The sequence below is a fragment of the Rattus norvegicus genome, chromosome 12, assembly GCF_021556685.1.
Source record: "Rattus norvegicus strain SHRSP/BbbUtx chromosome 12, alternate assembly SHRSP_T2T, whole genome shotgun sequence".
Lineage (NCBI taxonomy): Eukaryota > Metazoa > Chordata > Mammalia > Rodentia > Muridae > Rattus > Rattus norvegicus.
In genome coordinates, this window is record NC_141545.1 from 29,126,008 (window position 1) to 29,257,677 (window position 131,670).

At 49.9% G+C, this 131,670-nt stretch overlaps 3 protein-coding genes, 2 long non-coding RNA genes and 1 pseudogene across 6 annotated transcripts; 2 read left to right on the forward strand and 4 right to left on the reverse strand.

The window, feature by feature from the left end:
* Positions 1-726: 726 nt before the first annotated feature.
* Rfc2 (replication factor C subunit 2) lies at positions 727-13,923 on the reverse strand. Its single transcript, NM_053786.1, is given in 11 exon segments — positions 727-1,278; positions 2,141-2,254; positions 3,877-3,957; positions 5,417-5,482; positions 6,083-6,240; positions 7,978-8,078; positions 8,216-8,317; positions 9,517-9,623; positions 10,027-10,068; positions 10,927-10,996; positions 13,789-13,923. Coding segments are annotated over 11 exon segments (1,050 nt in total). The 5' UTR covers positions 13,887-13,923; the 3' UTR covers positions 727-1,167.
* A 4,890-nt stretch (positions 13,924-18,813) lies between these two features.
* LOC102553558 (uncharacterized) lies at positions 18,814-20,788 on the reverse strand. The gene is made up of 2 exons (XR_015634764.1): positions 20,673-20,788; positions 18,814-20,218 (listed from the first exon to the last, which is right to left on the reverse strand). It is a non-coding gene; the product is annotated as an uncharacterized LOC102553558 (long non-coding RNA).
* A 6,227-nt stretch (positions 20,789-27,015) lies between these two features.
* On the reverse strand, positions 27,016-27,712 carry Chmp5-ps3 (charged multivesicular body protein 5, pseudogene 3; annotated as a pseudogene).
* A 3,825-nt stretch (positions 27,713-31,537) lies between these two features.
* On the forward strand, positions 31,538-38,442 carry Ervfrd-1 (endogenous retrovirus group FRD member 1, envelope). The gene is given in 2 exon segments (NM_001014771.2): positions 31,538-31,609; positions 35,414-38,442. A coding segment is annotated over 1 exon segment (1,857 nt). The 5' UTR covers positions 31,538-31,609; positions 35,414-35,557; the 3' UTR covers positions 37,415-38,442.
* A 4,880-nt stretch (positions 38,443-43,322) lies between these two features.
* On the forward strand, positions 43,323-107,158 carry Clip2 (CAP-GLY domain containing linker protein 2). Of its 2 annotated transcripts, NM_021997.2 has the most exon segments (17): positions 43,369-43,586; positions 61,386-61,576; positions 72,742-73,298; positions 77,650-77,774; positions 78,516-78,729; positions 79,220-79,417; positions 80,899-81,002; positions 86,014-86,074; positions 91,556-91,660; positions 92,912-93,847; positions 96,529-96,586; positions 97,575-97,658; positions 99,749-99,905; positions 101,947-102,106; positions 103,844-104,029; positions 104,335-104,397; positions 105,747-107,158. In NM_021997.2, coding segments are annotated over 16 exon segments (3,144 nt in total). In that variant the 5' UTR covers positions 43,369-43,586; positions 61,386-61,452; the 3' UTR covers positions 105,759-107,158.
* Positions 107,159-119,384: 12,226 nt separating this feature from the next.
* LOC148002289 (uncharacterized) lies at positions 119,385-125,634 on the reverse strand. The gene is made up of 7 exons (XR_015634949.1): positions 125,511-125,634; positions 124,771-124,841; positions 124,122-124,259; positions 123,982-124,030; positions 123,652-123,806; positions 121,902-122,099; positions 119,385-121,113 (listed from the first exon to the last, which is right to left on the reverse strand). It is a non-coding gene; the product is annotated as an uncharacterized LOC148002289 (long non-coding RNA).
* Positions 125,635-131,670: the final 6,036 nt, after the last annotated feature.

Below are 131,670 nucleotides of genomic sequence, written 5' to 3' on the forward strand. Positions count from 1 at the left end.
GGCCTGGACTCCCCGCAGCGGGGGCTAGCTTTGGAGTTAGCCTGAGTGCTTGGCATTGTGGGTGCTCAGAACTGGGGAGACGGCTAAGCAGCTCAGCCTGCTCTTGCAGAAGACTGAGGTTCCGTTCCCAGCCCCCACATGCAGGCTCATGGCTGACTGTAGCACCCATTCCAGGGACCCAGCGCCCTCTTCTGGTCGTTTTAGGCACTGCATGTGTGCAGAGAGCAGGCATTCATGCTGGCAAAAGACCCACACATAAAATAAAAAAAATAGATCAATCTTTTAAAACAAAAATCACTCATACACATTAGTAAATCATTAAAAAAAATTATGGTGTGTGCTAGTGCTGCTGTACCTGGCTTAATTTAATTTTTCAAAATTTTTATAATTTTACTTATCTGTGCATGTGTACAGGACCCAGAAGACATCTTTTTTGTTTTGAGACAGGACAGGTCTATCTGTAGTACTGGCTGGCCTTGAGCTTAGAGATCGCCTGCCCCACCTCCTGAGTGCTGGGATTAAGGGCGTGCTACACTACACTGGCTCCCCAGAGAATGTCTTTGTGGAGTCACTTCTCCTCCGTCCTCCTGTGGGTTCTGGGGGTAGAACTAAAGTGTGGCCAGCACTTTCATCTACTGCAGTCTCACTGGCCCCAGGCACACTTTTTACTATTGGGGTACAACAGGCAAGATGCTGGTTTTCCCCAAGGCCTCAAGCAATTAAGCATTCAAAGACAAACATCCAAAGGCTTTATCAGCTACAACAAGACTGAGGAGGTCAAAGCTTTCCCACCATGCCCATGTCCAGGGCCTGAGGCCATATTCACACACTGAAGAGCAGACGTGTATCGGTAGCCATGAGGAAATCTTCCAGAGCTCAGTCTCTCACTGTCGCCCAGCTGACAAGCACAAGCTGTGGGCTCCATCCGTAGTCCTGCATAAAGCAAGCAGGACACACACCTGTGACCCTAGTACTCGGCAGGCAGAGCTGGGAGGGAGGTCAGGAGTTCAATGTCAGCCTGGGCTACAAGAGACCCTATTCTCACAGAAGAAAAACAGAGCATGTTCTAGCAAAGGCTAAGGCACGTCTCCCACAAGTGGAAAGCTGGAACATCAGTGTCTCGGCGACAAGGATTCTCCTAATTCCATTAGTGAAGGGCGTCTCAAGTCAGCTGGCCACCGGAGCCATGGTCTTCTGACACAGCCTGGCCAGGAGCCCGGCCATCTGCAGCAGGGAGTTCACTCCTTCAGCCACTTTCATGTGGGTGTATCCAATCTCCTGAAAGACAAGCCGAGAGTACCGAGGTAAGGGCACAGGCTGCCCCTTCCCAGCTAACTAGTGGCTGGTTCAAAACAGATAAAAGGACCTCAAATGCAGCATGATAACAGGCCGGATCTACTTCTTTCACTCAAGTTGTAAGGGTGTTCCAAGCTTGAGGGGCAAACCTGGAGCTTCCAGCACGAAGCTACAGGCCCAGCCTGCTAAGGTCTCACAGAGCCCAGGCTGGTTTCAAACTCCCTACATAGCTGAGGGGTAGCCTTGGGCTTCTGATTCTCCGGCCTCCACCTCCACAGTGCTGAGCTGGGCAAAGGACGCCCAGTCACGGTTACTGTGGAATACAGTCTCACCGTGCAGCACTAAAGGTGCACACCATGCCTAGCAGCGCCCGTCTTATGCAGCACTGCAGATTGATCGACCCCAGGGCTCTGCACATTCGAGGTGGGCACTCTCCCAACTAGGCCAGCCGCAGTCCAATTCTTAAACAGTTCAGTGTAACTTGCCCAAGTCGGTGGTCTAGCGCCTGGGAACCCACTGAGTGGCACAAGATCTTGGCTGGGAGGCGTGGGGGCCCATGTATGGCCAAGCACTGTGACCTTAGCCACAGAAACCCCAACGCCCTTCCTGGAGAACAAGTGATGGTGACAGTCACACAGAATACTGCTCAGTGGTAAGGGCCAGGGTACATGTCCCAGCAGATCTGGAAGGCGCTATGCAGTGAGGAAGCCACCCCAAGGCAGGTTGGTGGCACCTGCCCTTAAGCCCAGCTTAGGGCATTCTATGAGACCCCAACTATAAGAACACCACCGCCACAAAGCAAGAAGCCACCCGATTCAAAAGGTATTCCTGAGCTCTGACTAACCTTGATGAACTCCAGTTTCAAGTATTCAGCCATTGGGAAGGTTTTACACACACGGAAAATATTGCCGATGACATCTTCTGGCGAGTAGCCCAGGTGCCACAGGTGAGCAAGAATCTAGAAGAAGACCCAGCAGGCTCTAAACACCGTGAGCTTCCCAGACGGGGAGACAGAATCGCACCTGTGGTGGTCTTAGCCTGTCACCCCATGGCTAACAGTTAGGCTCAGATGACCCATGAGGCTTTGAGGATCACCTGAACCTTACAGTGGGCCCCATGGATGCCTTGGGTCACCCAGCCCTCTGATCTCAACAGGTAATTTAGATCGCTTTCCGCTGACTACAGGCAAGATGGTCTGATGTCTCACTTAGATCAGGACTCTATCCAGAGCCTTCCAGGTGGAATCCACCCCTCACCAGCTTGCTCTCCCCGCTCGGTCAGAAAGAGGCCCGTGCATGGTGGGACCAGACAACCAAAGCAGGGCAGTATTTCATTAGTCCCTCACCTTCTGCTCACTTTCCCTAGCCTGGGGCTGTGTCTAGACATTGTCTTGGGACCTTGGAATGGATTCTAGTAGTGCTAGGGTTAGACAGGGATAGAGGGATAGCATCAGGGATTAGGGTTAGCTGTGTTCCTCCTTCAGTAACCAGGCTCTGGCTTAACCTCAGTCTCCCTGCCTGGTACTCCAGTTTCTCATTAAGTCCAACCCTGCCTGACTCTGGTCAGTTTCCCTATCTGACTGGGAGCGGGACATTTGGGATAAGTGAAAGGGTCTCCAATCATGTCCCTGCCACCTATAGATTTGAAGTCATCCATACTCACTGGCATCTGCTCAGAGAACCAGGCCCTTCAGCCACACTAAATCCTTCCTGATCCCTCCTCTTCCAGGTAGCAGATGGATGACTGCTAGGATCCTGGTTGGCCCTCAACATGATTCTCAGGAAGACAGAGCAGGATGTGCCATGTTCCCCTACCCAGGACAATGTGGCATCACTGGAGGTGTTGGCTGCTCTTTCTGTGTCACAGGCTGAGAATCCTCTTGTGGAGGGTGTGACTCCAGTGGGTCATGATGCTGCCTACAGGTCTACTGCCTTCAGTGTGGTCTGGGGCAAGGAATCAGCCTCTATGAATCAGTTTCACGGTTGAGGGTGAACTATCACTTGGTGCCCTGCTGTGGCGCTGTTCTGGGAGGCTGTGCATTTAGGAGGTGGAGCTAGGCAGCAGGCACAAGCTTCCTGATCCATCAAGATGAGAGGCAGCAAGCTCATGGGGGCTGGAGAGATGGCTCAGTGGTTAAGATCATTGGCTGCTCTTTTGGGACTCCGGTTTAATTCCTAGCACCCATGGGACAGCTCACAATTGTAACTCCGGTCTTGGGGACCAGATGACCTCTTCTGGACTACAAGGGTACCGGACACACATGTGGTGAGCAGACTACATGAAGGCAAAATAGTCATGCATATTAAAAAAACTAAAGCCACACCCCACCACCCTGGGCTCTTCATGCTTTCCTGCCAGGCTGGGCAGCCCTTTTTCCAACTGAGTCCGTCCGGTTAAGCCAGCCTGTGGAGTTGCTTCTGCCTGGTTCTGGCTGGCAGATGAGCAAAGCAAAGCTCCTCGAAGCTCAGAGTAGTCTGTTAAGGGGAGTGACACAGAGTCCCGGAGCCACCATGGGCCCCTCCACGTGGCTGAAGAGACACAAGTTACTGTGGAGATGGGGGGAAGGAGGAGGAGACTCACCTTATAGGCCTCATCAATGTTGGCGTCCACACAGTGCTGGATCATCTCCTTCACCAGCAGGGGGTGGGGCTCGTCACAGACCTGAAGGAGACACAACATCGAGGCCCCAGACTAGTTTTCACCTGGAATGGGAATTGGGAACACCCTTCTCACTATCAAAGACATCCCCAAAAAGACAGCTCCCAACACAGTTAAACTCCTGATATCCAAAGTGAACGAACCACAAAGCATCCCAGAAAAGACTCTGCTTGGGTGGCATTAAAGGCATTGTGTTGGGCATGATGGCACACACCTATAACCCCAAAACTTAGAACTCAAATTCAAGGCCAGTCTGGGCCACATATAGGGACCCAACTCTAAATAAGTGAATGAGCTGGGGACGGTGGCACACGCTTGTGATTCCAGCACGAGGGAAACAGAGGCAGTAGGATCAGAAGTTCGAGGCCAGCCTGAGGACAGAGTTTGGGCTGCAGACACTGGCTCAAAAAGAAAAGAAAGAACCAGGGACTAAGCCACTACCTAAAGACTATACATGGACTGACCCTGGACTCTGACCTCATAGGTAGCAATGAATATCCTAGTAAGAGCACCAGTGGAAGGGGAAGCCCTCAGTCCTGCTAAGACTGAACCCCCAGTGAACTAGACTGTTGGGGGGAGGGGGACAATGGGGGGAGGGTCGGGAGGGGAACACCGATAAGAAAGGGGAGGGGGGAGGGGGATGTTTGCCCGGAAACTGGGAAAGGGAATAACACTCGAAATGTATATAAGAAATACTCAAGTTAATAATAAAAAAAAAAAAAAAGAAAAAAGAAAAAGAAAAAGAAAAAGAAAAAAAAAAAGAAAAGAAAGAAAAGAAAAAATGTTGGAGAGATGGCTCAGGGAGGACAAGCGACTTTAGACAAGCCATCAGAGCCCAGCCCACAACAGGTAAGGGGAGGTAAGGGATCAGGTAACACACTGGCTAGCCTGGATCATCCACCCATCTTCACTGCCTGCACGTGGAGCCTTCCCAGGTCTCCTGAGTATAAGAGACAAAGCTGGGGTTGGGGATTTAGCTCAGTGGTAGAGTGCTTGCCTAGCAAGCGCAAGGCCCTGGGTTCGGTCCCCAGCTCCGAAAAAAAAGAAAAGAAAAACAAAACAAAACAAACAAACAAACAAACAAAAAAAAAAAAACAGAAGAGACAAAGCTGGGGTGGAAACAACCAAGGCAAGGACCCAACTCTGCCAGGAGCCCATGTCACCCAGCCATGAGTGCCTGGCACCTTCCTTTGGGCACAAGACAGTGCCTCACAGTCCTCTTGAATGCTCTTATTACACGGATGCCTAGTTTACGCGGTGCTGGGTGTGGAAGCAGGCGAGCACTCTACTAAATCAGATACGCGTGTCCAGGCCTTTCCTCCCCCTTCCGTCTTTCTGAGACAGGTCTTACTCTGTAGATGCTGGAACCACAGGTATGGATTTCCATGCCTAGCCCTACATCCACATCCAAGGGTGTGCAGGTTCATTCTGTTGCAGGCTAGCCCTCTCCCAGCCCTGGTACCTTGAATACATTCTCGCTGTTGATATAGCCAAATCCTGAGAAGGTGGACTGCAAGTTGTTCAGAGCCTGCAAGGAGACAAGGGATATACCAAGGGCGACTATGATGTCTTTCCCTGTCCTGCCTCTCATAGGAGACCTGACACCCGCCCCTCAGCAGCTCACCCCCTGCAGGGTGCTGAGCCCTCAATCTTCATTTTAGCCAGACTTGGCACAACACTCGTTCCCAAACGTCAACTTTTAAGAGCAATGTGCTAACTTGTCTCATGTCAGCTTGCGACACAAACTAGAGTCATCTGAAAGGAGGGAACTTCAGTATGGAAAATGCCTCCATAAGATGCAGCTACAGGGCAATTTCCTAATTAGTGACTGACGGGTGGAGGGCAGCCCATTGTGGGTGGGGCCATCCTGGGTGGAGGTCCTGGGTGCTAGAAGAAAGCAGGCTGAACAAGCCAGTAAGCAGCACCCCTCTGTGGCCTCTGCATCAGCTCCTGCCTCCAGGTTCCTGCCCTGTGTGAGTTCCTGCCCTGACTTCCTTTGGTGATGAACAGCAGTGTGGGAATGTAAGCTGAATTAACCCTTTCCTCCCTGGCTTGCTTTCTGGTCATGGAGTTTCATCGCAGCAATAGAAATCCTAACTGAGACAGAGCGGCAGCGGTCAACACCAACCTGGCGCATGTCTCCCTGGGCTGTGAAAATGATGGCTTCCAGGCCGTCATCTGTGTATGGCACTTTTTCCTTCTCGATGACATTCATGAGCCTGCTGAGGACCTGCGCATCGGTGAGCTTGGTGTAGCGGAGCACCGCACAGCGGGACTGGATGGGCTCTGGACAGAGATGGCAGAGTGAGGGCTTCCTGGCAAGGCTAGCTGCCTGTCAGAACGCAGCTGAGCCTAGCGCCAGACTCTCAGATAAGAAGCAAAGAGGCTGGGTTTCCAGTCTTCCGAGTCCTGCTCCCTGCTCTGCAGGGTCCTCTTCTGGGTGTGTGCGGATGTGTGTGTTCCCATTCCCCAGTAAATACCTGCCTTTAACTGCTTCAAAGAAGCAGGTCAGGTCCTGCTTCTGGAGGGAACGTAGGCCTCAGCACATGCACATACACACAAGAAATTAGGACCTGCGGAATCACTGGAACCACAGTGTGGAATAGGTGGGCTCTTCAGGGAAGATCACAGTCAGGCTAGGAGAGAATAGAACTCCAACAAATTCTTTAAAGTTCCACAAGGGAACAAGGCAAGAAGGTGCCATCTTGGAATCCCAACACTTGGGATTACATAGCGAGGTAGAGACAGAAGCATGAGTTCAAGGTCAGCCTCAGGTATAAGGTCAGTTCAAGGCCAACCCGTGCTGCTTGAGACTCTGACTCAAACACCACCAACATCACCAAAGTAAAAGGATGGGGTGGGGGCGGGGAGCTAGCAAGACTGACAGACAACCTGAGTGCAAGTGTGAGACCCACATAGATGACAACTGACTTCCATTGGCCTCTGACATCTACAGGCAAGCACATGCTTATATACACTCATGAGCATGTGCACACACATGTGAATGTAATTTTTTGAATAAAAGGAGGGGCAAGTGGGACAGGATGGATGAGTCCTGCTAACAGTAAGCATTTCACCCCTCTAGGCAGCCGTGACCGGCGGGAAAGGCGTGTGGTAAACACGTGTGTGGGAAGAGCTGGAAGTTGGACAGAAAAGCCCCCAGTGCTGGGTGTCAGCAGCACAGGAATGAGAGGGGTAACACACAACATGGTGGCCCAGGGTGTGTGTAGTATATGGCAAGAGGATATGACACCCGCCTGACAGACAGGCCAGTGCACGCGCAGCAGCTGGGCGACAGGCCAGAGGTACCACAGGAAGACACTTCAGTGAGGCAGAGGTCTGGCCATGCCAGCAGCAACAAAGCCCAACGCAGAGTCAATGCCAAGGATCCCAGCACACAAAACTCCTAGAGAATGTTCAAGACAGGCTGTGTGGCACGGGCCTGTCCTCCAACTACACAGGATGCTGAGGCAGGAGGACTGTAGGTTCAAGGCATTCCTGGGCTATAGGGTGAATGCAACACCAGCCTGGGCAATTTAGGAAGACCCGGTCTCAAAATAAAAGTGCATAGGGAACAGGCAGTAGGGTGCATGTCTAAAACCTCTGGGTTGTACCTGCAGTACCATAAAAAATAAAAATAGGGCCAGCAAGGTAGTCTGGCACCTGCCAAACCCGACAGCCCACGTTAAGTTCCTGGTAGGAGATTAACAGAATCCTTAAAGTTGTCCTGACCTCCACACACAATGTAACAGGCACACACACACACACACACACACACACACACACACACGCAAAACACACACATAGATACACACACACACACACACACACACACAAAACCGCACACAGTGAAGACCCCCCCACTCCGATCCCCGTATCAAGTGGCTCACAACTGCCTGGAACCCTAATTTCAGGGCACATACATCCAGACAGACAGACACAATCAAAACCAGAACCAAATGAAAAAGCAAACACATGGAGAGGGAGCCTTGCTGGGCGCCGTTGCCCAGGACGCCCACTCACCTATGATTTTGTCTGAAGCATTACAAGCCAGAGCGAAGCGAGTTGTTTTGGAGTAGATTTCCATGGTTCTCCTGAGGGCCTGCTGGGCACCATCCGTCATGCTGAGGCGAGCATAAGGGGGAGGTTGGTGCCAGGTCTGGGGGCATGATGGCCCCATCATCCCTGCTGTTCTGGGATGGAGGACTGAAACTCTGAGGCCAGACTGGTCGACTTGGGGAACCCCATCTCCAGCCCATACCTGTCTGCCTCATCCAGAATGATGATCTTGTGTCGGCCCTTGGGAAGGGTGACTTTCTGCTGGGCGAACATTTTGATTTTATTCCTTACCACATCGATGCCCCTGAAACAGGAGAGTGCATGTGTCACAAACTGAGGGACTTTTTATTATCATGATGGAGGGGCCCTTGTGTGTGTGTGTGTGTGTGTGTGTGTGTGTGTGTGTGTGTGTGTGTGTGTTGGGGGGGTTGGTTGGGTGGTTGGGAGGGATCAGAGACAACTTTCAAGACCCTTCCACTCTTGAGTACTATGGGCTGAACCATATGTGCTCTCAGGTTTGCACAGTGAGGGTGTTTACCCACCGAGTGGCCCAATTTACTAGTTAATGTCTTTGTGGACGCTCGGCAGGTGCAGGGGGAGCCTGTAGAGGCCAGAAGGAGGCGCCTGGAGCTGGAGCTCCAAGCAGTTGCGAGCTGGTGCAAGGTGATGGGGCGGGAAGGGAATTCTGCATCTCTACAAGAGCACCATGTTCATAAATCCTCCTGATGGCCCTGAGTGACTGACTTCAGGACCTTATTTTAACTTGGGAACATAAATGAACAGTCAAATACACAGACCAGGAGGTGGGCTATGACTGCCGGGGCTGCAGAAGGGAAATGGGGAGCACTTGAGGGCAGTTTCAGTTTTGCAAGGTCAGAAAGCCGTTGCACAGTAACACAAACTTATTAACATGACTGGAGTGAACGCTTAAAAGTGGTTTCAGGGCCGGTGAGATGGCACTGTGGGTAAAGGCGCCTGCCAGCAGACCAAGTCAGACTGACAACCCCCAGAGTTCAATCCCCAGAACCTGCATAAAGGTAGAAGAAAACTGACTCCACGAGATTGTGCTCTGACCTTCACACACGTACCACAGCACGAATGCACGCACGCACGCACGCACGCACGCACGCACGCACGCACGAATGCACGCACGCACGCACGCACGCACGCACGAATGCACGCACGCACGCACGCACCACATCAGTGTCGGGGAGATGGTTCAGTGAGTAGAGGCACGTGCTGCTGACCTCCACAACCTGAGTGTAACCCTCAGGACTCACAGTGGAAGGAGAGAAGCGACTCCCATCAGTTGTTCTCTGAGCTCTACATGCACGTGCCCCTCCCCCAATAAGCAAGCAGCAGCACAAACACATTTTAAGGAGAGAGTATTTGAACATTTTCATCAAAACAATGAAGCCTGCAGGTACTCCTCAGATAGCCAGACACGCACGACAGTGATCCCTGTTAAATGTGGGGCGGACGAAGCAAGTGCTCCCACTGTACCTGTCGTTGGACGCATTGAGTTCCAGAACTGCATCCTTCAGGGCCGGGCCCAGCAGCGCTCTCGCCAAGCAGAGGATGCTGGTTGTCTTGCCAGTTCCTGGAGGGCCCTGTGGGTAAGAGCTCCCCTAAGTGCTTTAGGCAAGAAGGACCCAAGGACTGGTGAGAGAGCTCGGCAGTTAAGAACACCCACTCACTGGCTGCTTGTGTGGAGGACGTGGGTTCCATTCCCAGGGCCCAAAACTGACTGGCACTTCAGTTCCAGGGGCTCCACCACCATCTCAGGGTACCGGGCATGCACACGGCACACAAAAGGATGCAGGCAAAATACCCACACACATAAAAATTAACTAAAAATGGAGTCCCACGCAGGTCCTGCTGCTCCCGCAACTCCCCACTCTTGGCGCTTGCTCCCCTGATTCCCTCACAACCCAGGCAGGGACCTGTGGGCTCTCCTGACAGGGAATGGACATGGGCTACAAGATGCCTTCAGGGAAGGTCCTGAGTACTCACAGCGATGATGATATTGGGTACATTGCCTTCTCTTGCAAAGACCTGTGTAAAAGAGATTCATTAAGTTAGGCGTAGTGGGGGTTGGGGATTTAGCTCAGTGGTAGAGCGCTTGCCTAGGAAGCGCAAGGCCCTGGGTTCGGTCCCCAGCTCCGAAAAAAAGAACCAAAAAAAAAAGTTAGGCGTAGTGGTGCCTGCCTCTAGTCTCAGCACCAGGGAGGTTGAGGCATGAGGATCAGGGACTCAAGGCCAGTTTAGGCTACAAACCAAAATCCTATCTCAAAAACAAATAAATAGCTGGGGTGTAGTGGCACACACCCTTAATCCCAGCACTTGGGAAGCAGAGGCAGGCAGAGCTTTCTGAGTTAGAAGCCAGCCTGGTCTACACAGAAAGTTCTGGGCCAGCCAGGACTACCTAGTGACATCCTGTCTCAAAAAACAAGAACAACAAAACAACCAAAAAGTAAAACTCCTCAAAACAAATAAACAAACAAAAAGAGATGGCTTAGCAAATAAAGGCACTTGCGAAGGCTAACAAGTTGAGTTCTACTGAGGTAAGAAGACTCGCCCTAAATGTGGGTGGCACCCAATGAAACGGAGCTGAGCACCGCATCCATCTGTCTCTGCTGTGTGACCAATGTCTCACACTCCTGTTGCCATGTCTTCCCCACCATGACGGACTGTTTCCCTCAGACTGTGAGCCAAGGCCAAATCAACCCTTCTTCGCTTAAGTTCTGTTCATCAGGTCTATGTCATTCCCGAGAGGAAGAGTTAAAGTAACCTCTCCTTCACCATCTCGGCAACCTTTCTCCAATCCCCACTAGCTTACTGGATCCATGTGATGTCAGGGGTGTGTGTGTGTGTGTGTGTGTGTGTGTGTGTGTGTTTTCCCGGCACCCTTACCTCCAGCCTGCTCACAGTGTCTTCGTTTCCCACTATTTCATTGAGCTTCACTGGTCTGTATTTTTCAACCCTGTTGAGGAAAAAGCAAATATTGACATGGTTATCCTACAGTACACAGAAGAAAGGGCAGGAAAGGACAACCCAAACTCTGGCAGGGCGGGGCTGTGGGTAATGCCAACACACAGAGGCAGAGTCGGGAGGACTCTGGGTTCCAGGCCAGCCTCTGTCACGTACATAAACTACTTCAAGAAGAAATAAGAAACCAGCAAGAGTGCACATAAAGTCACTCTCAGCAAAGCTAGTCAGCCTTATTTCAATCTCCAGAACCAAGATGGCCCAGGAAGAGAACCGATGTCCTCCACATGCTGTGGGACTTGGACGTATGGCGCGCGCACACTCACAAAATGAATAGATAATCATGTCCTGGAGCGATGGCTCAGAGGCGGAAAGCACTGGCTGCTGTTTCGGAGGACCTAGGTTCAATTCCTTCCCTGCACCTACACGGAAGCTCACAACTGCCCGTGACTCCAGTTCCACAGACTGAGGTCCTCACACAGACACACATGCAGGCAAACCACCAATGCACATAAAAATAAATAAATAAATATAAGTAGTCACGCCAGGCGGGGTGGCAATCCCAGGTATCTTGGGGGTGGAGACAGGAGGTTCAGAAATATATAACAAGTACAAGGCCAGTCTAGGCTAAATGAGACACTTTCGATAAGTTTAAAAGACAAAAATAATAGCTAGAGAGATGACTCAGTGGTTAAGAGTGTTTGCTGCGGGGGCTGGGGATTAAGCTCAACGGTAGAGCGCTTGCCTAGCGAGCACAAGGCCCTGGGTTCAGTCCCCAGCTCCGAAAAAAAGAAAAAAGAAGAAAAGAAAAAAGAAAAAAAAAAAAAAAAAAAAGAGTGTTTGCTGCTACAGAACACCCAGGTTGGACTTCTAGCATCCACACGGTGAGTCACAACCTCCTGGAACTCTTAACTCCAAGGGATCCAATGCCCTCTTCTGGCCTCTTCATGTCTGCCCGCATACATTGTCCCATATAGACACACAGACAAAGAAAGCGCTCACACACTTAAAGAGAACCTTAAACAGACAAAAACCAACCAACCAACAGCTAACCCAAAACCACGAAAGGAGCCAGCAAGACGGGTCAATGGATCAAAGTGCTTGCTGATAGGCCTGACCACCTGGGTTTGATCCCTGGGACCCACACGGTAGAACGGTAGAATACTAGAGGTCTTCCCCCCAGTAAAGAAGTGTGAAAAGAAAGGCTTAACTGAGAAAAGATAACAGCAGAACTTTTGTATGACCTGGCTCCTCCTGTCCACTCCACAGAGCAGAGGGAACCAGCGTAAGCTGTGGTTTCTGGCTCGCCAGCCCTGGTGCACACTTGACAACCATCTGCAGGGGCTGGCAGGTGGGCAGCGATGGACCCAGGTGCACCCCTTTATTATACCAAATGAGGAGACTATCTTCAGGGAGTCTGTGGTGACAGGCCAGATGTGCTATTGCTCCAGGTGGCCTACTCCCCTCCCTCTCTAGCAGCAGTCGGTGGTCTGGGACTATGACCGGGAAGCCTGGGTCTTAGGGAAAATAACTCTTGGTCACTTCATTAAAATACTGTTCCCTTGAGGCAGGAGAGAGCCCAGTGCTTGAGAGCACAAATTTAAAACATCTATGCCTATTTAGAATCTAGTTATTCATAGACAGGGTCTCGTGTAGCCCAGGCTAGCCTAATACTCACTATGTTGCAAAGGATGACCTTGAATTCCAATTATTCAGCCCCTAGCTCTCCAGTTCCAAGATCATAGGCATGTATCGCTAGGCCCAGACCACGAGGGGCTGGGGATGGAAATGTGGGTCTCCATTTGACAGTAAGCACCCTATCAACTGGATCAATCTCCTGATGGCCTGGAACTCATGATCTGTCTAGCTCAACCTTCTGACCACTAAGTTCTGCTTTTTAAATAAACAGTCAATGTTGAAAGCCAAAAGGACGTTTTTCTAGCTCTGCGTACGGATGTAGATTAACCATGATCTGACCATCAGTTTCCTTTGCTCTTTTTTTTTTTCATTGTTTTCTTTCCTTTCTCTCTCTCCAGTTTCACACAGTCCTTGCCAGACTGGAACTCCTGATCCTCGAACTCAAGAGATCCACCATCTCCAGCCTCCTGAATGCTTTATGTTTTAAGTATATATCCATACACGTTTATTATTTGTGGAGATCAGAGAACAACTTTGGGAATCAGTTCTCTCCTTCCAAAATGTAGAATCCAGGGACTAAACTCAGTTTTTCAAGTACTCTAATCGCTGGTCTCAAACTCACTATGCCGCTAATGATGACCTAACAGGTGCCTGGTGGCTCACACCTGCCATTCCAGCACTTGGGAAGCTGAGGCAGGAGGACTGCAGAAGGTTCAAAGCCAGCTTGGGCTGCACAGTGAAACCCAGGGCTGTGAATGGGCCTCAGTCGGTAGAGTGCTAGCTTAGCACGCACGAGGCTCTGTGTTCCATCCCCGGCACTGCTTTACGGAAATAATGCATGCCTGTCGCCCCAGGATCAACGTTTAAAGTCGTCCTTTGCTATGTAGTGAGTTCAAGTCCAGCCTGGGTTACATAAGGCACGGTCTCAAAAAAAAAAAATAAAGAAAAACAAAAACCTAGCAGATTTTCCAAGAAGAAAAAGGAAAATCTGCGTTCCTGGGGACCTGAACCTTCTGGGGTGGTTCTGGGGGACTTCTGCACCTTCGGTGTGCCCCCCTAGACCCAGGCCGAAGCCGGGTTCCTGGAGTTACTGAGCCCGCCCTCACTTGCCATCCCTCTACGCGAGCGTTACTATGGCTGCAGGCTCACCACGGCAGCTCGTAGTGGCCAGTGGTCTTGCTGGGGACAGGCGAGGGCTCCTGCGTCCCACTCTCAGCCGAGCCACTGCCGCTCTCCTGAACCTCCATTCCGGTGCCTGCTCTTCCCGCCACCCGAAGCTCCGCCCCATGACGCTTCCACGGAAGTCTGGACCCAGGTTTCCGGGCAACGCTGAGAGCAAGCGGAAGTGCGTGTTTGGGGAGGCGGTCTCTTCCTGCGCTTGCGCAGAGAGCACAGCGTAGCCATCCCCTGGCCGCTAGAGGTCGCGGTGGCCACAGAGCTCGCGTTTGAGAGGCGGGGGAAGAGAGACATTTTATTGTATCTTATTTAATTGTACTCTATTTCATTTCGTTTTGTTTTCTTTTTACTTCCTTAGGTTTTGTTTCGTTTTGTTTTTTGTTTTTTTGTTTTTTTGTTTTTTTTTAGAAACAGTGTTTCTCTATGTAGCCCTTGGTTGCCCTGGAATTTGTAGACCAGGTCTGGAGAGAGGCTCCCTGGTTGAGAGCCCATACCGTTCCTGTCCAGAACCTGAGTTTGGTTTGCAGCACCCACATCAAGCCTCTCACAGACCTTTGTAATTCTAGCTCCAGCGGATCCAACACCCTCTTCTGGACTCTGAGAACATCTGCACTCACGTGCCCATACCAACACAGATACACATGAATACACATAATTAAATTACTTGTTTTTTTGAGACGGGGTTTCCTGTGTAGCCCTGCCTGTCCTGGAACTCACTCTGTAGACGAGGCTGGTCTCGAGCTCAGACATCTGCCTGCCTCTGCCTCTTGTGTGCTGGGATCGAAGGTGTGCATCACCACTGTCTGACTAAAATAAGTATTTTTTTTTTTAAAGAGATTACTTTCTAGGTCCAGGCTTGTCTTTAATTCCAGCACTTGGGAGCAGAGGCACGTGGATCTTTGTAAGTTCAAGGCCAGCCAGAACTACATAGTGAGAGCTTCTCACAAAAATCCAAAAAATAAAATAAAATAAAATATCAACAACAAAACTAAAGATACTTTCTGGCCAGGCAGAGTGGTACATACCTGTCATTCTTACATTAACAAAACAGGCAGGAGGAGAGTGAGTTCTAGGCCAGGCTGGGCCTACATAGGGGAGACTCTGTCTCAACAAGACAACAAAAAAGCTGACCTGACAATACCTTGTAGCGTCAGCGCTTGGGAGACGGAGGCAGACCTAAGGTATGTGATTCTGCCTCAAATAATAGGGCCTGTGTCAGAAGCCCTGGGTTCCACCACCAGTATCAACAAGAAAAAAAAAAAAAAAAAAGATGTTTTCTCCCAAGGTGGCATTTTCAAGGTGTAAGGCTGGTGATTTCCAAGCAGGTTTGCCCCATGGTTAGCAACCTCAGCAAACTGCTTATTTCCATAGTCTGCCTGCCTAGATACATTCCACCAAGTGCCTCTCATAAGCACAGAGGTTTGCGTTTGAACTCTTTAGTTAAACATTAGCTTAGCAGTTTTGAATCTCCTGTCTTGCTTTTTGTTATTGTAGCGGAGACAATGTCTCTCCCTGGCTGACCTGGATGTGTAGACCAGGCTGGATTTGAACTGGCAGAGATCCCCCTGCTCCTGTCCTTGGAATGCTGAGATCAAAGGCTGCGCCACCACTTCCGGCCACGCTTGGCCTTCTTGCTTCCTCTTTAGTAATAAGAAAACAAGGACAGCACTTTCACAGACGGGCAGAGAGGACACATTTTATGTCCCTGGATGTGGGGTGACCTTTAAGACCTTGGCTGTGGGTGGTCTGTCAGTCCCTGTACCGCACAGGCCTATCATTGAGCTGTGGTCTGTCTTTACTTTTGTTTTTGGTCTGTTGACATTTCCTCAGTGAGCATGTCCCTGCTGACACCACTGGGACCACTTCATCCGCAGAACAACAAGGGACCAGTTGCACCCAACTTGGACAAGATATGTCTCATGAATCCCTCTGCAAATGATTGATGAGAGACAAATATGCTCTCTCTCTCTCGCTCTCTCGCTCTCTGTGTGTGTGTGTGTGTGTGTGTGTGTGTGTGTGTGTGTGTTTTCTTCCTTGTTTCAAGACAGAATCTCACTCTGTAGCCCTGATTGTCCTGGAACTCATTATGCAGACCAGGCTGGTCTCAAACTCACAGATATCCACCTGCTTCTGCTTCCCAAATGCTGGGACTAAAAGCATTGCAACACTCTGGTCTTGAACTTCTGAACCCCCTGCCTCTACCTCTGGAATGCTGGGATTGCAGACACGCATCACCACGCCCAGTTTATGCATTGCAGGGGTTGGAACCCAGGACTTCGAGCATCCTAGGCAAGCATCCTCAGACTGGTTTTAGTTTTTAATCTCTAGACTGAGAGGCCAGTGCAGCCTGACCTCAGCTTCAGACTTGTCCTGCCTATAGCAGGCATCAGTACTTGGAGTGTTTGTATTTAATTTCTTTTTTTGTAGGACCTACCTAACTACTGACTCCCCAACCCCTTCTCAGCAAAGCTCAGTGGTTTCTGGAGAAGACCCTGTCTGTTTCTCTTCCTTCCTTCCTTCCTTCCTTCCTTCCTTCCTTCCTTCCTTCCTTCCTTCTTTCCTTCTTTTCTTCCTAAGAGGTTTCTATTTCCTATTTTATGTATATGGATGTTTTGTCTGCATGCATCTAAGTATACTACGAATGTCAGGTGTCTGTGGAGTCCAGAAAAGGGCATTAGCACCCTGAGATTGGAGTGACGGACAATTGTAGGCTGGCATATAGATGTTACGAACCAGACCTGCTCCCTTGGAAGAGCAGCCAGTGCGCTTAACCGCTGAGCCATCCCTCCAGCCCGACCTTGTCAGGTTCTAATGATGCTTTAGAAATTTGTACTTGGGCTGGAGAGATGGCTCAGTGGCACAAGCATACATGGCATATACACATATAGCGCACACGCTCACACACACACACACACGCACACACACACTAAATAAAATGAAAATAAATGCTTACACATATGACATAGATATGTGTACTACAATGTTTGTTTAAATGGTTCAGGGGAACAGGAAATAAGTACCCATCAGTAGTAGAATAGGAAGATTGATGATTGATGTCTTTAGTTGTTAAAAACAAAGCCATCTGTCTGCCTGCACTGACAGGGAAAGATCATGTCTTCTCCCCAAAATCCTGCTAAGGATCAAATCCAGGGCTTTATGGATCCTAGGCTAACATTGTAATCCAGGAGCCACACCCCCAATACCTAGGCCTATATGTTTGTGTCTGTTCTCTCTAATCCCAGCGATCTCCGTGTGTGGGCTTCATTATCTGAAGAATTTGAAGTACGCCCTTTGACCGAGTCCTGGCCTGCCCCGGCATGTACACACGCACACACCCACGCACAGGCTCACTACCTTCTGTGCTACCCTGAGGGTGTGCATTCCAAGAAGGCTATGTCTCAGAGGAAGTAATGTCTTCCTCATACCTAGCGCGTTATGTACAGCATGTCAATATGTAAGCTTTCACACTTTTCCAGACCCCAGACTTCAATTTTGGTGCCTTTTGGGTTTTATTTAATTTGTTTGTTTGTTTATTTATTTATTTGCAAGTAGGTCTTACTATGTAGTCCAAGGAGGCTTCAAAATTGTGATTCCCCTGTCTCAGTTTCCTGAGTTCGGCTGAGTGCAATTCCTTGGTTACTGTGACGGAGCAAGCAGGCGGAGGGTTGAGCTCGAAGGGGAAGACACAGTTAACACAGAGGACTCATAGTCAAGGGCATGGTGGCCCACATCAATGATGTCCCAGCTACTGAAGGGGCTAAGACAGGAGGAGGATACAAGTTCAAAGCCAGCCTGGGCAACTTAGCCACATCTGGGGGTTGGGGGGAGAGGAGAGAGAGCGAGAGTGAGCTGGTTTAATGGCTCCATAAAGGCACTTTCCCCCAAGCCTGAGGAATGGAGTTTGAGCCCATGAACCCAGTCTGTGGAAAGAGAGATGTGACCCCACAACTATGCACACTTACACAGAAATAAATGTAATGCAAATAAATATTTTTTTCTTTTCTTTTTTTCAGAACTGGGGACCGAACCCAGGGCCTTGCGCTTGCTAGGCAAGCGCTCTACCACTGAGCTAAATCCCCAACCCCCGCAAATAAATATCGAAAAGATGGAAAAGTCTGTGGATTTCATGGCTCAACCATTCAGTGTTTGCCTCTTAATGAAGCTCCGAGTTTGATCCCCAAACAACAAAAAACACACTCACAGCTGGGCTTATAGCCAAGCCTTTAACCAAGACTGAGACTTGCAGCCTGTCCCGTTGAGTTGAAGGGGCTATGGAAACGTGGAAGATTTCCGTTCGGGAATTGGTTTTCAATTCTATCTTTTCCCACATGGTGGCTTGCAGGCATCCAGGGGAACTGGCTCTTTCTCTGGCTTCCACAGGCACCAAGCATGCATGCGGTCCCCATGCATACATGCGTGTAAGAGATTCACACCCATAAAGTAACAAACCAAAACAATGAGAGGGCCAGAGAGGCTGCTCAGCAGGTAACAGAGCTTGCCACCAGGAATGATGGCCTCACCTCAGCCTCCAGGACAACACATGGGACGAGATGACTGACCCCTGCAAGTCGTTCTCTGACTTCCACACGCTTGCTGTAGTTGCTGTGTGACACGCATGCACACGCATGCACACATACGTATCCTCACCTACATGTTCACTCATACACACAATCTCTCACACACACATGCACACACTCTTACACATACACACACTCATACACACATTCTCACACACATGTTCACTCATACACACAATCTCTCTCACACACATGCATATACTCTTACACACACATGCACACTCATACACACATTCTCACACACATGCACACACTCTCACACACATGCACACTCATACACACATTCTCACACACATGTTCACTCATACACACAATCTCTCACACACATGCATACACTCTTACACACATGCACACTCATACACACATTCTCACACACACATGCATACACTCTTACACAAAGCACACTCACACACATGCATATTCACACATATATACCCACAGAAAGTTTATTTTAAAGACATCGGTGGGAGGGGGTGCTGAGTAGATAGACAGTGGGGTGATGGTAGTAGATAGCAGGTAGACTGTTGGCCTAACCCATGCTGATTTTCATGCCCAACAATGCATCAAAGCCACCCATAGTGATACATGCCTGTTGTCTTAATATTAGGGGACGTAGGGACAGAAAGATCAGGTCATCCTCAGCTACATAGTGATTTTAAGGCCATCCAAGACTACCTGAGACCATGACTCAAAAATTAAAATTAGATCCTTCTTCAAAACAGAGGTGTCCCAAGGCCAATATGATAGAAGGCTGAGACAGAAGGATTACCATGATGTAAGACCTCAAACAACAGCAAAGGCAAAAGGGAAAACCCAGGGCACAGAGGGTTATGGGGAGTTCAGTCTCTAAACTGGAGATGGGGCTGTACCCAGTTGGCCGAGTGCCTGCTTACCATGCACAAAGCCCTGGGTTTCCGTCCTTAACACAGTATAAACTGGGCGTGATTGGTGCTGAGTCTAATCCCAGGACTCTAGAGCCATGAGGATAGAAAGTTCCATGCCCTTTTAAGTTTACGGAGAGTCAGGGATCCAGCCTGGTCTACAGGAGACCCTGTCTGAAAAACAGGGTCAACTTCCTGTGCAGCCTGGGCTATGGGCAGCCCTGGGTGACCCTCACCTTTCTGGTGCCTTCGGCTAGACTACAGTGGAGAGGGTGGATGGTATGTGGGAACCTGTACACTGGCAGGTTCAGGCCAGGAACTTTGCCCTCTTGGCTCAGTTTCCCGTTTCTCACATAAAGTTCACGTGGCAACTTCTTCTCCAATTGACATCAGGGATGATGTCCCTGTTGAGCAGTTCCTTTTTGGAAGCTGGGACAGAAAGCCCAAAGCTACCTTGTGACCTAGTTATGGTAGTTACAGGGGAATGTGTCTTGGCAGGAGACTGAGGGAGAGGTGATTCAGATATGGTGCAGAGGGGAAGTCTTTCGGGAGGCAGGCAAGCCTCCTCCTCCTCCTCCTCCCAGGCCACCAGTTTTTCCCTCAGGAAATTCCCAGTCAGGCCAAGTTAACCTGGGACAGGCAAACCCAGTGAAGCAGAGCTACAAACATAGGTCTGGGGCTGGCAATCCCTTAGGTGTGACTTCCTGCTCACAGTGAGACCTTGGGGACTTTGTGCTGGAATTTCCGCAGGCTGCCATGGTGAACACAAGAATTCAGGTTAAGCCATTCCAGCTGGCCCAGTTGTGTGTGAGGTAGCCATAAACAGAGGCATGGTGGCCAGAGTCTATAATCTGAGTACTTGGGACATGGAGGTAGAAGGATCAGGAGTTCAACATCATCTTTCCCCTCACAGTGAGTTCCGGGAAACTCTGGGCTTCATAAAACCTAAGGGGAAAAAAGGAAGAAAAAAAAAAGTAAGGAAGGGGCGGGGTACGGTTCAGCGCCCCTGCCCTCACCCTACCGCCTCCATTGTCCCCACTCTTATTCGCCTAGGTAGGTACTCCAAGGGCAGCTACTGAGGGTGGGAATGAGACCGCAGAAGGAACTGAATCAGCTCGGGGAAGAAGAGCGGAGTTCCTAGGGGTTAGGGAGACAGAATGCAAGAGAGATTAAAAGAGTATTCCCCGAATCTCACTTCAAGGACACTGGAGTCCCAAACCTGAGCTCCAAACACCCCAAGAATGAAGACCCGGACATTTATCTGTTCAGGGCTCCACTTTCAACCTATAGCCGAGGTGGAGGTGGGCGGGTCCCCAAGTAAGCATTGTCCCACGCATGGCAGCTTCGGACAGCCCCTGCTCAAATATCACCTCCCCCTCAACCGCCTGCAAATATTTACATCCTGTTTATGCCAAGGCCTCCCAGGACCTCAATTTTCATGAATAAAATATGAGTTTCTAGGCCAAGCTTAGAAGGGAAGAAACGCGGTCCAGCCAGCTGGTAGAGAACAGAGGTGGTTTAATATTTTGGTTGCTGTCGCCTCCCGTATGGGATTTCTGAGGGACTTTTCATCCGCGGTCAGAGAGCCCAGAGGCGGGAGATTTTTATAGTAGTTTCTGTATTTCTTGGCCATTTCCTGGAATTAGAAAACCAAGCTTTGTTCATAGGTCTGCTTCCAGAGGAGCACAACAATCTCTTGTTTCCTTTTCGTTGGTTAGTTTGTTTTTCTATTCCTTTAAAACCTTTTTATTTTTAAAATTAATTAATTGATTAATTAATTAATTCATTTATTTATTTTTTACTGAGTGCCATGTAGTCCAAGCTGGCTTGGAACTCAGATCTGTTAAAGACCTTGAACTTAAGCTCTTCTTGCCTCCATCTCTCCAGTGCTGAAATTTGAGGCACTCACCTGTGCTCCCACTTATGGGGTGCTGGCGAGGGACTCAGGACTTCCTGCCTGATCCACAAGCCCTCTACCCACTGACCTTACTTCCGGACCTTACCTTTGTTTTTTTATATTTGCTTATTTTATGTGTGGAAGTGTTTTGTCTAGGTACTGCATAAGTACAGCACTTTTGGAAGCCAGAAGACAGCGGTGAATCCCCTGGAACTGGAGTTACAGACAGTTATGAGCCCCCATATAGGTGCTGGGAACCAAGCTGGGGAGAAGTAATCAGTGCTCTTAGCTGCTGACTCATCTCTCCAAGTCCTTGTTTTTGTTTTTGATACAGGTTCCCTGTGCAGCCTCCTGACCCACTTATCTCTGCCTTCCAAATCCAGGAACTAAAGGTGTGGACCACTGTGTAGGGCAGTTCTGGTTTATCTTAGGGAGAGGGTCTCCACGTAGCTCAGGCTTTCCTCCAACTTGGGGCAATACCCCTGCCTCAGCTTCGCAAGTGCTGAGATTATGAGCCACCACACTCCATCCATCCTTCCGTCCGTCTGTCCATCCGTCCGTCCATCTATCCATCCATCCATCCACTTACTTTTTTTGGTTTCATGAAACAGGATTTCTCTGGGTAATGCTGGCCATCCTGGAACTCGCTCTGTAGACCAAGCTGGAACTCAAAGATCCTCCTGCCTCTGCCTCCCGAGTGCTGGGATTAAAAGCGTGTGCCACCACTGCCCACCTGACTTTCATTAAACTTTCTGTCGTCCTATAATCAAGTCAGAATACTTATAGCTAGAGGGGTAGGGAGGATGTTTAGAGTGGCTCTTTCTCAAAATAGCCCAGGCTGACATCGTAAGTAGTTGAGGATGACCTTAAACCTCGAACCTTCTGAACTTCCTGCCTGCATGTCCCAAGTGCTGGAACTTCCTTTTCCTTTCTTTTCTTTTTCTTTTCTTCTCTTTTCTTTTCTTTTTGTAGAGAAGATCTCAGTAAAGTTCAGACTGGCTTTGACGCTTTTTTTTTTTTTGTTTTTTGTTTTTTTTTCGGAGCTGGGGACCGAACCCAGGGCCTTGCGCTTCCTAGGTAAGCGCTCTACCACTGAGCTAAATCCCCAGCTCACGATTCTTCCATTTCTTTCTGCTGAGAACCTGGATTATGTGTATGCTACCATGCCCCCCCCCTTTTTTTTTGGTTCTTTTATTCGGAGCTGGGGACCGAACCCAGGGCCTTGCGCTTCCTAGGCAAGCGCCCTACCACTGAGCTAAATCCCCAACCCCCCATGCCCTATTTTTTAAAAAAAAAATTTATTTTTTTATTTTGTAAATATTTATTTTTATTTACTTATTTATAAGATAAGTACACTGAGCTGTCATCAGACACACCAGAAGAGGGCATCGGATCCCATGACAGATGACTGTGAGCCACCGTGTGGTTGCTGGGAATTGAACTCAGGACCTCTGGAAGAGCAGTCAGTGCTTTTAACCACTGAGCCATCTCTCCAGCCTTGCTTCTCATTTCAATTTTGGTCCAAATTAAAAAGTATTCCAAATCTCCCTTGCGTTCAAACTGGCCTCACAGAGTTGAAAACATTTTGTTCCTGTTGCTGACTCATGGCAAAGGAAGTTAAGATTCAGAAACACTACTGGGGAGCTAGAACAATGGCTCAGTGGTTAAAGGGTACTTACTGGCTGCTCTTCTAGAGGACCCAGGTTCAGTTCCCAGCACCCACATGGCATCTCACAACCAGTATGTAACTGGATGTTCCAGAGGATCTGACACCCTCAACAGACAAACATGCAGGCAAAACACCAACGCACATAAAATGAAAATAAGGAAATTAAAAAAAAAAAAAAGGGGGAAAGAAAGAAACACTATTGGGCATGGTGGCTCATGTCTGTAATTGCACTGGAGAGGCTGAGGCAGGAGAAACGCTTCCAGTTCCAGGCTAATCTGGGTTACAGAGAGAGTTCCAGGCCAGCCTTGGCTACAAACTCTTAACTCTGACTCGAAATTAAAAAAAAAAAAAAAAGTGGGTGGAAAATAAAACAGGAAGTTCCCAGTTTAAAAAGGACCATCTGGGAATGTGCTAGAATCAGGCCTGCTGCTGCGGTCTATACCCCGCCCCCCGCCCCCCATAGTGTGTCCGTGCCTGTGGGTTCCGGATTCAGAGAAGGAGAGAGGACCAGGGAGTTTTGGAAGCCCTGCTCTTCACCCGCATTCCCTGCCGCATCCCGGGGGCTATGAGCTAGGCTTTGTAAGGGGAGGAGACAAGGTAGTGCAGTAGGGGTCAGCATGGACCCTGCCTTGGAGGATGGAGAGGATGTAGCTGTCAGGGCTGGGGGTGATGAATAAATTGTGTGGGTGTTGTTCCAAAGCGAGGCTCTGAGCATGCCGGTTCCAGCTGTGTGGGCTCCTGGAATTCATAGACATTCTCTCCCAGGGAGCCGTGCCTGGCTGGAGCCTCACTTCCGCCTCTCCTATAAACGTGTCCCTGACAGTCCTGCCTCTGGGACAGCAATGGTCACTGCATCCCAGAGACTTCCTGTCACCATCTCCTACACAGACACCATCTTGATTGCTGGCTTGAGGAATTTAGAATCACCTCACAGAGAACTCTGGGCGTTCTGTGAAGGGGCGGGGGTGGGGGCGTGGGGGGTGGGGGGAACGACTCACACTGGATGTGAGCCGCATCACAGACCAGGTGACTGGCTGCAAGGGTAATGAATGAGACCAGGCCTCATGCAGATGGCTCAGGAGTTAAGAGCACTGGTTGGTCTTCCAGAAGACCCGAGTTCAAGTCCCACCATCCACATGGCACTTTACAACTGTCTGTAGCTCCAGTTCCAGGGGACCTGACACCCTTACACAGATATACAGGCAGAAGAACACCTAGGGCACATAAAACATTAAATCTGAAGGAAAAAAAGACCCCCAAGGAATAGTACCAAACCCCATAAATTCTTTTTTCCCTCTCTTTTACCCACATACCAAGGATGGTTTTTAAATTAAGCACTGCAGGGACCAAGGGGGATGAATAGGCACACTATGGTAACACACAGTGGGTCAGATAGCAGACACCCACTGAATGACTAACGGGAGGAGAGCACATACCCTGTAGATCCGAGGCTCGAATTAAACGAAAAGACAGAAGTTCAGGGCGAAGTGGGAGTAAATTCCATGGGAAAGTGGTGCTTACTCTGAGTGAACGAGTGAACGTGGGGCCTAGAGCTTATAGTCCACTCACTTCAAAGAGACCTGGGCTTTTCTAGCATCTGAGTATCCCCTCTCAGTGGACCCCCTGTCTTTTCTTCATGTGTCTCAAGCTCTCTATGCCCTCTGTCTGGGACAGGGATCAGATTCCCCACTGGTAGGGCAGCCATTTGTCCACTGATAGGGACCCTCTCATTCCACCTCTGCACAAGTGCTACAAAAAAAGCCCCCCTGCCCCCTTCTCAGGGCATGGATATGCAAATGACTGGTGGGTAGTTGGGGGTTTGTCACCAATCAGGATGGGCCCCTAGCCTTTTCCCTGGGGGGGCCAAAGCTTCAGAGACACTAGACAGCAATCCATTTGACAACTCACATAGCTACCAAATGACTAAGGGCAGGGTTGTGTATACAGTGTGGATACCCTGCACGTCAATCAAGCTGCTCAGAAGGCTACTATTAGTTATACTCAACAGGAGGGTAAGGTATACACCGTGGATACACTCAACCAAGAGGTGATTCACATCCCAGGCAAGATGGATGCATGTCGGGGACTGTGAAAGATTCCATTATCCTACTTAAATGTACATTTATGAACTGGTGTGTGTGTGTGTGTGTGTGTGTGTGTGTGTGTGTGTGTGTGTGTGTGTACTGTTTAAGAGAAAGAGAGAGAGAGAGAGACAAAGAGAGATAGACAGAGACAGAGAACCTCACTATATAGCTCACATTAGCTTCAAACTTTCACTTTTCCTATCGCTGCCTACTAAGGTCTGAGATTACATGCCTGAAATTTCCAGAAGTTTCCATTTCAATATTTAGGACTACAGTGGTTGGCTGTGGGTAACTGAAACTTCAGCAGGTAGAACTCAGGCTGCGGGGGTGTGTGGAATGAGTAGAAGTATGGGGAGCAACCAAGGGGGGAGGGCACTTCAGTGTACTTCAGTGTACCAGGCTGTAAGTATATGAAAAGCTTTTGAAAGAGAAAGGTTATCTCTTTGTTGCCCCAGATTCCCTTGTGTGTGTGTGTGTGTGTGTGTGTGTGGTGTGTGTGTGTGTGTTGCTGCCACGTTCCCATTTTGCAGTGAGTGAGACTAAGGCATAAAGGTAGGAAAGGTTGTGGTTCAAGGTCACATGGAGAGAGGGTGGGGCGCCTGGTTCTAGATAACCTCCTGCCTCCATAGGCTGGGAAGGCAGAGAGATCCCAGTGCTCATAGCCTGTGGCTGGTTAGAGGGCAGGAGAGAGAAGGCAGAACTTTTGGGAGAACCACTGTGGCAGAGGTTTCTTGGGCAAACAGGATTTATCCCCCTCCCCTTTTTCAGTCCCGGGAGTCTCCCACTGGGGCTTAAAGTCAGCACACTGTTGTGCCTCTGTAACCTGTCTCACCCTCAGTCACAACAGCCTGTCCACTTTACCGTGCAGCTGGAGGACAAAGCAGGATTTGAACACCCACCCACAGTGTGATTTCAGAGGGAGGAAGCCGTGGCTGTGCTGGCAGTGACAAACACATTTTCTGGGAGGCATTGCTCCAGTTGGTGCTGCTGGCCATCGGCAGGGGCCAGAGGGACGGCTGGCTCAGTCTCCTAGCACTGGTCCCAATAGGACCCCTTGTCCATCACCATACTGCACTTGAGCTGTTCTAGTCTAGGAAGCCGATCTAAGTGGGGTTCTCTATTTCTGCTTGCTGCCTTCATTTGTGGGGGGGCAAGGGGATTGAGACAAGGTCTTTTTATGTAGTTATGACTGTCCTGGGGACTCATTGTGTAGAGCAGGCTGAACCTGAACTCACAGAGATCTCCCGACTCTAACTACCCATTGCTGGGATTAAGGGTGTACACCATTGCGACCTAGCAATTAGGACCTTTAGTTAAGGTTTTTTTTTTTCTTTTGAAAAATATTTATTGAGTATAAATAAATGTCCTATACATTAACTATCAAGAAATATTCATTATTCATTACAAGCCAGGCTATTTACCGAGGGAACCATGGGATCAAAGTAGTAACTCATGATGCAGTAGTGACAGTTCATTCCAACAGTAGACAGAGTAATGACTTGCTCACATGACACAACGAAACCTATCAAAGGAGGCCACCACTTAAAGCCGTCTACAGTACCACAATAGACAATGGTTCTGAAAATACTATCAAGTCTCAACCCCGTCAATACTCTTTATCTTATTAATACGTCATCATTCTACCAGAGAATTTAGAGTCTCATCTCCTTGTTTTAATTTCAGATTATTGGTTTTTTTTTGTTTATTTGTTTGTTTTGGTTTTTTTTTTCTTTTCTTTTTTTCGGAGCTGGGGACCGAACCCAGGGCCTTGAGCTTGCTAAGCAAGCGCTCTACCACTGAGCTAAATCCCCAACCCCTCAGATTATTGTTAATGAATGAAAACAAGTCATACAAAGTCAAAGGTACTTTTCAGTTAGTCTTTCCTAAGGGGAAAAAAAAATCAAATTTTAGTAAAGAGCTTCCCCCAAGCAATGAATTCCTTAATGGAAAAAATAAAAATACAGGAGCAGTGTAATTAGCTTTTCCTCCAAAGAAAGGAGAGAAACCTAAATCTGGCAAATTGGGAAATATTTCCTAGTACCGGAATACTTTTTTTTTTTTCTTAAACATCACACGCTGGAATGCTGCAAGTCTACAAAGCTGGAATCTGTGGCAGCCCAAATTCATCCACCAGCCTTGTCTTTTGTGTCAGTGGGAACGCCTTCTGGAATTGCCAGTGCAGAAGCTGCTTGGTCCAAGTTAAGAGCTGTCGTCATCAGCCAGAAGCTCGTCGCCCGGCGCATCAACTCTGCTTCCTGGTCGTCCTCATCCAATCTGGGGTGCCGTGGCTGCGGCCCGGGGCTTCCTGGATCCCGTTTGCATCTTCCACCATGTCTTCTAGCTGGCCTTGTAAATCCTCAATCTGGTCAATTTTTACTTCCTTGTAAGCCTTCTTCATTCCCTTTACTCCCAATTTCATTGCATCAGTCTTGGTGTCCTCCGGTGACTGGATGGTGTAATTAGCTTGCTCCGTGTTAAAGGACTGTTGGGTCAGGTTGTCTCGCTGCTGCTCACACATCCGTTTTTGCTTTAAAACCCTCAGGGCTGGGGTTGGGGATTTAGCTCAGTGGTAGAGCGCTTGCCTAGCAAGCACAAGGCCCTGGGTTCGGTGTCCAGCTCCAGGACCCTCTCTCATCTTCTTGATTTGGTCCTTATATTTCACCAGTTCAGCATCCAACAGGGAAATCTTTTTGTCAATGGATTCTGCCCTGCTATCCACCATCCCAATGCAGTCAGTCAGGCTAGGTGGCGGAGCCCTTGGGTTTCGCTTTTCCGAAGAATCGGTTCATCTTGGCCGGCGGCGAGGAAACCCAAACACTGGAGAAATGTTAGTCAAGGTTTTTTTGTTTTTTGTTTTTTGTTTTTTTTCCGGAGCTGGGGACCGAACCCAGGGCCTTGTGCTTCCTAGGCAAGCGCTCTACCACTGAGCTAAATCCCCAACCCCTTGGTTTTTTTTGTTTTTTTTTTTTTTCTTTTCTTTTTTTCGGAGTTGGGGACCGAACCCAGGGCCTTGTGCTTGCTAGGCAAGCACTCTACCACTGAGCTAAATCCCCAACCTCCACCCCCCCTTTTTTTAAAAAAAGATTTATTTATTATATATAACTACACTGTAGATGCCTTCAGACACACCAGAAGAGGGCATCAGGTCTCATTACAGATGGTTGTGAGCCACCATGTGGTTGCTGGGATTTGAACTCAGGACCTCTGGAAGAGGAGTCAGTGCTCTTAACCACTGAGCCATCTCTCCAGCCCCCCCCCCTTTTTATATATAAGTACACTGTAGCTGTCTTCAGACACACCAGAAGAGGGCATCAGATCTCATTACAGATGGTTGTGAGCCACCATGTGGTTGCTGGGATTTGAACTCAGGACCTCAGGAAGAGCAGTCGGTGCTCTTAACCACTGAGCCACCTCTCCAGCCCCTAGTCAAGGTTTTTATTGCTGCAAAGAAACACCATGATCCAAAAGCAAGTCAGGGAGGAAAGGGTTTATTTGGTTCACATTTCCACGTTGCTGTTCATCACTGAAGGAAGTCGGGACAGGAACTCAAGCAGGGCAGGAACCTGGAGTCAAGAGCTGATGCAGAGGCCATGGAGGGTGCTGCTTACTGGCTTGTGCCTCATGCCTCCTTCCTCATGGCTTGCTCAGCCTTTAAAACCCAAGACCCCAAGCCTAGGCTGGGCCCTCCCCCATTAATAACTAATGTTTTAAAAATACCTTACAGCAGGATCTTATGGAAGCATTTTCTCGATTGAGGTTCACTCCTTTCAGATGACTCTAGCTTGTGTCAAGTTGACCTAGGACTAGCCAGCATACACCCATATCAGAGGCCAGAGTAGGGTTCCGTGCATTCAAGTTTCTTATCTAGGAGCCCTTATTAGTTCCTAAAAAGAGGACCTTGGGTAAAGGTGTTCCCAGGTCTTAATCTATTCCCAACATGCTGTCTTCCCCCCACTAGAGGTTGAACTTGAGGCTTTTATACATGTTAGATATGTGCACTATGCCTGAGCCACGCCCCCAGCCCCTCACTGGGAGATTCTAGGCAGGTTCTCTACCACCGAGCCACGCCCCCAACCCCTCACTGGGGGATTCTAGGCAGGGGCTCTACCACTGAGCCAGCCCCCAGCCCCTCACTGGGGGATTCTAGGCAGGGGCTCTACCACTGAGCCACGCCCCCAGCCCCTCGCTGGGGGATTCTAGGCAGGGGCTCTACACTGAGCCACACCTTCAACCCTTATTTACTGTTTGAGACAGAGTCTCGTAGTTTTCCCCGGGTGGCCTTGGATCTTTTCTGCAGTCCAGCCAGTCCTTTGCCTTCTGGATGCTGTGATTTCAGGTCTCAGCCAACACAATCTTCTCATACAAACACCTGCTCCTCCTTCATTCACACAATAGAAACCAATTTTCTGTTTGTTTAGTTAAAGACAACTATGTCACATTTGTGATCCCATGTGGGAAGATGAAGCTAGGGGTTTGCCGAGAGTTTGAAACTAGCCTGAACTACATGGGAAGACTGTCTAAACAAACAAACAAATGGCGGGGCAGGGTGGTACACGCCCGAAACCCTAACACTCAGCAGGTAGAGGCAGAACTAGGAATTCAAGGTCAGCCTTAGCTATATAGAAAGTTCTGGGCCAGCCAGGGTTACATGAGACCCTGCCTTGAAAACCAAGAGAAATAGGAGTGGACATTGCTAATGACCTGGTGACCTTTTGCTCTCTGTAGAGCCAGTCCTTCCTCAAATTCCTCATAATGATTATCCCAGACTCTTCCCTCCCTAGACCTTCACCTTCAGGTCTCTATTACTAGAGCCCACCCTAGGGGAGATGTCACATGTCCTCTAGAGCCTACTCACCTCTGTGCTGTCTCAGGCAGAGGCCACACCAGCTTCTAGGCCTTTAAGCTGTGAAGCCCTCTTCACGGTCACATGCACTTCGCAAAAGAGTTTCTATAGTCAAGCTAAGTTTGATCCAGCCTGGCCAAGTCAAGCCGAGTTTTCATTCTCGCTTCTCCGTGGGTCCTTTCACTGCGGGTCATGACACCTGCAGGGACGACGTCTCCTCTCCACTGTTTACACGCTGGCCCCATCTCGGGCCGAAGCAGTTATAAGTGGTAAAGCTACTTTAGGGCAATGGGCCTGTTGTTTCTTAGTCCTGTTCTGCATCAGGCACTGTAGAGTCCCTTCCCGAATGCCACAGCAGTTGAACCAATGACCGCCTAGTGGATCTGAAACATCTGAGGCCCAGACACTGGGGCTGTAGTGATATATGAGGTTCAGGTGGGATTGGGAGAGAGCGAAGGTAATCCAAGAAAGGCCAAAGGAGACAGCGCAACGATTGTGAAGCCAAAGTACCTGGAGTAACAGGAGAAGGCTGGCTCTCAGCCTGTGGGTCACGACCCCTCTGGAGATGGCGTATCAGATGTTTACCCTACGATTCAGAACAGTGGTGAGACTACAGTTATGAAGTAACAAGGAAAGTAATGTTATGGCTGGGAGGTCACCACAACATGAGGAACTGTATGGAAGGGTTGCAGCATTAGGAAGGGTGAGAGCCACTGTTGTAGATGTGGTTCTTCCAATAAAGTGGCCTCCATTGCCCTCAGATAAGCTCTGCCCGAGTGGATACGAAGACACAGCTCAGTTCAAAGGGGATACGAGATGGTTTCTCGTGGTGACCGTGGCTGAGAACACAGATTTAGGCGACTCAAAACTCTGTCTTCCAAGGAGGCATCGATCTCATTAAGTTTTTTTTTTATAGAAACAGAGCAAAGAAATTTATAAACCAACACACTTTTTTTTTCATTACAGATCTATTTTTTAATTTTATGTGTTTGAGTGATTGCCTGCAGGTATGGCATGTGTGTGTGCCACGTGTGTGCCCGGTGCTCACAGACACCAGAAGAGGGCATCAGATGCCCCTGGGACAAGTTATAGGTAGCGATCATGTGAGCTATCGTGTGGGTGCTGAGAATCGAACCTGGGTCCTTTGCAAGAGCAGTAAGCGCTCTGAACTGCACAGCCATCTTCCCAGCTCCAATCCATTTTTCAACTCGTGGAAGCACGAGAGTGGGAGGTCACAGCACAGCTGGGCGACCTCTCCTACCGAGATGCTATGCCTTAGCTTTTGGGTTGAGTAAGCTAGTTGCCTGCTAAGCTCATACATTTCAAACGCCTCACCTGATAGTCACAAGGATATTAGATCAGGTACGGAGCGAAGGAAGGAACGGCTAAAAAGAGTAAGGCTAAAGATAGCCCGAGATAAATTTTAATTAGGCTCTGGCCTGTAACACTCCCACCTCACCACACATTTAAGAAGTTCTAAATGGTTGATCGGTCCTGCAGAAGGTTCCGTGTGAGATGGCGTTTCTTTCCGGAATTCCTATGTACATCTGCGACAAGTGTACCAGGACCGGTCCTGTTGACCCTTCTTCACTTTGCCTTTTCGAAGGAGGGCGTGGGGAGGGCCACTGGACCCTCACCTGAGATTCCAGCCATTCCTTCCACAGAACTATGCTCTCTCATTATACATAGCCTGGAGGTGTGCTCTAAGGTCATTCTAGAATATATAAACTGGGGGAAGTTAACTGAAGACTCTCAGTGTACGTGGGCACTCATGAACCATCATCATCCATGCTGGATGAAGCCTTTCCATCAGAGCTGCGTTGGGATCCCCCATGCCCTGTAGGTAAGCCCGATAAACTTGGCGGTTCCACTTGGATGGTCTCTGAGATTCTTTTTTTAGGTTTATTTTTATTATCTCACGTGTCTAAGTGTTTTGCGTGCATGTATCACCATGCACCAAATACCTGCGTGAAGAAGAGATTGTAAGCCCCTGTATGGGTCCGGGGAATCGAACCTGGGTCCTTTGCAAGAACACCAGTTCTTGCTCTTAAACACTGGGCCTACTTTCCAGTCCTGTCATTTGGGATGTTATGTGGAGTGAGTAGATGTTGTTTTTGTCTCCCTAGGGAAAGGACTCTTTTCGTTTTGTTTTGTATGAGACAGGATCACACTATGTATAGTCCAGAAAGCCTAGAGCTCACCAGATAGGTCAGGCTGGCCTGGAACTCATAGAGATCTGCCTGCTTCTGCCCAAGTGCAGGGGGGTAAAGGTGTGAGCCACCACACACACGTGGCATCCCTTTCACTTCCTCCTCCACTCCGTATTCACTCCTGGCCTCCGGGGACCGAACCCAGGGCCTTGCGCTTCCTAGGTAAGCGCTCTACCACTGAGCTAAATCCCCAGTCCCTTGCACCGGAAGCTTTTGACTCCAATCCCCCCATCCCTTCCTTCCACCCTGCCCCCCACCTTCCATAACTACCTCTGCTCTGTAAGCAGGGAGCACTCTGGTTTTCCCATCTAGAGACCTCTACTGTAGAATCTGTTTTCCTTGTCTGTCCATCCTTCCTCTGATCTTTGGGGGCTCCTAGGGGAGGAGCATCTGATCCAAGAAAGAAGTCTCAAAGCTTAGAGACTGACTCTCTCACCCCCAGAGAGCTTGCCCCATTCTTGGGCTGCCATTTTGCCCCTACTTGCTACGTGGGTCGAAAACCACTCAAAACCAGATTGCATTCGGTTCTAGTCGCCCAGAGACTGCTCTTTCTCTACCAGGTCTGGATGTTTGAGCTGAGCCTGGACTCCAGCTGGGCAAGCTTGAGGGATTGATTACGACTGACTGTGACCAGGGGTCGCTGCCCCCATTGATCATCACCCTGAGTGGATCCAAGATAACCCGAGAATAGCTGGTAAGATAGCATCGTGTTTGTTGCATATGGGGATGCTGCTTATTCACTTTTGTTCGGATTGTCTGGACCCCAACATGAATTCCCTCCCTCTCTTAAGGGAGAAGGACGTACCTAGGAAACCTAAGCAGCCCAGGCCAGTGCCCCTTAGCCTGTTTGGGCATTCCGTTTCCTGTTCCTTCCTGTCGTTCCTGGTTGTCCCATGTGGAGAGGCAGCGTTCTAGTAAGTTCTATGCCTCTTCTCACTCTTTCACAAAGCCCCCACAGAGCAGCCTCTTTTCTGCTACTCTGTCACCCAGACCCAACCCCTGTGGAGGGCTCTGTTTGCACCGTCCTGCCTGCCCTGCATTCATCCTCAGATTGGACTTACCCCCGCCCCTACCATTGCTACCCACCCTACTCCAAGTTACAAAAGGAGCCCCTGCCCAGGTCAGTGAGCTCAGCATTCACTCCTCCTGAGGAGCCCCAGGGCTTAAGCCTATGAGCACCAGACTCCTGGAAGCCTCCACTTTACAGCCCACCAACTCCCTCCAGCATCCCCATCCTGGGAGTTCAAGTGCAGATGTCTGCCTAACTAGTCCTGCCCCCAAGATGTATGCCTAACTAGTCCTAGTTAGTAACTCTTGTCCATCCAGTGGTCCCCAAACCTTACAGGACTCCTACCTGTCCTCTACCCAACTCTCATTTCTCATACTTTTTGTATATGAGTGCACTGTAGCTGCCTGCAGACACATCAGAAGGGGGCATCAGATCTCATTACAGATGGTTGTGAGCCACCATGTGGTTTCTGGGAATTGAACTCAGGACCTCTGGAAGAGCAGTCAGTGCTCTTAACCACTGAGCCATCTCCCTAGCCCCAATCCTGGGCTGATTCTAACCTTCTCTTCCCATGGCATCCCTCAAAGCTTCAGAGCTGTAACCAATGTCTACCTCCCCTTGAAGCTGAATGGTGTCTCTCTCCTTTCTGGCCCTAGCAGGTTACTCTTGTATTTGGATCTCCAACTTCAGCGTCTTAGTAATTCTCTTTACCGGGCTGCTTGTGGCCCTCTCACAGAGTCTCTGGGACCCTCCCAACCTACCAGAGCTCAACCTCTATGCTCAGAGGCTCTCATGACTGCCCTAGGGCATCCACCCCTCTCCAAAACTCTCTCATCCTTTCTGTACTGTCTTTCATAACATAGCCAATGTTATGAAGACTGTCCATGTAGGCAGTTAGACTTATAGCCCAGGGCTGGCTTCCTGCTTCAAAACCCTTGGGGTGCCTCTTTTTTAACATAGGAGCCCTCAAATTCATCTGCTACCAACCGATTACTGTCTCTACAATCTCCTTGAGCTCATAAGTCACTCAACTCTCTCTCTCTCTCTCTCTCTCTCTCTCTCTCTCTCTCTCTCTCCCCCTCCCTCCCTCCCTCCCTCCTTTCCTCTTATATTTAACAGATACATACACTGTTTATTTATTATTTGGCTTTTCCAGACAGGGTTTTTCTGTGTAGCCCCGGAACTCGCTCTGTAGACCAGGCTGGCCTCTAACTCAGAGATCTTCCCACTTCTGCCTCCCAAGTACTGGGACAAAAGGCATGTGTCACCACCACCCGGCTTGTATATATATTGTTTATACAAAATCTTTTAATCACTTTTTGATGCCGTAAGACTTTTTTGAAAGATATTTTATTTTACCTTTTATTTGCATGAGTGTGTGGCCAGCATGTATGTTTCTGTGTCATGTGCATGAAGTGGTCATGGGATCCAGAAGAGGGTGTTAGATTCCCTGGAACTGGAGGTGCGGACAATTGTATGTTACCATGTGGATGCTGGGAATCAAACCTGGGTCCTCTGGAAGAACAGCTAGTACTTTTAACCACTGAGCCATCCTTCCAGCCCCAGCTATAAAATTCTCAATCCACCCACATTCCTTCCTGTAGACTTTAGCCTCACAGAGGACCCCCACTCTTTGATTGATCCCCCTGACTTCTTGCTACATTCTTTTTAAAAAAAGAATTATTTATTTTATGTATATGAATGAGTACATTGTCTCTGTCTTTAGACACACCAGAATAGGGCACAGGATCCAGTTACAGATGGTTGTGAGCCACCATGTGGTTGCTGGGAATTGAACTCAGGACCTCTGGAAGAGCAGTCGGTGCTCTTAACCACCGAGTCATCTCTCCTGCCCCCATAAGGGCTTTTTAAGGCTATGCCACAGAGGGGTTGGGGATTTAGCTCAGTGGTAGAGCGCTTGCCTAGCAAGCACAAGGCCCTGGGTTCGGTCCCCAGCTCAGGGAAAAAAAAAAAAAAAAAAAAAAACAAAGGCTATGCCACAGGTGATTGCACCTTAGAGGTCCAATCCCCACCCCTCATCACCACAAAGCAGGCGGAGCTCATCCATCTGGCCAGGGTTCTGACACTACCACACCAAAAGGTTGGTGTCTCCATTGACTCTAAATACGCACACCACATCCTCCATTCTCACGCCTTCCTTTAGCAAGAGAGGGGATTTCTCCTTTCACAAGAGACACCTATAATTAATAGCCAGTTATCTACAAACTCAATCAGGCCATTAGCTTGCCCCCAAAGCAGTAGCCCACTGAAGTAGCCCAAGGCTACTCCTAGGGGGCACGATAGAAGCCAGGGCAAAGAGAATCTGTGGAGCTGGTTACGTCTGAGCTCAAAAGTGTCTCCAGACCCTAACTCTAAGACTCCTAACCGTCTGATGACCCTCCTGGTCTTTGTGTTCCTACTCTCATAGGTCCAGCTTCCATAAGTAGAACCGCGCAACTAGGCGCCTCCCTGACTTTCCCATCACTCCTGGACTCAGTAAGCGACCCCTGCCTTTAGAACTCTCAGGACAGCTTTCCTGCCTCCCACCACTGTGGGCCACTGGTGAAGAGCCATGGTTCGTCCTTGGGTTTTCTGTGTCCTCCTGTTCCCTTGTTCCTCTGCCCACTCGGACAGCTGGATGCCCCTTGTAAACCTCACCCAACGCCTCCTCCGGGATGCTAACTCTTCCTTTTCTTCCAACTGCTGGGTCTGCCTGTCCATCCAAACGCAGCGCTCTCTAGCCGTGCCAGCCCCACTCAGGACTTGGACAGAGACACCCATGAAACTGCGTATCATGTACTCGGCTCGGACCCTCTCAGGCTCTTACCCCATTACCGACCTTGAGAGACGCCTCCAGAATTTCCAGCCATTGACGCCTCACTACTCTTTCGTCAATCCTGACCGGCGGGCCATTGCTTTCCTCCAGGTCACCAGTATAACAGGCATACTTCCGATACTTTCCCGGCTCACCCCGGTGAAATACCCCAATGACCGCTTCTACGAATCTGCCCAGCGCCCCATATGGGGGTCACTGTCTACCCAGACGATCCTCACCGCCCAGGCCCCTCTCTGCATATCCCGTTTCTTCAAGAATTCAAAATATGCCACCTTCGTGGGTAATCTCTCTGCCTCTCTTTGCAACCACACCTTTCAGCTTTCCCCCTCTGCCAACCACCAGTCCATTGATCTGTCCACCAGCTATGCATTTGCCCCACTGATGGCCATGCCAGGCCTTAAATGGAGAAACCCCTTACACTTTTCAGGACCCCCTTCCCTAAACTCAGGGAAACCTCACCACTCTTGCCCGGTAGATGACATCCATTGTCACACCTACCCCACCACCCCCTGGAGGTACTGCCCTTCCTTCCTGTCGTCTAGCACCTGCTACAATCTCACCTTATTCGAACCCAACAATGTGAGTCACCCTATTACCCTGTCTGTAGACACCACCTACTTCAAGATTAAACTCCAGGGACACAAAGACCCCTATCCACTCTTTCAGTACCAGCCCCTCATGGGGGCAGCCCTCTCGGGACAATATTCAATCTGGGAGAATGAACCCAATGTCCAAGAAAATGGCGGGCTCACTCCAAATATCTTCTCCCATCTTGTCTCTTTAACATACTCCTTCTGTCTCAACTCCTCCGGCGTTTTCTTCCTCTGTGGAAACTCAACTTATGTCTGTCTCCCGGCCAATTGGTCGGGCGTCTGTACTCTTGTCTTTCAATACCCGGATATTGAACTCCTTCCTAACAACCAAAGCATAATGGTTCCCCTTTTTGCTACAGTTCCCTCTTCTGTCCCCGCTTCTCGCCGGAAGCGAGCCCTTCATCTCCTTCCTCTTGCAGCCGGTCTGGGCATTGCTTCAGCCCTCGGGTTAGGCGCGGCTGGGATCGCCACCTCAACCATGTATTTCCAAAAGCTTTCCAAGGCTCTCTCGGACAGCCTAGACGAAGTGGCCACATCCATCCTCAGCCTCCAAGACCAAATAGACTCACTGGCGGGTGTCGTCCTCCAAAACCGCAGAGCTCTGGACCTCCTTGTGGCTGAGAAAGGGGGCACCTGCCTCTTCCTCCAGGAAGAATGCTGCTTCTACATAAACCAGTCTGGAGTAGTCCGGTATGCGGCAAGGAAACTTCGAGAAAGGGCATCGGAACTCGGCCCAAGCTCGAGATCGTGGATCCAGCAGCTGGGACTGGGACCCTGGCTGCCCTCTTGGTTGACTTCCTTCATGGGACCCATTCTCTTTATCCTGGTAGTGCTCGTTTTGGGGCCTTGTCTTCTCAATTGCCTGACGCATTCTGTATCCCGGCGAATGAGTTCTTTCATTCACACCACCACCAAAGGGCACGTGGACAAGATCCTTCTGCATCGAGAGACCCAGTACAAGAGACTTCCCCAAGAACCCCAGGAGGAGGATTCCGTCTAGTTGGGAGAGGCTACACGAACCATAACCAATCCCCACCCCGTCTCTATCCACCGATCTATAGAAATGAACATCATTCGTGTTAGCCACAACCTGGCCGCTTGGAAGAACTAATCAATTTTGCTTAAATGGTGGTTAGTGTCCCCCAAACCATAGTCATCGTTCTAGGCTTGTTTTTCCAGATGCCCGACACTCCTTGCCCCGTGATGATGGCTGGCCATTGGAGATGTTTATGATGTTCATGATTATCTACATACTCCAGACACTCTCATAACTCTCTGATCACTTCCGGCAACAGAAGCTTTTGAGCCCCGCCTCCAATCCCTCCAACTTCCGTTAGCACACAGCGGTCTTTCTGGCTTCCCCGATCTGGGGACCTCCCTTCCCAAGTTTTTTCTCGGATTAAACCCGTCCTGTTGTAGGAGCTGCTTACACCCTTGTTTGCTGTTCCCTCCTTAGGCCTCGCAGCCACCCCTCCCCCATGGGCTTCTGAACCAAAGGGATATGTCTGGATGCTGGCTCCCCAGTTCCAGAGACAAGGACCAGCCTTGAATGCACTTCCCTTCCTTCTGCTGCAGCCATGAACAAGACTGTTCTAGAAAGCTACATTTACTCAATTGACAAGGAAACTCTATTATTCCGAGAGGGGCCTGTGGTCTTACTCATGCCACATGTCCTTCTTGTTAGGGGAGAATGGCCCCCATAGGTTCCAATGGTGGAATACTGAGTCTCCCAGTAGGCAAAGCCATTTCCGGAGGTCTTGGGGGGGGTGTGGCCTTGTTGGAGGCGGGGAGCCTCTGGAGGCGAGCTTTGAGAACTTAGAGAGGAAGGCCACGTTGAGTTTACCGTCACTGCCTTGTGCTTATGGTGGTTCAAGATTTTAGTCTTCAGCTTCTGCTTTTGCTTCATCTGCCATTTGCTGCACGCTCCTCTCCCCGCGCCCCCTCCCCCTCCCCCCAGCTTCCCCCCCCATCCACGCTGTTACAGACTCGCCTCTCCAGCACCATAAAACAAATAAACCCTTCTGCTATGCGTTGCTTTGGCCATGATGTTTTATCACAGCAATCAAAAAGGTAACAGCATGGATATTTTATCCAGCATTCTTTTTTTTTTTTTTTAATTTTTTTTTTTCGGAGCTGGGACTGAACCCAGGGCCTTGTGCTTGCTAGGCAAGTGCTCTACCACTGAGCTAAATCCCCAACCCCCCCCCCTTTTTTTTTTAATGAAATGTCCAGGCTGGACCTAAACTCGCAGTGATGCTCCTGCCTCAGCTTCTTGAGTACTGGGACCACATGAATATATCACCACACTTAGCTCTAGCTTTTATTATTTATTTATTTATTTATTTATTTATTTATTTATTTATTTATTTAGTCAAAGTCATAAACTAGTGACATTCCACCTGCCTCTGATGCTGTTTTGGGAGGAAATAGAAGGACCTTAATGGTGTGAATTCCCAGAAGGGCCCAAAATACTCAAAAGAAATAGGTTCATGGTTAAGAGTGTTTGCTTGTCTGAGTTTGGTCCACAGCAACCAAGACTGGGTAGCTCTCAGGGCCTGTAACCGGGCTCCGGGGAATCTGATTCTGACTCAGAGAAAACTGCACTCAGGTGCGTACACGTACACACATAATTAAAAACAAATCTTTAAACAGATGTCCCCTTAGGCTTGGTACTGTTCTTAGGGCAAGGCCGGAGGAAGAAGACAGCGTAGAGACCCCCTGTCTCCAGGCAAAGAGCTCTCAGAGACCTTGAGTATGATGGTGCGTGCCTGTCATTCCAGCACTCCGAGGTCCGAGGCTGCAGGCTGGAGAGTTTGAGGTCAGCCTGGGCTACATAATCGAGACCTTATCTCACAAAGCCGAAACTATGCAGTTTTATTTACATCTCTCAGGAAACCCAGAAGGCTGGAAAAAAAAAAAAAAAAAAAAAAAAAGAAGCTTCCAGGACCTCAGAAGCCCATGTCGGGTCAGCTGATAGCTGACAGAGCCCTGCGTCCCCATGACGACGTCAGTTTCCCTTCCCCTGTCAGCAGTACCAACCAGAGGCATAGAAGCTCGGCTTCCTCCTGGGCAGGAAGAATTCCGGACGAGGTAAGTCCAAGTGTCTGGAAACAGCCTGGTGGTGGCCTGCTCAGCAGACGTCGCCATGGCGACGCCACGCCCACCCGGATGCAGAGGGCTATACTGTAAGGCTAGGCTACCTCTGATCTAATACACAGAAGCTACTACCGGCTTCATCCAAACAAGAAATTCCACACAAGGGCATGACTGTTTCTCATGTCCTTCCAATTTCCATGGAAATTGCTTTTATTTATTTATTTATTTATTTATTTATTTATTTATTTATTTATTTTATATATTTACTTAACTTAGAGACAGAGTTTCACTGTGTATCTCCAACTGTCCTGAAACTCATTATGTAGACCAGGCTGACCTTGAACTCACAGAGATCCTCCTGCATCTGCCTCCCAAGTGCTGGCTCCCGCTGCCACTCCACTCAGCTTAAGATAGCAATTGAGAGACTGGGAAAATATTCCGTCAAAGAACTAGAGGTGACAGCTGGAGAAATGCTCAGTGCTTGCTGCCCTTGGCAAAGTACCTGAGTTCAGTTCCCAGCACCCACATCAGGAGAATGATCACAACAATCACCTGTAACTGCAGCCCCAGGGGAGTTCTAAACCCTCCTTTGACCTTGACAGGTGCCCCCACTCAAGTGCACATACCTACACACAAAAGCACATGTGGAGACATAATTAAAATAATATCATCCATGTCAGACATGGGGTGAGTGCCTTTAACTCCCAGCACTTGGGAGGCAGAGCCAGTCTGAGGTCATGGGTTCGAGGCCAGCCTGGTGCATATAGTGGGTTCCAAGCCAGCCAGGGCTACCTAGTAAGACTCTATCTCAAAACGAATAAATAAACCAATCAATCAGATAATGGGGATGCCTTTAATCCCAGCACTTGGGAGGCAGAGGCAGGCAGTTCTCTGAGTTCGAGGCCAGCTTGATCTACAGAATGAGTTCCAGGATAGCCAGGGCTACACAGAGAGACCCAGTGTGGAAAAACAATTCAAAACAAAAAACCAAAAAAATAAAACCAAACAAATCTTCAGAAAGATGGTTGGGAGAGAACTCAGTGCCAAAACTCTCGCTTAGTTAGCATTCGAGAAGTCCTGGATTCCATTCCTGCCTCCACATACACACAGAAGATCAAAATTATGGGCTAGGACCAGACATGACGGCACATGACTGGAATCTCAGCACTGGGAAGTGGATTTTGAGTACTAGACCAGGGAATTCAAAGCTAGCACAGGGAACCTTAGACTCTGTCTCAAAAATAAATACAAGGTAGGGTTGCGGGGGGATATAGCTCTCATGAACAGAGTGCCAGCCTAGAATTCTATAGAGTATCTGCAGAAACCTTCCAGTAAGGGAAGACTCTATCTTTCCTCAGCTAGAACCAGCTCGCCAACAACTAGGGTCAAAGGTCAGTCATCCTTTGGGGTTCTGCCCATGAGTAGCCAAGTGGGTCTCTTGGAGCTGATTCCAATAGCCAAAAGTAGGTGTTTCGCCGAGAGATTCTTGCTAGGGATCCACCTGGGGGCATGTCAGTCAGTTAGGGGTTCCTTCGTCTACTCTCTGAGGGCACAAATAGGATGCCCAGGTGCCTCACATGGGGACCTGTGACCTGAATAAGTAAATTCTTGTCCCTTTCCCCCTTGAGTAAGGACTCAAGTAGCGTGGGCTGTCCTCCAACTTGTCATGTAGCCAAAGCTGGCCTTGAACTCAGGATCTCTCTTCTCCCATTTCCTATCGGGACTCCAGGTATATGTCACCACTCCTGTTTGATGCTGTGTTGGGATTGAATTGAGGGCTCTATGCGTAAATTGAACACTGCCACCTGAGCTTCTCCCCGGCCCCCCATTTCTTTTTAATATTTTATTTCCTATGTTTAATTATGTGCACATGTGTAGACATGTGTAAGTGTATATGTGACGGTACCCCAAGGTCAAGAAGAGAACATCAGATCCCCTGGAACTGGTGTTACAGGCAGTTGTGAGCCACCCAGTGTGGGTGCTGGGAACTGAATTCATGTCCCCTGCAAGAGTAGTGTATGTGCTTTTATTTTTGAGACAGGGAGGGTTTCACTGTATACTCTTGGCCGGTATGGAACGTGCTAAGTAGACTAGGCTATCCTCAAACTCCAGAATGCTGCCCCCAACTTGTTGAGATTAAAGGCATGTACCACCACACCCAGCTGAAATGTATGCTCTTAACCACTGAGCCACCTCTCCAGTCCTCACCCTTTCTTTCTAAGACACACATTGAAGGGTTTACAGACAGAAACTATGGGTGAAGAGTGAACTTTAACCCTTCTATCTGTGGTATTAATTTTCCTTTTTTTTTTTTTTTTTTTTTTTGAGATAGGAAAATTGTAGCCCTGGCTGGTCTGGAACTCTCTATGCCGACCAGGTTGGGTTTAAACTAATACAGATCCGCGTGTTTCAGCACCTCAAGCACTGGGATTAAAGACAGACAGGTGCTACAAATTTTCTGTTAGTAGCAATGGAACCAAGGGCTTCAGCAATGCCAAGCAGGTGCTCTACCACTGAGCCACGCCCCCAGCCCCTCCCTGGGGGATTCTAGGCAGGGGCTCTACCACTGAGCCACGCCCCAGCCCCTCACTGGGGGATTCTAGGCAGGGGTTCTACCACTGAGCCACGCCCCCAGCCCCTCACTGGGGGATTCTAGGCAGGTGCTCTACCACTGAGCCACGCCCCCAGCCCCTCACTGGGGGATTCTAGGCAGGGGCTCTACCACTGAGCCACAACCCCAGCCCCTCACTGGGGGATTCTAGGCAGGGGCTCTACCACTGAGCTACGCCCCCAGCCCCTCCCTGGGGGATTCTAGGCAGGGGCTCTATGTCTGAGCCAGGACCCAACCCAAGAGGGGTCTTCCAGTCTGCCATGATTTGGGTTCTATTTCAACATTGAAACTGTCCATCTAGCTACATAAAACTTGCTCTTTCTCGAACAGTTCCCTCTTTATTTTGTATACCGTCCACTCCTAAGGAGTTGGCTCTTTTCACATGGACTCTCTTCGTTGCAAGAACTCCTTATGGGTGGCTTGCTGCTGGCATCAGTGCACAACTTCTTTGGTTCTGACGAGCTAAAACACCCTGCCTCCTTAAAAGTGGGGAAACTGAGGTCAAGAAGTTAACCTACTACCACGCTGAGTGGTGAGACCTTAAGGTTTTTTCCGTTTGTTTTGAGACAGAGTCAAACTGTAGCCCAGTTTGCCCTCCTGATCAGCCTGCCTAGTGTCAGGTGGAGCTAGAGTGCCTTCAGGTGTCCATCTGAAGCTCTCCCTCCTCATTATCTCCCCCCTCGCCTCTGAACACAATACCTAAGTCAACTCTAGTTTGAAGCCTTCCGGATCCCAGCCCCGCCCCCTTACATTCCCAAGCGTCTGTGTCTCCAAATATGAAACATTTGCCTAAGCGATGCATGGTTGAAACAGAAACTGGAACACACATAAACGCCTAGGGCTGAAGTGCGTGTGAGTGAAATCTATTTCCAAGGTTCCAGTCCGTTGTAGGTGGTCTTGGTGGGGGAAGACGAGGTTCCGAAGACTTCTCCGACCGCCCGCTCCCCAGTTTTTGCGTGTCACTATTGCCTGAGAACCGGGAGACCACGATTACGGGCACCGCCCCCAACCTCCCCCCACCCCCTCCCTTTTCCTCCTCGCTCCGGCCCCTCCTTCCTGCGCCCGCCGCTACGCCGGCCCCTTTTGTTCGCTCTCTGGCCGCTGAGCTCTCCTGGCGCTCGGCATCTCTCGGCTGGGCTCGGCTCACCTTGGCAGGGCTCCACGGGGCTCCGCTCTGCTCGGCTTCTCTCGCCTCCGCCCCGTTGGGCTCGGATCTTCCCGACTCAGCCCCGCTCGGCTCGGCTCCGCCTCGGGGCGCGCAAGCAGCGGCCGAGCTTACAGAATCGGCCCCTCCCTCTATCCCTTCTGGCCGTAGAGCCTGTCCGAGGCCCGGACTCAGAACGCGGAGAACGGGTTAGGGTAGCGGCCGGGCGTGAGGGGACCGGCACAGCATCCTTGTTCCCAGGACGCGCGGACCAAGAGGAAGCGAGGGGTGTCGGGTCCTGTTCGCTGCTGGAGCTCCAAGGTAGGCGCCGCTCTGGGGACGCGCGCGATGGGGGCGCGCGGGCAACAAAGGACGCAGAGTCGCGGGGGGCGGCGGCACCCTATACTGGAAAGAAAAGGGGGTGCTATCACCGAGCCATTGTCGCCGCCTGGGCAAGGACAGCGGGCAGGGTCGCCGCCTCTGGTGGGCGTGGGCGGGGTGAACCCCAACTTCCTTAACCCAGACCGCTGCTGGGGTTGGGGGCGTCCCTGGATTGCACGTCCAGATGGTACCCACATCCATAGACTGGGATTCTGGTGTGTTTGTTGGCGTCCTCTTTCCAAGAGCGGGTCCAGGCAGCTGGACAAGCTGCAGGGCTCTTGAGGAAGGCTCTCACTCAGGCTCTGTGGGGGCACAGCCTGGTGGGCGCGGCCATCAACCCTCATCTCCAGACCTGGCATCTGGGATCAGACACGGAGGCCCCCGCCCTGCCACCTGGGGTCGTCTGGTTGGTACCCTTGGCAAAACTTGGTTGGAGAACCTGGTTTGGGAAAGGATAGGGGGAGGGGGAGGCCCAAGCAGGGTGGCTTTCCGCAGGGGTGCCCCCCCAAGCTGGCGCTGGTGGCTGGTGAGGCAGCAGATTTTTTTTCCCTCCCCCCAGGGAGGGGCAGTGGCGACGCAGGATGCAGGGCTGAGCCTCCAGGGCTAGCCCGCGTGGATTCCTCAGGCGGGGCCTGTGTGTTTGTCGGGGACTCATTGGGCTTTGCCACGAGTGAGCCTGGAAAGGTCGTTGCAGAGGAAGACCTTAGGGGTAGAGGAATCACAACCCAGGAATGCATACACACCCAGCCTCTGAGTTCCTCTCCTGTCTTCTGGACTACCAGTGGGCAGGGGGCTGGAGGGTTGTAGAACTAGACAGAAAATTGGCCTTAATCTTGAAGGGTGACCAGAAGAGGACAGTGGGGGTGGGGCTGGCCAAGGGCTGTGCTCTGAGGAGAAGGTAGAGAGCACCACGTGGGGCCACCTTACCTTTGCGGTGAGCCAGAGGCCTCCTCCCCGCGTCGTTGTAAATGTAAACAATGAGTCCTTCATTCATAAGGTCGCTGTCACCTGAGCCTGGCAGGTACACAGAACGGGAGCTACTCTGCACAGCATAGCACAGCCTAACCTGATGCCTGGCAAGTGGAGAAGCTAGGAGCCCCCAATAGGCACAGGGGCAGGGGAGGGCAGACCCTAAAGGCAGACCCTGAGACCAGTGCCCTTCCTGAGTGTGCTTTTTACCTAGGTGACGGCTCCCACAGGAGCTTCCAGACAAGAGGCATTCTGGTTTAGATGGGCAGAGATTTAGGGTACTGGGGCATGAGGTTCAAGACAGAGCCTGTTTGCCGGTTCCTTCCTGCACACACTAGGTACCCACTTAGCACAGCACCAGCCCTTGGGTTTCAGCAGCACTTAAAAGGGTAGTATGTGGGAGCGAAGGCTCCAGGATGAAAAGGAAGTTAGAAATAGAGGAGCCCCAACGGCAGAACCTTGGAGGAGTACATTCAGATACACACGCACTCTTCTAACCCAGGCACTCAGGTGGGAAGTGCCTACTCAGAGCCCCAAGGAGCAGAAGGAGCAGGAGTTCCGATGTTGGAGTTGGAGATCGTGGGTTCAAGTCCTTGCTCTGCTACTTGAATCGCTGTGTGGCTTTGGGCAAGATCGCATACCTTGCTGTCTCTGTTTCCCCATCAGTAAAATGGGAGTACTTAGGGGACTTGCCTTTTAGGGCTTTTGAGAAAACCATGTGCCCTAGGACAGTTTTTGTGACTTTACTTACTTGTATTTGGTGGCAAGGGGAATTGACCCTAAGACCTCATGGCTTCTCTGGCTGAGCCATGCCCCTATCCTGTTACTGGAGGATTCTAGGCAGGGGCTCTACCACTGAGCCACGCCCCCAGCCCCTCACTGGGGGATTCTATGCAGGGCTCTACCACTGAGCCACAACCCCAGCCCCTCACTGGGGGATTCTAGGCAGGGGCTCTACCACTGAGCCACGCCCCCAGCCCCTCACTGGGGAATTCTAGGCAGGAGCTCTACCACTGAGCCACATCCCCAGCCCCTCCTGGGGATTCTAGGCAGGGGCTCTGCCAATGAACCACGCCCCCAGCCCCTCCCTGGGGATTCTAGGCAGGTGCTCTACCTCTGAGCCACATCCCCAGCCCCTCATTGGGGATTCTAGGCAGGAGCTCTACCACTGAGCCACACCCCCAGCCCCTCATTGGGGATTCTAGGCAGGAGCTCTACCAGTTGATTTTTTTTTTTTTTTTTTTTTTTTTTTTTGGCTACAGGAAGTGACTCTCAGGTGCTCTACCTGCCCCTGCCTTGCCTGCCCTTTACCTTGACACAACCTCTTAACCCCACCCCAGGGCCTGCTCTTTTCTTTCTCCCTTCCTTCTTCCTTCATTGATAATAAAGCCATTGTCCTCTTATCCCTCGTCTTCCCTGTCCCCACCTAGAAGACAGGCACAGTGTGTGGTTTCCAGTTGCTCTCTGGTCAGTAACTGCACAGCAACTGCTACCCTGCCATTTCTGTGTTTGCTGCTTTGCCCAGAGAGACTCTGCACATCTTACCCAGTAGCTCATGGGAGAATTGATGCCATTACACAAGGTTTTACAAAACACATATTAAGTGCTTACTCTGGGCCAGGAATGTTTAGTTCTAACTCCCCCAAACCCCTTTTTGAGACATGGGGGGTCTATGTTCCATGTCTGGCCTTGAACTCACAGATATGTGCTTGCTTAGTGTTGGGACTAACAACATCCACCACTGTGTCCAGTGGTTCTGGCTTTTTGAATAGATGTATTCATTTGCTGGTTCCCTTTGCATTCTTTTTAAGATCTATTTTTATCATTGTATGTATCTGTAGGGCTGCCTGCCATGCGTGTGTGGGTACAGCACGGAGACCAGGAGGGGGTATGAGATCGCCTGGCATTAGAGTTACAGGCTGTTGCGAGCTGCCTGATGTGGGTGCTGCCACTCCCTGCACTCCCTCTCCAGCCCTCATGTTGTTTATTGGAGACAGTCTCGTATATCTTAGCCTTGCCTTAGACTTATACAGCGCTGGCCTTGAACTTCTGCTCGTTGGGCCCACATTTCCCAACAGCTAGGATGACAGGTGTGTCCTGCCCCTCCAGGTCTATGTGGTGTGAGAGATAGACCTGGGGTTCAGACATGTTAGGCAGGCACTGTACCAAATGAACTCTCAGAGTCACTTTGTAGCCCAGGCTGATCTTCCTGCCTCTACCTCTGGAGTTCCGGGGTGACAAGTAGGCACCACTGGGTGCTTTGTCCATGCATTGGTTAAGGCCTAAGGGGCGTACCATCTTCTGCAAAGTCAAGGTCTCATTCTCTACGGCATAATTACAGTCGTACTCCCTGCCGGCACCTCAGTACAGAGTCTAAACACTGTCTGGCTTTTGGAGCCCACACAATTGCCTAGGCCTTGCATTCCATGGAACTGGCTCCTCTCTCTCTCCCTCCCCCTCCTCTTTCTCCCTTCCTCCCTCCCTCCTCTTCTCCCTCTCTCTCATCAGCTGATGAGACTCTGTTTGCCCCCACTAAGGTCGCCTCAGTTCTCTTTATAAGCTGTAGGCAGCCGCATGTTTAGTCGAACCCAGCTGTCGTGGAAGGGACACAGAATTAGAAGACGGCCCCCTCAGTACCCTATTGTTGGGAGTTTCTGTTTTTTCAAGACAGGGATTTCTTGTAGCACAGGCTAGCTTCAAACGTGCTGCATATTGGAAACTAGCCTCAACTTTGAATTACCCTTTCCTAGTCCTGGGACTACAGGCGAGTAAATCCACAGCTAGCATGCCTGCGTGCATGCGAGCCTTTGGGTGGACATGAGCGTGTAGAACCTAAGGGTTAGCTCTGTCTCCTCAGGCACTGTCCCCTCAGCCACTGTCCAGTTTGCTCCGTGTGGGTGTGGATGGTTGTGTGTACACACTGGATGTGTTTGGCAGTCAGAGGACAATGTGTGGGTGTGGATGGGTGTGTATACACTTGGATGAATATCGAAGTCAGAGGTTAACTTGTTGGGATCCATTTTCTGACTCTGTCATATGGATAGCAGGTATTAAAGTCAGATGACCAGACTTGGTGGCAAACCCCTTTACCCACTAAGCCATTTTGCTGGGCCTTTCACCTTATCTTTTGAGATAGGGTAGCTCACTTAACCTAGACCTCACTGACTCAATGAGGCTGGCTAACTGTCAAGCCCCAGGGCTGCTCCTCCGTCTCTCGTGCTGCAGGCACAGGCACACGCTGCTTTTTGACGTGAGTTGCTGGGGATCCTCATGTTTGTACGGCAAGCAACTTACTAAGGGAAACGTCTTTATAGCCCCTGTTTGGTTTCCTTTGTCCTGTGGAATCAGAGCCTCATTCAGTTAAGCAAAGGGAGACTTCAGTTACATTTATTTATTTTCTTAAATGTATTTATGGTGTGTGTGCAACTATGTTGATGTCAGGAATTGACCTGAGTTCATGAGGCTCCATGGCCAGTACTTTCCCCACTGAGCCATCTCACGGTCTTGCTGGCCCCAAAGGACATTTCAGAGTAGGAGAAATAAGACTTAGTCACTGAAGAATTACAGGGAGCCTGGGCCACCTGGATCAGGAAGCTGACTGGCAGCCCACCCTTTCTGTTTCTTTCTGGATTCTGGTTTCATTTTCTCTACCCTAATCTTACTTCTGTCCCATCTCTCCTTGACTCATGAGTGTGGCCTGGCCCAGGGTGACTTCTGTAAATGCTGGTTCCTGTTCATAGACCCTCCCCTGGTGGCATCTTAATCCTGGGTTACCAGAGAGACCAAGTGAGGGGGCTACCCCCATCTGCTTAGTTGGTGGTAGACTGGGGCTGGGAACAGCTGGTGTAATCTGTCAGGCAAGTTTTTGATGCATGAAGTTGTGTGCATGCATGTGTGTATGTGTGTGTGTGCACGTGTGTATAGACAACTGGATTGTGGCTATGTATAGGAGCTGATAGTCCGACGGGGGAGGCAGAGCCATGGATACTTTATCGTCCTCTGGATACTCTATGGTGCTCCAGTCCTCAGCACTGTAACTCACCTTTAGGAACGTAAGGATGTGACCTATGTAAACTCTGTCCTGGCCCAGACAGGGACGACCCTCTTCTCCCACAATCTGGTGACTGGGGGTGAGTGGGTCTAGTTCCATCATCCCTCTGTTTCCCCAGGCCCCAGGGCCTCCCTTTCTTGATCCTTCCTGCCTGGTCTTCACAGTGAAACATGAACTGTAATTGATGCCTTCAGAAGAGCCCAGAAAGGTTAATGAAACTCTGTCTTCTGAGCAGGATGCAGAAAAGGCCGGGAGGAATCATTAACAAGACATAAATACAGGGCTGTGTGCTCTCTCTCCTGCCTTACCCTAGTCTCCTCCCTAGAGTCTCACAGAATTAGGCAGGTGCTCTGCAGCTGACCCACACTTCTTGCACTAGAGGACTCTGGGTAGGCACCTACCACTGTTCTGTGCCCCCAGCCTCTCTCTGGGGATTTGAAGTAGATACTCTACCACTGAAGCCTGGATGAGGATCATTTCATTTTCTTCTTTTCTTTTTTTTTTTTTAATATTTATTTATTATGTATACATCATACAGCTTTCTGTCTGCATGTGTGCCTGCAGGCCAGATGACCCCAGATCTCATTATAAATGGTTGTGAGCCACCATGTGGTTGCTGGGAATTGAACTCAAGACCTTTGGAAGAGCAGTCAGTGCTCTTAACCGCTGAGCCATCTCTCCAGCCCCTTTTCTTTCTTCTTTTGAAAAAAAATTATATATTTTATGTGCATTGGTGTTTTGCCTGCATGTATGTCTGGGTGAGGGTGTCAGATCACTTGCAGCTGGATTGTAGACAGCCGTTAGCTGCCATGTGGTTGCTGGGAATTGAATTCGGATCCTCTGGAAGAACAACTAGTATTCTTAACCTGTGATCCAGGTTAAGATATCCACCCTGTGATTTTTTTTTTTTTTTTTGGTTCTTTTTTTCGGAGCTGGGGACCGAACCCAGGGCCTTGCGCTTCCTAGGTAAGCGCTCTACCACTGAGCTAAATCCCCAGCCCCCACCCTGTGATTTTTTTTTCTCTTACATCTATGGATGTTTTGCCTGTGTGCACTAGACTTAGTACCCATGGAGGCCAGATGAGGGTGTCAGGTTCCCTGAAAGCCAAATTAACATTGTGAGCTGACGTGTCTATGCTGAGAATCCAGCCCAGGTCTTCCGTAAGAGCAGACAGTGCTCTTAACCACTGAGACATCTCTCCAGCCTCCCCCACCCCCTTTTTTAGGTTTTGTTGTTTTTTGGTTTTGTTGTTTTGTTTTGTTTTGAAACAAGGTCTCACCTGGCCCAGGTTGGTCTCAACCTATGTAATGGAGGATGAATTTGAAATCTTGACCCACCTACCAGTTGCAAGCTTTTACCTATGTGTGAGGCCGAGCCTGGATGGTCCTGGGGATGGAAACTAGGACTCTGTGTAGGTTAAGCAAGGACTCTACCAGCCCCCTACCACCCTAATTTCAGGACTCTTTAATGGAGCCATTACATGTGTGGCTTTTGAGCCTGGCGCTGTCCTAGGTCCTGAGATACAGACTGGGAATGTGATTTGCAAAAGCTTGATCCTTCCCCTCTGCTCTCCGTGAGAAGTGGGAGAAGGCATTCAAGGGCACTGGGTGCCTCTTTGCGGAAACCCTGGGCATGAGTTAGAGCACTTGCGTGTGGTAGGTGCCTGGCATGCAGCCTCCAGTGGTAGCCAGGGTGAGGGTGCCTTTTTGGAAGCAACGGTAGATGGTACGATTTAGATGTCTTCCTGGTGATGTCTGAGCCGCTGCGTTTTGTGTCTCTCTTCCATTCTCTTCCCACCCACTTTGGTATCACTAGGTTCTAGTTTCAGATGTGTGGGCGGTACCCTTGACCTGCTTTGCTGGGAAGTCCCTTTTTCTCCTGGCTGCCCCCTCTTAGTTCTCCCTTTGTCTGCCTGGACTCTCTCATGCTGTTCCAGGACCAGACCCCAGCATCCGTGTCTCTTCCTTCCTATCCCTCGCCTGCTCAGGATACTGCCAGAATGGGATAGGGTTCGGGATGTTGACACAGAAGCTTGTTACAGGGAAGTAAAGCACAGTAGAAGGTCCTCATTCTGTGCAGCGCCTCTGTACCACACTGTGACCTCTCCTGCACTCGGGGGAAGTCAGAGCCTTGCGGGAGACACATGGTATACGTCTGCAGGACACAGGTTGCTCATTCACAGCCGGGTGGTCTGATGGTACCAAATCCAGAACTGTGGGATGATGTCATCATACAGGTGAGGCGGGTCCAAGATAGAACGAGGCCTGTCATTGGATGAGAAGGAAGGAATGGGCGGGAGAAAGGTCTGAGGGAAGAGGAAGGGACAGGAATGGAGAGACGGGGAGGAGACTGCAAAGTAGCCACGGAGAGACTATGGAGGCTGACGTTAAGATTCCACTCTGTGGGGGCTGGGGATTTAGCTCAGTGGTAGAGCGCTTACCTAGGAAGCGCAAGGCCCTGGGTTCGGTCCCCAGCTCCGAAAAAAAGAACCCCCCCCAAAAAAAGATTATTAAAAAAAAAAAAAAAAAAAAAAAGATTCCACTCTGTGTATTTACAGGTTGTTATGAATGTTCTTAAGGGTTGGATGTGTGGCAGTTGTATCTTATCGATTGGGTCAGAGGTTATTGGGTCGTGTGTTCTTTCTTGTGGCGATTTGACTTTGGGAGAATGTGTGGCAAAAGAGACACTGGGCCGCACAGAGTTGGGATGTGTGTTTCAGACAAGATATCCAGCAGATATCTTGGGGCACTGCAGTGCCAGACCTAGTGGGGGTAAAAGAACACCATTTTTTTTAAATATAATTTTACAACAACACAGAACCTAAGGAAATTACCTGTGACTTAGTCATCTAGTCTGTCGCTGTGATCCCAGGTAGATATAGACTGATATTTTAGAGAGAATAGTTTTGCCTGTGTGTGCCTGTGCGTGGTTGTTCATGTTTGTGAGGATGTGTGAATGTGTGTGCCTATGGAGGCCAGAAGTAGACCTTTAGGAATCTCTTTTCACCTTTTTATAAAAACAAACAAACAAACAAACACACAAACAGCCCATTATTACATTTGTTGTGCCTAAAGAGTTAGAGAATTTTTCTTTTTCTTTTTTTTTTTTTTTTTTTTTCGGAGCTGGGGACCGAACCCAGGGCCTTGCGCTTGCTAGGCAAGTGCTCTACCACTGAGCTAAATCCCCAACCCCCCAATGCCATCTTCTGACCTCTATGGGTACTAGACGCACACACGATGCACATACATACATATATACATACATATGTACATACATACATATATACATGTAAAACTCTTACATGAAATAAATCTAAGTTTAAAAAGTTATTTGATGAAAAAAAAGCAAAAAATAAAAAATAAAAAGTTATTTGATATTATTTTGGTCTTTTGAGAACAGTCCATACTCTTTTTTTTAGATGTATTTTTATTTTATGTATATTGGTGTTTTGCCTGTACATATGTCTGTGTGAGGATATCAGAAGCTGTGGAATTGCAGTTATAGACAGGTGTGAGCTGCCTGTCATGTGGGTGCTGGGATTTGAACTTGAGTTCTCTGGAACAGCAGCCAGTGCCCTTAACTGCTGAAACCACCTCTCCAGCTTAGTTTTTAATTAAAATAACCCAAATTATTTTTTTAAAGATTTATTCATTTATTTTAAATTTATTTTTTTAAGGTTTATTTATTTATTATATACATTGTAGCTGTCTTCAGACACACCAGAAGAGGGCATCAGATCCCATCACAGATGGTTGTGAGCCATCATGTGGTGGCTGGGAATTGAACTCAGGACCTCTGGAAGAGCAGTCAGTGCTCTTAACCTCTGAGACATCTCTCCAGCCCCCAAATTATTGTTATCACGTGTGTGTGATCATGCACGATGTGTGTGTGCGTGTGTGTAATCCCTTGTGTCAGTGTGTATACATACTATAATGCACCTTTGGAGGTCAGAGAGTAGCTCAGTGGAATTGGTTCTCTCTGTCCACCTTTGCACGGGTTCTGGGAATTGGACTCAGGTTGCCAGGTTTGCACAACAAATGCATCTACTCTCTGAACCATCTCACCGGCCTGCCAGGTAGTTAAAAAACAAAACAAAACAAACCAAGCCAGGCCAGGCATGGTGGCGCACACCTTTAGTTCCAGTGCTCCAGAGGCAGAGGCAGGCAGATCTGAGTTCGAGGCCAGCCTTTTCTGCAGAGTGAGTTCCAGGACAGCCAGGGCTGCACAGAGAAACCCTCTCTTTGAAAACAAAACAAAATATCCCCAAACCAAAACGTTTAGTATATTCTTTTCTTTTTTTCTTTTTTCTTTTTTTTGGAGCTGAGGACTGAACCCAGGGCCTTGCGCTTGCTAGGCAAGTGCTCTACCACTGAGCTAAGTCCCCAACCCCATATTCTTTTTTTTTTTTTTTTAATTTATTTTATTCTATGTATATGAGTTACACTGCCACTGTCTTCAGACACACCAGAAGAGGGCATTGGATTCCATTACAGATGGTCGTGAGCCACCATGTGGTTGCTGGGATTTGAACTCAGGACCTCTGGAAGAGCAATCAGTGCTCTTAACTGCTGAGCCATCTCTCTAGCCCTAGTATATTCTTGCCATTGCAGCACTGGAGAGTCTGAGGCAGAATATCTAGTTCAAAGCCAAGCTGGGCTACATAGCAGAGCCCTGTTTCCAGATAAAGAAAAGGAAAGTCAGTGGTGTGCTGACCTATAACCTTACATACAAAAGCCCACAGGGAACCCCCTGCCTGTGATCCCAGCACTCGGGGCTGGGGGGTGAGGTGGGGGTGGAGCCAGGAAGTAGCAGAATTTCAGGCACATCAAACAGGTTTGTTTTGTTTTAACTTACTCTAGACTACACAATATAGTGTCTTTCTTTTTTTTTTTTTTTTTTTAAAAGGTGGGTGGACTGGAGAGATGGCTCAGGGGTTTAGAGCACTGGTTGCTCTTTCAGCGGACCTGGGTTCAATTCCCAGCACCCACATGGTGGCTCACAGCCGTCGGGAACTCTACTTCCAGGGGATCTGACCCCCTCACACAGACATACATGCAGGCAAAACACCAACACACATAAAATAAAAATACAAAACCAAAATCCCCCAGAAGAGTGGTGGTGCACGCCTTTTATCCAAGCACTGGGGAGGCAGCTATCTGGTCAGTTGGAGGTTAGCCTGATCTACATGAGTTTCAGGAGAGCCCAGGCTACCTAAAGAGTCCCTGTCTTACAAAACAAAAAAAGCCAGCAACCAACCAAAATGAATACCCAGCAAAGCTGGCAGTTGACTGAGGGGCCATTTGCTGTTGGTCTGCTTTTCCGGCTCAGGTTGCTTAAGCAGTTTGGTCTTCCCAGCTTCATCCACTCCCCACCCTGAAGTCATATCTCCAGTAGTGTCTAGCTGCTACCCCACGTCTGCTTGGAGTCTCTCCCAGAGCCTCATGCTGGTCTCTGCCGCTGTCCCTCTCCACACAGTGGTCAGGCTTCTTACACTGTAGCTGTCTTCAGACACACCAAGTGGTCAGGCTTCTTGGCACTATCAAGGGGTCCAAAGACCCCAACCAGGTTCCTTGTCTCTGTTCTTTGCACACTGTGCCATGGGCTTGACTGTAGTCACACAGCCACAAAAGGCTTGGGCCTGGCTGTTCCCAACATCCTGCTGACCCTGGTGACCAGGAAAGAGAGAGGGGAGGAGGGTAGGGACAGGGACCCAGGCAGATGGACTCCATCTCTCTGGTGCTCCCAGGCCTGAGGCACAGCTGGTTTAAAGCTTAGACTTTGGTTTTTGTTTGCATGGAAGTTGGCAAGACTCACAGGGAGGGACTGTCCCAGCCTCAGCCTTTCGTTGGGAGGTCATGGACTCTGCTGACCTCTCGGTGACCCACTGCAGGCTGCCGGTGTTCCCTGACCCAAATACAGTGAGAATGGTGTCCTGGGCCCTTAATCTCAGCGCTAGGCAGAAAGAGGCAGGGGGTGGAAAGCCTGAGACCAACTTGAGCTGTAGATCAAATATGGAAAGGAAAGGGTTCGAGCTGGCTCAGCAGGTAAGGGGCTTGCTGCCAAGCCTGATGACCTGAGTTCGAGACCCCTGGAGACTTCTTGTTAAAGGAGAGAAACCCCCAGCCCCAAGTGGGTATCCTTTATGCATGGGGCATGCATGTACCCCTCCCGCCATAAATATTTTTTGAAAAGGAGAGGAAACTGAACATGTCTAGTGTCAGGAGTAGTTAGCACCCTATCAAAGGACTGTCTCCTGGCAGAGGTGCCTGGTTGAATGAGCCAGAGCCAGTGGCTGGCCAGAATTCTGGGCCAGGGTGCTCACATCCTGATGCCCTCTTCCCTGCCCTGGGGCCATATTACCTCATAGGAGTTGGGCTTTCTCTTGCTCCACTTGGCGCTGTTCCCCTCTCTAGGCCACTACCAATTCACTGGGTCAGAATCCTGAACCCTGTCCCCTGCTGATGTCTGTGGCTGGTCACCCCCAGGCAGCTGAAATGGAAACCGTGCAACAGAGCTCGGGTTTCTTTCCAGTAAGTGGCAGTTAAGGACAGCACAAAGGGGCCTGTTGCTTCTCTTAGACCCGAGTTCCCAGAAAATGCTTGTGTGACCAGTGTCACCAGAGAGCTGTGACATGGGCCTCTTGAACTCTTGTCAAGTATCTGGGATATCCTGGGGTTACAAGTTTCCCAACTCAGGCACCTGTACCCCTCAAGGCAGCCATGCTTAAACCCCAGTTTTCCTTCCTTCCTTCCTTCCTTCCTTTTTTTTTTTTTTTTTTTTTTTATTGAGACAGAATTTTATGTAGCCCTGGCTGTCCCCAACTAATTCAGGCTGGCCTCAAACTCAGAGATCCACCTGCCGCTGCCTTCTGGGTGCTGGGATTAAAATTGTTTTTATAGCCCAGGCTGACCTCAGACTTGCTATGTAGCTGAGGATAACCCTGAACTTCTGATCCTCCTACTCCACCTCCCTACTTTTGGGATCACAGGTGTGCACAACCTGGTTTATAAGTGCAGGGGCTTGAACCCAGGGCTTCATGCATACTAGGCAAGCCCTCTCCCAGTCCAGCTATAACCAAGCTTGGTTTGTTATTTTACTTCCATTTTTATTACATTTTAGCGTGTGTCTGCGTCATTTCTACCCCTCTACCATGTGAGCCCTGGGGATCCAACTCAGGCCACCAGGCTTGGTGGCAATCGTCTGTAGCTGCTAGGCCGTTTCGTCAGCCTGGAACTTGAAATCTTTCTTCCTCTGCCTCTTTTGTGCTGGGATCCCTGTGTGCTGTCCGGTGGCTGCTACCTGTATCCCATACAGGTAGGAACCCCTGGGACTGTCATCTGGCTTCATGGCTCACTCCAAGAGACTCTCACTTGATGGCCTGGGACATCAGCTGCACCGTGGCCAGAGGCCAGTTATCGCCATCTCACAGCTTTCCCAAGTCCTCCCCCACCCCCTACCAGTTCTCTGTCCCAGAGCCTGGCTGAGTCACAGAGGGCCAGCTCAGCCCTTTGCCTCCTCCCCTCTTCCTGCTACCGTTCTCCCTTCCCCCTCCCCTTTCCGGTCCCCTCCAGTCCCCTGGCTGGGGCGGCTGGGACTGGCTGAATGCTGGCTTGGCTCCTCTCTGCCTGGTCCATGCTTCCCTTTGTTAGTTGAAGCAAGCAGGCGCTGTCCCCAGAGGTCAGGGTCTTGGAAATGTTGTTTTAGGGCAGGGCCACCAGGCTAGGAGGTAGGGAAGAGGCAGCCCTGGGGCCAGTTCAGTCATGGCTGCAACACCATGACTGGGATGGAATCTGTGAAATTAATTTTGTCTTTATGGATCCTGGTCCTATAAGTATGTGTTCTTTTTAAAAACTGTGTTACTCGTTGTCTTTGTATAGGGGCCTCGTGTGTCCTGAATGCACGCGTGGAGGACTGTTTGCTGGGGTTGGTCTCTCCCACGGTGTGGGGCCTGGGAATTGAACTCAGGTCCTCAGGCTTAGCAACAAGCTCCTTTACCTTCTGAACCATCTCACCAGCCCCCTGTTTCTTCCTTTTCTCTCTCTTCCCTCCCTCTTTCTTCCCTTCTTCCTTCCCTTTTCTTTTTTACTAATCCCCTCTATCCATCCTTTATTTCCTCCTTTCTTTCGTTCACATTAAGTGTGTGTGTGTGTGTGTGTGTGTGTGTGTGTGTGTGGTGTGTGTAGTCCCAATGCACATGTATGCACCCACGTGTGGGTGGTTTTTCACTGCTCTGAGGATCACCAAGTAGGCCAAGTTAGCTGGCCAGGGAACTCCAGGGAATCCACCTGTCTCTGCATTCCCAGCACTGGGCTTAAATGCATGTATGACTTGGTCACTGTTGTACTGCTGTGAAGAGACACCCTGACTCCAATAACAGGAAACATTTTATTGCAGTTGGCTCACTGTTTCAGAGGTTTAGTCCATTACCATGGTGGGAGGCATAGCGGCAGGCAAGCAGGCATGGGGCTGGAGAAGTATCGAGAACTACATTCAGGTCCACAGAGGGGAAGGGGGAGGGGGAGTGTCAGTCTGGTATAGGCTTTTGAAACCTCAAAAGCCCACCCTCCAGTATAACTTTAAACTTTTTTTTTTTTTTTTTTTTTTTTTTTTTTTTTTGGAGCTGAGGACCAAACCCAGGGCCTTGTGCTTGCTAGATAAGCGCTCTACCACTGAGCTAAATCCCCAACCCCAACTTTAAACTTTTAAACTTCATTTCTTTCTTTTTTTTTTTTTTTCGGAGCTGGGGACTGAACCCAGGGCCTTGTACTTGCTAGATAAGCGCTCTACCACTGAGCTAAATCCCCAACCCTTCTTTCTTTTTTTAAAAAAAAGATTTATTTATTTATTTTATGCATATGAGTACACTGTCGCTGTCCTCAGACACACCAGAAGAGGGCATCAGATCCCATTACAGATGGTTGTGAGCCACCATGTGGTTGCTGTGGATTTGAACTCAGGACCTCTGGAAGAGCAGTCAGTGCTCTTAACCGCTGAGCCATCTCTCTGGCCTGTCCTAAACCTCATTTCTAATGATGGTTCTTAAACATTTTAGCCTCTCTTTTAGCCTGTCACCCCACCACCAGAAATAGTGGAAAAGAAAGGATACGGGGAACGGGGGACGGAGGGGTGAGTGGACCTGTTTAGAAAGGTTCTTTGGAGCAACTCCCGTCTGTGTTGTTTGGAAATCGCCCGTTCAGTTCACAAGTCAGCAGTGGCAGCTTGATCCGTTTGCAAACACTTTACAGATATATCAGCAGTCCAGTTTGGTAGAGTCGGGTTAGCAAATGTGGATCAGCAGCAGTGGCAGGGACAGCCAGGCCTCAGCCTCAGCTCCAGTCAGCAGGAGGGGCCAGGGAGGAACACCAGGGAAAGTTCTCTGCTGTGCCTCTCCCTACATAGCAAAGAAAGATCAGGGAAGGTATGAGACCCACAAGGTCGTGCAGTGAGCTCAATAAAGCAAGCGTAGCTCGATCCCCTTTACCGTCTATTGAGTGCGCCCTCTAATCATCACGTGTCCTCCACGTGTCCTCCAAGAGTCTCACCTGAGCCCTTGTGTCTGTCTCAGCTGATATCACTCTGTCAATCAGCCCGAGTCTGCAGAGGCAGCAAGAAACTGCAGCACACCACCAGAAGTTTTATGGTGCGTTTCTCTCTATGGAGTCCCAACAAATGTGGCTCAACTATGCAATGTAAGGCAGACCAACATATGTGTGTCTTTAGCAAAGAATCCTTCATCACGTGTCCTATCACGTGCTTGCTTTAGCAGAACATCTATACTCCCGTGTCTGCTTCAGCCAAACGTTCCTTCACGAGTCTGCCTTAGCCTTTCACCTGTGTCCACTTCACTGTTTCACCCAGTGACCCACTTCCTCTAAGGAGGCCACACCTCCTAATCCTTCTAATCCTTCTCAAATAGGGCCACTCCCTGGTGACTTAGCATTCAAATATTCAAGTGATGGGGGCCGTTCATATTTCCATTCATATTTAAATCGCCACAGTCCTTGTGCCTGACTTTTTTTTTTTTTCCGGAGCTGGGGACCGAACCCAGGGCCTTGCGCTTCCTAGGCAAGCGCTCTACCACTGAGCTAAATCCCCAGCCCCCGCGTGCCTGACTTTTAACCATGAGCTTTGGGGATTGACTTTAGCTCCTCCTGCTTCTGTGGCAGGTACTGTACAGACTGAGCCATTACTCCAGCCTTCTTTCCTTTTGCTAATTCAGGCCCTCCCTATGGAACGCAGGGTAGCCTAAAGCTTCCATCCTCCTGCCTCAGCCTCCTACGTGCTGTGATGACAGGTGTCCCCCTAACACTCGGCTGTTTCTGAACTTTTCTGATCTGTGGCTGTTCTCCTTGTAAGATGCCTGCTACCTCTGCAGCGGACTTGGGCATAGCCAGGTCACATCTGTGCAAGGTGTGTGGTACACAGTTGTCTCAGTACTGTGCGTAGAGGGTGCGGCATGGTAGAAAGGCAGGTTCCTTGCACAGTAGGTTTCCTGGGGTTATCAAGAATGGCAGGTGTTAGAGTTTGTGCAGCGATCGGAGGGCCAATGGATGCCACAGAGTCACACCATGCAGTGACCTCACCTGAGAGATTTATTCAGTGAGGATAGACAAAGGTTGCCCCGGACAAGGGTGGAGGAGAAAAGAGCAGAGAGGGAAGGCATTGGCTTTATATGAGGGTATAGGACCCTTACATAGGGAGAATATGTGACTTGTGGCCCCTGGTGATGACGTGACTTTGACTCTTAGCACCAAGTTGCTGAAGGCAGGCTGGGGCGCACCTGGTTCTAGAATGTGTGTGGTCCTTGGTTTACTAACAGTAGGGAGACTGAGGGACCTGTGGCCTAGAAGGCTGGCGTCCTCTCTTCATGGATTCAGGCATGCCCTCACACAGGGTCTCTAGTCATGGGGTCAGTCAGGGTCAAACACTGGCGAATGGGTTCTCAGAGAGGAGACAGGAAGGTATAAATTAAGGTTGCCCGAGGCTCTGGGGAGACAGAATATAGACAGAAGGGCAGCAGACTCTCCTAGGCTCACTGTGGATTTCCAGGACCATTGGTCCCAAGAGGCTACCTGGAACAATATTTGTTGGGCCAAGTGTCCTCTGGGTGAGGTGCAGTCGGTGGAGAAAAACTTCAAGTAGCCCATTCTGACGATGTAGGCATGTGATCTAGTTACTCAGAGGTTGAGGCAGGAGGATGATAAGCTCAAGGCCAGACTGAGAAACTTAGATTCTATCTCAGAATTAAAAATGAAAAGAGGATGGGGGACTTGTGGCTCAGCAGTGAAACATTTCCTTAGAATCCCCCAGTGAGGGGCTGGGGGTGTGGCTCAGTGGTAGAGCCCCTGCCTAGAATCCCCCAGTGAGGGGCTGGGGTGTGGCTCAGTGGTAGAGCCTCTGCCTAGAATCCCCCAGTGAGGGTCTGGGGTGTGGCTCAGTGGTAGAGCCTCTGCCTAGAATCCCCCAGTGAGGGGCTGGGGTGTGGCTCAGTGGCAGAGCACTTGAGCAACATGCAAAAGACCCTAGGTTAAACCCTACTTTACAAAAACAAGCAACTAACTAAAACATCCACTGACTGATGAACATATGACTGAGAGACATTCTGAGGTACCCAAGAGTTTCTGCTAAGAGAATTTTATATGGATTTCTAGATTAGATCCCCTACCCCCACCCCGTGTGTGTGTGTGTGTGTGTGTGTGTGTGTGTGTGTGTGTGTGTTTCTCTCTTATCTCCCTTTCTCTTTCCATCCTCCTCTCTTTCTTGGCTTTTTGAGACAGGGTTTTTCTGTGTATCCCAGATGACTCCAATCTTGCAACAATCCCCCTGCCTCGGGCTCCTGAGTGTTCAGATTACGAGAGTGAAGTGCCAGCTTTTTTCTTTTCTTTTAGATTCTTTCTTGTGAATGGCGCGTCCCTTCCGGTAGGTGTGGGCCAAACAAGCGAGTCGGTTAACGGAGGCCAGCCTGAACTCTGCCTGTCTTCTGTGGTGGCCTGGCTCACCAGCTGGCTGTCTTCGGTGGTTGTAAGATGGTTCTTGAAGCATCTTGCAGCCACTCCCAAGCAGCCCCAAAGTGGAGATCACAGCTCTGTCCGTAAATGGCGCAGCAAAGTGGAGCTTGGTGAAGCACACTTGTAACTGCCACACTCAGGAGGCTGGGATAAGATCAGGAGAACCAGCCTAGGACATAGAGTGAGACCTTGTGTCATAAAAACCAAATAGAGGGGCTGGAGAGATGGCTCAGTGGTTAAGAGCACCGACTGCTCTTCCAGAGGTCCTGAGTTCAAATCCCAGCAACCACATGGTGGCTCACAACCATCTGTAATGAGATCTGATGCCCTCTTCTGGTGTGTCTGAAGACAGCTACAGTGTACTTATATATATATAAAATAAATCTTTAAAAAAAAAAAAAAAAACAAGTAGAGGAGTAGAGTGTCTGTGCAGCACAGGGAGCCCTGAGTTCCATCCCTAGTCCAGAGTAGATCAGGTGTGCTGGCTTCCCACCCTCAGGAGACAGAGGCAGGATTTTAATATCTTTTTCTATTGTCTAATGACTTTGAGGCCAGTCTGGGCTATATGGTACCCCATCTCGAACAGAACAGAAAGGAAATAGCGTCATCCTCCGATGGGACTCTATCAGTTTCTGGACCACTGCGACCGGCCAAGTTCCCGGGTCCTAAAGAGAACATTAGACTCCATCCCTCTTGTGTTCTGCCTGCAGGTGACCAAGGATGGCAGAGAGGATATGACCGGCGGCTGCCGTCGTCTGCCCTCCTAGTGGCATCACCATGCAGAAGCCCAGTGGCCTGAAGCCCCCTGGCCGAGGGGGGAAGCACTCCAGTCCCGTGGGTAGGCCCTCCATCGGGTCTGCCTCATCTTCTGTGGTGGCATCGGCGAGCGGCTCCAAAGAAGGTACGTGAGGTTGAGGGAGAGAGGCAAGGGGGCCTCAGCATGGAGACTTTTCCTGGGGAGACAAGGACAGACATGTGTCCCACTCAGATAGGATACCAACCACAGAGCAAAGAGTCCACCATGATGAACCAATGAATGTATTGGGGCCATTGGGGCCACTTACAGAGGAGTTTGGGTAACTCAGAGGTAGCCGTGTCTCAGTGCTGAGAAACTTATTACGTAGCCCAGGCTACGCTCAGTGATTCTCTTGCCTCTGCCTCTAAGGTGCTAAGGGTTCCGATGTGCACCACCACGCCCAGTTTATGCGGTGCTGGGAAGGGGACCCAGGGTTTTGTGCATGACAGGCAAGTGCTCTACATCTGAGCCAAATCCCCGATGCCAACAGAGCAACTTTGAACCACAAGGGTTATCTCAGTTTCTTTTGCTGTCACTGTGATAAAGTACCCTGACAGAGGCAACTTGAGGGAGAAGGGTCGGGCTTTGGTTCACAGTTCAAGAACTCCCTCCTGGTGGGGAAAGTCTAGGTAACAGGAATCTGAAACCGTTAGTCACACCAAGAAACAGAGAGGGGCATGCACGCTCCTTCCTGCCTCTCAGCTGTCTCTACTTCATACCGTCCAGGTTTTCCTCCTCAGGGAATGTCCTACCCGCCACTAAAATGAGTCTTTCAATATCCAATAAACAAATCGTGATAATTCCACAGGCATGCCCAGAGGCCCGTCTCCCGGGAGATTCCAGGTTCTGTCAAATTGACGGTGAACAACTGAGTATCATAGAGAGCATGCTAGAATTAGAAATAGTTTGGCTAGTTTTTGAGACAGGTTTTCAGTCTTATAGCTCAGGCTGGCCTCGAACGCATGCCTCATCCTACAGGGTGAGAGCCACCACGCCCAGGTGGAGATTCGCCTTTCTGTAGTGTTTGCTGTGGGAATCTTGATTGCTCCTTCCTTTTCTCTTTGATGAGTAACTCACAGGGACAGCTCCACTCGGCCCCTGCTTAGGCTACCCTCCACCAAGAAGTGTAGGACTCCATTCACCTCATTCGGTTGTCTCAGAGTTTTGGAGACACCTGGTAGAGATTAGACTTCACAAGCTGTGTTTGAGGCGTGGGGGTAGGTGGGTGAGGGGGGTGAGGGTGGAGGTGGGGTTGGGGAGGGGTAGGTGTTGCAGAAAATACGAGCCAAAGAAGATATAACGACCAAGGAAGTTGCAACGTGAGGTGAGCCAGCAGCAGATTCCTGACAGGCTTGCTGGTCCAGTACAGCCCAGTTTCCTCTGTAAGGTGCCAGATCCCTTCATATTCATGGGAGGCATTCCAGAAGAAGCCAGCTGGGAGAGAGGGAGGGAGGGAAGGACAGAAACAAACAAACTGACTGACTGACTGACCGACTGACTGACTGACCTTGTAGAGGAAGTGATCTTGCAGGGGGTAGGAAAAGTGATATAAAAGCCCTAGTCCAGGAACAGAAAAAGATCAGTCTCTGGGCTGGGAAGATTTTGTGGTTGGTAAAGCACTTACCATGCAAGTGTGAGGGCCTGAGTTTGCAGTGCAACAGGAGGAACCCCACGCTTGCTGGTCAGCCAGCCTTGCTGAATTGGTCAGTTCTAGATTCAGACAGACAGACAAACAGAGAGACCCTGTCCTGAAGAATGCAGTGGAGAGTAATAAAGCAAGACACCCAATGTGGTGGTTAGTTTCAGCTGTCAACTTGATACAGTCCAGGACGACAGGGGAGGAGAGCCTCAGGAGGAATTGTCCACGTTGGGTTGGCCTGCGAGCTTGTCTATTTGGCTTGATTGTTAATTGACCTGGGAAGACCCAGCCTGAAAGTGGACAGTACTGTTCTCTGGCTTGCAGCCGGGAATATATGAAAGTAGACCAAACCAGCTGGTCACTGAGCACACAGGCATTCTTTCTCTCTGCTCTTGCCTGTGCGTGTATGTGATGTGAGCAGCTGTTTAAGTGTTTGCCTTGACTTCTCCGCCATGACGGACTGTGACCCGGAAGGGTGAGCTAAAAATAAACCCTTTCTCCCTTAAGTTGAGTTCATCAGGATGTCATCACAGAAATAGATGGGAAACTATGACACTCGGCACTGACCTCTGGCCTCTTCTGCATGCGTGCATGCATGCACACATGTCTGTGCATATACATGAATATGTTCATGTACAAAGTCACATCTTTGTGGGATGGAGTGGGAGCTCATGTCCGGGGGGATCAGAAGTAGGGGGTGAAGGGCAGGGATTCTGGTGTCTTCCCAACACCGGAAGAACTGTATAGGGTGTGGCCTAAGGGACCCCAAGATATATTATCTCCACCGTGAGCATGGACCGTGTGGCTGAGGGGAGGACTAGGCCAGAGAGGAAATGTATAGTCATCCAGGCGAAGGGTGCATGCTCACTGCCTGTCACAGGGCGACCACAGGGCCACTGTCCTGAGTCGGGTCACTTCCTGGGAGGAGCTCGAGGGTGCTGACTAATAGGAGGGTTGGGAAAACCGCATTGCTGGACTGGTGACCTCAGTCTCTGGACCCACGTGGCACAGAGAGAGAAATGACTCCAGTAAGTTGTCTTCCAAGAACTATGACACACTCCCCGACATATGCCCCACCCCTGTCCCCCAGGCATGCACATAACCAACATTATACGTACTACATACAGACACATAGCAACAAAGACAGAATTCCAGGTTAAGAACACATATTCTTGCTGCTCTTGCAGAGGACACAAGTGTGGCACCCAGCACTTACATGGTGGCTCACAACCATCTCTAACTCCAGTTCCAGAGACTCCAAGGCCCTCTTCTGGTCAGGCACTGCACGTATGCAGTGTGCACACTTATATGCAATAAAGCACCCATACACATTAAGTAAATAATTTTCTGGGGTTGGGGATTTAGCTCAGTGGTAGAGCGCTTGGGCCCTGGGTTCGGTCCCCAGCTCCAAAAAAAAAAAAGTAAATATTTTTCTAAGAAAAGAAATTTTAAGTACAAAGAGACCAGATTAGCTACAGGCTCCAGGAGGCTGTGCTCATTCCAGCAGGGGTGGCTCCATGGATCTGAGTGGCTGGGGAAGTATACCCGACAGCCTGGCCCCAAGCCAGGACATGACCTTCAGAGAAAAAGGCCTATTGTCTCCTCTGGAGTCTTTCTTCGTTGGCCCTCATCAAGTGAGGACCCAATTCCTTTTATTCCAAGTGTCTGGGATTTAATCCAGAGCTTTCACACATGCCAGACCAGTGTTCCGCCACTGAGCCACAACTCTAGCCCCTGAGGGGGATGTGCATGTGCGTGTGCATGTGTGTGTGCATATGTGCATGCATGTGCATATGTGTGTGTATGTGCATGCATGTGTGTGTATGTGTATGTGTGTGTGTATGTGCATGTGTGTGTGTATGTGCATGCATGTGTGTGTGTATGTGCATGCATGTGTGTGTGTATGTGCATGCATGTGCGAGTGCGTGTGCGTGCGTGTGTGTGTGTGTGTGTGTGTGTGTGTGTGTGTGTGTGTGTATCTAGGCAGGTGCTCTACTACTGAGCTACACCCAAATCTCTCACTGGGAGATTTTAGGCAAAGGCTCTACCAGGCTTTGGGGTGTCAGTGCCAAGAGATTTGGGGATGAGGTTAGATGGGAGTTCTAGGGAATACTGTCCCCGTTCCTGCTGGCCCTTCAGGTTCCCACTCACCCACGGGACTGACCATCCACTCTCTAGGGTGAAGGTACCGGGCATGATGTCATTCTAGCACTCAGGCTGAAGCAGGAGGATTGTGAGATCAGGGTTAGCCTGGACTAAATATAGGAAACACTGCCTCAAAAGCAAACAGACATTGTCTGGAAATGTAGCTTGATTGGTAGGGTATTGACCCAGCGTGCACAAAGCTCTGGGTTCCGTTCCCAGCACTATATAAACCAGGCGTGATGCATATCCGTCATCCTGACTGTTGGGAAATAGGAAAAGGGTTCAAAGTTAAACGTTATCCTTGAGGCTGGTGGCTGGGACATATGAGCCCCTGTCTCAAAGCAAATATATCAACCAGTCAATAATACAAAGCACCGGGGATCCTGGGACTCCGTGGGGGATACTGGGACTCCGTGGGAGGGGGGATAATCGGACTCTGTGGGGGACACCCAGGGTGGTTTGAGAGATCCATGTGCGAGTTGGCGCATGCCTTGGGAAGCTAGGCTGTGGCTCCCTCCCAAGGCATGACGTCACTTTGGGCATAGAGGACCTGGCACAGGAGACAGCCTGGATGGATGCCATGTGTAGCAGGGAAGGCCTGTATTGGTACCCAGAAGCATGACACAGGATGTAGCAGGGTCCCAGGGGAGACTTCACTGGTGGTGGTGGTGGTGGTGGCCCCCCGGAATGCAAGTAGAGGTGGTTGGAAAGGTGGGCGGGGTGTGGAGTAGGCACAGGAGTGTCAATAGGATGGAGCGCTCCCAGAGGGTGCTCTGGAAAGACCCAGGTCAGTGTTAGCATCTATTCTGGACTTCGGACAGGAAAAAGGGGTTCAGGACTCCAGGTACCTACTGGGTGTGGACTCCACTCTGTTCTACAGAGAAAGGCAACCTTTCTCTGGACTCTCCTTTAATCTTGTGTGTGTGTTCAGGTACCCGTGTGCACAGCGCAGTGCAGAGGTCAGAGGACTGCAGGTGTTCATGAAGCTTCCATATTGTTCGAATCTCTCACTTTTGGAGATAGGACCTTACTGTGTAGTCCTAGCTGGCCTAGAACTCCCAGGATACTGGATGTCTTTCCATCTACCTGTTTACACCAGCATAGCTGGTCCATGAGCTTCCAGGGACTTCTCCTGTCTCATTCACACATGTGACTGTCCAAGCACTGAGAGTGTGTGGCCATGTCCAGCTTCATATGGGTCCTGGGATTTGAACTCAGGTCCTCATGTGTGGGTGGCAAATACTTTACCACTGAGTCATCTCCCCAGCCTCAGGAGTTCTAATTCCATGCCTAAGAGGACCCTAGGAAGATGTGTTGGATAGCTGGGATCTGGGGTTGTCGAGCAGAGAGTGTGGGCCAAATGATGTATATAGCATTCTGCCTGCATGTATGCCTGCAGGCCAGAAGATCCCATTACAGATGGTTGTGAGCCACCATGTAGTTGCTGGGAATTGAACTCAGGACCTGTGGAAGAGCAGTCAGTGCTCTTAACCTCTGAACCATCTCTCCAGCCCCTTAAATATATTTTTATATTATTTATTTCATATACGTATGTGTGTGGGCGCATGTGTCCCAGCAGGTGTGGAGGTCAGGCGATAGTTTGTAAGAATGAGTTTTCTCCCTCCATCCTGCAGGTCCCTGGGATTGAGCTCAGGTTGTCAAGCTTGGCTACAAGTGCCCCTGAATAATCCTTCAGCCATCTTGCTGACTCTCCTCTTTTGTGTTTGAGATCGGTGCCCTGTGTAATCCAGTCTGGCCTAGATCCTGTGGCAATCCTCCTGCCTCACCCTCCTTGGGACTGAGATACAGGCTTGCTCCTCTGTTCCCTGCCCATCACTTCCGTGCTTAGTCTGAGATGTTGTCTGAGGCATTGGGGGGACCAGGCCTCCCTGTTACCCTTGTTACTTTCAGTCAGTCAAGGTCAAGAGGATTCTTTTAAGGCTGGCTCCTCCACTCCCTCCCCTAACCACATCCTAAACTTGTTAATGGAGTCAGGATGGGGAAGCCAAGATGAGCTTTTCTGGGGCTATGTGGCAGGGGGCAGGGCTGCCTCTGAACACTTGATGTTCTGTCCACTATTGATCTGGGAGGCAGGGACCAAGGCCAGTGTATGCCTGCCTGCCTGCCTTCCTGCCAGGCTCTATGGCCGGCCGGTGCCTGACGCTTCTCCATGGGGAACTGGCTCTGCTCATTTCGGGGTAAGAAGCCTGTTACACCCTCCCCAACCCTACTCAGGTTCCCCAGCTCTCTGCGGGCTCTGAGTTGGGGGAACGGAAGGGCCTTATGAATAGCATTCAACTCCGGAAGGATACTGAGCCCTTCTGGATGGAGGATGCCTTTGGGGGAAGCAGGCTACAGAGGCAGCCTTGCTGGCTCGGTGCCACGGGGCGGGGGGGGGGGGTGTTCAAACTACAGAGGACTCTTCCTTTGTAGTGGGACAGACTCGGCCTTCCGTGGGCGCCATAGGGGTGGGAACTGTCCGAAGGCCGACTGAAGGGGGATGTCATTCTAGAGGTCCGTTATTTTTTCCTTCATGACCTTTGAGAGCCCCTGGGGAGAGGAAAGGGCATGGAACAGAAAACTACTCAGGGCTTCAGAGCATGTGTGTGTGTTTCTTGCTGGGAGTGCGGTGGGGGGAAATGGACCTCCCTAAGGACGGACGGTCTGTCGAGGGGGGAGTTGGTATACATATAGTTCCTGGGGCTGACGTTGAGGAGCCCAGCAGGTAGATTGTGCGAACTAAGAAAACTGGCGTTGGAGGAGGGGGAAGATGTCAAGTGAGAGGCTTGTGGTGGCTGCCGTGGGAGGGTTTGTTAGAGTTGGCCCAGGTGGATATGTAGGCCCCCTTAGGTAGCACCAAGAAGAAACTGTAGGGCCCATGGCAGGGTGACCCATGTCACATGGTTCAGTATCTCTCACTGATAGAGACTGCAAATTCAATAATACATCATAGACTCACTTTCTTCCTAACCCCTCTTGTGTGTTCATGGCACATATTAACAGATTAAAGGCTCTGGGGAAGCCCACAGGGTAAGTACCCTTAACTTTGTGTAAGGAGTTTCTTAATTGAACTTGGAAGCTAATATTATACCACTTGGTAGCATCCTGTGTTACTAGAACGTCTAGAGAAGTGACATCTAGAAGGCCCAGGACCCGGCATAGGATGTTTTTCATCCCTCCAAGGCCATCAGGGCAGAGTCAAATTCATCCCAGAGTTTATAGTGTGTTGTCTCTGTAGACTCTGGTAAGGCCCACGGACGCGTGCACATTGGGGTGCATCTGTATGTGCGGGTGTGCCTTGTTGGCCTGGGGTTGTTGCGGGATCCTTCTTCATTTCTTCTTTCACCGTAGTTATTAAGGCAGGGTCTCTCGGTCAAACCCCAAGCTCATCGATAAGGCTGGTACCACACCCATCCTCTTCCAAGGCTCTTCCCTCTCTACCTTTTGAGGGCAGCCTGGCCCACTTTGTATTTATGGCAGTTCTGGGATCCAAAGTCAGGTCTTCGGGCTTGTACAACAATCACACGTGCATAACAACTGAGCCCCACCTCCCCAGCCGCCTTTTCTTTTTCTCTTATCTCAAAATGTGGGGGCAGGGGGGGGATGTCTCTTGTAGCCCAGGCTAGCCTTGAGCTCATTATATAATCAGAGATGACCTTGCATTCCTGCCCCTCCTGCTTTCACTTCCCCAGTGCTGTGGTAGGAGGCGTGTGCCATGATGTCAGGCTCCTGGGGTGTTGGGAATGGGCTTCACGAATGCGCTCTTACTGGCGGAGCCACATTCCCATTCCATCAAAGCCCTTTCAGAGGAGAGGGATCATTCAGTGAGCAAAGCCAACTTAGAATGTGGGAGGTGAGGACCACACTAGATTTTTTTAATAATTAATATGGGTGCCGTAGCAGTGCGCACCTCTGATCCTAGTTCTCTGGAGGCAGAGGCAGGTGGATCTCTGAGTTCAGGGCCAGCCTGGTCTACAGAGTGAGTTCCAGAGTGACAGCCAGGGCTACCCAGAGAAACCTTGTTTTTGAGTCTTCCCCCTCCCCCTCCAAAAATTAATATTACACGTTTTAAAGTATTTTTTTTATCGAATTATGTGTCTGCTCTGTGTGTGGGTGTGTACAGGGACGCAGGTACCCACAGAGTCCAGAAGAGGGCGTTGGAGCCTCTGCAGCTGGAGTTATAGGCAGTTGTGAGCCACACAGTGTGGGAACTGGAACCCAACTTGGCTCCTCTGTGAGAGCAGTTGGTGCCCTTAATTGCCAAGCTGTCCTTCCAGTACCTTAAATCAAGATATGTATCTAGGGGTTGGGGATTTAGCTCAGTGGTAGAGCGCTTGCCTAGCAAGCGCAAGGCCCTGGGTTCGGTCCCCAGCTCTGGAAAAAAGAAAAAAAAAAAAGGTATGTATCTATATATCTGTGTGTGCTCAGGTATGCACTGCGCATGTGCACCATGAAGGGAGGTCAGAGGATAGGTTGGGGTGGGTCAGTTCTCCCCCTCCACCATTTTGGCCCTGAGATCAAATTTTGGTCAGTCTTGGCAGCAAGCACCTTTACCCACTGAGCCACCTCACTGGCCCCGTGCCGGCCTTTTGGCAGAGTAGGCAGGGAAACTCTCTCAGGCTATGAGCAGCTCGGTAACCTCATTCGAGACTGAGCAACCCTTCCCTCCAGTTCCCCCCAGCGCCCTTGCTCCCTTCCTCCACTCTGCTCCAGGCTCAACTAACTGAACTCTTCTGTGTGTGCCGTTCCACCCCTACCCCCGCCCCTTGCTGCCCCTCACTTGTCCTCCCTTGTGGCATCCTTGTGACTGCAGGGTTGGCCAGATAATAGATGCTCATTGAGCTGGGATTCCTCCTGACTGAGTCTTGGCAGGTAAGGAAACTCCCTGTCAGGGCTAGGAAAACGGTTGGTTCAGACCATGAACGGCTTGCTTTGGAAAGCATAGGGACCTGTGTTCAAGCCTCAAAACCTTCGGTTAAACAAACCAGGTTGGGACTGGGATGTGACCCTGTTGACCTAGCATGGAGGAAGCCGTGGTTCCATCCCCATCCCTCCATAAACATGGCATTCCATGCCCCAGATCATAGCACTTCAGAGGGAGAGGCAGCAGAAGATCAGAAGTTCAGGGTTATCCTGGACTCCGTCGCAGATCCAGGGCTAGCCTCGGTCATGCAATACGCTTTAAAAAAAAGAAGAAGAATTGGGTGAGGTGGTTCACAACCACTGCAATCCCAGTGTGAGGGAGTCAGATACTTGGCAAGCCCAGCGAGAGCCTGTGTGAGCCAACAAGGGTAGGACTGGACAGAGGGTTCAGTTCTTGAGAGCATTGACTGCTCTTGCAGAGCTCAAGTCCTAGCAAACCTAGCACAGTTGGCAGCTCATAACTACCTATCAGTAAGCTCCGAAGACTTCACACCCTCCTCTGGCCTCCGCTAGCTTCTGCACACACATGGCATATGGTGCATATGTAAGCATACAGAGAGAGAGACAGACAGAGACAGACAGAGGCAGAGAGAAACAGAGACAGAGATAGAGACAGAGAGAGACAGACAGAGACAGAGAGAGAAAAGAAAAGCTCGCCCATTGCCCAAGACAAGGCAAATCTCGAGTCCTCTTCATGCAGGGGGACAGTGCCATCTGGGTCCCCACACCAAGCCTACACCCGCTATTGAACCAGACTCATGGCTGTCTCCCTCCTCACTTCAGCCTTAGCCCTTTGCATCAAAGCCCCACTTGGAACATTTTTGGAGACAGTCTCACTGTGTGGTCCTGATTAGCCCCGAACTCAGTAGGTAGACCTGGCTGGCCTTGAGTTGGCCCGGTCTGCAGTGTGCTGGGATTAAAGATTAAAGGCAAGCATTAGCACCCTAGGTTTAGTTTGAACTTGAAACCTATTTTTAAAATGTTCTTTTGGGGTTGGGGATTTAGCTCAGTGGTAGAGCGCTTGCCTAGCAAGCGCAAGGCCCTGGGTTCAGTCCCCAGCTCCGAAAAAAGAAAAAAAAAAAATGTTCTTTGAGGCAGGTTCTCATACAGCCCAGGCTGGCTCCAGACTCTGTGCATAGCTTAACCTTGATTCTTTATCCCCCTAGGATTCGGGAGGCAGAGGCAGGTGGATCTCTGAGTTCGAGTTCAGCCTGGTCTATAAAGCCAGTTCCAAGATAGCCAGGGCTATCGGGAGTAACCCAGACTTGAAAAAAAAAATTAAAGTAAAAATCAGAACCTAGTGTGTGTGTGTGTGTGTGTGTGTGTGTGTGTGTGTGTGTGTGTGTATGCACGCATGCATGTCTCATGGGGGAAACTGAGACACTGATTTAGAGAGGGGGATTAGCCAAGCCTGGCCAGTGTTTTACAAATAATTCTGCTGGGGGATAGGATGCTATCTCTGTTAGGGGCATCCTGTGCTCACCCATCCCCAGGCAGCTGAAATTTCCCTGCCTGCCTCCATGAGGAATTAAAAAAAAAAAAGAGTTTGATATCTGTGAGGCAGGGGCAGCTGGGAGGACCAAGGAGGTTGATGGCTAAAAAGAAAAATAAATCAGAGCAGCTTTGTTGACATCACAGACTTGAGACCTGAGTTGTAGCAGCTGTCGAAGCAATTGGAGGGACCTGTGACCCTTGAGAGAGGCGGGGGTCGGGAGAGATTATCTGGGGGTCCTGTGGGCTGGGACAGCTGAGGGTAGGGACAGCTGAGCTGGTAGCTTTCTTCTAAGAATAGCCGCTCTGGATCCCCACAACCCCGGAACCCCTTTTTGTTCTTTATGCAAAAAGACAGGTAGCGTGTGGTCCTCGATGACGGGATCTGTCACCAGTAAGGACTTTGGAGTCATAGCCCATAGCTGCTTAGGCCTGCCAAGCACACTTCACAGAATCATTTTTTTTTTCTTTTCTCTTTTTAACCGGAGCTGGGGACCGAACCCAGGGCCTTGCGCTTGCTAGGCAAGCGCTCTACCACTGAGCTAAATCCCCAACCCCCACAGAATCATTTTATATCCATTTATCTATTGTGGGAGGGGGGTGGCATTCCTTCTGTGGCACATGTCTGGAGGTCACTGGAGATCAGAGGGCAACCTGTGGAAGATGACTCTTCCCAACGTATGTCGCAGGGACTGAATTCAAATCATTAGGGCTCCTTTACCCACGGAGCCACCTCTGTTTAGTTTCTGACGTCCTGAGGGTAGAACCCAAGCCTCATACAAGTTTCTACACTGTCAGGCCCACTCCCACCCCCCACCCCAGTGTGGACTTTGTCCGTGGCAGTGTGTCCTGGAGAAACTCAAACATTGGACACCCCTGGGTGGGTGTCAGAAGAATAAGGAAATAAGTCCTCACTCTCTGGAGGGACTAAGCCTTTCACAGGTCATAAATGCCAAGCATGCCTGCCTCAGTTTCCCCAATAAGGTAACTATCACCGACTCCCTCCAGCTCTGTCTGTCTATCCTCTAGTTCCCAGGCTAGCCCTAACTCCTGCCTCTTAACTTATCCACAGGGTCTCCCCTGCACAAGCAGGCGTCGGGCCCCTCCTCGGCTGGAGCCACCACTACTGTCTCCGAGAAGCCAGGTCCAAAGGCAGCCGAAGTGGGTGATGACTTCTTGGGAGACTTCGTGGTGGGCGAGAGGGTGTGGGTGAATGGCGTGAAGCCCGGCGTGGTGCAGTACCTGGGTGAGACACAGTTTGCGCCAGGCCAGTGGGCCGGCGTGGTCTTGGATGATCCTGTGGGCAAGAACGATGGAGCTGTGGGTGGCGTGCGCTACTTCGAGTGCCCAGCTCTACAGGGCATCTTCACACGGCCCTCCAAGCTGACCCGCCAGCCCGCAGCTGAGGGCTCCGGCAGTGACGCCCACTCAGTGGAATCCCTCACCGCCCAGAACCTGTCCCTGCATTCTGGCACGGCCACGCCCCCACTCACCGGCCGAGTCATCCCCCTGCGGGAGAGTGTTCTCAACAGCTCCGTGAAGACGGGCAATGAGTCTGGCTCCAACCTCTCGGACAGTGGTTCTGTGAAGCGTGGTGACAAGGACCTCCACCTGGGAGACCGTGTGCTGGTAAGTGTGGGTGGCACCTGGCTGGGTATCTCAACTCTCTTTACCCCTCATTCCCCGGTGAATAAGCTGGACCCCAGGGACTGAGCAGGGAAGGGGCTAAAAGGGAACTTGAACAACATCCAGGAACGGCCAGGTTACTCATTAGAATAACTCACATAGAATAAGTAACAGTGGAGAGGACTCAGCTTGTTGCTGTGTGACCCTGGGCATGTGTATTAACCTTTCTGGGTCTCCGTTCCCATCTTTGATAGCTTTTTTTGTGGCCGTGATAATACCTGAGATGAAAAGAACTTACGGGAGGAAAGATAAGAGAGAGTTCGGTTCAAAGTTGGCTGACTCCATTGCTTTGGACCTGTAGTCAGCGGAAACAACAGGGCCGAAGGGCATGGAGGGAGAGAGAAAGTAACCTTGTGGTTTCGAGAAAGAGAGGGAGGGGGAGAGGGAGGGTCTGAGCTCCGGCTGAGTGCAAAGCTTAGGGGTGAGACCTCAGCACACCCACAGAGACTACTTCCTCCGCCAGGCCCCGCCTCCCAACAGCCTATCCAGCTCTGAACCCATTGGTCGGTTAACATGGACGAATCCGGTCCTTCCTTATTTAATCTCCTCTCAGTAGTGCCCCAGATGGGGACTGAACCTTTAACCAGCCTTCTTTGGGGAAAGGGGTGGCTATTTAAGTTCAGCCAGCCTGCCTGCCTTCCTTTCTTCCTTCCTTCCTTCCTTCCTTCCTTCCTTCCTTCCTTCCTTCCTTCCTTTCTCTCTCTCTCTCTCTCTCTTTCTTTCTCTCTTTCAAGATTTATTTACACTGTCACTGTCTTCAGACACATCAGAAGAGGGCATCGAATCCCATTACAGACAGTTTCCAGTAGTTGCTGGGAATTGAACTCAGGTCCTCTGGAAGAGCAGTCAGTGCTTTTAACTGCTGAGCCATCTCTCCAGCCCCCATTCTTTCTTTTCAGGTGGGGTATCACTGTGTAACCCTGGTTAGCCTGGAACTTGCTATGCACAGCAGGATGGTCTCGCTCAGACACCACACCCAGAAATCACAGTTTTTTACAAAACGGCAATATTGGACTGGGGCTGTAGCTTAGTTGTTAGAACACTTGCCTGGTGTACACAGAACCCCAGGGTTCGATCCCCAGCACCCCGTTAGCCAACACGCCTGTCATCTCAGCTTGTGGGAGGTAGAGGCAGGAGGATGGACGCTCTAGGTGAACCTTAGGCTGAGTACTTCTGTCCTCCAGGCCAAAGCCCTAATTTCTCTCCAGCCTCTTCCTACTCTACCCTCCTGAGGCTGCTGGCCAACACTTCATTGTAGAGGCATCCAGAACTTTCCGTAGGGTCAGTCATTTGGGAAACAGGAGAAGGCACTTCAGACAATCAGTGAATATAGGTCCATGAATATTCATAGCACTACAGATATTCCTGTGGAGACAAATGTGTTCATGAATATTCATGTATCTGTGTGCATATTCATGTCTGTCCATGAATATTCATGAGGACAGGAAGGCTCTGGGCGAGAGAAAAATATGAATACTGGATACGAAAATGCCCAGAAGTGTTAGAAAATTAAGTTAGGAGCAGTGAGGCATGGACAGTGGGTCTGAGGCTAGCCTAGGCTACAAAGTAGTATGATTAGCCTTGCTGTGCATCTAAGGACGGCCTCGAACTCCTGATCCTCCTGCCTGTGCCTCCTCAGTGCTGGGATTACAGCATGTATATTTAGTGCGGCAGTGCTGGGATAGGAGTTTAGGGCCTCCTGCATGCTAACTGGGCACTCTACCAACTGAGCCCAAGTCCCTGTCTGTATTTTATCATGAAGACTTGAAGGGTCTTCAAAGGCTGCCTATGCAAAAACCCCAAAATCAATAACAACAAAAAAGATGGCTGTATCGAGGAATGGGAACAATGGTTCTGACTTGAAGAACGCACGTTGTAGACATATGGACCCTGTACATACAATCACACAGTGCCCCACCTGTAAGTACAGCTCTTGTCAGTTTTAAGAAAAATGAGGATCACTGAAGTGTGAACGTTCTTATGAGTCAGTTAAAAATACCCTTAAAGTTTAAAACAGAAGTTACAGCAGACAGACTACTATTTAGAAAGATGGGCCTGATTACGGAATCATTCCACTGAAAGAGGAAATTTCGGTGGGTTTTTTTGGGGGGGGGAGCGAGGAGAGAAACTTCTGGGCGTTGGAAGGTATACTGTAGCAGTTCTTAACCTGTGGGTCAGGTCAGAGCATCAGAAAATATAGATACTTACATTACAATTTATAACAGTAGCAAAATTACAGTTACAAAGTAGCAGGGAAAATAATTTTGTGGTTGGGAGTCACCACAACATGAAGAACTATATTAAAAATATTAGGAAAGTTGAGTAGTGTACTAGTTAACTTTCGTTTTATTTTGTTTTCCTACTAGTCAGGTTTAACTGCCACAATCTAGAGTCAGCTGGGAAGAGAGTCTCAAATGAGGAATTATCCAGGTCACACTAGTATGTAGACATGTCTGGGAAGCAGGTTGTCTTGGTTATTAGTTGGTATAGGAAGACCCAGCCCACTGTGGGCGGCACCATTCCCTAGGCAGGGGAATCCTGAACTGCATAAGAACAGAGAAAGTTAACTGAGTATAAGAAGCAAGCAAAAGACAGGTGCATTTGTTCACTCTCTGCTCTTGACTGTGAATGGGATGTTTTAATTCCCTGCCTTGACTTCCCCACAGTGTTAGACTATCACCTGGAATTGTGAGCTAAGTAAACCCTCTCCTCCTCTCGATTGCTTTCTGTTGCAGTGTTTTATCACAACAATAGAAAGAAAATTAGACCAGACAGACCTGATTTTGCAAGTACTAGGGCCTCCAATTTATGTGTATGTATAGCCTGAAGTTTTCCTGGTGGTTGTGAGCTCCCATGAGAGTTCTTGGAACTGAGCACCAATCTTGTGAGCAAGCTCTCCAATCTCTAAGAATCCATTTTATGGTTGAATGTAGAGGCGCACACCTGTAACCCCAGCACATGGGAGGCAGAGGCAAGTGGTTCTCTCTGAGTTTGAGGCCAGCCTGGTCTACAGAATGAGTTCCAAGCTATCCAGGGCTGCATAGTGAGACCCTGTCCTAAAACAAAACAACAAAAAACCCTTTTATTTATCCTTCAACAATTTCATGCGTGTATGCAATGTGTCTTGATCATATCGACCCCAGCACCCACCCCTCCTGACCACCTCCTGCTCCTCTGACCCCTCCCCAACAGGTCCTTCTCCCACCCCCATGTCCTCTTTATAATTACAGTATGCTGACTCCAGTTAGTGCAGCTAGCGTGCTCATGGAAATGGAGACCTGGGTAACCTACCAGTAGCCACATCCTGGAGGGAAACTGAGTCTTCCTTCTCCAGCAGCCTAGTTCCTCAGTTGGGCTCAGGAGTCTCTCTTCTATTTTATTTATTCATTATCATGATGTGTGTGTCTGTGTATTTATATGTGTACATTTGTTTGTATTGTGCTTATGTATGTATGTGTATGTGTGTTTGTATGTTGGTGTGTGTGTGTGTGTGTGTGTGTGTGTGTGTGGGGTGAGGGGATACCAGTGTCATATCATGGGTCTGCAGTCAGAATGCTATTTTGGAAATCAGTTTTCTCTGTCTACTGAACTCAAGTTGTCAGGGTTGCAAGGTGTTAACCTGCTAAGCCATCTCACCAGCCCTACTTTTAATGTGGTGTTGGAATGAAGCCTAGGACTTCATGTATACTACACAAACTCTTTACCACTGAGCCACGCACCCAGTCTTCAATGGGGGATTCTAGGCAGGTGCTCTACCACTGAGCCACGCCCCCAGCCCCTCCCTGGGGGATTCTAGGCAGGGGCTCTACCACTGAGCCACGCCCCCAGCCCCTCCCTGGGGGATTCTAGGCAGGGGCTCTACCACTGAGCCACGCCCCTAGCCCCTCCCTGGGGGATTCTAGGCAGGGCCTCTACCACTGAGCCACGCCCCCAGCCCTGAAAACTGCTTTTGTGTTTTTACTGAGAGCTTTACCAAGGCTCTAGCATCTTGCAGATGCTACATTCATACAGTACTTAATTATCACGAAGATTCTTTTGGTAAATGAAGGTGCTAAGATTTGGAGAGGTTCTGTAATTTGGTCAAACTTATGCAACGTACTTACAGCATGGTTTGAGTTCAGGTCTGTGTCTCTGTCCAAGCCTGTGTCCTTCCCTGTAGCAGCCATGTGACCTATTAGAACCCATGTCCCTCCCAGCTGTCCGTGGGCATTCTCCTCTTTCTCATGTGCCCTCTGCCAGGCTCCACCTGTGTCCCCTGCATCCTCTGGACCTGCCTCTCTCCATGTGCCAACAGGTTGGTGGGACGAAGACCGGTGTGGTACGATATGTTGGGGAGACGGACTTTGCCAAAGGCGAGTGGTGTGGTGTGGAGCTGGACGAGCCCCTTGGGAAGAACGATGGGGCAGTGGCAGGCACCAGGTACGAGGGGCTCTCCTAAGGATCTTCAGAAGGGGTGGAGATAGGGTGGCAGAGAAATCCTGGGCATGCTGTGCCAGATCATCCTACTGACAAGAGAACTAAGGCCAAGGCTCATTGTTACAGGCAAGCACTGAGAATCCAAGCCTCAGTCTCTACTGACCTTGTGTTTCCCAAGTGATGCAGAAGGGCTGCAGGTGTCCTGCACTCTCATGCTCTGTCCCTCCTCTTTTCCTGAGAGCCTTGTGTAGTTCAAGGTGGCTTCTAAATGGCTATGTAGCGGAAGCTGGCCTTGAACTCCTTATCCTGTTACTACCATGCCCCTCTCCTTCCTTCAGGGTTTTTCTTCTCTGTGCAAGGCACACAGAGAGAGCCAGTTTGGGGGATAGGCCAGCAACAACTGAGGGTAAAGCCAGGATAGTTTGTGGATTTTTAGAGTAATGCAGCCTGGGAGGTCCCACCTTAATTTTGCTGCTGTATTTGGTATGTGATGCACATAAGTTTTGTAACAATATTTCTAGAGCTGTTCAAAGCTGTACATTTTTTGTCAGTTCCATCCTGCTAATCTCCTGCCTCCACCTCTCAAGTGCTGGTATAGGTGTGTCCCATCATTCCTTGCTCTTCCATCTCGGGAACTTTCCCCTTGACTGGCAGGGCCGGGAGACACTTGTATCTTTCGGGCTAATAAGCAGGGGAGACTCTTAAGTAATGATGGCATTACTGAGGCTCTAATTTGCTCCCCAGGTACTTCCAGTGCCCACCCAAGTTCGGTCTCTTTGCACCAATCCACAAGGTCATCCGAATTGGCTTCCCATCTACCAGTCCAGCCAAGGCCAAGAAGACCAAGCGCATGGCTATGGGTGTCTCAGCCTTGACCCACAGCCCCAGCAGTTCTTCCATCAGCTCTGTCAGCTCTGTGGCCTCCTCTGTTGGTGGCCGGCCGAGCCGTAGTGGCCTGGTAAGGATAGAACTGGGGAGTTGGAGAACTCTAATGTAGGGGTGAAGGTAGGATCAAGCGTCCTATTTGGTGCCCAGCTTGTTCTGATTCTAGGCATCCTTCCGCTAGGGATGGTCGAGTGTGATCTCTTTATAGGAAAAATTGGTCCATTTATATTTATTGTTATATAACTGACTGCTTTCTTGGTTACATTCTCTGGGTAAAACAGTATGGGATAGATACAGAAAGACTATTCCAAAGGATCCATATGGATCCTAGGTAAGGAGAGAAGAGGAGGCCGTTTGGGTTTGGCAGAGGGACTTCAGTAGAGCTTGGTCTGTGGTTCCTGTTGAAGGCTGTGGTTCCTGTTGAGGGGGAATCAGCAATGAATTTAGGTCATCCTGGGCACTGACAGGGAAGGAACAAGACTGTGTTAGTGAGGCCAGAGGGAACAAGCTGAGCTTCAATATAATACAATGTCTTGAGTCCTGCCCATGCCCACTTTCTACAGCTCACAGAGACCTCTTCACGCTATGCCCGGAAGATCTCAGGCACCACAGCCCTGCAGGAGGCACTGAAGGAGAAACAGCAGCACATCGAACAGCTGCTGGCTGAGCGTGACTTGGAGAGGGCAGAAGTAGCCAAGGCTACCAGTCATATCTGTGAGGTGGAGAAGGAAATTGCCCTGCTGAAGGCACAGCATGAGCAGGTGGGTGGCTGGCAGACTCCGGGCTGCATGGAATACCTCTTCCCACAGGGCTACACACACTCATGAAAGCTGGAACCTCGAGCGTACTGCACGACCTAGAACCAGCTCAGCAGCTTAGAAAGTGTCTCTGTTAGTGAGCTCAGTTGATTCAAGCCTTTTTTTTTTTTTCCCCCTTTTTTCGGAGCTGGAGACTGAACTCCTCAGGGCCTTGCGCTTGCTAGGCAAGCGCTCTACCACTGAGCTAAATCCCCAATCCTGATTCAAGCCTCTTAACAGGTAGCATGTCCTGCTTGGGAGCTCTCCCCTGCTTATATAAGCTTAGGAGGAAGGGCCAGAGTAAGTCTTGTCAATTTCTTGGACTTCCTGAAACTATTGAGTTTTATTTCCTGAAGTTTAACAAGCTTCTCTACAAGATGGACTATGTACTTCCTTGTAGAACATCCTGCATATTAACAGACTTCTTTCCAAGATAGGATTCCTTTGAGAGACCCTATCTTTTAGGGTTTTACTGCTGTGAACAGACACCATGACCAAGGCAACTCTTTTTTTTTTTTCAACATATACACTCTTTTTTTTTTTTTTAAATTAAAAAAAAGCAGAGGGTTTGGGGATTTAGCTCAGTGGTAAAGTGCTTGCCTAGCAAGCGCAAGGCCCTGGGTTCAGTCCCCAGCTCCGAAAAAAAGAAAAGAAAAAAAAAAAAAAAAAGCAGATATATTCTCTCCAAGGCAACTCTTACAAGGACAACATTTAATTGGGGCTGGCTTACAGGTTCAGAGGTTCAGTCCATTATCTAGGGCTGGGGGTGTGACTCAGTGGTAGAGCCCCTGCCTAGAATCACCCAGTGAGGGGCTGGGGTGGTGGCTCAGTGGTAGAGCACCTGCCTAGAATCCCCCAGTGAGGGGCTGGGGGTGTGGCTCAGTGGTAGAGCCCCTGCCTAGAATTCCCCAGTGAGGGGCTGGGGTCATGGCTCAGTGGTAGAGCCCCTGTCTAGAATCCCCCAGTGAGGGGCTGGGGGCGTGGCTCGGTGGTAGAGCCCCTGCCTAGAATCCCCCAATGAGGGGCTGGGGGCGTGGCTCAGTGGGAGAGCACCTGCTAGAATCCCCCAATGAGGGGCTGGGGGCGTGGCTCAGTGGGAGAGCCCCTGCCTAGAATCCTCCAGTGAGGGCTGGGGTGTGGCTTAGCATTGAGCACCTGCCTAACATATACAAAGCCCTGGGTTTGATCTCCAGCATTAAAACAAAACAAAGCTATCATATAACCAGCTTCTACCTAAGCTCAGAGGAGCCTAGGATCCCCTTCCCTGGTGGAGTCTCTGCATCCTTCCCTCCTGAGTCCCCTCTTTGTGTCTGGATAACTAGCCCTGCCTGGTTGCGGCCATCAGGGAAAAGGGAGCTAGGACTCCTTTCCTTCCTCTGCCTCCGTCTTGTCCCCAAGAGAGCCTGGAATTGACTTGGCCCTCTCCTGGCCTTGCTCTGGGTCAGTATGTTGCAGAAGCTGAGGAGAAGCTGCAGCGGGCACGGTTGCTGGTGGAAAACGTGAGGAAGGAGAAGGTGGATCTGTCCAATCAGCTGGAGGAGGAGAGGAGGTACGTGGTGAGCGTCTGCTGGGCCAGAGTGCGTCTTCTCGGAGCCCAATGAAGGAGCGCGGGGAAACCGGGCATGGGAGCAGAGACAGACCTGTCTCTAATCCTAGCACTTGGAACCGAAGCAGGGGGATCAGCAGTTCCAGCCTAGCCTGGGCTACATACCGAGTTCAATTTCAGCCTGGGCAACCTAGCACAACAGCCTTCAAATAAAAAAATACAAAAACAAAAATGGGGCTGGGGGCATGGCTCAGTGGTAGAGCCCCTGCCTAGAATCCCCCAGTGAGGGGCTGGGGGCGTGGCTCAGTGGTAGAGCCCCTGCCTAGAATCCCCCAGTGAGGGGCTGGGGGCGTGGCTCAGTGGTAGAGCCCCTGCCTAGAATCCCCCAGTGAGGGGCTGGGGGCGTGGCTCAGTGGTAGAGCCCCTGCCTAGAATCCCCCAGTGAGGGGCTGGGGGTGTAGCTCAGTGGTAGAGCGCTTGCCTAGCAAGCACAAGGCCCTGGGTTTGGTCCCCAGCTCCGAAAAAAAAAAAGATACAAAAAGAAAAATGGGGCTGGGGATATAGCTCACTTGGTAGAGTGTTTGTCTAGGACACATGAAGCCCTGGGTTTGAGTCCCAGCACTGCATGAACAGAGGGGTGTAAGCACTGCATGAACAGAGGGGTGTTATTTCAACATTCAGATGGTAGAAACAGGAGGATTGGGTGTTCAGAGTCATGATCTGCTACACAGTGAATTTGAGAGCAGCCTGGGCTACAGGAGACCCTGTCAGGGGGAGGGGGAGGGGAGAGGACGAGGGAGAGGGAGAGAGAGAGGGATGGGGAGTAGTGCTACAGCAAGGGCTTGGGCCAGGTATAATGACTCAGGTTTATAAGCCCAGCACTAAGGAGACTGAGGCAGGAGATAGCCTGGTCTACATAGCAGGTTTTGTGCCAGGCAGATCCACATAGCAAGTTGTTATCTAAACCCTATCCCTCTAAAGAAAGGACTGGGCTATAGCTTAGTGCTATGGTGTCTACTGAACTTGCACGGGGCTGATATTAATCCCTGGGCAGGAATTGTGGCCTTGGAGTTTTTTGTTTTGTTTTAAAGTTAATATTAGAGAGAGAGAGAGAGAGAGAGAGAGAGAGAGAGAGAGAGAGAGAGTGTGTGTGTGTGTGTGTGTATGTGTATGTGTGTGTGTAGAGTCCCTGAGGGCTCCTGGAGAGCCGCTGGTCTTCAGTCAGTGCCGGAACCCTGAGGAAGTAGGTTCTGATTCCGATGAGGGAATGCCTCAGCAGTGGGATAGATGAACTTGCCAGCAAGAGTGAGGCAAGCAGCGGGCAAAACCCAAAAGCTCCTTCTTCCGTGTCCTTTGATCCGGGCTGCCACCGAGAGATGGGACCCAGAAATATAGGCCGGGTCCTCCCACATCAGTGATCTGGACAGAGGCCTGGGTCACGTTGACCACTGAGTTTAGCCATCACACCTGGCGAGGACTTCACTGAATGAATTTTCTCTCTGTCTCCATTTTTATTTTTGTTTTATTACGCATGAGACAGGGTCTTCTTAGTCACTTCCGACTGGCCTCCAGTTCACTACCCTTCTGCCTCAGCCTCCTGAATGCTGGGATAACAGTGGTGTATCACTGCACCTGGCATGTCTATCAATTAACCCCCCCCCTTTTTTTAATATATCTAATTGTCCGGGGGAGGCATACGCATGAGCATCAAAAAACAATTTGGGAGCATGGGTTCCTTTGACTGTGCCAATCCTGGGAATCAGCACCAACTACTTCGCTAAGCCATCTTGCTGGCCCATACATCGGTGTTTGAGACTGCCCCAGGGATGAATTAGGAGTTCTCCCTCTCCTGATTTCCTAGAAAAGCCCTTAACCAAGGTCAGGGACAGCAGCCCACTGATGCAGACTCGGACAGCCCTGGAAAGATACAGGCATGACCGCCCCTCAGCTTTTACTAGAGACTCAGGCCCAGGCTCCTGGAGCTGGTCTTTCCCAAAAGATGAGGATTTCTGTATGTCCCTTCCTTCCCCCATTCTGGCAGCAGCCCCCAATCTTGACACCCTGATTTGCATCTGTTTTGGGCATTCAGCCGAGTCCCCGCAGTTACTGTCTCACTGCGGGAAATGAGGGTTTATTTATATCCACGTGAGATGGTAGTCCTGGCCCACACATCTGGTTCCCATGGTGATGCATCTCATGCCAGAAAACAAAAACAAGTCTTTTAAGGCATCATGAGGTGGGAGACGGCTCGTTGGCGAAGTGCCCGCCGCGCCAGGGCCTGGCTTCAGCCCCCTAGCAACATGACAGGCCTGGTCACACGGGTCTGTAACGCCACCACAGGCTGTGCAAGCCCTGCAGATCCCCTCAGCTCCCTGGCCAGACAGTCTATCCAGTTAGGACCGCCAGGTTCAGTGAGAGATCCTGCCTCGAAAGGTGAACCCCGTGCATGGTGGTACACACCTTTCACCCCAGCACTGGCCAGGCAGAGGCGGGTGAATCTCTGTTCATTCAAGGCCAGCCTGGTCTACTTAAGAGTTCCAGGCTAGGCAGGGGTATATAGTAAGATCTTGTACGCCACGCCCAAAATGAACTAAACCAACACTAACAAGAGCCCACCACAACAAAAAGAAGGGACAAGTAAAATAGACAAAGAAGTCGCCCTGATGTAGTTCTGGCAGGATGGCTCAGTGGGTAAGAATGCTTTTGCCACAGCACGAGGACCTATGTTCAAATCCCCGCCACCCATGTAGAGCTGGGTATGGCTACATGCTGGTGGTAATCCTGGTCTTGGTGGGATGGCACAGAGCCAGGAGGATCACTAGGAGCCCCTGGCCTTCATTCTAACTTCAGGTTCATCAAGACACCCCGTCGCAAGGGAATAACGCAGACAGTGATAGGGCAAGACTCTCAGTGTCCTCTTCTGGCCTCTGTGTGCATATGTATATGCACATGTGTGTACATGTGCATATGTATATGCACACGTGTGCACATGTGCATATACACATACCATCAAATTAGCCTGCCTCAGGCACACTCATGTGCATAGATACACAAATAAACACACAGTCATGGGGTTGGGGATTTAGCTCAGTGGTAAAGCGCTTGCCTAGCAAGCACAAGGCCCTGGGTTCGGTCTCCAGCTCCAAAACAAACAAACAAACAAACAAACAAAAACAAAAAACAAAAAAAGAACATAGACACACCATCAAACTGTGGCCTCCTACACTCACATATTCATATATATATTGTGTACAAGCTCAAACAGGTTTTTTTTTTTTAATTCAAAATAAGGCATCATGGGAGCTGTGTTCACCAAGAACCTAGGTGCAGGTCCTAGCATTGTATAACGTTGCTTTAGCACCCCAGGTACCTTATAGGAATACATATATAAGCTGTCAGTGAATCCCACTTGTAAATGGCAATATGAGGTAGGGTCCTGTCCCTGTCCTCTGCTTGTTTAGCATGTGTATAGGTGAACATGTGTCCCTGAGGGGAGTGTCTGACTCCTACAGCGGGGAGCCTTAGGGACCTTCTACATCTGTGGGCAGCCCTGGAAGAGGAGAGAGTACAGGTGATGAAGAGGAAGCCCCCTGGCCTGATGTAGAAGCCCCCTGTTTGCTGAGACAGGGCCACATGGCAGAGTGTGCCCATTGAAGAGCCATTGTCTTGACTTGGTGTCTTGAGGCAAGGTGTCACCATGTAGCTTAGGCTGGCCTTCACCACCCAGAGGTGTGCACCACTACACCTGGCTCAGACTACTGTCCTATTGTCTTAGTCAGGGCTTCTATTCCTACACAAAACATCAGGACCAAGAAGCAAGCTGGGGAGGAAAGGGTTTATTCAGCTTACACTTCCACATTGCTGTTCATCACAAAAGGAAGTCAGGACAGGAACTCAGACAGGGCAGGAACTTGGAGGCAGGAGCTGATGCAGAGGCCATGGAGGGTGCTGCTTACTGGCTTGCTCCCCATGGCCCACTCAGCCTGCTCTCTGACACCATCCAGACCACCAGGCCAGGGATGGCACCACCCACAAGTGGCTGAGTTCTCCCTCCTTGATCACTACTTGAGAAAATGCCCAATAGCTGGGTCTCACAGAGGCGTTTCCTCAAGGGGGGCTCCTTTCTCTGTGATAACTCCAGCTTGTGTCAAGTTGACACACGAAACCAGCCAGTCCACCTATGTTCTCCATGGACATCCTGAAAGGAACGAGGCTGTGTTCAGCACAGTAGGCTTCCCAAAAGCTCTCCCTGTCTTCAAGTACAGGATTCCAGGTAGTTCCTGGCTTTGTGGGGACAGCCCCGTCTGTGATTTAATCTTGATCCCTGACATCTTCTGATGCCTTCATCATCTGAGCCATAACTGGCCTGGTGCACATCCACTTGCCTTCGTGCATAGGCTTCCCTGTGTGTGGGGAATGTCTTTCTGTGTGTGCTGGGGGTGAAGCCAAGGGACCTCTTGTGTTAGGCAGAGGCTCTGTCACTGAGCCACGCCCCCAGCCCCTCACTGGGGGATTCTAGGCAGGTGCTCTACCACTGAGCCACGCCCCCAGCCCCTCACTGGGGGATTCTAGGCAGGTGCTCTACCACTGAGCCACGCCCCCAGCCCCTCACTGGGGGATTCTAGGCAGGGGCTCTACCACTGAGCCACGCCCCCAGCCCCTCACTGGGGGATTCTAGGCAGGGGCTCTACCACTGAGCCACGCCCCCAGCCCCTCCCCGGGGGATTCTAGGCAGGTGCTCTCCCACTGAGCCACGCCCCCAGCCCCTCACTGGGGGATTCTAGGCAGGGGCTCTACCACTGAGCCACGCCCCCAGCCCCTCCCTGGGGGGAGTCTAGGCAGGTGCTCTACCACTGAGCCACGCCCCCAGTCCCTCACTGGGGGATTCTAGGCAGGTGCTCTCCCACTGAGCCACACCCCCAGCCCCTCACTGGGGGATTCTAGGCAGGGGCTCTACCACTGAGTGATATCCTTGGCCCCCAAAGCCCACGTCTGCCTCTTTTCCCCCCTGCAGGAAGGTGGAGGACCTGCAGTTCCGGGTGGAAGAAGAGTCCATCACCAAAGGAGACTTGGAGGTAACAGTGCAGTTCTCCACTGCTCACTTAGCACTGTGGGCCCAATCCTTGCCATGAGGCCTGGGTGATTGCAATGGAAATATTGGGAAGAATCAAAAGCCCCTGTCTTGGAGGAGTGGAGGAGCGGCAGGCCTTGGGACATCTGGTATTAGAAGTGGGTTTGGTTGTGTTCCAGGGGATCCTATGTTGGCAGTTGAAGATCGAATCAAGACAGATTTTAGGTCTTTGCCTAACAACATAGGAGCCAGGCTCCAGGGAGCACAGACACAGGATTGGCTAGAAGCAGTTAGAATCACAAGATTTGATACACAACTGAACTAGAGCTCACCGGCTTGGGCTGTATCTCAGAGCACTTGCCTAGCATTCGTGAAACCCTGGGTTCCCTCTCTGGTACCATGTAAACCAGGAGTGGTGGCACAAGTCTGTTGCCATAGCACTGGGGAGGTGGGTGGTCCGAGTTCAAGGTCATCCTCAGCTATATATCGAGTTAAAGGCTAGCCTGGGCTACATGAATTAAGGAGAGAGAGACATAGAGAAAGACAGAGAGACAGAGCGAGAGAGACAGAGACAGAGACAGAGAGAGACAGAGAGAGCGACACAGAGAGAGTGCTCAAGGCAGAGACTACCCCCAGTGGTATAACCAACCAACAAGGGTTATAACCAGCAGCGATTGTTGGGTCCGGCCCCAGCCTGTACCCCACCATTTTGCCACCTGTATACACGGTGTGGATATAATGGGTTTGTTCTTAGTTCATAAACACACACGCTGTCTTAGGGACCAGAGGGCACTGAGGGGGCATCTAGCCCTGCCCCTGAGACCTGCAGAGACCTCTGGGGTCAGGAGGCCACCCTTGGCCACCTCTCCTGTTGTGTCTCTTGTTGCTCCTTGGGAAAAGAAGGAGGAAGAACTCTTTGGGATGGCCAGGTGAGACAGGGAGCTAAGCTCTTCCTGTTGTGTTGCTGGTCCTGTCCCTTAAGCAGGCCCCAGCTTCTTCCGCTGTAGGATGAAGACGTCTATTACAGGATCTCAGGCCCAAGGTGTCTATCTCCAGGGGAGCGTATTTCAATACAACAAAGACCCAGTGGTCTGCGTTTGTGACTAATTCCCAAGTTCCCGAGGGACCTTAGAAGGCACAGCCATAGGTCATTTCTGGGTTCAACTTGGGTTGATCTGAGCCTGGTAGCATCCTAGCTTTCTAAGGTAGATGAAGCAAGACAATTACAAACTCAAGGCTGGCCTGGGCTATATACCAAGTCTAAGTCAACCCAAACTTCTTAGCAAGACCCTGTCTGGGAACAAGTGAAAGGGGGCAGGAGATACAGCTCAGTCAGTAGAATTGCCTGGCTTAGCACGCGTGAAGCTCTGGGTTCAAATCATGGTAGCTCATGCTGGTAACCCCACCATAGGGAGGTGGAGGCAGGAGGCTAGAAATTGAAGTCATCCTTGGCTACATGGCAAATTCAAGGCTAGTCTGGTTAGTGGAGTTTTAGGTCAGGCGGACTAATTAGGAAGACATGGTGGGGCTGGCAAAAAAAAAAAAAAAAAAAAAAAAAAAAAAAAAAAAAAAAAAAAAAAAGTGGACATGGTGGTGCACGCCTGTAATCCCAGACCTCAGGAGACAGAAGCAGGAGGATCAGGAGTTCAAGACCAGCCTTGGCTATGCAGTGAGTTTGAGGATAGCCTTGGATACATGGATAAATGAGACTATAAAAAGAAAAGAGGGAAGGAAGGAAGGGGGAAAAGAAGACAAGTATTACCCAGCCTTAAGCTGTTGTGATCTGCGTTTTTGTTACAGCCAGAGGGACAGCACAGGTGGTTGTGTCTGGCTTATCTGAAGGGCAGCAGTCTCCCTGCAGGGGACAGATGGGTGGGCTTGAGGGGAGAGAGGGGCTGCCAGAGCTGAGCCCTCTCCACCTGCTCCCATCAACAGATCTTAGCAACAGTCAGTTGTGGGGAAATTCGCACATGCACACCACCCCTGGCCAGCAGTTCAAGGGGCTGGAATCAGGATGGTGTCAGGTGCTCACAGGCCCTTGGCAACTCCGGGTCAGCCTGTCTGTCTGCCGCCTGTCTGTCTGTGTCTTTTACTACATCTGTTCCTTATTCCAGCCTGCCAGATTGGCTACCACACATTATCCCCCAGAGAGAATCTGATTGGTCCTGGGGCTGCCAATAAGTTGGCAGGCATTGAGGCAGGGGGACAGGACAGGACAGTGTTACACAGCCAGTTTAGCCAGAAAGACTGTCATATTCAGTTTTGATTTTTATTATAATTATACTTATAATTATAATAACTTATTTTTATTATATTATTATTACAAAGACTAAACTGTGACCATATTCAGAGCAATCAGAATGTAAATTATGCTAAAGCAATTTATCTCCCCACATATTTGGTTGGGGTTGGGTTTTTACACTACCTGGGGCTGGTCTGGAACTCAGAATTATTCTCCTGCCTCAGCCGGTAGGTTCTAGGATTACAGGCTTGTAGCCACCTTGCCTCTTTTCCCCAACTATCTTAAAAGACAAAGCAGAAGGCTATAGGGGTGGCTCAGTGGCTAAGAACACTCACGACACTTCCGAGAACAGGGTGTTCGGATCCCAGATGGCTCACCACCTCCCAGATCTCCAGCTACAAGAGTTGTAGCCCCCTCTTCTGACCCCCACAGACACCTGCACATGCACCCATGGAAACACGTGTGTACACACACACACACACACACACACACACACACACACACACACACACACAAATAAAAACAAATTTTCTGGGGTTGGGGATTTAGCTCAGTGGTAGAGCGCTTGCCTAGGAAGCGCAAGGCCCTGGGTTCGGTCCCCAGCTCCGGAAAAAAAAAAAAAAAAAAGAACCAAAAAAAAAAAAAAAACCAAATTTTCTAAAAAGTCAAAACTGGGACCAGAGAGATTGCTCCGTGGTTAAGAGCATTTGCTGTTCTCAGAGAGAACCTAAGTTTTGCTCCCAGCCCCCGTGTGGTGTGGTACTTCACGACTATCTGTAACTCCATTTTCAGGGGATCTGATTTTTTTCTGGCCTCCACATACATGGTATTATACACACATGCAGGAAATACATTTACACACATAAAATAAATACATCTAAAAACATAAAAGTTAAAACCAAGTGCTGGGGGATACGGCTCGACAGTAGGTAACTTATCTAGAAACTCAAACTGGGGGACCCGGGGAGAGCAGAACACCTGGCCAGAACTCCTCAGTTAGGGGGTCAGGTTGAAACTCATCAGTGAGAGCCTGAGTTTGGACTCCTAGCACTCTCATTACAAAAGGGTGCAGCAGCCAGGCATGGTGGCACACACCTTTAATCCCTGCACTCTTGAGGCAAAGGCAGATGGATATCTGAGTTTGAGGCCAGCCTGGTCTACAGAGTGAGTTCTGGGATAGCTGGCATACAGAAATCTTGTCTCAAAAAACCAAAACAGGGGTTGGGGATTTAGCTCAGTAGTAGAGCGCTTGCCTAGGAAGCGCAAGGCCCTGGGTTCGGTCCCCAGCTCCGAAAAAAAGAACCAAAAAAACCCAAACCAAAACAAAACAAAAATGGGTGTGGCACCTGTCTAACCCTGTGGTGAGATTGGCCAGCTGACATAGCTCAGGGAGACCCTGTCTCAGAAGGCACAGTGGAGTGTGGTTAAGATCTGATGTATACTAGAGTGGTGTACGCCCTTAATCCCAGCACTCCGGAGGCAAAGCAGGAGGGTGTCTCTCGCTCTTTCTGAGTTGGAGGACAGCCTGGTCTGCAACCTGGTAAATTCCAGGACAGCCAGAGCTACACAGAGAAACCCTGTCTTGAACCCCACTCCCCCAGACCCCACACACAGTTTTCCAACATCTACCTCTGGTCTCCACATGCATATGAATACACAAAGTCAGAATTGAAAGCCTAAACTCTGTTCCAAACAGAACACTTGGTCCCTTTGGGCTGGGTCACCCCATCTTCTACTGTCTCCAAGACTAAACTCATCATTGCTCATAAAGCCTCCCTCCTGTGCTTCCTCTGCAGACGGGCAGCCTAGGCTCCGATCTTTCAGTCTCCATGGCTGCCACTTCTTGCTGGCATCTGAGTGTTATCCCTGCCATCTAAGCCCCGCCCACCCCTTCCGCACTTGCTGTAGGGTTGTGTGTGTGCTGGGGCCAGGGTGGTGAGCGCTTTAACCTGTGTTTCTCTAAGAGTGAGTGGCACTCTCCCCTCTCTCAGGAGACAAACCTGGTTTCCAGTTTGGTCTTCTAGAGGACCCCAGGGGACGTGTCTTCCCCCCCTCCCTGCTTACTTGCAGAGATCCATCATGGGCCATCCAAATGCCAGCCCTGTGCCACCCAGAGAATGTCATGCTTTGTTCTCCAATGAAACGGGTGTTGTAAAGAGGGGACAAAAGTGCCCTTGTATTTCCAGAGACCAGGCGTCCTCCGCAGAATCTGGGAAGGATGGGGAGGAGGTAGGGATGTGGACCAAGCCAGGCTCTGGGAAGGGCAATGGGTGTTAGCCCAGTCCCCACCCAGGAGGCCTGAGGAGAATCAAGATGGTGTGAGTTGAGTTGGCCAGGCATGGTGGCACATACCTGACATCCCAGTGCTAGGGAGGCTGAGGCAGAAGGATCGCAGGTTCAAGGGCATCCTGGATACATACTTAGTTCCAGGCCAAGCCGGGCATGTTACGGTCTTTATTAGCGATATAGTGAATCCCTGTCTCGGAAAATCCAAACGAAAGTCCAGAGTCAGGATTACAAGTTCAAAGGCCAGACTGGGGTACACAGTGAGTTTTAGGACAGCCTTGGTTATATAGCCAAAAAAACTGTTTGAAAAAAAAAGAAAAAAGAAAAAACAGATGTAGTAGTACACATCCTAAATCCTGGCACTCAGGAGGTAGAGACATAGGTGAGTTCAAGGCCTACATAGGATATCCAAGGCCCACTGGGAGCTGTATAGTGACTAAAGAAAGAAGGAAAAAGAGAAAAAGAAGGGCTTGGGAGATGGCTCAGCAGGTAACGGGGCTTACCACCAAACCTGACGCCCAGAATTTGATCCCTGGGACCCACATGGAAGAAATAAAATGTACCTAACAAAAGAAGAAAAAGACCCTTAAATCCCACAAGGGAAGGAACTGGGTACCCACGGCCACTGCATTACCAGAGGCTAGCAAGGTTACACAGCCTCCTCTGCCTTGAACACCACCCCGCCCAGCTAGGCCACAGTGATGGGAGGGCACCCAGCCCCCTCATGAACCCCACTTCTGAGACCTCTCTCTTTTCCCTAAGCAATTCCGGCTCATTGATCTGTTTTCAGTCTTGTTCACGGAAGATGACGCCTCCTCTCTCTCTCTCTTTCTCTTCCCTTCACACGCCCTTTCTTTCTTTCTCCGGCTTCCTGTTCCCTGTACCCCCTTCCCCCATGTCCCTGCCTTCCTTATCCACCCTGCCATCCCTCCCTCACCCCCACCCTGGGTGGAGCAGACCCAGACCCAGCTGGAGCACGCGCGCATTGGGGAGCTGGAGCAGAGTCTGCTATTGGAGAAGGCGCAGGCCGAGCGGCTGCTCAGAGAATTAGCGGATAACAGGGTAAACCGTGCCCACCATTGCCACCCACCCAGCCAGCGCCTTGGCCCTTCCATGCCCCCTTTGCTTTTTTTTTTTTTTTAAATCATTTCCTCTGCCATCATAATGGCTGCTTTTTCGAGCCCCTTCCGTGCTCCCCTCTGGGAGGGAAGTTGAAATTTAGAGTCTGGCTCATTGTGGCCAAGTGATCTCTTAGGGAAGGGGGTCTCAGTCCTCTGGGATTACTTCCAAGTTCATGGCTCCTTGAATGCAGGTGTCTCTGTGACCTTCCCTGTGCCTCCCTCCTGTGCACTGCCATGAAGAAGCCTTCTGGGAGTGGTCTGCCCCATACTTGGGTGGACACTGCTTCCTTGACAGGAAGGCAGACCCAGAGTACTCTAGGCCAGAGACTCCTAAGGTGGCAACAGAGCCAACCTGGAGGACCTGAGGCTCAGGAAATGGGGCTTTATATGTTGGGATATCCCCAAAGGTGGGGATGATGTCGGCCTCAGAGTCTGACCATAGGTGTGTTAGGGAGGCCCTGAGAAACTCATTTGGGAGAACGGTCCAGTCAGTTCTAGGGTGTGGTTCTATGTCCTGTATGCCAGGCCCAGCTGGCCTCTCCACACCTTTTGTACGTGTAACCCATACATGTGTCCAAATGGCTAGCCAGCCTACCTCTAGTTCTGCTGGGAGGAATTTAACCAGGCAGCAAGAATTGATTAGGAAAACCACCCTGCAGACAGTTGGAGGCTTGTGGCAAGGGCTCAGCTTGTGGATAGTAGCCGAAGCACTGTGCAGGGCTGTGGGTATCTGGAGACACATGGCTTCATGTGTACGCCGGCCATGACCAGATGATCACAGGCACTGGTGTGCCTGAACGCTGTGTGCAGGAAACTCACTAGATGGTTTAGCACCCACTAGATAGGCCCCTTGATCTACAGCTCCACCTGCAAGTCAGAGAATGGTTATCTGGTTGGGCATGGGAGGCTGAGGCAGGAGGATTGCTGAGATATGCATACACATAACATATTAGCCTCTAGAAAGTCCTCTAAGCTCAAACCTCTCTTGTGCAGTGATGTGTTCTAAGCTACCTAAGCAATGAGGACATTTGGTTCACCCCATCCATCATTTGGGGTACAATAGAGTCCCTGAGAACAGCCAGTAACCACCAGCTAGGGATAGGCACCTCCCCATCATCTGACTGTCCCCCCATCCTGGCTGGCATGTCCCCATCACTGATCCATGGTCACTGACTTGTCTCTCTCCTGCTAGCTGACCACAGTGGCTGAGAAGTCTCGGGTGCTGCAGTTAGAAGAAGAGCTGAGCCTGCGGCGTGGTGAGATCGAAGAGCTACAACACTGCCTCCTCCAGTCAGGTCCACCACCTGCGGACCACCCAGAGGCCGCTGAGACCCTGCGGCTGCGAGAGCGGCTGCTGTCGGCTAGCAAGGAGCACCAGCGGGACAGCACCCTGCTCCAGGACAAGTATGAGCACATGCTAAAGACGTACCAGACAGAAGTGGACAAGCTTCGGGCAGCCAACGAGAAGTACGCTCAGGAAGTGGCAGACCTCAAGGCCAAGGTCCAGCAGGCCACCACCGAGAACATGGGGCTCATGGACAACTGGAAATCCAAGCTGGACTCTCTGGCCTCCGATCACCAGAAATCTTTAGAAGACCTGAAGGCCACGCTGAACTCTGGCCCAGGCGCCCAGCAGAAGGAGATTGGCGAGCTGAAGGCCCTGGTGGAGGGCATCAAAATGGAGCACCAACTGGAGTTAGGGAACCTGCAGGCCAAGCATGACTTAGAGACGGCCATGCATGGGAAGGAGAAAGAGGGCCTGCGGCAGAAGCTGCAAGAGGCCCAGGAGGAGCTGGCCGGGCTGCAGCAGCACTGGAGGGCACAGCTGGAGGAGCAGGCCAGCCAGCACCGGCTGGAGCTACAAGAAGCCCAGGACCAATGTCGTGACGCCCAGCTACGTGTGCAGGAGCTGGAGGGACTGGATGTGGAATACCGCGGCCAGGCTCAGGCCATCGAGTTCCTCAAAGAACAGATCTCGCTGGCTGAAAAGAAGATGCTGGATTACGAGATGTTGCAGAGGGCGGAAGCCCAGAGCAGGCAGGAGGCCGAGCGGCTGCGGGAAAAGCTTCTGGTGGCTGAGAATAGACTGCAGGCTGTCGAGTCCCTGTGCTCAGCCCAGCACAGCCATGTAGGCTGCATTCGCTTCTGTGGGGCCCAGCTGGGGAGGGACAGGGAGGGCGTGGCCTCTGCATGCCAGCTGGGGGAGCTTTTTCCTTGTGCCTGGAGCTGACCAAGGGAGCCCCAGAGGAGGAGCTTCCGTCTCCCTCCATCAGAGCCATGAGGATTCTTGGGACCACTGTAGTCTAAGAGGACCCTGCTTGACCCTTCATACACAGGCTTTGAGAGCCATCGAAGGCACCATTTTGCTAGCCCCTGAACGCTGACTGGCTTAGACTGGAAGGCTGAGACTTGGCAAATGGCAAGTTCGAGGCCAACCTCAGTAGCTTAGTGAGATTCTATTTCAAAGTTAATTTTTTTAAATGAGCTGAGTGTGTGGCTCAGTGCCAGAGCACTAGAATGCCCCCCTAGCAGAGGTCCTCAGTTCCATCCCCAGCGTGACAAAACAGTACACACAGTCTATTGAACAGGTTGCTCCCATTTCCTCTCTGGTACCCAGTACTCAGGTAGCACCCACAAAAAGGACCTGCTCCTCCCAGGTCCTTGTCTCAGACACCTCCCCGGGGACTCAAAGATGTCTCTCTATCTTCCAGAAAGGTCCCAGCCACCATGACCCACTTTGTCCCAAGTCTAGAAGTACCCAGCTATATCGTCCTTGCTCCAGATGAGCATGTCCCATTAGTCCTTGAGGGGGTGTCAAGGAGTATAGAGAGCCCTGTCCATTCTAGCAAGTCCAGCAAGGATGCTTCACCGGCTCCGAGCTCCACATTTCTGAGTCCTGCATTGGTCCATTTCAAGATGTATTGTGTTTAGCCATACACCGTGAGCACCAATGCCCATGGTGGCCAGAGGCTTCGGAAACCATGGAGCCGGCGTTCCGAGTGCCTGTGCGCCACCTGGCTTGTGTGCTGGGAATTACACCCAGGTAATCTGCGAGTGCAGTGCCCACTCTTAACTGCCAGGCTGCGTCTCCAGCCCCCAATAACTCATTTAAAATAGCCTTACAAAGGGTCAGCTAGGACTGTGATAATTAGTCCATGCACGATATCGCTCTGCAGTGTGGTATTCAGGGAATCAATTGTCTGTAGGTCCAAGTCTTGTAAGAAAGGACCTCTTCCTGCCTTGTGCTATAGCATTCTATAGTTGCCTTCCTCTCAGGAGGAAACTCTTTTTTTTCTTTTCTTATTTGTTTGTCTGAGATAGGGTCTTGCATAGCCCAGGCTAGCCTCAAATTCACTCTGTAGCTGAGGATAACCTTAATTTTTTTAAAAGATTTATATATTTATTTTATGTATGTGAGTACACTGTCACTGTCTTCAGACATAACAGAAGAGGGCATCGGATCCCCGTTACAGATGGTTGTGAGCTACCAAGTGGTTGCTGGGAATTGAACTCAGGACCTCTGGGAGAGCAGTCAGTGCTCTTAACCGCTGAGCCATCTCCCCAGTCCCCTAACCCTAAATTCTTGATCCTCTTGTCTTTAACTCTCAGGTGCTAAGATTACAGATTTGTATCACCATATTCCACCTTGCTGATATATGTGTTTGTGTGTGTACATGCTCACATGTGTGCACATGCATGTGTATATGGGGTGCATATGTGTGGAGGTCAGAGGTCAACCTTGGGTACAGTCTATTTGTTTTTGACATGGGGTATCTGAAGTAGGTAGGTTGGCTGGTTGGCCACCCATCACCAAGGATCAGCCAGTATCTGCTTCCCGGTGCTTGGATTACAAGTGTGCACCACTGTGTCCAGCTTTTTAGGTGGGTTCTGGGGCCCAGACTCAAGCAGTAGCAAGGCAAGCCTTTTACCAATTGAGTCGTCTCACCAGCTCCTCCTTTTTTCTTTTTCAATCAACTTCTTCTTCCTTGGCTTCTGAGTTTACTATTAAATAAGCATTGTGAAGAAGGCAGTTAAGGAAGCCCCTAGATGGGCCATCCACGCTCTGTTGTATATATTGAGAGCTTGTTTTATGATTGGAGCGTCAAGGCTGGTGTCCTGCAAAAGATTGCCAAGGCAGATCTCAGAAAAAGAAAAAAAAAAAAAGACACCTCTATTTAATATCTTCTTAACCAAGGGTATAGCCAAGTCAGACCTGGTGACTCAGTACCATAAATTCTAGCTACCAGGAGCTGCAGCAGGAAAATCGCAATCTCCAGGCCTCCTTGAGCTGCAGAATAAGTTGATAACCCATTCTAATAAGTCAATAGGGAATGAGCTACAGGCGTGGCTCAGTGGTAGAGCCCCTGCCTAGAATCCCCCAGTGAGGGGCTGGGGGCGTGGCTCAGTGGTAGAGCCCCCGCCTAGAATCCCCCAGTGAGGGGCTGGGGGCGTGGCTCAGTGGTAGAGCACCTGCCTAGAATCCCCCAGGGAGGGGCTGGGGGCGTGGCTCAGTGGTAGAGCCCCTGCCTAGAATCCACCATGAGGGGCTGGGGGCGTGGCTCGGTGATAGAGCTGGTGCCTAATATGGAAAACGTCCTAAGTTTCATCCTCTGCTCCTTACTTTCCAAATAGCAGTTCAGGGGCAGCAGGAAGCCTGCTGGGTGCTTCCCTTTTTTCACGGAGAGGGATTCAAGTATGTCTGCTCCCCCTGCTGGCACACTGGGTCCCTGCATCCTCCCAAGGTTCCTTTTCACAGGTTGAGGTGTGGCCTGGTGGCAGGCATGTCCTCTTACAGGACTGTCCTTTCAGGTGATCGAGTCCAATGACCTTTCTGAGGAGAAGATTCGGATGAAGGAGACTGTGGAGGGTGAGTAGCCTCGGGGTAGGAGTCCAGACTTTGTGGGAAGCTGGGTACCGCCTTGGAGCTGAGTCACGTGGTCTGCCTCGAGCGTCTCCATGAGAGGTGCTTGCCGTGTGCAGTCACCCCTCCACAGTGGGTGCTTTGCGATCACTGAAAGAACAGGGATCTCAGCTTCTCAAGAACCACCTTCCCACCCACCTTTAATCCCAGCTCCTGCGTGGGTGGCAGAGGCAGGAGATCTGAGTTTGAGGCCAGCCTGGTTTACAGAATGAGTTCAGGACAACCAGGGCTACACAGAGAAACTCTTGTTTCAAACCACTTACCCCCAAAATTAGACATAAACTACCCACACACATGCTTATAATCCCAATACTAGGGAGGCTTAGGCAAGACTGCCCTGAGTTCAAGGCTAGCCTGGGCTACATATTGAGACCCTGTCTCAAAAAATAATCATGTGAGATAGGATTCCCATGAGATCAGGTCTAACTTGGACTTTATATCCAAATTCTATGTCCAGGATATTATAAATTCCCAAGTAGATATAAATTGGGGGCTGAGGGTGTGGCTTGGAACAGGGCTTGCCTGGCGTGCATGAAGCCTTGGGTTCCATCCCCAGCACCACGTACAACTGGGCCTGGTGATAACACGTCTGTGATCCTAGCTCTTGGGAAGGAGAGGCAGGAGGACCAGAAGCTCAGGGCTGAACGGCTTGGGAAGCAACTCAACATGGGATCCTCTTTCTGGTTCTGTGGACACCATCTTTATTTCCTTCCCTCCCACCCCCATCCTTTGATGGAGGAAACCAGAGAGGTGGAGATCCGTGTTCCCTAAACCACACAGTACTGGGTCCTCTGGGTGGGTGACTCAGGAGATGAGACCTAGACCTAGAAGCTGAGTTTGACTGCTTTTAGAATTTCCCCAGGAGGGGTCGCCCCTTGCCTTCACTGTTGGCCTTTGGGTGTTCATGGGTCCCCATCTTTCCTTTCTCTCCTAGGCCTGCAGGACAAGCTGAACAAGAGGGACAAAGAGGTGGCAGCCTTGACATCCCAGATGGACATGCTCAGGGCCCAAGTAAGTGGTAAGTCTCCCTCCCTAGGGGTGGAGGTTGGGGGTTGGGGTAGGTTGGCATTGTGGCTCTGTAGGTCCAGCTGAGCTGGGCTGCCTGCTTGAGATCTGAGTGGGCAGAGATATACGAGCACTGCCTTTTCCACAGAGCCAACTGAGGTCATGCCTCTAGCTGCCATCAAATTGTCTCCGTGGCCTTCTTGAAGAGTTGAATTCCTCACGGGCCTCTTCCACACAGCCCCTAATCCCCAGGACAGATAGCAAGAACTGCGGGGAGCCTGGCATGGGGATGTGGACCTAGAATTCCAGCACTCAGGAGGTAGAAGCAAGAGGATCAAGAAGTTTGAGGCTACCTTGAAATTTTGGGGCCAGCCTGGGCTACATAAGACCATGTCTCAAAAGAAATAGATCATAGAAGAAATTTTGGGGACAGCCTGGGCTAAATAAGACCATGTCTCAAAAGAAATAGATATAGAAGAAATTTTGGGGACAGCCTGGGCTACATAAGACCATGTCTCAAAAGAAATAGATATAGAAGAAATTTTGGGGACAGCCTGGGCTACATAAGACCATGTCTCAAAAGAAATAGATCATAGAACCTGGGCCACAGCCAAAAGCAAAATACACAAAGAAGGCTCAGGAGAGGTCAGAAGTCTGGAATTGGTGACTATGGGACTCACTAATTCAAAGTGCCCTAGACACCGATACCCCACTCCTGGTGTTGGTCCCACACCCCTCTTTCTTCTAGTCTTGGTTACATTTACTTGACCTCACAAAGGTCAGTGGGCTCTAGACCCTCCCAAGGCCAAAGTGAAGGCTTAGCTTTAGTTCTTACCTTGCCTGGATAACCATGGAAATAGCCAGTGACCTGCTGTGCATGCCCATCCCACAGAGCCTGGGATGCTGGCTTGGGAGAATTGGTCTGCTTTGTGTAGCTGGTTGAAAAGTGTATGCCTTACACTTTAGTCCCTCATTGAAGGAAGTCGGGGCAGAAACTTAAGCAAGAGCTTGAAGCAGAAACCACAGGAAAGTTGCTTGCTGCCTTGGAAGCTGTCTGCTGTGTTGTGAGCTTTGTTAGACAGCCCAGGACCACCTGCTCAGGGGAATGGTGCTGCCCACAGTGGGCTGGGCCCATTTGCATCCATTCACAATCAGAACATTGCTCAGGAACATACCACAGGCCAACTTGGTAAAGATGATCACCTAATTGCAGCTCCGTTTTCTGTTGGTTCTAGGCTGTGTCCAGCTGACAATCAGTCCTAACTAGGATACTACTTTTTTTTTTTCTTTTTTCTCTTTTCTGAGGCCGAGTCTCATGAGGTCACAGCAGGTCCTGAATTCCCAGCGTAGCTGAGGATGACCTTAAACATCTAATCCTCCTGCCTCCCAAGTGCTGAGATGACAGGTGTGCACTTCCATGCCCAGTTTACATGATGCTGGGGATGGAAACTCAGGGCTTCATGCATGCTAGGCGATCACTCCACTAACTGAACCACATCACCACCCAGGCGACGCTTTTTCTTGTTGTTTATTTGGGACACGGTCTCTTTAGCCTAGACTGGCCTAAAACTCACTATGTAGCCACTGTGGCTTTGAACTCATCATGAGCTTCCCGCCTCAGCCTCCCCGGTGCTGGAATGATAGACTTGTGCACAAGGCTTGGCACTGCTTGCCTCTTAGGCTGGCATTTCTTTTTTTTTTTTTTTGGGGGGGGGTTCTTTTTTTCGGAGCTGGGGACCGAACCCAGGGCCTTGCGCTTCCTAGGTAAGCGCTCTACCACTGAGTTAAATCCCCAGCCCCTAGGCTGGCATTTCTGTTGTCTCATGTCCCACCCCGGCCAGACCAGCCTCTCATTGGTGTTTGAGACAGGGTCTCCTGAAACCCAGGTTGTCCCAGAACTGGCCTTGAATCCCTGATCCTCTTGCTTCCACATCTGAAGTGCTTAGCCACGGGTCTGTTTGGAATCGCTCCAGTTTAAGCAGTGCTGGGACTTAGAACCGGGGGCCTCTGGTTTGCTGAGGCCAGCACACTGCACACTGAGCCACACTCCCCCAGTTACCGTCTGTGTTTGAACTCTCTCCTTCCCCTGCGGCTTTCCCCCAGCTCTCGAGAACAAGTGCAAATCAGGAGAGAAGAAGATAGACTCTCTCCTGAAGGAGAAGAGGCGGCTGGAGGCAGAGCTGGAGGCCGTGTCTCGGAAGACCCATGATGCCTCTGGCCAGCTGGTCCACATCAGCCAAGAGTTGCTACGGAAGGAGAGGTGAGTTGCCCGGGGCTCGGCTCCTGCGGTTGCAGAGTCCTTTCTCTTTCGTTTTTTAATACTTATTTCTAGTGCCATCATTATTTCAATCTTTTTCGAACGTACTTATTTTATGTGTATGAGTGCTTCACCTGTGTGTAGGTCTGTGTGTCCCAAGTGTGCCTGGTACTCGCAGAGGTCAGGAGAGGACGTCAGGTACTATGAGTTACAGATGGTTGTGAGCCAAGCCATGGGCACTGGGAACTGAACCTGGCTTCTCCTGCAAGAGCATCCAGTGCTCCTAACCGCTGAGCCATCTCTCCAGCCCCTCATGGTCCTAACTGCCGCACTCCAGGCGGCCCGTGGTAGAGATGCGTGTTCCCCTAAGGTGGGGTCTTACGGAGGTGTTTCCCACTTTAAAAGTCATTAAGTTTAGTCAGGGAACTTGTGCGTGTATGTGTTTCTTTTTTTTTTTTTCTTTTTCTTTTTTAAAGATTTATTTATTTATTCTCTATAAACACACTCTCGCTGTCCTCAGACACACCAGAAGGGGGCATCAGATCTCATTACAGATGGTTGTGAGCCACCATGTGGTTGCTGGGATTTGAACTCAGGACCTCTGGAAGAGCAGTCAGTGCTCTTAACCACTGAGCCATCTCTCCAGCCCATGTGTTTCTAAGATTTGTTTATTTACGGTTTTATGTGCATGTGCCTGAATCCGCACGGTGTGTATCCGGGCGCCTGTGGACTCCAGAAGGGGATATCAGATCCCCTGGATCCGGGGTTACAGGTGGTTGCAAACATCCGTAGGGGAGCTGGGAATCAAAGCCAGGTCCTCTGGAAGAGCAGCCAGTGCCCTTCTCCACCGAGCCATTTCTCCAGCCCTAACTTTGATCTTCTCAAGACAAGCTCTTAACGCCTACCCCAGGCTTGCCTTGGATCCCCCAGTCTTCCTTCCACAGCTCCCCACGTGCTATGTTATAGGGATGAGTCGTCATGCCCAGCTAATCAAAATGCTTTTCAGATTTATTTTGTTTTGTTTTCATTTGTAAAAATATAATAACAGCACTTGTTTGTGTGTTTTGCCCATGGGAGGTTGTGCATGCCACAAAATGTGTGTGGGGGCCGGAAGACTTACCTTGCAGGAGTCAGCTCTCTTTCCCCTAGATGGGCCCCAGGGATTGAACTTAGGTCCTCAGCCTTGGTGGCAAGCACCTTGACCCATTGAGCCATCTTGCCTGGCCTTTTCTGACTTTGAAATACTATTCTCATCTATATCTAAATCCAGCCTTGCTGCCTAGCACACTTGTGCATGTGATTTCAGCATTCAAGAGGTTTCCCTGGGGATTGGGGGATTTAGCTTAGCGGTAGAGCGCAAGGCCCTGGGTTCGGTCCTCAGCTGGGGGAGGGGGGAGTTTCCCTGGGGCTGAGGGATGCCGCTCTGTTGGTAGAGAATCCTACCTGGTGTGCAGGACGATCTGAATCTTAAACACCACACTGTAATCCTCGCCTTCAGGAGGGTCAGGAATTCAAGGTACAGCATAGAGAGTTGGAGGGTAGCCCAGGCTACATGAAACTCTGTCTCAAAACAAAAAGGAAAAAGGAAAAAAAAATCTAAAAAATTTTACTGAGTCTGGGGAGAGATCTGCTTCTCCGTTTGATGCTGGTTTGATTCCCAGCATCTAAATGGTGGCTCGCAAGCATCTGTACCTCCAGTTCCAAAGGGTCTGACACAATCTTCTGGCCTCTGAGGACACCAAGCCTATGTACGGTGCACAGACATGCATGAAGAACTAACACCCCTATACATAAAATAAAAATAAATCTTCAAAACAAACGAATAAAAAAAGCTCTAAGAACAGCTAATCCTCTTGGTCATCTCGCATCCAAATGCTGTTCCTCTTGGGTGTGGCCGACCCGTGCCACAACCTTCTTGCTTGACTCTGGTCAGCATTGCCTTGTGGCTGGCGCCCCCTGGTGGTAACGGACCTCCAGCCACGTGGCTCCGACTACAGAGTTGCAGAATTGATGCCCTCGTTCTGTGACTGTCTGCCCACTCCAGGAGTCTGAATGAGCTGAGGGTGTTGCTGTTAGAAGCCAATCGGCACTCCCCAGGGCCCGAGAGAGACCTGAGCCGTGAGGTACACAAAGCTGAATGGCGGATAAAGGAACAAAAACTGAAAGATGACATCCGGGGCCTGCGTGAAAAGCTGACCGGGCTGGTACGTGCAGGCGGAGCGTGGGGGCGGGGAGAGGGGTTCGCGGGGGGTGGGGGTGGGGGTGGGCGTGGGGTGTTGCCCTGCTCCCGGACCAAAGAGACTAGCGAACTCCTAGAGTCGCCGTGGGTCTTGAAAACTCAGTCCTCCAGGCTCTCAAGCACGTAGCATTTGAAGGTGCCTGAGCAACCCCTTTTTAGACATCTCAACCAGGGATGCACCAACACAAAGAGTCTGCTCTGTCCAGAGCCAGAAGGGTAAAACTCAGTCATGCACAGAGGGTTTAAAAAAATCCATGCAGGGAGGTGTCCAACCAGAAACCAAAGTCTGGGCTCCTTGTTAAGTGGTATATGGGGGTTGTGTCAGTAGTGAGAGGTTCAAGGCAGGGTACCAAAGCGCCTTCTCCAAGGGAGACTACTGGACTTGGAGCTGAGTTGCCGTGAGTGGGAATGGACACACATGATAACATTGGCAGCAGAGGACAGAACTGGCCCTACCTTTCCCGTTCAGTTTCACATTTACAGCCCGATGCTCCGGCCAGAGACGGCGATCTCTGGTATATGGATTGGGTGGATCAAAGAGGATAGACCTCTTTTACTCCCACGCTTTGGGGCTCTTGGGGATCCACAGGGTGGAGGGGAAGGTAGACTAATAAAAGATGCTTAGGGAGCTGAGGCAGTGTGGCTCAGTGGATAGAGTGCTTGAAGAAAGAAAGCCCTGGGTTCTGTCCCCAGTACTACATAAAATGAGATGCAGTGACCTGTGCCTGTGACCCCACACTGCGGCTGTGGATGTAGGAAGATTAGATGTTCAAGGTTACCCTCAGTTAGTTCCATGCCAGCCTGGACTACATGAGACCCTGTATCCGACACAGAGCTCTTTAGCCATGTGGGCTCTATCTGTCTTGCATCTACCCTTAGGCATGGGCGTGGGGGTCATCAGCCCTAACTACCCTGCCAGCATTATGTCTGGCTGGTTAAATGCCAGCACACATGCACTCCAGGGTCCTTGTGGCCTCGGCGGCTCTGTGACACAGACAGAGATGAGGTCCTGGGCTGGTGGGTTTCCCAGAAATGTCGGGTCCAGATAAAGGGGAGCTCAGATTTCTACCTCGGGGCTCCATGCTGGTGAACCAGCCCTGCGCTTGGAAGAGCATAGTGAAAATCTAGAAGGTACATGAAGAGCATGGGGTCCTAGAGCCACAGGGAGGTCTGTATAGAAGCTCTGAGCTTGGTGTGGAGTTGCAGGCTGGGGCGCAAGCATTGAGGAGGTGGGGCCTGACAGATACGTCTTAGAATGCTTTGGTGGGAGGCCAGAGTGGGGTGTGTGGACACTGACCGTCATGGTGGGGAGAGAGGAGACACAGTGGGGGAGGGTCACGTGTACTTGGAAGAGAGAGGAACACTGGGTGTCAGCTGACTCTGTGTTAGAACAGAAGGGCTCTGGTAAGGATGGGGCGGTGGTAAGGATGGGGCGGTGGGGGGTTGGGGATTTAGCTCAGCGGTAGAGCGCTTGCCTAGGAAGCGCAAGGCCCTGGGTTCGGTCCCCAGCTCCGGAAAAAAAAAAAAAAAGGATGGGGCGGTGGGTCTTAGATTCTGGAGCTTGAAGAGGTTGGAAAGGGAAGTCTGGGGGAGGGAGGTCCTAGTAAGGCACAAGCTCCACTCGAAAGGCAGGTGGGGCCTGATCAGTTTCCAGTTAGCACCCATAGGAGCAGGTCACACTCCCACACCTCCACCCTTCCAGGACAAGGAGAAGTCCCTGTCGGAGCAGAAACGCTACTCCCTCATTGACCCAGCTTCAGCGCCCGAGTTGCTGAGACTGCAACATCAGTTAGTGAGCACGGAGGATGCCCTGCGGGACGCACTGGACCAGGCCCAGCAGGTGGAGAGGCTGGTGGAGGCCCTGAGGGGCTGCTCAGATAGGACTCAGGTGAGCACACGGGGCTGTAGCCTCAGGAACCCCAGTCCCCAAACGGGGGGGCAGCGCCATCCTGGGGACCCCAGTCTGGCAGAAGAGAATGTCCCAACATTGGATCCCCAGTCTGAAGGAGGGTGGCCCCATCCTTGAAACCCCAGTCTGAAAAGGAAGTAAACATTGCTGTCCTGGGAGACCCAGGCTAAAGGACTTTGGTTCCAAGCCTGACTGGTCCCATTGGGAAGATCGCTCCCCCTTGTGGTTATGTGTGGAACTGCACGCTGGCCGCATGCTCAGTAGCTCTTCCTCTCCCCTCACAGACCATCAGCAATTCCGGTTCTGCCAATGGTATCCACCAGCCAGACAAGGCCCACAAACAGGAGGTAAGTGCACCAGCAGCCTCTCTAAGTCACCCAAGCCAGTAGGCCTCTGAGAAAAACCCTCCCGAAGTCACTAAATATACAAAGGGATGAGAATGCTTTGTGTGTGTCTATCCTGTCCCAGCTGGGTTGCTTGCTTAGGAAGATTCTAGCACTAGTGTACCCATTCCAGGAATGGTCCTGCTTTTTCTTCTTTCCTTCCTTCCTTCCTTCCTTCCTTCCTTCCTTCCTTCCTTCCTTCTTTCTTTTCTTTCTTTTTCTCTCTTCTTTTGTTTGTTTGGGGTTGTTTTTGGTTTTTCCCTTGGTTCTGAGAATGGAACCCATGGCTTTAGCACCCCCAGCCCCTCACTGGGGGATTCTAGGCAGGTGCTCTACCACTGAGCCCCTCACTGGGGGATTCTAGGCAGGAGCTCTACCACCGAGCCACGCCCCCAGCCCCTCCCTGGGGGATTCTAGGCAGGGGTTCTACCACTGAGCCACGCCCCCAGCCCCTCACTGGGGGATTCTAGGCAGGGGCTCTACCACTGAGCCATGCCCCTCACTGGGGGATTCTAGGCAGGGGCTCTACCACTGAGCCACGCCCCTCGCTGGGGGATTCTAGGCAAGTCATCTACTGCCGAGTCATGCCCATAGCCCTTGGTTTTGGGAGACACGGTGTTCCAGTTTCCCAACCTTCCTTCAGCATCCACCCACGTTATTGCAAATGCCCATGACTTACTTAGCACCTGATCTAGGAACATCCGTGTCCCCAGCTCGCTGTGTGACCCATGCAGTTGAGGCTGGAGTGAAGAAAAACCCAGCTTGCCCCTCGGCTTCCCAGTCGCTCTGCATTTAACAAGGGCCAGGCTTGGGAGCAAGGACCTGGAAGGCTGTTCTTCACCAGATAGCCGAGGACCAGGCAGCTGGCAGGGCTGATGTGGGCAGGGTTAGTTAGGCAGGATAGCCACCACCCTGGGAACTGCTGTCCAGATCACATGAGGGTTTGTTTTCCCAGCAACCTTGTAAGAAACATGCTCATCATAACTTCCAGATGTGGAATGAAGGCTTGTATATTACTTCATACCTCTGCAGATCCATCCTCTACAAAGATGCCTGGATTTCCTTGTAGAGTCTAGGCTTTTCCTGCCACAGGGCCTTGACACATGCGGTACACTCTACCCAGCTCTCTTCCCCGTTGTCCCTCCCTCATCTGCCCATTCATTCTTCAGCACTTTTCTTTCTTTCTCTCTCTCTCTCTCCCTCCCTCCCTTTCTTTCTTTCTTTTCTTTTTCCCCAAACCCAGGGCCTTGCGCTTGCTAGGCAAGCGCTCTACCACTGAGCTAAATTCCCCAACCCATTCCTCATCTCTCTAGGACAAACACTGACCCCCAAGGGACACCATGGACCGGCCCTACTCACACCAGAAGCCCTGCCAGGCTTCCCAGCAGCGCCACCTTCAGGCAGGAGCCAGAACTTTCCCTTTGGAGATGAGACTGTGTTTGTAACGATAATTGTCCTCACTGCCGTGGACACATCCCACCTGAACCCCCTGCCGGACCAGGAGGCTCCCACAGACACGGCCTTCCACAGAGCGCGGTACAGCTGGGCCCAGCCCTGGAGGACCTCTCTTGTCCCAAGGAGCTTCTTGAATTTGCGGAGGCTGAAGCGATCCAGTTGGGCCTCTCTTGGCTATAGCAGGCTGCCCCGAGGCTTGTCTGGGCACCCGGGTACTTCCCCATCTCCCTTTCCTTCTGGTGTCCCCCAGGTCCCCTGCAGGCCCCTGAGAGGTGGAGCAGGGCTCCTGCTTGGACGCGTAACACACCAAGAAGGGCTTCAGTCTTCAGAAACTAGGGAGGGGATGCTTGACTTCATATGCTGATCCTCTAACACAATGGTACAAGGTCGCTTGGGCCTCTAGCCAGGGAAGATTTGGGGGTGACAGGTTCCTTATTCCTCGACACCACGCTAGTATGCGTTACCCACTTCCCCTCTGCTGCCCAGAAAGCATTGAGCAGACAGCTTCAGTATTAGGTGAGCTCGCAAACCCACTCTTCTTACCTTGACCTTGAGCTGGGACTGGCTCAGGGGCTTACAGCCAAGAGCGGGAAGAAAACTCTTTAAACAAAGCATTCACGCGGTGTTTTGCTGGGTGAGAGGAATCACGCTGGTTCCCTTTATTTCCGGGAACCCCTGCCATGTTACTCCAAAGACCCCAGCAACCCACAGAGGGTCCTGCTTCTATCTTCCCAGGGCGGGAACCACAGTGGGTGACAGGTATGGTAAGTCCTTAGGATTGGCCCAGGTGGCCTCTGTGAGCACCATTAGACACCAGCAGGTGGCGCTCACGCTCTTGTCCTTAGGGAGAAGCTGAATTAGCAGCCCCACAGCCCAACCCCCTGCTTCCTGTTGGCTTTTGGGTAGCACTTGCCGTTAACAACAGCAGCCTAGAGCCTAGAATTGACGCTTTAGTGGCCCAACTGCAGAGCCAGTATATCGCTCTTTCCAGCACAATCGGGCAGCTCACAGATTAGGAATTAACAGCCAAAGGCTCCCACAGTAGGGACCAGACGGGGCTGAGCCCCACCCTGGAGTGGGCTTGCACCTGGTAGGTGTGCAAGAAGCCATTTCCCCATAAGCACTGGCCTTTGACGGCCCCCTCAGCCTACCCGGTGTGGCCACCCAGTGGTGGCTCAGCCATTCCCTCCCCTCCCCCTCCCCTCAGTGGAATTGTGGAAGTGTGGCAAGTCCATGTTCGGACAATAAAGCTTGTGATTAAGGTACAGGACTCCTGCTGTTGCCTGCTTCTGTCTTGGACACCTTAGGGACAGGGTGGAGGTCCTAACTTTGCTCTCAAGTGCCAGCTAATTTCGACTCAAACGTGAACGGTCAGTGGAGGTGGGGAAGGGGATGTTTTAGAGGGGCTGGATTTAAAGGAGATGGACTATGTCCCTAAGGATTTACACCTGAGATTGTCCTTGGACTTCCACCTGTGTGTACATGCATGCCCGTGCACACACTCACACGCACACAAGCATTTTTTTTTTTAAGGCTGTGGGTGTCATACATTTCTGTGGCTGTAAATGGCCAAAAGCAACTTGGGGAAGAAAGGGCTTCATTTTCTCAGTCGAGGACCTGTCCTAGTTACTTCTCTACTGCTGTGACAGAACACTGTGACCAAGGCAACTTACGGAATAAAGCGTTTAATTAAGGCGTACAGTTTCCAAGCATGAGTGTGTGACCTTCACTGTGAGAGGCACTGCTGCAGGCAGGCAGGCAGACTGCATCAGTAGCTGAGAGCCTACATCTGATCTACAGACACAAGGCCGAAAGCAAGCGCTAACTGGGAACGGTGTAGGCTTTTAAAACCTCACAGCCCGGGCTGGAGAGATGGCTCAGCGGTTAAGAGCACTGACTGCTCTTCCAGAGGTCCTGAGTTCAAGTCCCAGCAACCACATGGTGGCTCACGACCATCTGTAATGGGATCTGATGCCCTCTTCTGGTGTGTCTGAAGACAGCCACAGTGTACTTATATATAATAAATAAATAAATCTTTAAAAAACAACAACAACAAAAAAAACCTCAAAGCCCACCCCCTAGTCATACCTCCTCCAACAAGGCCACACCTCCTAATCCTTCCCAAACAGTTCCACCAACCCAACTGGGGACAAAAGATTCAAACATGACCCTACAGGGGCGTTCACATTAGAACCCACCACATTCCACTCCCTGCCCCCCCCCATAAGCTTGTAGCCATATCATGATTCAAAATGAATTCAGTCCAACAACATTCACAGGGCTCTCCTGAGACTTCAAGGCAATCTCTTAATTGTAACCCCCTGTAAAACGTAATTATATATGTCCTGTAAGGGACGGCACAGAGAAATTACTAAACTAGACCTCTCCGTGGGTGGAAAGAAAGATTTATTGGGAAACAAACTGCCAAGCCTGTCTCTGGGGGTCTGGGGGTGGGGATGGAGCAGAAAGACAAGCAAACTGGTGGGAAAGCAAGCAGACTGAAAGTCGGCAGGGTGGGACCTGAGCTGACACAGGCTGTTGAGGTTGACGGGGAACTAGATGCTCTTTCCGAGGTAGCCGACCTTGGTGGAAGGTTATGGGAGGTTTCTGGAGGGCTAAGGGTAGTTCCTGGTACACAGAACCTGTCTTAAAGTTTGTTTGCTTTCTGGATAGCAATCCTAATGTATTAGATCGATCACCAATACCCACGAGATAGAGTATCGATCACCAATACCCACGAGACAGAGTATCGATCACTAATACCCATGAAACAGAGTCGCTAGTTAGGCTGTCTTAAAATCTCCCCTGACAACCAAATCCAAAACTTTTCTATTTAAGTCAAGCATGGTGGCCCACACCTTTAATCCAACACTCAGGAGGCAGAGGCAGGAAGATCTCTTGAGTTTGAGGACAGCCTGGTCTACAGAGTGAGTTCCAGGCCAGCCAAGGCTACGCAGAGGAAACCCTGTCTCCAAAATCCAAAACCAAATTCTACAGTTTAGTGTCAGGCAAATTCTTAGGGAAAAGCAGCCACAGCGTTTGTCAAAATATCCCAAGAATGGTTCCTTAGTCCCTCTTGAAAATTCTTGGGGCTGGGGATTTAGCTCAGTGGTAGAGCGCTTACCTAGGAAGCGCAAGGCCCTGGGTTCGGTCCCCAGCTCTGAAGAAAAAAAAAAAAAGAACCAAAAAAGAAAATTCTTGAACTGGGCATAGTCCACAGCTCTCAGCGTGACTGTCCCTTATGCTTCTCCTAGGATGGTTTATTAAGCCTCGCTTACAGTAGCATTTAATGTTTTCCTAGTCCCAAGTCCCAAGCCAGGGACCAAGCTGAGCTGAGACCCCCCCAAGCCAATCTGGGGTGTCCTGTATATTGGTCCTAACACACTGGGTGTCAGATGACAAGGTGTGGGGCCATTGCTTGGCGTCCATCACTTTAAGGGCTCCAGGTATGCTTAGTAAGAAATATTTTCCTAATAACATTTTCAATCATCCATATGCCCCCAGAGTCGCCATTCATCCTGAAGGGTGGCACCCTTACTAAATTTCATTTATTTATTTGTTTGTTTTTGTTTGTTTGCTTATTGAGACAGGGTTCCACTGTGTGTCCCTTGGCTGTCCTGGACGTCTCTCTTACAGTGATTCACCTGCCTCTGCCTCCCAAGTGCTGGGATTAAAGGCGTGCACCACCGCACCCAGCTTTCTATGCCCAAGAATAAGTCACATACTAGTCTATGCTGAGTGGATGACAGTGTCTGCAGATCCATTCCGGAGCCATCATCCTCCACCCCAGAAATGGAGTCAAAAGGTGATAAAATAGAGACTCTTGGGGGAGATTCTTTTCACAGCCTGAAAAAAAAAAAGCAACGTTTTACCCAATAGCAGGCCACAGCCTGGTCTTAGCACAAGCATACACAGTAAATGTAAAGCCAGCCTGGGTAGCATGAAGGAGGGTAAGGAAGTGAGGAGAGAGAAGAAGGTGTTGGAAAAGACAAGAAAGAGGAAAAGGAGCAGAAGGAGAAAGGAGGTGAGTGGGGAGCAGTGAAGAGGACAAGGGGGAGATGACACATGTGTAAGGCACGCACATATGTAAGGTACGCATATACATATACGAGACTCAATGTAAGCCTCACCTGTAATGCGCAGAACCCACCACAAGGTGTCGCCCTCAGCTGTTGCACCTTCTGGTTCGTGTCTTTTCTATGGCGCTCAGAGGGCATAGACCCTGACTGGCAAGCCAGCACGAGAACGGGACAACAGGTAAACACACACACACACACACACACACACACACACACACACACACACACACACACACACACACACACACACAACACGGCCCTAGAACTCCCTGGTGGTCCCAAGAAGTCACCAATCTTGGTTCAGACCTCTATGTAGGTATCCACCTGTCCACCCATCCATCCTAGCAACAGAAGTCAGCAGGAGAGGGGACATTCAATCCATCTCTGGGAACTCTTTCGGTAGGACTTGATGGCCCTGCACTCAGATCCCGCTCCCCATACCCAGTTCCTTGTCTGTCACTGAGAGCGACTCAAAACGTCTTTGCTGGGGTCCTTGTTGACTTGAGGACACAGAGTTCTGGCTCTTGTCTGGAACCTTGGGCAAAGGTGTCCTGTCTCTTCTCTCAAGTGACAGCAGAGGGCAGAGCTAGCCGTCCACTTCACTGTCCTCAGAGTCACCCTCAGAGCTCCTTCCCTCACTCAGCAGCTGCCCTTCCCTCTGCCCCACCGGACCACGTCGCACTGGATTTTCTAGACTGTTCAGTACACCAGGCGCATCTTCCTTTCTCTCTCACTCGGTCGCACAGAGTTGCCAACTCAAGACACCTGGGGAGAGGGGACCTCAGCTGAGGAATTGCCTCCATCAGATTGCCGGTGAACATGTGGGGATGCAGGAGGGGCCTTTTCTTGGTTGTTGATTGATGTGCAAGGGCCCCGGCTCACTATGGGCGGTACCATTCCTAGGCAGGCAGGTCTGGCTATAGAAAAAAAGGAAACGGAGCAAGCCAAGAGCCAGGAAGCAGCATCCCTCCACCGCCCCTGCTTCGATTCCTGCCTCGGGTCCCTGCCCCAGCTTCCCTTAATGAGCCAAATAAACCCTTTCCGTTTCAATTTGATTTTGGACAGTGTCTTATTACAACAGAAAGCAAATCAGGGGCTGGAGAGATGGCTCAGTGGTTAAGAGCACTGACTGCTCTTCCAAAGGTCCTGAGTTCAAATCCCAGCAACCACATGGTGGCTCACAACCATCTGTAATGAGATCTGATGCCCTCTTCTGGTGTGTCTGAAGACAGTGACAGTGTGCTTATATATAATAAATAAATAAATCTTAAAAAAAATAAATAAATAGTTTAAAAAAAAAAAAAGAAAGCAAATCAGGACACCCCCTTTAACCTGTGCTAACCTCTTTCCTTACCACTACCCACTCTGGCCTGGTCCTGAGTTTCTAACTCAGGCTTTATCCCCCAAGAGAAGCCTTTTCATGTATGCATGCTTCCCACACTCGTGTACATACATACACACCTACATAGGCACACCTACTCACATGGACGCCTGCTGATACATTATATTGAACACACGCACACATATACATACTGAAATACACATTGATACTTACAATACGGTCACGCACACAACACTATACACATATTTGTTTAAATATCCATACTTGTGCACATGTATCTACACATACACATACTTTATATTTACATGCATTGTAATGGCTAGCCTTGGTTGTCAACGTGGCTATATCTGGAATTAACTAAAACCCTGTAATGTAGGGCTCACCTGTAAGGGATTTTCCGCTTAATTGGAAGTAGAAAAAGACACACCTTTAATCTGGATCTTGAAGCAGGAAGATGTGCCTTTAACCCAGATCATTTGAGTTGGGAAAAAACATGCCTTCAATCTGGGCCACACCTTCTGCTTGAAGCCTATCTAAGGGCCCAGAAGAAGGAAGCTTTTTGCTCTCGTCTTGTTAGCTGGTCCATTCCTTCCGTGGCATTGGAGATGGTTCCTTCAGGATTTCAGTGTACACTGAAGAGCAGCTGAGACCTCCAGCCTCACGACTGAGCAACTGCTGCATTTTTGGGCTTTCCTTTCTTTTTTTTTTTTTTTTTTTTTTTTTTTTTTTTTGGTTCTTTTTTTTTTTCGGAGCTGGGGACCGAACCCAGGGCCTTGCGCTTCCTAGGTAAGCGCTCTACCACTGAGCTAAATCCCCAGCCCCGGGCTTTCCTTTCATACCTAGCATAGCTGGATCAGAGAACACTGACTAATACATGCATATACGCACATTAACACATATATACATACTTGTACATATATATCTACACTTGTACATCATTGCATATACATGTAAACATACATATACACAATAATAGCACATATCCACACATCCCACACATAACATATGCCTGTACAGTACACATGCATGCAAGGATATTCACATGCACATAGACACACTCGCACATATATATTCGTGTATATGTGTATATATATATGTTTGTATATAGACTCAAGCACACATACCACATGTATACAAATCAAACATACATATATATGCATATAAACACAAACACCTTGCCAGCACATAAACATATGTATATGTGTTTACACATGCTCTTGCTCAAGCACGTGTGGGCAGTCACATCTGCAGGTGTACTTACAGCCACAGTCATACAATGTTACATGTAGGCACACATGTGTATATACGTGCACATACATACACACCCATAAACATTGCCTACATGTGTATATACATGCATATACATACACACCCACATACATTGCCTGTGCACTCACACACATTCATACACAGGGGCACACAAGCATGCACTTATACACACACATGTGTACACAAGTGCACACTTAGAAATTTTCTGCAGTGTTCTTCATGCCCTGTTGGCAAAGCCACTATGTCTCAGACTTCTTCCTTTGCAACATCAAGTTCACATCCACAGGCAATGTCTCTGACTGCTCCCTGCAGGGCTGCCTTGTCTCAGTCCAGTGCTGCCTGTCCATGTATTTGAGGAGGTATCAGATCTATCATCTGCCTGCCTGTCTGCCTGTCTGTCTGTCTGTCTGTCTGTCTATCTATCTATCTATCTATCTATCTATCTATCTATCTACCTACCTACCTACCTATCTCTGCACGTGTCTGTCTGTCTCTGTTTCTTTCTTTCTTTTTTTTTTTTCCGGAGCTGGGGACCGAACCCAGGGCCTTGCGCTTGCTAGGCAAGCGTTCTACCACTGAGCTAAATCCCCAACCCCTGTCTCTGTTTCTTTCTCGTTCTGTCTATCTCTGTGTCTCTGTGTGTCTCTGTGTCTATCCTCTGTGTCTGTCTCTGTATCTGTCTGCCTCTTTCTCTCTGTATGTCTGTCTCTCCGTGTGTCTGTCTGTCTCTCGCTGTTTTGTTGACTGTTTGTTTGTTTGTTTGTTTTGAGACAGAGTCTCACTCATCCAAAACTGGCCTCAACTTCAAGAATAACCTGAAATTTGTGACCTTCCTGCCTCCACCTCCCAAGGGCTGAGATGACAGGTGTATACCATCACACCTGATTTCTCCGGCCATTTTTTTTCTAGAGTCTTCCAGCCCTGGGCTTGACGCTTTCTTCTTTCGAGACAGGTTTTTCTCAGTCCTCCTACCTTTTAAGCTCCTATCGTGTTTGTAAAACAAACATAGTAGTCTCCCCTCCCTGGGCTGGCCCCCCAAAAAGACTTCATCTCCTGGGTGGCCTCCTGCATCCAATTAGACCTCGCCTGAATCTTTACCGTTGATAGTTTTAAAACATCTTTTAATCCAGGCTCCAGGCTTTGATCTCCTATCTTCTAGAATCATCTTTATCTGTCACTTAATTTTATCATTATTTTAAATCTCCCCACTTTTATCCGGCGAGAGGAACTTTCAAGTCCCTCTCTGCCTGGCTTCTAATTTTAATTCCCCGTGCGGCTGATTGAGACTCAGACGTCGTCCCAATCCCTTGCGGTTTCCACCGTTTCATCTTGCTGACATTGTTCTTGTCTCTTTCATCTGCTCTCCTCCTCTTCTCTGTGGAAAGAAAACTCCTGGGACTGAGCTCAGTGGGTAGAGCGCTTGCCCAACGTGCGCACAACCTGGGGTTCCATCCCCAGCAATGCATGAACCGGGCATGGTGGTGATCTGTGGATGGGGGAGGTCAATCTGGGATACAGGAGATCAGGAGATCCTACCTAAAGCAATTCAAAACAAAGGTACCTGCTTTTTGTTGTTGTTCTTTTCTTTTTTTTGTTTTTGTTTTGTTTTGTTTTTTGTTGTTTGTTTTGTTTAGTTTAGATAATGTATTTATATCACGTATTCACCTACTGGAAGTAAGAAATTCAAAGGGTTTTTTAATAAACCACAAGTTGTACACTTATTGCCATGATTCTAGAACATTCTCATCACTGCCAAAAGAAACTCCTCGCGCCTCAGCCACCACCCAGCTGCACCCCATCCGTTCCGCCAGAGGTAGTAGGGTGTTTCTGGGCAAATAGTCACCTTTCATCGTTGGGAATAGGATCTGCCTATTGTTGAGCCAATGCCAATTGTTGAGCAAAGCGTTTGGAGACTGGATGCCATGGAGCACACCTGTAATCCCAGCACCGATTTGGGGAAGACAGGAAGATCACAAGTTCGAGACCAGGCAGGGATGGCAAGACCGAGTCTCAAAAAATAAACAGAAATGGGGCTGGGGATATGGTTTCGTCTGTGGAGGACTTGTTCTAAAAGCGTGGGGCCTGAGGTTGATCCTGGCGCCCACATTAAAAAAAAAAGTTCAGGGCTGGAGAGATGGCTCAGTGGTTAAGAGCACTGACTGCTCTTCCAGAGGTCATGAGTTCAAATCCCAGCAACCACATGGTGGCTCACAACCATCTGTAATGAGATCTGATGCCTTCTTCTGGTGTGTCTGAAGACAGTTACAGTGTACTTATATATAATAAAAAATTAAGGGGTTGGGGATTTAGCTCAGTGGTAGAGCGCTTGCCTAGCAAATGGGTTTGGTCCCCAGCTCCGAAAAAAAGAAAAAAAAATTAAAAAAAGTTCAGACGTGACACCATGAACTTGTAATCCCATCGCTAGGGAGGGGGAGACAGGAGGACTCTGGGTGATCGCTGGTCAGCCAGCCTAGCCAATTTGGTGAACCTCCAAAACTAAGGTTGGATGTGACCAAGAAAGATACGTGATATCCACTTCTGACCTCCACATGCATGTATATGATATACACATGTAGGTACATACATGTACAGTACACACATGAACATATACATACACCACACACATATACTAAACAATAAATACAGCAAGCAAAACTCCCAAACCAATTTGCAAGCTTAGTGTGATGTGACACAGCTTCGACCCCAACACTTGGTAGGCAGAGACAGGAAGAGCAGGACTTCAAGGCTAGTGTGGGCTTCATAGAGAGTCTCAGGCCAGCATGGGCTCCCTGAGACTCTGTCTCCAAGAAACAAAACAAAGGTTGGGGTTGACTTAGGAGTGAAAGTATGTGCCTTAGAAGCAAAAGAGAAGTGGGTGGAGATCCCAGAACCTACATAAATGCTGGGTTGGTGTGGAGGCTCACCTGTAATTCTTCCCTCAGATGGCTGAGACAGAAGATTCACAGAGCAACCGGGTATTGAAAGGGGCCATGGGGTTGGGGATTTAGCTCAGTGGTAGAGCACTTGCCTAGCAAGCGCAAGGCCCTGGGTTCGGTCCCCAGCTCCGAAAAAAAAGAAAAAAGAAAAAAAAGAAGAAAGAAAGAAAGGGGCCATACCAGTGAATTCTGGGTTGGACCAAGAGACCTTGCCTCAAAGAATTAGGTGGAAGAGTAGTCAAGGAAATTCCAAACGTCAACCTCGGGTGTCTGTATGCAGGCACACATGATGGGTTCTCTCTCTCTCTCTCTCTCTCTCTCTCTCTCACGCGCACACACACACACACACACACACACACACACACAGACACAGACATGGACCCCATACACATTCAAACATACACACATACACATGCATTCCACACACATATGAACATAAAAAGAAGAAAAGAGAAGCTGGGTGGTGGTGGCGCACACCTTTAACCCCAGCACCTGGAGGCAGAAGCAGGTGGATCTCTGTGAGTTTGAGTCCAGCCTGGTCTACAGAGTGAGTTCCAGGACAACTAAGGCTATACAGAGAGACCCTCTCTTGAAAAAAATTATTATTGTTGTTGTTGCTGTTGTTGTTGCTGTTGTGTGTGATGGTTACTCTCGGTTGTTAACTTGAAATTAACTAAAAAGCAGAAATGGAGAGTAAGCTTGTGAGAGTTTTGCTTAACTTGAAGTAATCAAGTAACCAAGATCTTTGCAGTAGGGAGATGCACCTTTAATCCACACCTTTTGAGCTAGGAAACAACATACCTTTAATCCAGATTAAATCAATCACTTGAACGGAGAAAACTCACCTCTAACCTGGGTCTGACCTTTTGCTGGGAGCATATATATCCTCCAGTGAGGGACTGGGGGCGTGGCTCAGTGGTAGAGCTCCTGCCTAGAATCCCCCAGTGAGGCACTTAGGCATCGTCCATCCAATGTAAGGCCCTAGGTTCAGTCCCAAAGTCTCTAAGACTATGTCAAAGAGAGTTGCATGTAGATGCAGATGCAGATGTAGATGTAGATGCAGATGCAGATAGAGAGGTTAGTTCTGTAAGTTCTGTTACTCTAGAGAACCCTGACTAATATAATGTGTCTCTGTGTGGATATGTGCAGATACAGTCAAATTCAAGAGAATACAGTGAATCTCTTAGAATTAGAGGTGCAGGTGATTGTGAGCCACCACTGCAGGTGCTGGGGACTGAATTCAGTCCCTTTGGTACACTCTCTTAAGTGCCGAGCCAATCTCTCCCACCCTCATTTCTCGATCTTATTATATCTAATATCCCTATTTTAAAGGTTTACTTTATTTCTATTCATGCACATGTTCATGTATATGTACAGGTGGGTGCTGATGCCCATGCAGCCCAGTAGAGAGCGCTGGATGCCCTGGAGTTGGAGTTACAGGCATCAGTGAGACACTGATCATGAGCGCTGAGGTCCAAACCTGCAAGAACCCCAAGAACTCTTAACTGCGAGCCCTCTACAGGGCCTTCCAGTCATTTTGAGACAGACTCTCACTATGTAGCTCTGGCTGTCCTATGACTTGCTATATAGACCAGGCTGGCCTCGAACTCATAGAAATCTGCCTGTCTTGGCCTCCCAAGCGCTGAGATTAAAGATGTGTACCCCAGTGCCATGCCTGGCTCCCATGGCTGGCTTTCTGAGACAGGGTCTCTCACTCCATAACCCAGGTTGGCCTTGAACTCATGACCTCCTTCTCAGCCATCTGAACGCTGTTGGAATTTTGAATGTGAGCTCCTGTGCCTGGCGAAGTGGATGTTTTTTAATTATAATAAATGCAAATTCCTAAGTTAATTTTACAGTGCTAGTTATCAAGGTCTCGAGCCTTCGAGATCTTTCGTCAATTTATTCTAAAACACCTTCTATTTTGTTTTGGACTCCTCGAATCATCGTCGAAGGACAATTAGGTGTCCATATGGGAAAAGAATGGAAATAGATTCCCACCTCCCACGTAAGCAAAAGCCGTCCCCGGATCAAGAGAGTATGTGTGAAAAAGTAAAGTTGTAAAACTTTCAAAACAAAATGTAGAACAGGGAAGTGGACGTGACCAGAAAAAACAAACACCGTGGTTCAAACGGCCTCTTTAAAAAACTCGTGTGTGTGTGTGTGTGTGTGTGTGTATTATTTTTATCTTACATTTTGTATTATGTTGACATATATATATTTACACACATGCTTAACATTTCTATTACACACATATCCATACGTATATGTATATATGTTTATACATACTTGCAGATATGTGTATATACACATGTATATATGTATATCCATATATGTGCTATATATTTTTTTTATTTTTATATAATTTTTTTGGTTTGTTGGTTGGTTTTTTTTGAAACAAGAGTTCTCTGTGTAACAGAACTCTGGCTGTTTGAAACCCGTTTTGTGGACCAAGTTGGCCTAGAACTCACAGAGATCCTCCTGTCTCTGCCTCCTGAGTGCTAGGATTTGCCTGTGCCACTATGTCCGGCAAACATTCTCTCTACTTTTTATTTATAGGTGCACACGTGTGCATGCTTGTCTGTATGAGCACTGTGATATGCAAGTATCCAGGAAGGCCAACAGGGGGCGTCAGAGCGCCGGGAACTGAGATGTACTGGGAGTTACAGGTGGTTGTGAACCATGATCTGGGTGATGGGAAGGAAACTCAGGTCCCCTGCGAGAGCAGCAAATGCTCCCCCCCACCCCCAACTGAGGACAGAACCCAGGGCCTTGTGCTTTCTAGGCAAGCGCTCTACCACTGAGCTAAATCCCCAACCCAGCAGCAAGTGCTCTTAATCCCCAAGTCATCCTTCCAGTCCCTAGATCTGTTATGAAGCCCTGTATCATAACACAAGATGGGGCACAGAGAGGTAACTCTGCAGTTAAGGTTCTTGCCACCTACCCGCGTGACCGACTCTGATCTCAGAACCTTTGTGGTTGAAGAAAAGTGCCAATAAGTTGTTCTCTAACCATGGCATGCGCATACACACACACACACTCACACACACACACTCACACACACTCACACTCACACACACTCACACACACTCATACACACTCTCACACACACTCATACACACTCACACACATACTCACACACAGTCCCACACACTCACACACTCACATACACTCACACACACTCATATTCACACACACATACACACACTCAGTCACACTCACACACTCACACTCACACACTCAAACACACTCACACACATACTCACACACTCACACACTCACACACACTCACACACACTCTCACACACACTCATACACACTTACACACATACTCACACACAGTCCCACACACTCACACACTCACATACACTCACACACACTCATATTCACACACACTCAGTCACACTCACACACTCACACTCACACACTCAAACACACTCACACACATACTCACACACTCACACACTCACACACACACTCTCACACACACTCATACACACTTACACACATACTCACACACAGTCCCACACACTCACACACTCACATACACTCACACACACTCATATTCACACACATACACACACTCAGTCACACTCACACACTCACACTCACACACTCACACTCACACACTCAAACACACTCACACACTCACATACACTCTCACACACACACACACACTCATGCACATGCACACACAAGAAGGAGAGGGTGTGACATCTGTTCTTGTTTGCAACCTGAATACATCTGGAACGAACTCAAACCCAAAAATGGAGGGTACACCTGTGAGGGACTCCTGCTTGATTTGACGTAGGAAGATCCAATTCTAATCCAGATCTCTGAGGTAAGAACACACACCTTTAATCCAGATGTCCAAGGCAGGAAGACACAACTTTAATGCAGATTTAATCTGCGCCACACCTTCTGTTCGAAGCCTATCTAAGGACCCGGAAGAAGGAAGATTTGCTCTTTGTTTGTTCTTGCCTGGCCGGCTGGTCCATTCCTTCCCAGGCATTGGAGACGTCTTCTTCAGGAATCCAGTGTACACTGAAGACCAGCTGAGACCTCCGGCCTCATGGACTGAGTAACTGCTGCATTCTTGGGCTTTCTGTTCATCTTTAGCCAAAGTCTGATTAGCTGAACAGCAGTCTGTAAGTCATTCTAATAAATCATATATATTCTCTATATTCTGTTACTCTAGAGGACCCTAAGAGAGAGAGAGAATGGTCTTATCTGTCCCCCCATATTTGTATGTTTCTTTCAAACTGAGTTCACGTCAAAGTCCACAATAAAAGGTGGCACTCTGGCCATCACACCTATATTTTAGGTGGCAAAATGAAAAACACGAGAAAAAGAATATTCCAGAGTTCTCACATATAAAACAGTTACATTTTACTGACCAGGAGACGGTCTTCTGTGAACACGCAGATTTGGAAGGCAGACTGTAATCCCAGTATTGGGAGGCTGAGGCAGGAGGATCCAAAGAATTTTTTTTTAACCTGAGCTATGTAAGAAGATTTTTTTTTTAAACAAACAAACAACTCAAGGGGTAGGCCAGGCCTGTTATCTCAGCTACCTAATAATCGGAGGCAGAGAACAGAAAGTTCAAACTAGCATGGACCTCATCTCAAAAATTTTTTACAAGGGGGAGGCTAAGGATATAACTCAGCAATAGAGCCCCTGCCTAGAATCCCCCAGTGAGGGGCTGGGGGCATGGCTCAGTGGTAGAGCCCCTGCCTAGAATCCCCCAGTGAGGGGCTGGGGAGTGGCCCATTGTGTTTAAGACCCTAGGTTCCGTCACCAACACCTTGTTAAAGAGAATTTACATCCTGTTTTTAGGATATTTGAGAGGCAGAAATTTCATGGGGCCTGAGGGATGCTGGGTAACTAAAGAGCAGAGAGGGAGTCTGTATTCAGGGGTCCTATTATCTATTTCAAAACGAGACATTTGGAGATTGCTGCTTCTGTGTGCCCAGATTCCTGTCAGGTCACAGAAGGGACCAGAGAACAGGAAGGAACATTATGGAGGGGTTTTATATGCTTTTGATGACTTCATGGACCAGCTCGGAAAACCAGAGCATCCTGGGAGGAGAGAGTCCATTGCCTGGTAGATTGAGGAGTGAAGCATCTTGGAAAAACTGGAACTCTGGGTAAGATTCCTGTAGGGGGCAGGTTGTGACGCAGACCTGGAGTGCAGAAGTGCAGAAAGGGTTTCTTTATAGCGCAGTTGCCCCACGCAAAAAAAAAAAAAAAAAGATTTATTTACGGTTGTATGTGTATTGCGTGTAATGTGCATGTGTGTGCAGTTGCCAGAGAAAGACAGCAGAGGGCTGGAGCGGGATTAAGAGACAGTTGTTAGCACCCCTACTGGGTGCTGGGAGACAAACTCTACAAGAACAAGAAGCCACTCTAAACCACTGAGCCATCTCCCCAGCCTCTCCACTTTCCCAGACCGTGAGATTTCTAAATCCCAGAACTGTGCACATCTCCTAAGTCACGATACCGCATATGTCCCTCTTGCCCTGTGAATTCACAACGAGGTAAAAGGCCACACACTCGAGTGTTCGATTGATCTCAACAGGTCTCCACCGGTGTCAGAGTTCTGGAACAAAGGGACCATGTTTCTTGCTTGCGGAGCCTGTACTCGAGGAGTGAGGACCACTCTAGGGGGAGGGGTTGGGGGGTATCTGCCTGCCTTCTTTGGTTCCTCGTAAATGTTAATTGGGGGAAATTATGCAAAGACTAGAGATGCTCATTTGCATGTTAACGAGGTAGCTACATTAAAAATAGCAGGAAGAAGAAGTTAACTTTGGGATTGAAGTGAGCCTTCCAGACACGTTCCTGTGGAAGATCCAGGCTCCTGGGACCAGGGTCCTGTCCGTGGGAGAGGAACCCCTTGTTCTAATAGCTTGGGACTTCAGTACAGTCCTGCTCCCTCTAGCTCCTGGGGAGCAACCCTTTGACACACCGAACAAAGATTTTGAAAGTCGCTTCTGACTATGTCTCTCCTCTGCGTGTAACCTACAGGAGTCTCCTGGTCTGTTAGCCACCTCTCCTGACATCCCCAACAATAGCTACTTTTATTCTGTTCACGCAGCCTCGCTCTGACTGCGAGCCTGCCCCACAGAGGCACCCTGGCTGCCTCGATCGACCTGGAGCAAGTGAGATGTCCGGTCTTTCCCACTGAGCCACGGGTGCTTCCTTAGGCCTCTGAGACAAGCTGGTTTGTTTGTTTGTTTGTTTGTTTGTTTTTGTGTTTCTGAGACAGCCCAAGCTGTCCCAAAACTCACTCTGTAGCTCAGGCTGGCCTCTGCCTCCCAAGTGCTGCGATTAAAGGCATGGACCACCACTACCCAGCGACGTGCTAATTTTTAAGTCTTCTTTACTTACTATTTATGTGTTTGTACTGGAGTGTATGTGTATGGACCATGAACATGCAGGAGCTTGTGGAGGTCGAAAGGGAGCGTGTCAGATCCCTTGGAGCTGAAGATGCAGGCGGTGGTGAGCCACCCACTGTGGGCGTTGGGAACCTCGGGGTCCCCCGGAAGAACACTGCATGCTCCAAATGGCTGAGCCATCTCTCCAGTCCTGTCAAGCGGGTATTGAGACAGGGTCCCATATAGCACAGGCTGGCTTTCAACTCCCTGTAGCTGAGGATCGCCTTGAACCTCTAACCTCTCTGCCTCCACTTCCTGAAGTGAGCACAACCATGCTAAATCTACACGGTGCTGAGGTGGAATTTAAGGACTCCTGCAAGCGAATCACACACCCCCCCCCACCCCTTCCAGTGATTATCCAGACTTGGTTTTGTCTCCATGAATCACCCAGGATCGAATGAGGTTCTGGTTACCAACTCTGCTACTGTGGAGAATACTCTAGGGTCTAAAGACTAACGGCGCGGGCTGTGTCTGTGTTCCTGCCAGACGCCCTACCTCACAGAGGTGGTTGAACCAAGCAAAAGAGATGAGACTCTGGGCCCTCCCACCGACCTCCCACCCAGCCCCTCCTTAAAGTCAGCGGGGCAGGGAGGGGGGGTTTGAGGGAGGCAGCGGGGGGGAGGGGGTTAGAGGGAGGTGGGGGGGGAGTTAGAGGGAGGCAGCGGGGCGGGGGAGGGGGTAGAGGGAGACGGGGCGGGGGGGGGGGTTGAGGGAGGCTACTTACAAATTATAAATCAGCGAGTGGTGGTGGCTGCAACTCCACCAGCACTGGGGAGGCAGAGGCAGGTGGATCTCTGTGGGTCCCAGGCCAGCTTGGTCTACAGAGCAAGTTTCGGGACAGCCAGGACTACACAGAGGAACCCTGTCTTGAAGCGACCTCCCGACCCAAACTCAATGAATTATAAAGCAAGGCATGTGCATAGCTTCTCTGGTTCCAATAAACGCCCATTTAGGGGATCAATCACTAGACCTGGCAATTTACAAGGGTTCTGTTTACTCAAGCAGCTAAGAATCTCAATGAGGGCCTAGACAAGGCTGAGGAGAGGCTGCAGGCAGTGCCAGGCACTCAGGAGTAAGTAGGAGGAGGGGGAGGAGAGGGAAGAGAAGGGAGGGGGAGGGGGAGGGGAGGGGGGAGGGAGGACCACAAAACCGCAGTCCTCTCCTGAAGACTCTTGTTTACCCTGTCCAACTCCCAGCCAGGGCCCATGGTCCACGCTTACATCATTGAGTGTCTAATACCCTGTGAGAAAGGCCCTATTTTAATCTATCTTACAACGAGGACAACAGTGGTGCACAGAGAGGTTTTGTAGCTAAACTGGGTCACACAGCCAGAGGGTACCAATCAGTTCTGGGTTGTATGTGCTGTTAGTTAATGTGCCATCTCAGGACAGAGTCTGGCCATCCTCCTGCCTCAGCCATTCCAAGCTTTTCACACCAGCCCTTGCTTTAGTCTGTATTATTTTTGATGTTTTATTGAGACAGGGTGTCATGTCCTCGGGTTGATGTCTAACTTGTTGTGTAGCTAAAAATGACCTTGAACTCCTGCTACCTCCCTGAGTGCTAGGATTACAGGTCTAGGCTACTACTATGCCTGGTTTATAGCCTGTCTTTTTTTAAAATTGAGACAGGGTCTCACTTAGTTCAGGCTGGTCTCAAAACTGACTTTGTAGCCAAGGATGACCCTGAATTTCTGATTGTCTTACCTCCAACTTCTGAGTACTAGGACTGTCAGTTTGCTTCACCATGCCTGGTTTATGCCATACTGGGGCTACAGGATGCAGGGCTTCATGAATTCTAGGCAAGCACTTTGCCAACTAAGTGGACTCCCCAGTCTCGTGACTGCTTCCTCCACACCAGACTAAGGAGAGAGAAGGTGAAGGAGCCCCAATGGGGTGGGGATTCTGGGTCCCTGTCCCTTTTCTCCTCCCTTTGTTTACCCATCTTCCCCAGACCCTCTGCAGCTCAGCCGACACTCCTCCTCAGCCCGGCAGGCAGTCGACCTGAGTCCTCAGTAGAATTAAAATAGACCTGACCTAAATTCAAGCACAATGCCTCCGCTGAAACAGGGCTGCATCCTCCTGGCTAAGAGAAGAAAAGGCACTTTAAGATTGGCTTTCAGAGGATCTTAGATCTCCAGGTAGAGACCAGCCTGACCCAGACCTGGAACGCTGACCATCCATAAGTGGGGCAGGAAGTGTGGCTCAGTTGGTAAGGCACCTGCGTAGCATGTGCGAGGTTCCGAGATCCTTCCCAGCACTGTCCCAGCTCCTCACTGAAGAAGGGTAGAGGCCTAGGGCTTTATGGCAGCACTCTGGAGAGAAAGGCAGACAGATCTGAGTTCAAGGCCAGCCTGGTCTATATAGTGAGGTCTTTGTCAAAAAAAAAACAAAAACAAAAACTAACAAAACCCACCAAAGATTACTAGAAAACCAGGCATGATGGTTCACATCTGTAGTCCTAGGACTTGAAAGGCAGACTGAGGAAAATTAAATTAAGAGTCCAAGGCTATCTTTGGCTATCTAGTAATTTTGAACCTGGGCTACCTAGTGAGATCCTAACTCAAAACAACAGAATGAAACGACCACCAGGGTGTCAGTGGCAGTGTACTGTCCTACCATACGTGAAGCTGTGTGTGGGGTTCATCTCCAGAACCACAAAAAATAAAATAAGGGGGGTCTCCAAACCGTGGAGCAGACGGAACCCTCAGATACTCCTCAGGCAGGTCTCGCTGACTAGCTTCTCTGTCAGTTAAGAGTCTCTCCCAGCTTCATGTCCCCAGATGCAAGATAGGGACGTTGCTGCGTGCGTGCGGTGTTGTCTACCTCAGTCTTGGGAGGCCGGGGCAGAAGGGTTGTCTGGAGTTCAAGGCCAGCCTGGGCTGCAGCAAGAGACTCTGTGGCAACAAGCAAACAAAACCAGCTCTGGAGACGACCCAGTGCAATGGTTAAGGGTACCGTCTGCTCTTTGTAGATAGAGAACCTGTATTTGGTTCCCAGCACCTACCTTAGGTGACTCGCTAGCAGGGCTAACTCCAGATTCGGGGAATTTGACACCCTGTTCTTGTCTCTAAGGGCACCTGCATTCATATGCACAAATCCACACACAGACACACATAATAGAACGAAACAAACAAACAGATCGGCAGCTTTCTGGAACTTGCGGAGGGTCCTGGTTGGGAGAAGGGATGGGGACGCATGCCTCCTCGCTCCCCTCCTCCCTCCCTCAGTGGCAACCCCATCCCCCTGCTGTCCCTCAAGCTCCAGGAAGCAGGGTCTCACGCTTGGTTCTATCACAATATTTACCAACAGCGCTGCAATTGAGCCAGACGGCTTGGCAATTATAATCACGTTATCATTATTGCTGATAATTTTGATCATAAGCATAAATTATAAACAGGAGCAGGGCCCAGCGGGTGGGACATTGCACCTCAGGGAGGGAGTGTGGGGCAGCCTCTCTCACCCTACTCCTCTCCTGGCCAAGTGTCCCTCCCCTTCCTGAGGCCTGACCTAAGAGATATTGGTGACCCCACGTAAGCTTTTCCAGGCAGGGTCCCTGGGCTAACCCGACTGTCTTCTGCGAAGCCTCCTCATTCTGCCTCACGCTGCCGCACACAAACTATTAAGGTGCAATTACGAAGGAGCCCCGGCGCTCCAAATTGATCTCTCAGTAACGCCACAGCTGCAACCATGGAGACGGGCCGAGTCAATTACATGCCTGGCTCTGTTCTTCAAAGATTCCAGAGGAGGAGCGGCAACGGAGGCGGGGGCAGGGGGTGAGGAGAGGTAGAAAGGGAACCAGGGCTAAGGAGACACCCAGAGACAGAGGAAGACAGAAACGGAGAAATTGTGTACCTCTCAGAGATGCCTTAGGAGAGGCAGAGACCATGAGATAGAGAGAGATCTTGAGACAGAGAGAAGCAACCAGTGCAGGGTAAGCTGAGAGACACTGGGGTGAACAAGCAGGACAGTGTTCACTTTAATCCCAGCAACGGGAAGGCAGAGACAAGAGGATTAGTAGTTTGGGGGCAGCCTGGGATGCATAGCAACTTGAGGGCCAGCCTGTGCTACCTAGAAAAAAAGCAAGATGCCTAGCGTTGGCATCTTAATCCCAGCACTCTAGAGGCAAAGGTGGGCGGGTATCTGAGTTTGAGGGCAAACTGGTCTACACAGTCAGGTCCAAGACAACCAAGCCTACAAAGAGAAACTCTTATCTCGAAAAACAAAACAAACAAACAAAAAGAAAGAAAAGAAAAGGAAGAAAGAAATAGAGCAAGACCCTGTTTCAACAATAGTAAAAATAGAGGAGTTATGGGGAGCTATTTGAAAAGTTAGAGCCTGGGGCTGGAGATATGGTTCAGCAGTTATAAATGCTTCCTGTTCCTGTGGAGGACTAGAGTTCAGTTCCCAGCATACCATGTACATACCCCTAGCTACACCTCCATCTATACACACAGACACACACCACAGACACACAGACACACACACGCACACACACAGACATACACCACAGACACACACACAACACAGACATACAGACATACACAGACACACAGACACACACACCACAGAAACACAGACACACATGCACACACAAACACGCATATACACACCACAGACACACACCACAGACACACAGACACACAACACAGACACACAGACACACATGCACACACAAACACACATATACACACCACAGACACACACCACAGACACACAGACACACAACACAGACACACAGACACACATATAGACACACACACACAGACACACACACCACAGACACCACAGACACACGCACAGAGAGAGACACACACACAGACACACAGACACAGACACACACACCCCACCCACCCACACACACACCACACACAGACACACAGACACACAGACACACACACACACACACACACACACACACACACACACACAGGGTTACACAGAGGAACTCTGTCTCCAAAAATTATAAAGAGAATAAAGGAAGGAAAAAATATACTCATTCTATCATGGATATGAGTGTGTGTGTGTGTGTGTGTGTGTGTGTGTGTGTGTGTGTTGGCACATGCCTAAGATCTCAACGCTCTGAAGGTGGAGGCAGGAGGATGAAAAGATCAAAGTTCTAGGCTGTGGGAGTGGTCCATGCCTTTCATGCCAGCAGCACTGGAAGCTGAGGTAGGCAGACTTCTGTTGAGTCTGAGGCCAGCCCAGGATGATACATAAGACTTTGTTTCAAAAAGTCCCAATATTTCCATACCCTAAATATTACTCTCTGGCCTCCATGACAGAATGGGAATTATAGTCTTTCCCTTTTTCCTTTCTCCTTTCTCCCTTTCCTTCTTTTTCTCTGACTTTTTTTTTTTTTCTTTTCTATTTTTCGGAGCTGGGGACCAAACCCAGGGCCTTGTGCTTGCTAGGCAAGCGCTCTACCGCTGAGCTAAATCCCCAACCCCTTCTCTGACTTTTTGAGACAGGGTTTGTCTGTGTATCCCAGTCTATCCTACAATTCACTTTATAAACCAGACTGGCCTTGAATTCAGAGATCTGCCTGCCTCTGCCTCCTGAGTGCTGGGATTAACATGTGCACCATCAATGCCCCGACAAGTTATATTCATCAACCTATTTTTTTTAGATTTATTTATTATTTTGTATATGCGTACACTGTCACTCTCTTCACACACACCCAGAAGAGGGCATCAGACCCCATCACAGATGGTTATGAGCCACCGTGTGGTTGCTGGGAATTGAACTCAGGACCTCTGGAAGAGCAGTCTTAACTGCTGAGCCATCTCTCCAGCCCATTAGATTTCATTTTTTAAAAGGATGGCTAAGCGGTGATTATCAGATAAACTCCCGATTCTGAAGACAGCAGAAAAGCCACAATCGTGGCAAAAAAAAGAATGGCTGAGGTACCACCCTACTGCTCTCTCCCTGACTTCTGCCTCCTGTGGCTTCCAAACCTGGAAGCCCTCAGGCTCCCTGCTCTCACCTTTTGCCCTCTTGTGGGCTCATCCCAAGTCGTCTGGCCTCAGGCTTCCCCTGAGTTCACAGACAGGTAGCCCTCTCACCAGTCTGAGTCCTCCCATTCTATTCTCGTCACTTAACTCCAGGAAGCAAGGCGCAACCAATGTGAGGTGGTCCAGCATGGCATCGATGGAACTCGGACTGGCTTGATGAAGGGCAGAGATCCAGGTCTCAGAGAAACCAGAGACTGAGTCTGGTGGACAGTCCTGTCTGCCGACCAGCAGGGAGAGAACAGATCTTGTCTGTCACAGCAGCTTGTGGGGTGACGGGGAAGCAGGGTGTCCCAGTGCATCCACTTTTACAAACAGCCAGTGGAGTGTGGAATGTCGCTCAGTGGGCAGAGCACGCACAAAGCCCATGAACCAGGTACTCTCGGGAGGTGCATGCAGGAGGATGATTTTCAGGCCAGCATGGGAACATGAAATCTGGTTACACGCACGCGCACACACACACACACACAGAGGCACGCACACACACTCGCACTCTGCATGCCTTCAATACTAGCAGCCCGGAGGCAGAGGCAGGCAGATCTCTGAGTTCAAGGCCAGCCTGGTCCACAGAGTGAATTTAGGACACCCAGGGCTACACAGAGAAATCCTGTCCTGAAAAAAACCTGACTGACAACAAAAGTCTATATCACGTAACCAAGTGGAATACTGGATGTAGCTGGGCGAATTTCCTTTTGTACTAACTGTTCCCTGCTCTCTGCTTGGAAATGGAAAACTACGCACTGCTCATTTGGTCATTCTAGGAGGCAACAGGAATCCAGAGGCTGGAGGGAGGGACATTATACCTAACCTTTCCTTCTATTCCTGCTCCCCTAGACTATGTCAGTGGATGTCGGACCGCAATGTTGAGCTTAGAGGGTCTCCTGCCCCAGCAGGCCACAACACTGCACGGCCTTCAGATCTAAGATTTGGGGTGGGGAAAATATTCCTTCTAGAAACCAACAGACTGGCAATGGCAGTGGGGACCAAAGACACAGCTCAATGATGTGGCCCTCAGGAGCCTGATTAGCTCCTTTAATCTTTAATGGGCCTCCCATCAGGGAAAACCAGGCCCTTGTTTTTAAGGAAGAAAAGAATTTGAATTTGAAAATGCGCCAATGTGAGGAAGAGTTAGAGTTTATTAAAAATAGAAAGAGGCCAGGTGTAGTGGCTCAAGCCTTTAACCTCAGCACTCAAGAGGCAGAGGCAGGAGGATCTCTATGAGTTTGAGGTCAGCGTGCTTAACATAATTCCATGCTAGCCAAGGCTTTGTAGACCCTGCCTAAATGGGTGTTGAAGGGTTGCGGGCAGAAAAAGGTTTTCACTTAAGGAAAACGAAGACACACATGACACACATAAGAACACATGAGTCTGGGTGTGGGCTTCTCATGCAAGAGTCATACTTAAATGTCTTAGGAGTAGACAAATATACCATTTCCATGACTCTCAACATCTCAAAGGGGTTGCTAAGCAACTTTTTCCCCCTCTTTTTTTTTTTTTTTTTTTGGTTTTTTTTTTCGGAGCTGGGGACCGAACCCAGGGCCTTGCGCTTCCTAGGTAAGCGCTCTACCACTGAGCTAAATCCCCAGCCCCCCCTTTTTTTTTACATTTATCTATTCATATGAGTACATTTACTCATAGCATGAGTAAATGCTATGATGCCCTAACTTGGAGGTCAGAGGTGAAACAACTTGTGGGAAGCGCCTTTATCTGCTAAGATATCTCGCTGTGCCCTTTGGTAATTGGAATTGTAGGATAGGGTCTTTGGGCAGAAAGACGAACTGATAAGGTAAAACTAGGAGCCACTGGGGTTACTTACACAAGGGCGTTTTGGTGAGACTGACACGGCATTGCATGTTTGGGGTTGGAAAGGGAGAAAGGTCTCAAGCAAATGTTGACTGTGTTGGAGCCTTGGATTCTCAGTTGGAGAAAGAGACCTCGACCAGACTCCAGGCGGCTCCTCTCCTTCCCTACACCCTCGTGTGTGTGTGTGTGTGTGTGTGTGTGTGTGTGTGTGTGTGTGTATTATATGCATGTATTCATGAGCATGTTTGCAAGTGTGTATGCAGACATGTATGTGCGGGCTAGAAGTCAATATTAGGCACCTTCCTCTACTTTCTACTGAGTTAGCACCTGCATGTGCACATGTGTGTTCCTATGCACATTCACGGGAGAGAATGGTGACACTCCGGGCACAGGTGACAAGCCTTACCTCCCACCTGTTTACCTGTTTGACAGACCCTACATGCATAGACCACTTCTGGGGGTGGGACAGGTTTGAGACAGGGTTTCTCTATATAGCCCTGGCTGTCCTGGAACTTGATCTGTAGACCAGGCTGGCCTCAGACTCACAAAGATCCACCTGCTGAGTGCTGGGATTAAAGATGGCTGGCATCTGGATTTTACATGGGCTCTGGGAATTTGAAATCAGGTCCTCAGGCTAATGGGGCAAGCCCTGTATTGACTTAGTCATCTTCCTTTCTTGCACACTCTCTCTTCCTTCCTTCCTTTCTTTTTCTTTCACTCTTTCTTCTTGGAGACAGGTGTCTAGTCAACTCCTAGGGCTGAGAGTTAGGCTGGTGGGCCAGCAGGACCCCACGTGTCTTCGTGTTTCTAGTCGTGCCAGTTGGATTTAAAGGCACAAGCAACTTCTTCTTCTTCTTCTTCTTCTTCTTCTTCTTCTTCTTCTTCTTCTTCTTCTTCTTCTTCTTCTTCTTCTTCTTCTTCTTCTTCTTTTTTTAAGATTTATTTATTTATTATTTATATGGATACACTGTAACTGTCTGCAGACACACCAGGGCATCAGATTTCATTACAGATGGTTGTGAGCCACCATGTGGTTGCTGGGAATTGAACTCAGGACCTCTGGAAGAGCAGTCAGTGCTCTTAACCACTGAGCCATCTCTCCAGCCCCATCTTACTCTTTAAAAAATAACAATAACGGGTTGGGGATTTAGCTCAGTGGTAGAGCGCTTTCCCAGCAAGCACAAGGCCCTGGGTTCGGTCCCCAGCTCCGACAAAAAAAAAAAAAAAGAAAAGAAAAAAAAAAGAAAAAATAACAATAACAATAACAACAATAATTTTAAATTTAATGTAACATTATGTATGTATGTGTGTATGTATGTATGTGTCTGTGGGTGGGTATGTACATGTACATGTAACTGTTGCATTTCCTGGAGCTGAAGTCGTGAGATGTTCAGAGTGGGTGCTTAAAACCGAACTCAGGCCCTCTACAAGCACAGTATGTGTTCTTCTTTCTTTTTTTTTTTTCTTTTTCTTTTTTCGGAGCTGGGGACCGAACCCAGGGCCTTGTGCTTCCTAGGCAAGCGCTCTACCACTGAGCTAAATCCCCAACCCCCACAGTATGTGTTCTTAACTGCTGAGCCATCTCTTTAGACGCCAAGTCTGGCTTTTTGCCTGGGTTGTTGGGATCAGATTCAAATCCTGTGCTTATAATGAAAGCAAGAATCTAGCAACCGAGAAGCAAGAATCTAGCAACCGAGCTATCATTTCAGACCCTTTTCTTTTTCTTTCCTTTCTTTTTTTCTTACTTTATTGATTCATTTTGTAATCCTATTGCAACACCAACAGACCCCCTCCCCCAATCCTTTACCCCCAGTCCCACCTTACAAATCCCTCCCCCTTTATCCCCTCCTTCTCAGAGGAGGGGAAGGTCTCCCTTGGGTACTACCCAACCCTGGCTGTCCTGGAATTCACT

Excerpts from the sequence above, each read along its gene's own strand:
- Clip2 (XM_087578153.1), top strand. The coding sequence starts at position 61,453 with ATGCAGAAGCCCAGTGGCCTGAAGCCCCCTGGCCGAGGGGGGAAGCAC. Across the intron at positions 73,299-77,649 it reads ACCTGGGAGACCGTGTGCTG|GTTGGTGGGACGAAGACCGG; the intron begins GTAAGTGTGGGT and ends ATGTGCCAACAG. Across the intron at positions 97,659-99,748 it reads GCTCAGGGCCCAAGTAAGTG|CTCTCGAGAACAAGTGCAAA; the intron begins GTAAGTCTCCCT and ends GCTTTCCCCCAG.